This window comes from Anabrus simplex, chromosome 1, assembly GCF_040414725.1.
Source record: "Anabrus simplex isolate iqAnaSimp1 chromosome 1, ASM4041472v1, whole genome shotgun sequence".
Lineage (NCBI taxonomy): Eukaryota > Metazoa > Arthropoda > Insecta > Orthoptera > Tettigoniidae > Anabrus > Anabrus simplex.
The window spans coordinates 913,005,738-913,149,916 of NC_090265.1; the positions used below are offsets into that span (position 1 = coordinate 913,005,738).

The window sequence follows — 144,179 nt, forward strand, 5'->3', positions numbered from 1 at the left end:
TGGGAGAGGTTTATTGATGATATCTTTCTCCTGTGGCATCACAAAGCAAATATATTTTACGTTAATCTGCACCACCAGGATGGCAGAATCAATAATTCTGTACACATCAAACCCACCAATCATCAGTAATTATCTTTGCTACAACAGTTTTCACCCATATCGCAGAAAACTATATGTATCATTCAGTCTTGCCGTCAGCAGCATAAAGATTTTGTTTAACCCTTAAAGCCAGTGCCTCCTGCAATGACAATCTGAGGAAAGCCTTTACTGCTAGGAGTTATCCCACTCGACTGGTTGACAGCCAGATTTCCTGTGCCATGATTCTGTCCCTATACTCGCCAAGTAATCTACCTCAGTACTCTTCATAAATGATCATCATCCTGATCTGCAAAAAATCAACACATTTTAAATTAAGCATTAAATCTTCTCTCATCCTTGCCCCACACACATGATGATCTTCCTAAAAGCCCCACTGTCACATTCAGGAACCCACCAAACCTCAGAAACATTATCACTTGTTACGAACCACATCAACCCCTGACCCTTCTGACTCTTTACCCTGTGAACAACACTGCTCTAAGACCTGGCATCTACATGTAGCCAGTACCACTTTCACCAGTAGTATCACCAACAAGTCTTACCTGATACGAGGTCTTCATTACTGCACTTCATCCAACATCATCTACCAGCCTCAATGCAGACTCTGCCCAGCTTTCTCCATAAGTTTTCATACCAACACTTTAGCGAAATGAATATGTGGTCACTTTCTTGCCTGAACACAGATTATTTGGTTATGAAAGTAACATTTTCAAATGTCAAACCATTTTAATGGCAAACTACATTTGAAGCTATATAAAATAATTTCATCATAATTAGGTTTTTTTTTTTTTAACCATTGATATGTGACATTTCAGTATTCTTAAAGTTACATTGTCCCATTTCCATTTTCTAGATTTATTAGGGTTAGTGCCATATAGGCCTACCACAAATATTTTAAATCCACATAACATCTTAAATAACGTTTCTAGATAATGAAATACACAAGCTGATTTTCTTGTGAAATGGTTTATCATTCTCTTTAAATACAGAGTAAATTAGTTCAAAATATTATTTTATTTACATATTTCATAACAATGAGATCATGTTCTATTTATGTTTCTTTCTTCTCTTGGAATCCACAGCAGCCTATAAAAGGGATTAAAACTACGTTAGAACAATAATCATAAATAATAAATTAATTTTACCACATTTGTAAGAGAAAATATGCAAATCAGATAACAGAAAATCACAAGCACTTAATATTCTAATAATAAGTAGATAAAGATGAGAGTATATTCTACTACTGTGATGTAACTTGAAAAATAATCAAAATATCAGCAACCACAATCATCTGAAGGAAATATTGACAAGATAAGAGATCTTTATAACAATAATAACTTCTTTGCAACAACTGCTCACATTTTCACGACTGTATTATCATCTTGAATAATAAATTTCATGATGTTCCGTATTGATATCTATAGTATGTCATAGAAAGAAAGAGATCCACCTTATCAATACTAAATTTAATAATGTTTTTTAAAACAGGACCGGTTTCGACTTATCACAAGTCATCCTCAGCTGTCATTTACATACACATTATAATACATGTTTTAACAGTTGTATCTTACAAATAAACATGTCATGTTTGATAGACATTAGGTAGTATGTCTAGAAGTGAAATTCTGCTTCTTCCGTCTAAGTTTAGAGGATCAAGTATATTAAAAAGATATTTATCTTTAATACATTAAAAGAATTATAACACATGATAAAATTTGTTGTTTACACCTGACCTTGAATATAGCATTAACGTTCAAATTTTACTAGTAATAGTTCTTTAAAAGGGCTTTCATATTGCGTTGTTTTTAGTCGACTAAATATGCTTAAATGTAACCACATGTGCTTATACAGTATACTTTTTATTAGGCTTAGACTTTGTTAAAATGAGTAATGTGAATTCGAAGTTGAAATTACAATAACAAAGTGAAATGCGTTTGAAATAATAGTAAGCTAGGTAATTGTAACTTCTGTTGAATGACTCCTGCAATTATATGCTATTTAAAATACATTTCATGCAAGGAAGACATTAGCACACTTCAATATATAAAAGTTGAAAGGTATAAGACAATCATATACGTTATGTGAAATTCATATGAAGTATTGTTCTTTCTTCATGCGTATGTGTCAATTTCAAATGGGGTAGTATACTTTATATAAACCTTGTCAAATTAAATAATGTGAATCTGAATTTGAGATTGCGTTGAGAAATGAAATGCCAGGTAATTAAAACCTGTATTGAATGACCTCTTCAAATATATACTGTGTAAAATACATTAAATGAAACATAAGACAATGGTACATTTCAATATGCAAGTTAAAAGGTAAGAGGCAGTCCTGCAAATTTGTAAATCTTCATATGAAGTACTGTTCTTCACGTGTACATGCCAAGTTCAAATGGGGCACTATTGGCCACTATTTGCTAAAGTCCAATCACTATAAACTTATATTGTCTTGGTAAATATACAGACTGAAGATGAATGTGCTGCTAGGGTTATGAAAGCTGTTGTTGTAGGTGGTTCTTTTTCGGTCTATGATACTTGCTAACTATTGTCGTGAGATGATTGGGAAGTATATCGCTTGGCAGCTTGGCGTGTACAAATTTGCAGGACTGCCTCTTACCTTTTAACTTGCATATTGAAATGTACCATTGTCTTATGTTTCATTTAATGTATTTTACACAGTATATATTTGAAGAGGTCATTCAATACAGGTTTTAATTACCTGGCATTTCATTTCTCAACGCAATCTCAAATTCAGATTCACATTATTTAATTTGACAAAGTTTATATAAAGTATACTACCCCATTTGAAATTGACACATACGCATGAAGAAAGAACAATACTTCATATGAATTTCACATAACGTATATGATTGTCTTATACCTTTCAACTTTTATATATTGAAGTGTGCTAATGTCTTCTTTGCATGAAATGTATTTTAAATAGCATATAATTGCAGGAGTCATTCAACAGAAGTTACAATTACCTAGCTTACTATTATTTCAAATGCATTTCACTTTGTTATTGTGATTTCAACTTCGAATTCACATTACTCATTTTGACAAAGTCTAAGCCTAATAAAAAGTATACTGTATAAGCACATGTGGTTACATTTAAGCATATTTAGTCGACTAAAAACAACGCAATATGAAAGCCCTTTTAAAGAACTATTACTAGTAAAATTTGAACGTTAATGCTATATTCAAGGTCAGGTGTAAACAACAAATTTTATCATGTGTTATAATTCTTTTAATGTATTAAAGATAAATATCTTTTTAATATACTTGATCCTCTAAACTTAGACGGAAGAAGCAGAATTTCACTTCTAGACATACTACCTAATGTCTATCAAACATGACATGTTTATTTGTAAGATACAACTGTTAAAACATGTATTCTAATGTCTATGTAAATGACAGCTGAGGATGACTTGTGTTAAGTCGAAACCGGTCCTGTTTTAAAAAACATTATTAAATTTAGTATTGATAAATTGGATCACCTTTTTTCTATGACACGTATTATCATCTTCTTCTTTTATGACCACATAGGATCACTTTAGTCAGTCCATCGTTCAGGTCTCTTTGAATTGATTGTTCGGGCTTTGCGGTCGTCCCAGTACTTCTTCAGATGCTCCGATCTTCGTGCCCTTTCCTCAGTTGAAAATATGCGTGTTTTTGTTTTGTTTTGTATAAGGGTAAAGCGGAGGTTTGTATTCTTGAGTATGGTATTCAATTTTATCTTATTCATGGTGTCTTCTGTTGTAAGGCCTATTTCCTTCAGATCCTCTCTTACTTCTCTGATCCATTTACAGCCTGTTGTGGTATTTTTTTGAGACAAGAACTTCTCTGATCCATTTACAGCCTGTTGTGGTATTTTTTGAGACAAGATTGTGTTGTATTAGTTGTTTCAGAAGTCTCACATCCTGCATCCTCATGATATGTCCAAAGAATCCCAGTCTCCTCTTACGCATAGTATCTGTAGTGGGTTCTAGCTCTTCGTACACGACTTTGTTAGGTATTAACCGCCATTGTCCATCTTTCTGGTATTTTTTGTTGATGCAGGTTCTTCTAATCCTCCTTTCGATTTTCTGAAGTCTGTCAGTCTTTGATTGTTTATTCAGGTGAAAAAGTGTTTCTGCTGCATATGTAGCTTCCGGTTTTATAACTGTGTTGTAGCGTTTTATTTTTGCATTTATTGATAGACATTTCTTTTTGTAGATATCCCATGTTAATTTTTGTGCTTTAGCTAATCTATTTGTTCTTGTTTGGATTGAGATTTTTTTCATTTAGATTATGTGTTATTATTTCTCCAAGATATTTAAACTGAGTTACTATTTTGATTTTATTACCATTTATGGTAACTTCTTTTAGTTGTGTTAGTTTTTGGGGCATAATTTCTGTTTTTTCAAACGATATTTTGAGGCCAATTTTATTTGCAATGTTTTGAAGTTTTGATGTCTGGGTTTTTGCTTCTTTTATGTCCATTGCTAGTAATGCTAAATCGTCAGCGAAACCCAGGCAATTTGTTTTGATTTTTCGGCCAATCTTTATTTTGGAGGGACATTTCCTAAACCATTCCCTCATTACCATTTCTAGAGCACAATTAAATAATAGTGGTGAGAGCCCATCTCCCTGCCATAGTCCAGTTTTAATCTCAAATGTCTCTGATGTTTCACCCCTAAACTTCACTTTTGATTTAGTGTTAGTGAGAGTCAATTTTATCATGTTTATTAATTTGGAGTGTAGTCCAAGGTGTCTTAAAATTTTTAACAGAGATTCTCTATGGATGCAATCATAAGCTTTCTTGAAATCTACAAATGTTATCAGCATATCGCTATTTCTTCTCCTGTTATAGTCCATTATCAACTTAAGACTCATGATCTGATCAGGACAGCTCCTCCAGGGTCTGAAACCTCCTTGATATTCTCCTAGTTCTTTCTCAAGTTGTAAACTTATCCTATTAAGGATGATTATTGAAAATATTTTGTATGTTATGTCTAGCAGCGAGATTCCCCTGTAGTTATTAGGGTCGGTTTTGTCTCCTTTTTTGTGCAGTGGGTGAATGAGGGCTGCTGTCCAGTGTCCTGGTAGTTCTTCTTTAATCCAGATAGAGACAAGTTGTTGATGGAGGGCAACTTTTGCTGATGTTCCTGCATATTTCCAGATTTCTGCAAAGGTCTGATCTCCTGGCGCTTTGTAGTCTTTTAATTTATTCAGAGCTTGGTAGACTTCCTTTATTGTGCAGGGATTGATGTTCTCTGGTGGTGTTTTTATCGGGGTGTTGGTGTCCAAATGAAGGAGTTCTGTAGGTTCCTCACAATTTAAAAGCTTGTTGAAATATTTAGCCAGAATTTCTGCATTGTCTTTATTGTTATGAGCCAGCTTACCATTTTCATCCTTCATTAGTAGGGTCGGGGGTTCATATTTTTGGAGCTGCTTTCTGAAGGTTTTGTAGTAGTCCCTTGATTGAGTTTTATTGAATTGTTCTTCAATTAACTGCAGTGTGTCTTTATGATGTTGCCTTTTTATTATTCTTAAGACTTGGGTAGTTTCTTTTCTCTGTTTTACTAGATTTTGATAGGATATTTCTGTTTTTTGGGACTGATGTAATAGCCATTCCTGATGTCTTTTCTCCACTGTTTCATCACTGTATCATCTATACAGACAGCCCGCACATACTTTATACTGATGGAATTCACAAAGTTGGATGTGCCTATGTAGTCTATCAGGATGGTGTTGAAATATTTTCAGCCCAGTATAAGCTTTCAAATAGCTGCTCAGTCTTTCAGGCTGAACTCTGGGCCATAAAGAATACAGTGCTGTGGTGCAAAAATAACACCAAGAATGTGAAGATACTCAGTGATTCGCAAGCAGCATTGAGCTCCATTAACAACAAGTACAATACATATCCGATAGCCGCTAGTACAAGGGCAGAAGCTGAAGAAAGTCCTCACATCTGTATATCTTGGATTTGTGGTCATACAGGATTTGATGGAAATGGAAGAGCAGATTCTTTAGCAAAATTAGCCACCACATCAAACATCGGAATTACGTATGATGAACCTCCTGTGTGCTATGTTAAGCGTCAAATCAAGAAATATATTATACATCAATGGAACAAAAGCCGGACTTCTAGCTTGAAAGGATCTGTTACAAGAGAACTATTCTTCCCCAAAATTAAAGATTGACATCAGAGTAAAGTATTAGTGCCTAACTTTGTCCTACACAATTTCTATCAGGAATGGAAGATTTAAATCTTAACTTGAACGATTTAAAATCCTAATTACAGATGGATATTTATGCTTTTATGGTTCTGCTCAAACAGTGGATCATCTACTTTTCTCCTGCACCGTGTATGGAATGAAAAGACTTATACTCGTATTTGAGGCATCTTTAACAAATTGAACTCTTAATCTTCCATTTTAAAATATTTTAAGATTATAAACTACAGCCCTAATGTACTCTTGTGAAATAGGGCTCCATGCTGTACTGGATATTCAATAATAATATAACAACAATAATAATTATTACTCCATTGCTTTTCCCGCACCCTGGTGGGGTTGCGCGTGAAAATTTTCTTTCCTAAATGTTGATTTGACCCTGTTTTAAGGCTGAATGCTCTTCCTGACACCAAACCTATCTAGAAGGGTGTATTTCTGTGGTGCGGTTAAAATTCCTGGACCAGCCAGGAATCGAACCTGGAGCCCTCTGAACTGAAGACCAGTATGCTGACCATTCAGTCAAGGAGTCAAACACTTAAAAAAAAAAAAAAAAAAAAAAAAAGTAATAATAATTGAGCCATGAATTTGATTTCCCCTCACAATTTATTCTATTTATTATGTCTATTTTAATGTTTACTGATTATTTTATGCATAACTATGGTATTTTGTCCCCATGTGTAATGCCCTCGGGCAAAATGAAATTATGTTCCTAAACTATGGCCCTAGGGTAAAGGAGCTTTCCGCCCTAGGAGCGATCTGCCCTATGCTTTCTCCCCTTGCTTCCCTCCCTTACCCCTGCGGATGCGCCGTGCTCTCTTCACGCCGCCTGAGCGAGTCGCCTTGCGCGATTGCCTCGCTTGGCGAGGTCGGGCGGACTCGCTGTGAGCAGCTGTTCACTTGGTGCCTGGCTCTCTTTCTATCTCGAGCACCACACGGCTCCGTCGAACCCAGGACCGCTTGGGGTATGGGAGGTAAGCGTTTGACTCTTCATTGAACTTGTGGATGATGGGAGGACATTTCTTTTCTCGTAAGCCCCTTGATGGGTGCTAAAGATAGGTTTAAGGCATTTTTAAAAGCCAAGTTGTTTAAAACCTAACAAGTGTATATTAGCAAGTTCTCGGTGAACCATGCGTTCTGATTCCTGCAGTTTAGAGCATGTTTTCGAAAGTTTGTACCTCCTTGGTAGGTGTAAGAAATGACGTGGGGCAGAGCATTTGCTCTTTTAAGAAACATTTGAAACCATTGAATGGTCGCTAGGGGTACGTTGTGCTCCCCCTTCTTGAGTCACTTGAAGTGGCGTATTATTGATGATATATGTAAACAGAGTTATTTATTGTTTTCGAGTCCACTGTATGTTAAATGGTGAACAGGGCTGGTCCCCTGTGAATTGTACGAGACACCTGTCAATGTAAACCTCAGGGATGTTAGTTTTTGAAACATTTAACATTTTTCCTATTCTCTTCGATGTTTGTTTTCCTTGCTTAATAAATTTTGTTATACTGTTTTCCTGCCGGTATCACTGTTTTTCCCTCTGGGTAGGTTCCATCCTTACATAGTACAGATCCTATGAGGGCCGCACCTTCTTATGGTTAACCAGAGATAAATTACGGAACAATAATAATAGTAATAATAATGGCATACGTTAACACCACAACACAAGGAAATAAATATTCTGACAATTTTATTCAGTATTCATCATAAAGAGAGAAGAATGAGATGTAATATTGATTGCTCCATGCGGGAAGAGAATAAAAGGTTATGTCAGAGATGGTAATAGGGAAAAGAAAAAAAAAAAAAAAAACACAACTAGGCCTACAACTATGTAACAGAATTTTGCTACAAACAGCTTTCCAATTGTGTAGTTCATTTAGACAGGTCAGGTTTGAGTTTGAGTGAATATGGAATAGGAAAATTCACCTGAAAGATTGCATGCCATCAGGAAGATGGTTGGCTCAAACCTCACCACTGTCCGCCTCGAAGATACAGCAGTTTCTGTGATTTCCCACTTTCACACCAGGTGAATGTTGGAGCTGTTAGTGCTCTGTAAACATCTATTTTGCCTTAACTCTTCAATGAAGAATTGAAATATCATGAATAATTGCTATAAATTCAACAAAACTAAGGTAGGATTGTGGTTTTGTGTAGGATATACAGTAAACCAAATTATAATTCTGAGAGCAAATGACCTGGATGTTAAGCCCCTTTAAACAATCATAATCATCATCCTGAAAGCACCATAAAACAATTAAAATACACAGAAATAGGCCTACAGCATAGACTAACATGGTGCCCATAAAGTAAACTGAAATAAATTGATCATAACAAGACCTTGACTTGTTTTAAGGCATCATAATAAAAGATTTTCATTCAGGCTTGTAAGCCATGGTTGGAGTTTCAAGCTTCATACTCATATGGAGATTAATTGCCACAAATTTGTCCCAAAAGAGTGCTGTGATATTTTAGAAGGCAATACTGGAGTCACTGGATCCTCAAATGCTATTGACTTCAGTCGAGATCAAGAAAAAAAATTGGCAACTAATTGACTGCACCACTGAGGTAGGTGCTATCATACTTACTGTTTGTTTGTCCAACCCCTGTCCTGCTTCTCTACAAGGCTGAGTATGACGTGATATGAATCTGTTGTGGTGGTTTTAATGACCGGATGCCCTTCCTGATGTCAACCTCATCAAAGGAGTTAATAAGATGAAATTGAACGATGTGATATATGATAGTAGGAAAGGGAGAGGGTGAAACCCGGTGCTTGCACATAGCCTACTCCTGTCCAATAGCACCAAGGGGTCTTCTCAAGGCTTAACGTCTCCATCCGACAGATGAAATGGTGTATGGCTTTTAGTGCCGGGAGTGTCCGAGGACATGTTCGGCTTGCCATGTGCAGGTCTGTAGGCGACCTGCGTGTTGTGATGAGGATGAAATGATGATGAAGATGACACATACATCCAGCCCCCGTGCCAGCGAAATTAACCAATGATGGTTAAAATTCCCGACCCTGCCGGGAATCGAACCCGGGACCCCTGTGACCACAGGCCAGCACGCTAACCATTTAGCCATAGAGCCGAACATCTGACAAATGAATCACCATCAACAGATTCATACACCCTTGGAATTTAATCCAGGCTTTTGGCACATAATCTAGTGATTGGAAATTGTATACCACTACCAACCCTACCCCGCTGGCCAACATTCTGATGGTGAAATTTTTATCGACCAACGGGACTCAAACCAGAACCAAGGTGTCAGACCGTTTAGACTTCAACACCTTAACGATCATGGACACCAGGCAGGCTAGGTGCTATAGTACTGTTCTACATAAAATTATTGACTAAAAAGAAAAACACAATAACCTTCTGTCTTGTATTATCAAAATCCAAAACCTTTAAATACAACATTCTTCGGCCATCCTCCTCAAAAAAGTCCAGTACAGGGATGTTTCTTCAGAATTCTTTTTTTTTTTAATGCCACACCGAGACAGATAGGTCTTATGGCGACAATGGGATAGGAAAGGGCTAGGAGTGGGAAGGAAGCAGGCCGTGGCCTTAATAAAGGTGCAAAGTACAGTCCCAGAATTTGCCTGGTGTGAAAATGGGAAACCATGGAAAACCATATTCAGGGCTGCCGACAGTGGGTTTTGAATCCACTATCTCCTGGATGCAAGCTCACAGCTGTGCGCCCCTAACCACATGGCCACCTCACCTGATTTCAGTATTCTTAAGCACACATCTAATAAAAGTACTGCAAGTGACAGCAGACTCGTTTACATAATATTGCAGTTACAGAGATAAAAAGATGAAGTTTATAACTGCAGGTAATTGTTGCATTGTGTAAAGTGACTGTGAATAACTCTGTTTTTACAATAATGAATCAAATTATGTTCTTATAAATAAATAATATAATGCTACAAGTTAAATGTTCATTTTACTATTTAAATTAACAGAATCCATCGAGATTAAAAATTTGTCTATCCATGTGGAAAGCTACCACCTAAGTCCGTATGCCAATCACATCCCCTTTATTATTTAAATTCCTGCTGTCAATAAACCAAAATTTAAAAAAATATCAGGTCTTTGTCTGTTGGCTGATAAGTATATTTGCCTGATAGCAGCTGAGACTTTCATGGTCTGCATCAGCATTATAAGCTTCCAATGAAAGCTGAGCCTTTCATGGTCTGCATCAGCATTATAACCTTCCAATGATTCACTAAAGACGATGTTTAGTATTCCTAGTCTGCAAATGATCTTTGAGAATACCGGAGGTAACAGACCCCTCGAGAATGTAAAATATGTAATCTTAGTGATAGGTAGAGGCACCTGTTCTTTGCAAAGTGCAAAAGTTTTGCAAAATATTACAAATTTGGCTCAAAACACAAAATTATTTATCTTTGAGCAAAATCGTGATATAACTGATGAAATTATGTGGAATTACTCTTTAAATCAAGAAGCATAATAAAAGGTGATTTTAAAACAATGAAGTCTCTCACCTAACAAAGCAAATTCCCACCCTATGAGAACTTTCAACATCAGAATATCTTGAACCATACACAGTGTTTAGGGATCTAGTTGGTAGTTCATGTAGATCAGGTTAAGATATTGATGTGATTATCGTTCTTATTTCCCTAACATCAGAATATGGGCATTTTGTGAAAGCTACAGTGAAGGCTTTATGGATCCCAGTCAGTAATGTTGATAGCAAGGGGACATTTTCAATGTATTGTAATATAATGTCTGGCAGGAGAACAGCTCTTACTCCTAGTAATATGGAATTCATAGTATCTCTTGTCAGTTTCAGACTGCTGTATAAATTTTGTACGTAGGCAGGATAAAATTTGTCCAAACATCCATGCTTTGTTTTATGTAATATGTGTTTTCATCAGAAGCATAACTCTCATGTTCCATGTTCCTAGGTAAAAATAAAATATGTGATACTGTAAATAAGCTATCAACTATCTTTTGGTTTAACATCTGATGCTGAAAGGTGGAAATAAAATAAGCAAAATTTTTGAGGAAATAAATAAAAATAGCGAAGAACATACCGAAAGAACTTTCTTTAAATGACAAAATTAGGCAAAAATTTTCACCACAAACAGGTGCCTCTAGTGATAGGAGATAGCTTCAATATCTACTAGACTGGATTGGTGTGAGAATGTTGCTCATAAGATTGGGTAGTGTAGGCATTTGAATGGACTTGGTAGACTGATATGTAACAGCACCTTCTGGCTCGGTGAGGAAGGCAACAGAAAACTACTTCATTCCTCATTTCCCTACGTCTTTTTATTGACACCTAAGCTACCTCTGGCAGCTAATGGTGCACCTGTTGAGAATCCAACCAGCCTTTGGGTTGATGACGGGACATATATTCTTTTCAGCAGAAGCTGAGAAGTTACATAAAATGAAACACCAGCAATCAGACACAGTTAATGAAATAAATTTATAATCAAAAATACCTGTCCTGGCCGTCCGTAGAAGCCCAGTATTCCATCTTTTGACTTTCGTGTACTTTTCCTGCCACTTAAGTTAGAGCTTTTCCCAGCATTCAGCAACCTCTTCTCTTCAGCTTCTTCTAAACGCTGCTTTTCTTTCAGCACTTTGAGTTCTTTATAATTAACAAAAGGTTTCTTTGGAGGTTTTGCTCCAAGTCTTACAGCTAATGCTATTTTTGCTTCCTCTTTCTTCTGCGGAGTATATCCTGACATAGCAAATTTAAACACTTCATATCTTGCTCTCTTCATGTCCATCTCTTGTTTACTGTCTTTTTTACTCCTTGGCTGATTTCCCTCCTTGAGAGATTTGCTACCTTTTTTCTTATATGATTCATGGACAACAAATTCAAATGAATCAGCAGCTTCCTTCTTTAGAAGAGCTGATTTTGTGGGAATAAATGATGTCTCATCAATCATAGCAAAACTGAAACAGATGCAGATATTTATATTTAAAATGTTATAGGATAAAATAAATACATAACACCATAAATTCAAAGAAAATGTAATAAAGAAAAAGAGAATGAGGTACAACTTGAGAATAGCTCTTCACCCAAGACAGCTACAGCATGCTGCAGCTGCATGCTGATCAGTGCTCTTTTGTTGCTAGTGTCTTACTTAAATGCTCACATAACAATGAAAAAAAAAAAAAAAAAAAAAAAAAAGAATTTAGTGCTGCCTGGAATTTTGTCACTGCCGATTCCAAAAATGCCATCCATTTCTAGCAGACTAGTTTATGAGATATTCATAATATCATTATACATTGCTCTTATGACTACTTTATTTTTACAGGACCATTTGTAAATTGATTGTGTGGATAATTCTAACTGATTTTATCCAAACTCTATTCATGTCGTTTGCATATATACTGAAGTATTCTGACATTTATTTATCCTTTTCATCACAAAGAAAATGTATGAATAATCCTGATATGTTTTGTTTCATCTATGGGGAGTACACATTCATTCAGCTTAGAAAACCCATGACTGACTTTGTAATAAGAGGTTGTTTGGCCTATTTGAAAGTAAAATTGGGAGACCAAGATAAGGCCTGGGTACCTCATATTGCATGTAAAACATGCACAGAGGACCTGCGGCAGTGGAGAAATGGAAAACGGAAGTGCCTGAAATTTGGGAAACCAATGATATGGTGAGAACCAATAAACCACAGTGACGACTGTTATTTTTGTTAAGTTAATGTAAAGGGCATCAATAGCAATACCCGGAATAGGTGGATATATTCCAATCTACGCTCCGCAAGATGCCCCGTTCCACATTCAGAGGCGATACCTGTTCCAATATTTAGGCTACCAGTCTTCCAGAGTCATCAGTAGAATAGGATGAATCAGCTGAAAGCTATGCTGAGCAAAATTACAGTGATTTTACAGGACCTTCATCAGTTGCATCTGGTTTTAATCAAGCAGAATTGAATGACCTCATATGGGATCTAAATCTTCCAAAGAAGTCATCTGAATTGTTATCTTCCAGGCTGGCAGAGAAAAAATGTCTGTTACCGGGAACAAAAATCACAGTCTATCGCAAAAGAGAAACAGATTTTCTGCTATTCTTCACAAAAGAAAACTAATTTGTTTTTGCACCAATGTTGAAGATAAGTTACTGAAACTGGGTATAAGAAAATACACACCAAGTGAACGGCAGTTATTTATAGATAGTTCATATGCAGCCTAAAATTTGTTCTTTTGCATAATGAGAACATATACAGGTCAATCCCAACTGGTCACTTAGTTGCTATGCATGAAAATCAAGCTACAATATCCACAGTACTAGAGAAGATCTCATACTGTGATCACCAATGGGTTATCTGTGTCAATCTCAGTGATTTATCTTGCAGCACAAGTGGATATACCAAATACCAATGCATTATATGTCTATGGGACTCTGCAGCTAAAGATCAACATTGGGTGAGAAGACAGTGGGCTCTTAGAGAGAGCCTCATCATTGGAGAAAAAGACATCATCACAGAACCTTTGGTTGACAGAAACATCTTATTGCCACCACTGCTTATCAAACTTGGGTTAATGAAGTACTTCATCAAGGCATTGAATAGAGATGGAGCATGTTTTGGCTACATATGTATAAAATTTGCTGCAATGAGTATGGAGAAAATAAAAGCAGGTAGGCCTATATTTGACGGACCACAAATCCGTCAACTCATAAATGACCAGAAATTTCAGGACTCAATGAACAATACTGAGGCAGCTGCGTGGTCATCGTTTTGTGTGGTGTGAAGAATTTCCTTGGAAACTATAAGGCTCTTAACTATGATGAACTAGTGAAGAATATACTCACTGCTTTTTGTGCACTTGGTTGTAACATAAGAATCAAATCACACTACTTGCACTGTCACTTGGACCGATTTCCAGATTGTCTTTCAGATGTAAGCGAGGAACAGGGTGAGCGTTTTTCACCAGGAAATAAGTACAATGGAAGAACGGTACTGTGGACGATGGGATATACATATCATGGCAGACTACTCTTGGAGCATCCAGCGAGAATGTTCAAGATCTTTGCATTGGAGGAAATCACAGAAACGAGGATTCAGTGACCTGATGGAAGAAAATGAACAAAATGTGACAAATGTATAAATAAATATTGGTGGTTAAATAGATGCAGCTGCTTCATCAAAAAAAAAGTGCACGATCCATCCAAATGTCTTTTGTATTTGATTGTATGCGAGTGATATAGTTGTATGTGCGGACCAGTATGGTTAAACTGGTTATTATTTATTTAGCGTATGACTTACATACAGCACAAAACAATGGGGAATAAACAAAGAAAAGAAAAACAAGTTCATGATGGACACCTTCCAGTAGCTCTTATAAATTACAGTCCAGGTTCTAGAGCCATTCAACTACATAAGGTGTCGCATCAATAAAATCTTGTCTCTTGCCTGGGTAACATCTGATAGGACACTCAAAGGCAATGTGGTAGATTGTCTGTCATTCCCACAGTCGCAGGCAGCTAATGGTTTCCAACCCCATTTATATGCCAAGGCAGTACAGCGTCCATGATTAGTGCGTATCTGGTTTAATTGGACCCATAACTGTCAGGGTAGCTGGAATCCTGTGAGGCCTTTTATTATGCTGTTTGAATCACTGACATTGTAGAGGTGCCTTGGTGGATCATTCTTCATTCCATTTCTGTTGCATCTTGAAGTTGTTTACTGAGTGAGTTTCTTGGGTTTCTTGGTGGGTTTCTTGAAGTTATTCAGTGAAGTAATACCATATGATCTGAAATATCAGCATTGACTGGTAATTGTGGTTTGGACAAAATTTTCTGATATTCTCATATTATGCCATTTTGTCTCCTAAGATGTGCAAGAGCAATATCAGAGAGAGTTGGTAACCAGTAAACTGGGCTGGATTTAATGGTCCCAGATATCAATCTCATAGCCTGGTTTAACTGGGCATCAATCTTCTTAACATGGCAGCTGCTGCGCCAAGCTGATGCACAATATTCAACTATGGAGTAAACTAAGCCAAGTGCAGTTGTCCGGAGTACGTTTGCTTGAGTGCCTCATGAAGTGGCCGTAAGTTTACACTAGTAAGTTATGCAACGTGAATAAGCTCTATCTCAAAAACTACAGTTGATAGGGCAAAACCGAAAGCACTTTTGGAATCAGTGACCCAAATATACCCAGAAATAGATCAAAATTGTAAGGCACCAAAATCACTGTTCCCCAGTGTAGTAATCAGCTGCTGACAAAAATTATTGATTTCTTTACAGCATAATGGGTTAGACTTTGTGCCACAGTGGGTAATGATACCTATCTGTGTTGAATTCTGAGAGTGATGTCATATTTAATAAATTTTACCCAAGAGCAATGACTACTGACATGGGTGGGATGGAAAACGTTGCACGATTTCTGTTAGTTTCCTACACAAGTTAATATATTTCTAGGGGCAGGTTAGTGGGTCTCCAGCATTGGCAATGAACACATCTCCCTACTAAAGGTAATATGAGTTAAATTTCTATCATTCACCTTCTCAAATTATGTTCTTTATGCTGAGGAGCTATATTCAAGCTTTACTGAGAAAGAAAAGAAATGCTGGCTTCCAAAGTTAAGGATGTAATTAAAAATTACACAACACAAGGACAACAAATGACAATTATTCTGATTGTGCTGTAGTGTCTTAGAATTATAACTTCATAGCTCTAGTCCTGTACATATGGCCTGTAACCACAATTTCCAAAACGACAAGGGTATGGTTCTGAATTGATAGCTTTCTCTTTTTAATATGCATCACAATATGAAAATGATTGTGAGTGTTAACTAAAGTCTGTGATAAATGGGAAACACTTAGGCCTTGAGAAGCTACTCAAAATAGCCTGAACAAATGGCTGCTATGTTGTTGCCTTATGCCACCCACTCAATGCCTTGTACTCTGTAGAAAATTCCACTGCGTTAAATAGGCCTATCACTTGCGCCAGGCCAGAATATTTTTATTTTTAAAATAAAAAACATCACAATGGAAACAGCTTCCCATTTGACACAGATTATAGCCTAAATAACATCTGATATTTGGCCTTGACAATGAACTATCACTAATATGGGAGAAATCTTAATAAAAGTATAAAGTAACACATGATAGGCTATAATATTCCAGAAGGCTGTATCATATTTATAATAATATATTAGGTTTTATTGCCCACTAACTACTTTTACAGTAAGAAGCCAGAATTTTGTCCTTTCCTTTATGTGCTGGTACTTGTACCATCAGGAAGATAGCATAGTTGAGCACCTTCAAATATCACTGGACTGAGATGGGATTGAACCTGCCAACTTTGGCTCAAAAGGCCAGTGCTCTATTGTCTGAGCTACTCAGCCTGGCTATCATCTTTGTGACAGCTACGAAAGTCTTGAGATTAATATTTCTACTTGAGCGAGATGGTTATGCAGCATGGCTCATGGTAGCTGTAAGCTTCCATAAGGGATATGTTAGGCAAGAGCATCACTATCAGTAGCCCTGAAGATGGTTTTTCATTTTCCTCATTTTTAGATCAGAGAAATGGAGAGATTCTGCATTAATTAAGGCCATGATCAGCATCTTTCCAGTCTTAGCCCTTTCCTATCTCATCAATGTCAAAGAGGGGAGGGGAAAGAATGGTGCTTAAATGCAATATTTTATCCACAGATGTTACTTTTCTTGGTAAGTGACAGAGTAATGTCTTTAGTAACACCTAATACCAAGACAACTACACCTTGGCATAGGTATTACATACAGGAGCTATTTCTGTAACTCAAGTAAAAAAACTAAAAAAAGTATTGTAACATGATGGGGATGATAAATTCAGACACAACTGGTTGCATCTAACTCTATGACAAAATTTTATTTTATGGCAAAAGAAAAAACAACACGCACACAAAAAGTTACATAACTTAAACACAGTTCCACTTCTATTGCCTATACACTGACACAGCCACACTGGTTTCAGAGTTTGCTCACTCTATCACTAACACAAGTACACTAGTTCCAGTTATATACTGCACAGTATCCAATATTATACATGTCGTGCACTGTCTTAAATGGCCACCAGCACTCTTCATCGGTCGTATACTCAAACAGTCCTTGTTTGATGTCGCTTGCTGATCCTTGTCAAACTCTCATGTTGCACACCAGAGATCCAACTCCATGATACTGCTACAGACTCAACTCCACGACAGACTGAATGCTCGCACAACTCCACGGCGAATGAAAGACTGCACCAGAAAAGAATTTCAAACTGAGCTCAACACAAAGACACTCACTGGTCACCTGTCTGGCTTAGCACTATGAGAATAGTCCCGAAGATGGACACATATGGAATACTCTAGGCTTCCAGCTCTCCAGAGATGACTAGTAGTCACCAAGGGCTCCCAGGGAGACATCAGAGAGGCCGACATATCCTGCTACAAGCCCCTCCATCCTGACGTGTATGTGTGGGCAGTGGCCAATGGCCCAGCCGGGACGTCGATCGCTTATGGATGGGGCCAGACCAGCTCGCTCCTCCCATCTCAGAATCATCAAGGTGGCTGTCCCACGACAGTATATACAATTATTGTTCTATTAATTGTTAATATTTCTGTAGTTGCTTCATTTAGGTACCAAGGGATATCTGAGTTATGTGAGTAAAGAACCTGTATAAAAACTTACATTGTTGTTATGTTTGTAATAAAAGTACTTGTAAAAGCCACAATGCACATCCTGATCCCCATCTGACAAAATTCCTTTAACAAATGAAGCAAAACTGAACATCTATGCTTCATCTTTGCATTTTGATATGCATCAGATCAGTGGTAGCCAAGACTTGTTTCCCTCATGTAGTAGCGCGTTCTGGCTATCCCCCACTATTGCGACATTCCAGGAAAGTGTGTGAGAGAGACAGAGGTATGCTGTCAGTAGCAGCAGGTGGGAATAAGCAGAAAGTGTGTTTGTGGTGAAATTGGACTGATGAAGCAAACTCCATGGTCAAAACCTTAGTAATCAAATACCGGTACAATAAGTTGACAAAATGTATATTATGTATTATATAGTAACACTTGGCATACGGCACATGTATTCACTCTTTTCAGCAAATCAAAGGCTACTGTGACCTGAGATGGAATGCACATTAGTACGATCCAAACGTCCCATATTACCTCAAAAGATATAAACTCAAGAGGAATGAAGACATCAGACTCATGGTTGGCGCAATTACTTTAAAAACACTACTAAACGGTTACATATCCCTAATGGTATTAAGAAGAAAATAGAAAGTAGCCCTTGCACCCCTTAAAGGATGTATTGCAATACTTTTTGCACTGCAAGCCACAGGAGGCGACACAATGTTGAGTAGTCAGTAACTTCTACTGCCGGATATAAACATGACATTTTCCACAGCTATTTTTTTTTTCACAACAAACTTTGCTACTGTATTTCTAACTGATAACCATCAATACGGATCACAATTAAGTTTGTAATGGTAGCTATATTTGTTAAAAGGACTGATTTATAGGTGTACTTTTAAATTGTAATGTTTCATTTTCATTCATATTATATATGAAAATATTACACTTTGTTCAATATGGCAGCCTATAATTGTGGGAAGTAAGTAAATAAATAAACTACATTTAGACTGTACAATGTGTTCTATGTTTGGAACAAGGGGTTCATGATACAGTCAACCGCATGGAGTTGCACTCGTTAAAGACCATTAAACCCACATGTTGACAGGACCTGATCGATTTCATAACAGAAAAGAAAAATAGGCTCGCATACATAGCTGGATGATATAGATATTGATTCCCATACGGAACCTGAAATATTTGTCCTGAATGAGTAAATTTATAATGCCAATATAAATGGTCCATTATTGGACATTATAAATTTTCCAGCTAACACATTCCCGGTTGCCAGCGTTTCGCCCCAGTGTGCTAAGTTGGGCTCATCACTTGGTAAATAGCACACCCACCAAGATGCATGGCTAGTGCATACCGTGGAGGTCACTGTGAAGGCTACTTGGAGCTACCGGCAGTGCCAATGCACTATGAGAGACTTTGTCTCATTACCAAAAACTGATGCCTGCCTGGCCATCAGATGATATAGATGTTGATTCCCATAGGGGACCTGAAATATTTGTCCCGAATTAGTAAATTTATATTGGTATTACACAGTTGGAACAGAACATTGAAAGAACTTTAGGAGGTTGCATGTGCAGTCGAGGATGTATGCTATTGAGAAAGTACTGGGTGAGCAGAATAAAGTGGAACCGCTCCATCCTGTGCGCGGGACTTCCTGAGTGAGTGAGTGAGTCGGCCGGTGACGAAGTATAGTGCCGGATGTATTCAAGACCGTGCTACCACACCAGGTTTCAGTCTTTGTTGAATGTTGCAAACGTGGCATGTGTTTCGTTGGTGACATTAGTACAGTGTGTGAATTCAGTGAAATGACTCAAGTGGCTCAAGTCGGGTATCAGTATTATTTTGCTAGTGGCTTTACTTCGCACTGTTTTAAAAGCAAGTACAATTAGGCAACCATCTTGTATATAACACTAATGAGAGAGAAAAAAATGGAAGGGACCCGACACTTCAAAAAAGGAAGACAAGGGCCACAAAGGGCACGAAAATGAAAGACTCCCTAAGCCTCTAAGGATCTATAGTTAAAGCTAGGTTCAGCAAAATAAAGTGCAAAAACATTAAAATAGATTAATTTTTCTAGTTAGGCCTATATTTTGCACATCTTTATTAACAAATTAGCCAGTGATAGAGAATTCTTCTTCTTATTATTATTGCTATTAGCTTTACGTCGCAGCGACACAGATATGTCTTATGGCGACGATGGGACAGGAAAGGGCTACGTCTGGGAAGGAAGCGGCCATGGCCTTAATTAAGGTACAGCCCCAGCATTTGCCTGGTGTGAAAATGGGAAACCACGGAAAACCATCTTCAGGGCTGCCGACAGTGGGGTTCGAACCCACTATCTCCCGAATACTGGATACTGGCCACACTTAAGCGACTGCAGTTATCGAGCTCGGTGATAGAGAATTCAATTTGTTATCAGAGTAAAAACAGATAATAATGGCATTATAGATTCAGAAATTAATTTGTTTCTGAAGAATATGTTTAAAAGTATCTTATAACTTAATTCCTTTCCTGTAAGAACTTAAGTTACTCAATCACACACAATTGCAATTTGTGAAGTTCTTAATTTAATGTTATGATTACAGACAAAGTAGTGTTGAATTAACAATGTCAACCAATGTGCAAAATTAAAGAATAATAATAATATTTTAGTGATTGTCTGAATAGTGACATCAAATGCGATTTGGACATTCTCATGTACTTACAGAAGACATTGGTTGATAATTTTGAGCAACAGTGGTTTTAGAGAATCTTGTACATTAAATGCAAACATTTTTTCCCCCATGAAATGTTGTGCATTCAATTTAAGGAACAGAGAACTGAATTAATCAGTTCTATACCTGAAGAGGCAAGGAAAGAATATCTTAGCCCTCTAGGAACGAGGGTGAAGGTTAAGAAATAGAAAGGCTATAAATGATAGGAAAACAAAAGGGGTGTCACAACCTAATAGCCTACTGTCAAGACATAAGTTAATTACAGGAGAAAGGACAGGAAAGATTATCAGTGTGGTACCAATGGCAGACCCTTTTGGGGCTGTATGATCATTATGTATGACTTTAGAAGAGAAATCTTGAACTTTCATATTTACTTAATATTTGCATGAAAATAATTTTCCTGTGTTTTAACTAAGAACCAAGAAAAGGAACACAAATTATACACGTTTACATTTACAACTTAAGTTAGACAACATTTAGACCTATATTCAAATGCAATGAAACTCTTACACTACTACAATACAATAGGAAAAATATTTGCGTGCACTCATGAGCTATATAATAAGAATATATTAACAACAAAATATGTGCAATTCAGGAACAGTTTACCTAGATTCTTCATTGATAAAGCTTATTATTATGTAGATACCAGTAATGAAGGGGTTGAAAATAAACATTTTTGATGTTCTTTTCTATAAAAATAGGCCTACTGTGCAGAACAATGAAGTTCACTTTACGTACTGTAGGTGCGTATGATAATCTCATTACATATTTAGGAGGTCTATAAAAATCAATGTAGAATAATTACAATAACATGGGCATAGGCTAGGATGGAAACAAATGCGCTGGGACTTTAAAAAATCCCAGTTTGATTTTCGTTTTCGACCGCAGTTAATGCAATAAAATCACTACAGAAAAGCTACTCTCAACGTCAAGATTCGAACTTTTAAGTCACCGAATGCTGTTACATTCCAAGCTTTATTGAGATATGGACTTAATAAGAGCAGGTGTCATCTATTTGAAGATTTGTACAACGTAGGTATATAATATATTATAATATATATAACATCCCAGCATTCGCCTCGAGCAAGATAAATGAGAAAAACATGCGAAGTCATCCAGCAACAACACACATATTTAAAGGTCACACCTTCGAGTAAATAAATTCAATATTCAAATAAATAACTCTCCAATCATTTTTATATTATGTCTAATTGGGTGAAAGCTTTCAATTTGCAATATACCCGAATAATACTATTAAAACATATATTTTCTCGCTTTTGAAGTTTACTAGTAGAATCATTAAAAAAATACGTACTTTGTCACAGCAAAATTCTAATTTTGTTCTTCAACACTTTACTGTGTTCATAAAATATCAGGTTAAGAGGCGTATCAACACATGGTTAAGTAAATAAAAACAAACATTCCTCCATTTTATAAACAGTTGACCAATATAAGAAAATTAAATGCGTGCACTTGATGGAGAAAAATCCTTGTCCTGCTTTCTCTGGTTAAAAATTGTAATGGTTAATAGTTTTATAATCTTATTCATATATAAAAGAATATTTTGGAGCTATCTCTTGGAGCAAATAATACATGTGATAAGAAAAAAATGTGTATGTATTTCGTTGGTTTGAATTGCACTGTTTGCAACCATGTGAAAACAAACGAGTAACAGTTTTCTAATGTCATCTTCGCACGTGTTAGTGATCGCACTGCCATCGTTTGAGTAATAGGCCTTTTACTGAATAGAACACATAACTAGTGAATAATTTTTAAATACTGCCTTAATAGGTGATTAAGTGCATGGTATTAGGTCATATTTTTATGAAAAGCATTACATCTTATTGTACTTTGGTTTAAAAGGTGAGTGAATTAGGTTATGTTTGTTTCGCAACTACAGAAACTTCGGTTTTATCGTTATTATTGTGTAGAAGTGGCTGGCATCTTATTTTATTCAGTAAAATTCTCATTGCTTTATTTGCTCTTCATCCGTTCAATTTTGTGTGTAGTTAAGCCAAATGGAAGAGTTCAGATTTGCAAGGTGGGAAGGAAGTTGCAGGGAATTGTTGCCTGTAAAACTCTCGAACGCTGTGTGCCATTGGCAGACTGTCCCGAGCACCGGCTACCCATCTCGATCAGCGGTGGTATTTAAATGTATAGCCGCCCCCTCCCCCTTACACACACACACACACCTGAAAGAAGTCTTAACATGTTTTGTCAAGTGAATGGTGCAAATTAATTCTCACCCTCACCTAAATGAAGGCCAACACTTCAATAAAGTCAGGTTGGTAGTTTTAACCTAGAGGAGAAGTCCTGTATCAGCAAATTTAACCATGTTGATACACACACACCTGAAAGAAGTTTGACATGTTTTGTTAAGTGACTGGTGAAAATTAATTCTCACACTCATCTGAATGAAGCAATATAGCAATTGAGGCTTTCATGGCCGGCGCTACAAGTCATGTTAGTGTTTTCCAGGCTTGTAGGCCGTGGTCCAGGAGCATGTGAATGTCCCGACATATCACTGAAGACTGCGTTCGGCATTGTCAAAGCTTCTGACTGACTTTGATAGCAGCGAAGCTCTCAGTGGAATGAAGTGGTGTTGTAAATCCACCTCATTATATAGTACAGGCTATGGTGCGCTGCTCGCCTATTGGTCCGTCATGCTCGGGGGGGAGGGGGGGGTCGCTGATTGGCTATTTTTCGGCCAATGGTTGAAGCATTAAGGAGCTCATATACATTGACCTGCCTTGGCGGAGAGAGGCAACTGATCACCCATTGCTTTTTTAGGTTTGCCATGGCTATCGTGTCCTCTAGGATTTATAGCTTTCAGGACTGGAAACCAGACTTTGTTTACCCGTTCAGATTCCTCCTTACGATTGAAGCTGTTGGTGTGCTTCAGAATTTCAATGGCTTTCCTCTGTAGCCATGCGTGATAAGACACAGTAGTTGACAGTACTTCGGTGTCGCTGTACTGTATGTCATGGCCTGCTAGCAGCGAGTGTTCAGCGACTGATGATCTATATGCTTGTCCCAGCTGACTATGTCTGTTATGCTCCTTCAATCGTGTGGCGATGCTGCGATTGGTAGTTCCTATGTACACCTGGCCGCAGCTGCACAGGATCTTGTAGACACCTGCTGTGGAGAGAGGATGGCGCTTGTCTTTGGCAGACCTAAGTAGTTCCTGGATTTTTTATTCATCGGCCTGTATATGGTTTTAACCCCATGGGACTCCAGTAGCCTCCCTAATTTTGTCTGTTATTTTCCCTTCCTGGTTGTTTGACATCTGGGATGGAGTGCTCACTGGATATCTTTATGGCTGTACCTGTTAGCGAGTAGGGCCTCTACGGGGAGGAAATTTCAAACTCATTCCATCGCTTCGAGAAACTACGTAAGATAAAGGCGGAGCTCTTGTCCTCATTCACTTTTCTTCTCTGTTGCAGAGATTCAGGTATAGTGCCTAAATTTCTGAAAATGAAGAGACCGTTCAACTCTGCCCAGTCACATCGTATCTATGAAAGAATGGAGCGCTCACTGCTGCAGGAACGTATAAGCTCCATGCGCAAGGAACTTGCTACCGTCAACCAGGCGCTTTTACCATTGCATTATCTTCTGAGTGCCACACTCTTACCACAAGACTGGAAAAAAAAAGCAGATTGTATCACCTACTCTTCCATGACTTTGACATTCGATCAATCGACCAACTGGCAGAAGAATAAGTTCGAGCGAAATCAAGAGAGCAGTCCCGCGTCTAAGACAATGCCTGTCTTGGATACCTCATGGACAATCGTCAACCTGACCAACCGTTGCCTGTCAGAGGCAGAAACTTCTCTACTGGCTAAAGGAGGAAACTTTGCGTTTACCCCTCCCTCGATTCCCGCGGAGGAGATCGTCGCAAATATTGAAGCTGCTGTTCGCAATTTACCATCTGAGCAGGCAGAAGATATCCACCACGAAACCTCACGGATACTGAGAAAGGCACCAGCACCGAAGAGCAACCTCACGGTTCAAGAGAGTAAGGCTATCAACACTCTGAACATGGACGAGAGTGTACTCATTCTTCCCGCGGAGAAAGTGAACGCCACTGTCAAAATGGCTACTAATGATTACACAGCCAAGATGTCGGAGATTTTGGATCCAGAGACCTACCACAGACTATCGAAAGATCCAACTAATCAGATTCTTCGTAACACCAACAGCCTTATTAAGGCCTCATCATTGCCAGACAGTGTATAGAGGGAAACCTTGAAAAGTGAAGCTCTACCTCCAGGCTATATGGCTTACCCAAGATACACAAGGACAGCATACCTCTATGGCCCATTGTGAGTGCTATTGGATCACCGAACTACGATATTGCTGAACATTTGGCCACCTTACTACAACCTTACATCGGTAGCACACAGTCGTATGTCAGAGATTAAGGCCACTTCATACAAAAGCTGAAGAACATCCAGTTAGAAGCCGAAGACCTGCTTGTCAGCTTTGACGTGATATCACTCTTCACGAAGGTACCATTTGAATGAGGCCCTGGACCACATCACTCAGAATTTTCCCGAGGACATTACCAACTTGTTCAACCATTGCCTCACCACAAGCTATTTCCTGTGGAATGACAATTTCTATGAACAAATGGACGGTGTCACCATGGGCAGTCCTCTTGAGTCCAGTGATAGCAAATTTCTTTATGGAAAAGTTCAAAGAAACAGCACTTGAGACCACACCACTGAAACTTAAGGTGTGGCTGCGCTTCGTAGATAATGCCTTTGTGATCTGGAGCCACGGAAAGGAACAATTACAGCTGTTTCTACAGCATCTGAATAGTATTAGCACCAATATTCAGTTCACTATGGAGACGGAAAACGAGGGAAAGCTCCCTTTCCTCTATGTTCTGGTAATGAAGACAGCCGATTTAAACTTGGGACACACAGTATACCGCAAGCTGACCCACACAGACCGCTATCTTCAGAAGACGTCCAGCCACCACCCACGACAAAAATACAGAGTGATTAAGACGCTAGTCGACCGTGCTAGGAGAATTTGCTAACCTCAGCACTTAAACGAAGAGCTCAGCCACCTCAATATGGCCTTACTCGCTAACGCGTACAGCCATAAAGATATCCAGCGAGCACTCCATTCCAGACGTCCAATAACCAGGGAGAAAGAAGAGGAGCGACCGGCAGCTAAAGCCTTTCTGCCGTATATTGGGACAATAATAGACAGAATAGGGAGGCTACTGGAGTCCCATGGGGTTAAAACCATATACAGGCCGATGAAGAAAATCCAGGAACTACTTAGGTCTGTCAAAGACAAGCGCCACCCTCTCTCCACAGCAGGTGTCTACAAGATCCCATGCAGCTGCAGCCAGGTGTACATAGGAACTACCAAACGCAGCATCACCACACGATTGAAGGAGCATAACAGGCATAGCCAGCTGGAACAAGTAGATAGATCATCAGTCGCTGAACACTCACTGCTTGCAGGCCATGGCATACAGTACAGCAACACCGAAGTACTGTCAACTACTGTGTCTTATCACGCCTGGCTACAGAGGAAAGCCATTGAAATTCTGAAGCACACCAACAGCTTCAATCGTAAGGAGGAATCTGAATGGGTAAACAAAGTCTGGTTTCCAGTCCTGAAAGCTTTAAATCCTAGAGAACACGATAGCCACGGCAGACCAGAAAAAGCAACGGGTGATCAGTTGCCTGTCTCCGCCAAGGCAGGTCAATGTATATGGGCTCCTTAATGCTTCAACCATTGGCCAAAGAACAGCCAATCAGCGACCGCCCCCCCTAGCATGGCGGACCAATAGGCGAGCAGCGTACCATAGCCTGCACTATATAATGAGGTGGAATTACAACACCACTTCAATCCACCGAGAGCTTCGCCTAGTGTTTAGCAGTGCTACGCTTGAGACCTTTTAACCATTCCAAAGTGATGCAAGTCTTTAAACATTTGTTAATATTTTCCCTTTCATTTTATACTTTGACCAACAAGCACATAACTTGTTTATATTCTTTTAAGCATTGTATTTTTACTTCATCCTATTAATGTCAATTATTACTAAGGGTCTATTATATGTACTACATACTTTTATATCATTGTTTACGCAACCTGTTTCAGCTGATGATGGTGTCCATAGACACCGAAACCGGTACTGAATAAAAATGTTGTGATTATATTAACAACATATTATGTATTGAAAAAAGGTGGATCAATCAAAATTTCCCTTTATTGCATGTTATTTCCTTTCAATACGGACCAGATGTGAAGTTTTTAATGTTGAAAGCTTCACTGCTATCGAAGTCAGTCTGAACTCTTAACAATGCCGAACGCAGTCTTTGGTGAAACGTTGGGACATTCACATGCTCCTGGACCATGGCCTACAAGCTTGGAAAACACTGACAAAATTTAACCATATTGGTTCACAATTGGTCTGTATTGACAAGCTCATAGAATAACACAAAGGGCTGTTGTTAGCTCCGCCCTGTCAATATCTATATATATAAAGTAGCTTGACCTGACTGACTGACTGACTGACTGATTCATCATCGCCGAGCCAAAACTACTGGACATAAAGAAATTAAATTTTGAGGATATATTCATAGTATAATGTAGGTGCTCGCTAAGAGAGGATTTTTGGATATTCCGTCGCTAAGGGGGTGAAAAGGGGGGTGAAATTTTAAAATGAGTGTGTCTATATCTCAGAACTTTAAAAGTTTGCAGATGTGAAAATTGGTGTTTAGAATCTTCCTTAAAAATAAGGAAACACGTATTTTTTTGTTTTCAGACAATCCCAATAGGAGGGGTGGAAAAGGGTGAAAAATGGGTTGAATGCCTTTAATCAGGATACCGCTACTTATATCTCAGAAACTGAAAATATTACAGACCTCAAAATTGGTACTTTCGATCGCTGTCAAAAATAAAGAAACACGTATATTTTTGTTTTTGGAAAATCCAATTAATGCGAGGGTGAAAGGGGGGTAAATTTTTAAAATGAGTGCATCTATATCTCAAAAGTTTTAAAGTTTAGAGATGTAAAAATTGGTATTTAGAATCTTCATTAAAAATAAAGGAACACGTATTTTTTTGTTTTCGGAAAATCCCAATAGGAGGGGTGAAAAGGGGGTGAAAATTGGGTTGAATGCCTTTAAAGAGAATACTTATATCTTAGAAACTTAATACATTACAGACCTGAAAATTGGTATTTGGATCTACTTTAAAAATAAAGAAACAGGTATTTTTTCGTTTTGGGAAAATCCAAATAATGGGGGGTGAAATGGGGGATAAATTTTTAAAATGAGTGTATCTATATCTCAAAACTTTTAAAGGTTATAGATGTAAAATTTGGTATTTAGAATCTCCTTTAAAAATAAAGAAACACGTATTTCTTTGTTTTCTCTAAATCTCAATAGGAGGGGTGTAAAAGGGTGAATAATGGGTTGAATGCCTTTAATGAGGATACATATATCTCAGAAACTTAAGATAATACAGAACTGAAAATTTGTAAATGGGATCTCCTTTAAAAATAAAGAAACACGTATATTTTTGATTTTGGAAAATTCAATTCATGGCGGTTAAACAGGAGTGGCAAATTGGGGTGAATTTTTTGAAAGACTATATCTACAGAATATATGAGAAGCGTAAAATGTTACAGACGTAAAAAGTGGGTATATGGAATCTCCTCTAAGTGTAAAGAAACATAGGTGATTTGTCTTTGGAAACTCCACTTAAGGGGAACTAAAAAGGGGTGAAATTTTAAAATGAGAATTTATACAGTATATCTCAAAAAACTTAACATGTTACAGACGTGAAAAATGGTAATTTTTTAATTCTATTAAAAATAAAGAAACGTGTATTTTTAGTTTTCGGAAATACCACTTGGGAAGTGGGGGGGGGGGGGAAGTGACTGAAAATGGTGTTGAATTCTTTTAATTAGGCTACTGATATCTCAAAAATGAAGATGTTACACACGTGAAATTTGATTTTTGCAATCTGCTTTAAACGTAAACAAACACGTATTCTCGGAAAATCCAATGAAGGGGGTTTGGGGGTTAAAGGATTGAAAAAATTAATTGACTTAATTGTATGAGAATACATACATCTAATAAAAACTAAAGTTGTTACAGACGTGAAAATTGGTATTTTGATCTCTTTTAAAAACAAAGAAAAGCGCGTTTTGGGGGGGAACAATCTTGCAGGGGGGGGGGGGGGGCGGGAGTGAAAACGAGCTGAATTCCTTTCATGAGGACACATAAATCAAAAACTAAAGAGGTTAGAGTGGTGATAATTGGTATTTAGAAGATCCTTTACTATTAAAGGAACAAGTATTTTTTGCCTTAATATCATTTTGTGAGGGTGGGGGGGGGGGGAGTGTGAAAGGAAGTTAAAAGAAGTGAATTATTTTTAAGGGGATACTTATATCTCAAAACTGAAGGTAATAAACGTGAACATTGGTATTTGGAATCTCCTTTAAACATAAAGAAACACACCTCCTTTTAATTTTTTGGCGGGTGGGGTAAATAAACTTAACGGCGGTGGGGTTTAAAAGGCGGTGAGACCAATTGATTTTACTGTTCATAATGTACTTATAAGGAGCCTCCGTTGCTCAGGCGGCAGAGCGCCGGCCTCTCACAGCTGGGTTCCGTGTTTCAAATCCCGGTCACTCCATGTGACATTCGTGCTGGACAAAATGGCGGCGGGACAGGTTTTTCTCCGGATACTCCGGCTTTCCCTGTCATCATTCATTCCAGCAACACTGTCCAATATTTCATTTCATTTGTCACTCATCGATCATTGCCCCAGAGGAGTGCTTCGGCAGCCGGCACAATTCATATTGTCGCCGCTAGATGGGGCTCTATTCATTCCTTCCCTGATCCTGTCGAATGATAGGAAACAGGCTGTAGATTTTCGATGTACTTATTCTGATCATAAACCGATCATTTTTAATCTTTCCTGGGTTCTTTTTCAACAGCCATCTTTTCCTTCGGAGAACGTTCTTAGATTGGAGTAGATTTTCCTGGCATATAAATAAAAATTTAAACACATTTGAAATAAACGATAGGAATGATATTGACCGTCAAATTGTTCACCTCTATAATAAGGTCACTAATACACGGAGGTATGTCATTCGTATCGCCAGAAATCCCGCACACTTGCCTACGCGCGACAATGGTGCTGGTCACATTGTCAATAATGACAATGGCAGCAGATGTAATTTACCGCCAAGTAGCGGTCTTCCATATTGCTGTGGGGTCCAGAACATATAATAATAATAATGATAATAATAATAATAATAATAATAATAATAATGTTCTGGACCGTCGTCACATGTGCGGACCACGCTGGAAACGGGTCCTGGACGGCTAATGACTAAGAATGCAGTTCGGCCGCGGGTTCAGTAGGCTACCGCCAAGGCACCCAAGACGACACCACGACAGATCCCCTGAAGAATTTGATCCATATTAAAAATGCTTATAGGAAAAGATGGCAAAGATTTAGGGACCCAACTAACTGGGTGGAATACCTGGACCTAGCCCGGGAAGTTCGAAATCGTTTGCTGGAAAGAAAGATTGAAAAATGGGAGGAAACTTGCCGTAATCTATTAGAAAACGAGTCAGATCGCGAATTTTGGCAGATTCTCGCAGAAAACGGGTCAGATCGCGAATTTCGGCGGATTATATATCTAAAACAATAAGCAGTAAGCAATTTCAGTATAATACCGTAGCGAAGCACGGGTATCTTGCTAGTTTAATATATAAATATTGAATTACTGAAGGTTATTATATATTGACGAGGCGGACCTAACCAACCCCATGTGTTATTCTAGGAGAAGTCCCCTCAGTTTTAAGTTAATTAGTGTGTTGATGGAGGGATAATACCTCATGAGTATCACTGTACGTATATAGATGTTAATGTAAGGAAAGATCTTCATTGGGGTAATCACATTAACGAGATCTTAAATAAAGGTTACAGATCTCTTTATATATTATAGTTATGAAGATATTTAGGGGTTGTAGTGAGGATGTAAAGGAGAGAACAAGTAAGTCTCTGGTAAACCTCAAGTATGGTTCTAGAGCTTGGGTCCTACACCAGCATTGCTTGATATCTGAACTATAAAAGATCCAAAGTAATAAAACAGCACTATTTGTTCTGGGTGATGTCTGACAAAGGAGTAGTGTTATGAAAATGTCGCAAAGTTCGGGCTGGGAAGAATATTGGGAGTAAAGAAATGAGCTGCTTGACTAAGTGGTATGTTCTAAGCTGTCAGTAGAAAAATGATGATAATAATAATGTTATTGTCTTTACATCCCACTAATGGCTTTTATGGTTTTGGAGACACCGAGGTGCTGGAATTTAGTCCCGCAGGAGTTCTTTTACGTGCCAGTAAATCTACCGACATGAGGCTGATATATTAGAGCACCTTCATATACCACCGGACTGAGCTAGGATCAAATCTGCCAAGTTGGGGTCAGAAGGCCAGTGTCTCAACCGTCTGTGCCACTCAGCCCGGCTCAGTGGAGAAATGGCGTGGTGGTAGACAAAGTTTTGGTGGTGTTTTTAAAAGTCAGAAAAATCATAATATGAAGATACAGTTGGAATTCAAGAGGACACATTGGGGCGAATAACTTATCATTTATATGAAAAGGAATTGGGGATCAAAATAAATTACCAATGGAGATGTTCAATAAATTTCCAAATTCTTTGAAATTATATAAGAAAACAGTAGATAAACAATTGATATGGAATCTGCCACCTGGGCAGCTGTCCTAAATGCAGATCAATGTTGATTGGTTGATTGATTGATTGATTGATTGATTGATTGATTGATTGATTGATCGATCAATTGATTGATTTAATTAATGATTGATACTCAATCTTTTCTTCTAAGTTCTCATATTAGGCCTAAGTAACTTACTCATGCATTTGTAAATTAATTGGAGCTATGTAAGATTTAAAAACATTCTTTGAGCTAATTATTTGTCATATAGCCTTGTTCCTATCATATGTAATTTAGTAACAGCATTTTCCTGATTTCAGATGAAGAAGAAATTTAAGGGAAATAAGGGGAGTGTTTCTTCAACAAAGAAGCTTCTTAACAAAGCAATTAAAAAAGATAAGATTCGTCGCGTTAAAGGTAATGATGTTGTCAAGAAATCACTAGAGCCTGTTAAGGAGATAGCTACTGTAGTAAAAATAAAGAAGAATGCCATGTACAATGGTGAGAAGTCAAGACCAATGGTTTCAAACATGTTTCCTGGACGGGCTCCTGTTCCTGAGGAGAAACTACAAAAACACAGTCGAGGTGTAGGCTTGGATGAAGATGGAATCAAAACAAACTTTTTTAAAAAGAAACTAAAAAAGCGTGAAAAAATCATTGCATTTTCTACTGAACAAGCTGCTAGGACAGAAATATTACTTCCTGAAGAGAGTGGGTGAGTTATGTTTTTATATTCTGGATGGTGGTCTTCATATCCTTAACATTATTCTATCAGCAGTTTTTATGGTTGCTGAGTTCTTTAAATTTTGTCCCATATGTGTTCTTAATGTGCTGGAAACCAGTAACATTTTTTTCATTTAAACACTTTCAAAATTCTATTGACCTCAGCTGTGACTGAGCTCTCTTTCTTTGGAACACATGGCTTTTGGCTAATTGACTGGGCTACTGAATGTCAGCACTGGCTACACAGGAGTCGGATGGATGGTCACTTTCCCCCACACCTGTGGCCCACCTGGTCACAGCTAACCTGTATTCTGCCTTTGCTTCTTAAATCTGTAAATCTGTATATAAAATATAAGCAACTAAACTAAACTCTTACCTTGTAGCAAATGCTTGAAATCTCGTCCTTCCTCTGCTAGAATCCACAATTTTGATCTTTTTGGTCCAATTGGTCGTTATTGACGGTTACAATTAGTCTTTCTTTTTCTTTGATTGGATCTGCCCTGTCATTACTTAAACATACACTCATGTTCATAAAAAACAGAATACCTTGAAAAACTAGAGATAGGAAGTTCATATTCACAGGACATGTTCATTAGTATGTTCTGCAGAAATTATTAACATTTCAGTCACCTACTGTAGGTTCAGCATATGTCCTGTTGCCTAGTAGGCACTGGGTCCTCCATGGGCACTGATAACTTGTTCTATGTGTGATGGCATCGACGCATATAAGGTGCGAATGGCGTCCTGGGATATAGCCATTCATGCTGCATTTACCTGGTTTCACAGTACATCTTTGGTGGTTGGTATTAGGTCACAGTGCTGCACCCATCGTTTCACCATATCCCACACATTTTCGATTGGCGAAAAGTCCAGTGATTGGGCAGGCCAGGACAACAGTCTGACATCCTTTGACAACAAGAAGACACGTGTTCGTGCAGCAACATGTGGTCATGCATTGTTCTGCTGAAATATGGCATCTGAGATGTCATGCAGAAAGGGTATGGCTACGGGTCGCAGGATGTCATTCACGTAGGTCAAACTGGTCAAAGTGCCCTGAATACGCACCAGCTGTGATTTGTGGTTGTACCCAGTAGCACCCCACACCATAAGGCCTTGAGTTGGCGCTGTATGTTTTGTGCGAATTCAGTCAATGTTATGCCTCTCCCCCTGTCTGCAGCAAACCAAAATGTGGCCATCATTTTCAAACAAACAGAACCTGGATTTGTCCGAAAACACTATCTGCTGCTATTACTGTCCCCAGTGACATTGTTCCATACACCATTGCAGTCTAGCATGTTTATGCACATTAGTCAGAGGTAGGCAGAGAAGTGGACAACCGAGCTCAACAGCTGCAGTCACTTAAGTGCGGCCAGTATCCAGTAATCGGGAGATAGTGGGTTGGAGCCCCACTGTTGGCAGCCCTGAAGATGGTTTTCCGTGGTTTCCCATTTTCACACCAGATAAATGCCGGGGCTGTACCTTAATTAAGGCCACGGCCGCTTCCTTCCACTTCCTAGGCCTTTCCTATCCAATCGTCGCCATAAGACATATCTGTGTCGGTGCGACGTAAAGCAAAAAAAAAAAAAGAAGAAGTGGACGACCTGCTGGTAACCCAGACCGTAATAAATATCGACAGACTGTCACTCCTGATAGTGTACGACGTATTACACTGTTCCCCTGTTGTGCCAGAGCCGAGGAGGACGCAGATCTGTCCTGCAATGCCATTCGGAAGAGGTGTTGATCTTCTCGGGGGGTGGTCTGGGTGGTACGACCAGACCCATCTCGTCGTGTTCTACGGCCTTCTGTGAACCATTCTGTACACACCCGTTACATTGCCGACACACTTCGTTCCACATGAGCAGCAGTTTCCTGGATGGTTGCATCACGTTCTCTCATGCCAATAATGCGCCCTCTTTCAAACTCACTCATTTGGTGATACGGTCCTCGCATACATCTGTGAGGTATCCTGCACATCTGCTCAAGTCACACTGATCCATTACTTTCAGTTTATAGCAACAACGAGAGCCGCAGGCACATTTTACTAGTCGGTGGTGGTGCGCTGAGATATCGATGTGGACCTTGAACCTGAGGGCCGACATGGTTCATGGTTCAGAACATACTAATGCACATGTCCTGTGAATATGAACTTCCTATCTCTAGTCTTTCAAGGTGTTCTGATTTTTACGAACATGAGTGTACAATGACATAGACTGCTATCTACATTAATTTTAAGATTTACATGTTTCGAGAACCTTCACTTCTCTTTATCAGTTCACAAATTCAAAAACCTTGTAACGTACAATCTAGACGAAACAAATCCACACACATTTGAGGAACTTAAGGAAAACATACGAACTGCAATACAGTGGCCAAGCTCATTTGTATTAATCGAAAATCCAGTACAATGCCTGTTTATCTGAGGAACCAGTTCTTTTTCTTTTATTGGATCTGCCCTGTCAATACCTAAATATATAATCTCATAGATTGCTACCTAGGCCTACATTAATTTTAAGAGTTACATGTTTCGAGAACCTTCACTTTTCTTCATCAGCTCACGAATTCAAAAACCTTGTAACATATGAAGGTAATCCCAAAAATAAGGTCTCCTATTTTTTTAATAAATACATAGACCTGTTTATTTCTACAATGGTTTACATCATTTTACAGCTTGAACATTTAGCTATTTTTCTACATAATCACCATTTTGGTCAATGCATTTTTGTGGACACTGTGCCAGTTTTTGTATGCCCATGTCATACCAGCTCACCGCCATGCTGTTCAGAAAGTTGTGAACCTCATCTTTCACCTCGTCACCGAGCTCAACAGCTGCAGTCGCTTAAGTGCGGCCAGTATCCAGTATTCGGGAGATAGTAGGTTCGAACCCCACTATCGGCAGCCCTGAAGATGGTTTTCCGTGGTTTCCCATTTTCACACCAGTCAAATGATGGGGCTGTACCTTAATTAAGGCCACGGCCGCTTCCTTCCCACTCCTAGCCCTTTCCTGTCACATGTGCAGAAGTCACCGAAACTCCAACTTGCTGTGCTAATTTCAGTAGTGATTTTTGTGGCAAATTTAGTTTAATTTTCCTACTGTTAACACTGTATGTTTTCACATATGTTTCTGGTTTAGCACTAAACCAGTGGTCTCAAACATATTCACAACATTGCCAATTGAAGTTCTGCTAAGAAGCAATTGCCTAGGGAACCTGAAAAACTCTGCACGAATGCAATGGGTCGATTCATATTTATAGTAACATTTACATTCAAAAATACATTGCTGTTATATGAACATGGGTTACTTTACAAAGGAAATTTTATATGTCCTTATATTCAATTCACATTTCCTTTGTAAAGTGAAAACCGTCAATACGGAATGATTCTAATATCTTGTAACATGGCTTCTGACTACAACATGGAAAGTGAAGTACAGAAAGTGAGTCAGATGGCCAGATGGTCCGCAGGTGTGGGGGAAGCCAACCAGTGGGCCGACCTTGGCTCAGCTGCATACAAGCTGTCAGGTTTTATGTAGAAAACCCTGTATTTGCATACGCTATGAGAGTATATCGTTGCAGTTTCAGTTTTGTATTTTGGCCAGAGAACACTGCATGACTTTGAAATTTGGATCTATTTCTTAGTGACTGTTCTAGCAAACATTTGCAGTGTTCCCATGATGTATCACAAGATGTTAGTAGCCAAATCAGTGTATTACCGGACGAGTTGGCCGTGCGGTTAGGGGCGCGCAACTGTGAGCTCGCATCCGGGAGATAATGGGTTCAAACCCCACTGTCAGCAGCCCTGAAGATAGTTTACCATGGTTTCCCAGTTTCCCACCAGGCAAATGCTGGGGCTGTACCTTAATTAACACCGCGGCTGCTTCCTTCCGATTCCTAGCCCTTTCCTGTCCCATCGTCGCCATAAGACCTAACTGTGTTGGTGTGACGTAAAGCATATAACAAAAAAACAAAAAAATCAGTGTATTGTGGTAATCTATGTTTAGGACCTCAGCTGTTCCTTTAAGAAAGTAGAGATTTAGATTTAGAATACCGGTATTCTATACAAAGTGAGTTTCTCCTCTATGGCAAAATGCAAGTAGGGAATTTGGGAGGTGGTAAGGAAGATAATAAAGCCACGATATACAGTACATTTCATTACCATTTTCGTACTACAACTGTATGCTGCTAAGACAATTGAGCACCCAGGCTTGCATCTGGTGATGCCGCAGCAACTGTCAGTCTTTAGGAATATGTACAATTTAAGCATCAAGTGTGAATAATGGGTGTGTATGAGACCTTCCCTTACTACAGCCTGCAGGCAGAGTGTTGGTAAGTGTACCTAATGTAACATGATTTACGTTGAGTCAGGCGAGAAACATTACAACAGTTGCTCAGAGTGACTTCTGTTGGCATGCTGGAGGTAACACAATGCGATACCCATTTTCCTCCAACTTTGATAAACTGTAATTGACAAACAGTTTTAGTATTGCATAGGGCCATACTTCTTGGCTTACTGTTCTCCTTATCATTGTCCCAGTCACCTTCCTGCATTTCGTCATAGAGGAGAGACTTTCTCTGTATGTGGAGAAGACCATGCATGCTCACATGTAAAAAAGGTCATACTGGAATTAATGAGCAATATATTTTGTAAAAATCAGTATCTATCAATGTAGTATAACCAGGTGCATCATCGGAGTCACCATTAACATATTGTGATGTCATTAGCTTCCATTGTGTGAGCATTGCTTGAAAATAATTCTGGTTAAATTTCTTGAACTTGAAGAAACTAAATTATATATTGTAAATTATACTATAAATTAAATAATCTATGTATTATATAAATTATCTCCAAACACTTTACAGGCTTCATTGTGTATTGCGCAGTGAATGCCCTTCATCACAATTATGTGTGCTGTGACTCTGCTTAATTCACCAAGTAGGAAAATGAGATGGTAAGTTCAGCTGCATGCTACCTATAGTCCTGATTTGACACCCTCTCGCATCTTTTTGGTTTTGTGAAGCAACAAATGCGAGTCCAATGCTGTGAGATGATGGAGGATGTACAGAAAGCAGTACATCAGTGTCTGTGAGCTGTGCAAGGGTATTTTCAAGCGTTGTAGAATGGGGTGAATGGAACTGTACATATAACCAGTTTCAGTGGTGGGGACGTGAGGCGAATGGAGGAGGATAGATTACCAAGGAGAATCATGGACTTGGCCCTTAAGGGGAGTTGGAGTAGAGGGAGACCAAGACGACAATGGTTGGACTCAGTTTTTAATAATTTAGTGATGGGATGTGTTGAACTTTGTTGTTTATTGTTTTTTACTACAGTGCACATGACTCAGTAAAACGCTTTCTTCGGCTCATCTAAGCACTTAGGAAACTAGTGTAGAGTTTTTAATAGCTCACATAAACCCCTTTGAAGATATTTGCCCTTCTTTAACTATATTCATTAGTTGAAGCCATTCTGGTAGCAAAAAAATCCTCATTTAACTTATATCACTATCGAAAAATGTGCCAACTGAAGAATTTTCTTATTGGCATAAAATGCTATTGGGGTGTTGTCTGGAGACAGGCAGAAGAAATCCAGAACATGGCACATGGTGTATACTTCATTCTCGACTGTATCAAAGCAGCACTTCAAGTAGTGAACTGTACTTTTGCTCAACTGGTTGCGAATTGATAGATAGTTCTTTTTTCTGTAAAAGCTATCTGGCGAGTGAGCGAGTCCAGTTTTCGAGGGCTGATAATACCATCTGCTATGTTCAGATAGAATGTAATGAGTGAATGATAGCCGAGTTGCACAATCACCAACTTCTCACAAACACACCTGCAGTTCAGATTCCAGGAAATGCATGTGGGATTTTTGAAATGAAAAGTCGCTTCCCTGTGGTATGGATTCCATGCAAGACTGGAGGTCTCATTGGTATGATCATGATATCAAGAGTCACGTAAAACTATAGGCTAGCTTGCTTTCAGTTAGGAAGTCTTACATAAGCGCATGCATCCATTATATTTTTCAAGTATGAATAGTGCGAGTTATGCATCTGCATAGAGCAAGAAGCTTATTATTGTTTGTTATACCATAACATGATGCTCAGTGAGATACCTGATATAATCACTGATTTATTGGCACTATTTATTTGCTTACCATACCTCATAGCAACATTACACTATGTTATTTTCATGGAATCTTTGTATCTCCATGGTTACTGGTACATGAATTCCCTGGGCTAGCGGTGGTGGCATTAATCAGATCATTCTTGACAAGGCTTGTAGCTTGACAAACAAGCTGATATTTTACATGTATAGAAGTACTAGGCACAAGATGCATTGATTTGAAGGTATTTTAAGGAAGATATGAAAATATAATTTGAAACTTAGTCCATCATTTGTCATAATATTGTTTTTCTACAAAACATTCTGCATATTTTTTGGGCTTTATAGATAGTACACAGTATGAAGTGATGGATGTGCCTAAGCATATGTCATCCATTGCCTTCTCTTTATTGCATGCACAGCATCTTCTGCATTATTATTATAACTTAGTGATTTTTATCATGTTCTTTTTCCAGGTTTCTGGTTGCCGATGAAGGAGAAACAACAACACAATTCACTCAGAAGCAAATAGCTGACAGTGTAGATATAACCAGTGCTACAAAGTATTTTGAACTACAGTTGAATGACTTTGGTCCTTACAGGTATAGCTGTGTTTGTTTGTCAATTCTTTTATATTAAAATGACTGAATTATTGAACAGTGATAACACTATTTCCTCTTACCATCATATTCTTCATCATGATCATGATATTCATCAGTATTAGTCCAACTTGTGGCTGTTCATGATGTTGCATTTCATGTGGGACTGTTTACATTCATTTTATTTTAATCTTTATTTCTTTCAGGACTTAGTTTCAGATTGAATCTAACAATTTCACTCAGAGATAATATGGGAAGCCTTATATGTACTGTACAGAGAGCAAATAATTTACAGGAATTTAAAAATTTAACCAAGCAATATTGTAAAGTTTGTTGATGTTGGATGACTCAAGAAATCCTTGATTGGTAGTCTGCAACCCAAGTCTTCCAACTTGGGTTCCATGAGGGGTTCTGCCCCTTGAGAACAAGCAGCACGAGAGGATGGGTACCAGCTTCTCCAGGTTCCTAGTTGCTACCAGGATCAACAAGGGGGACTTCAAGCTGATGAAATCCATCTGATTCAGCATGCACATTGAAAGTGTATACAGTGAATTTGAGAAAATCAAGGAGATAGGGAACAGTAGCTTGTTGCTAAAAATGAATGAATGCTTCAGCCACTCAGGAAATATAGTTACTCAAGAGAACGACTTTGGCAAGATTCCTGTCAAAATGGAAGGGCAGAAAACTCTATATCTAGTTTGTGGAGTCATATTCCATCATGTTTTGATTTTGAATACTGTTGACAAATTGCTTGAAGATATGAAGAACCATAGTATGACTAAAATATGACACATTATGCGTAAAGTCAATGGTGAAGATACTGCCACTGGTGCCTTCGTTATGTCTTTCAAGCTTTTGGTCCCCCCAAGAAATTGAAAGTAACCAGTTACTTGTGAAATGTACATCTGTACATGCACCGTTGTCTCAAATATGAACTAAATTCCAATACTTCTTATGTATACAAGGAACACTATTAGTACCAGGAGTTTTCATTGCAGGCTGTCTCGTCACTGATCCACCCTCAGTTGCTCATTTGCTTGCAAATCGTTTTGTGAATGTGTCTTGCTTAGAGAACTACCCTCCTGAATTTCTGGCTCTGGAGCATGAAGCAGAATGTAATCATCTAAGTTTCACTACTTGCACTTCAAAGGATTAAAATGTGCCCTACACGTAGTGGGATCTCTGAGGTGCCATAGGTCCTTTTAAGACGAGACAACATCCACAACCAGATAACCAGATGTTGAAACATCTCAGTGAGGATAACCTACACTATCTTCTACTAGTGTTCAGCCACATTTGGTTTGAGGGGGAATTTCTATCTCATTGGTGAGAAGGAATAGTAATTCCTCTCCTAAAGCCTGAAGAAGATCCAAAGAATGCAGGGAGCTTCAGGCCAGTCTGTCTGAGTAAATGTTTGTGCAGCTATTTTAGAGGATGGTGAATCGACCGTATGTGTGTTGTCTGGAGGAAAGAGGACTATTATCCGAGTATCAGTGTCGCATTCGGGCCTCTTGATTCATCACTGTTCACTTGGTATGCGTGGAGAGTTCTATCCAGGATGCTTTTCTTCTAAAACAGCATTTGGTAACTGTATTCTTTGATCTAAACAAAGGTTATGACACCACATGGCAATATGACATCCTTTCAATTCTGCATCACTAGAAATTCCAGCAAAATTTGCTAGTATTTGTTGCAAAATTTTTATCCCTCATTCTATTCCATGTCCAAAGAGAAGACATATTCACAATACTATGTTCAAGGAAACAGAGTTCCTCAGGGATTGATTTTTAGTGGTACTCTTCACGATTGCCATAAATCACAGCTATAGGTTCAGCAGTCACACTGGCACTGTGTGTAGGTGATCTCTTGCTGCATTATAGTGCTCAGAATATGCTGTTGTGGAGCAGAAGTTACACAAAGCTGTTCAAAAAGGCCCCATCCTGAACTTTATCTTGGGAACATTGCTCTTCCACAGTAGACACACATCAACTCCTGTGGCTCCTTTTCGACAGTAAATTTTTGTGGGAGCCACATGTGTCATATGAAGACTAAGTGTGCAGAGTGGAAGAGGGCAACACATAGTTCTCCTAGATTTTCTTATCACACACATATTTTGATTACACCAGGAGTGAAGCATATCTGTTCTTAATAAACTAAATTGCATCCATCAGAGTAGAGTTAGGCTGGCAATAGGAGCTTTCTGTACAAGTCCTATCACTAACCTGCTAGCTGAGTCCATCTGAGACACAAGCTGGTTCTATGTTCACATGCTGCAAACCTTCAGCGGATATCACTTCATCCAAGCTGTCCTTGCGTATTCCATAACTAGAATCACCAGCTGTATACTGCATATCTGCAAGCAACACAGCTGATTGGAATACACCTGGGGAACATTTATAAAATATTTGACATGTACAGTATTTGGTTCCTTGTCTAGTTAAAGTGACTCTTTGGGAGTAAATGAACCTGATATCATCCTGGATCTAATAACTAGCAACATTCATTCCATGGGAAATTTTATTGAAATTATTTTTGAACTTGAACAACAAATTTACCATGGTAAATTTTGTCTTCTTGAACTAGTATCCCCAAAAGGTGCTTGTTGTAGAATTGTTTTGTAGGGTTTATTGAAACTGTAACTAAAATGCATGTAAGTAGTTTCTCATTCTTTTCTGTAGAATGAACTATAGCCGCAATGGTCGCTGCTTACTGCTTGGTGGACGACGGGGCCATGTAGCAGCATTTGATTGGGTAACCAAGAAACTGTTCTGTGAAATGAATGTTATGGAGGAGGTCTTTGATGTTCAGTAAGTTTTTATTGTTCTTTCATTCATTCATTCATTCAAGTTAATAAACAAGTGGCATTCACTAATTTTACTTATGAATGTTATTTAAAACTGGAGTTACCAGACTTGTTTGTAAGTAAGTAAACTCGTGATATCATTGTACACATTCTTGTTTGACAGAGTTCTAAGGATGGTGTAATTATTTTAAGATCACCTTTGCAAGTAAATAACTAAGTCACTGCACATTTATGTGACACAGGACATTGAAGTATCATATATAGTCCTGATGCTCAACGCATACCCACGCGGTGTCCTTTGATCTCAAAACTTGGCCCACCCTGGTAATAATGAGGGTTGTCAGTCTGCCCGCCCTAGTGATAATGAGGGTTGTCAGTCGGTTTCTTTCCTCGGGACACAAGGGGCGCGTGTCATTTAAAAGTTAAGTGAGCGCTGTCAAAAGCAAGGTTGTCATATTTTGCGTCGATTATTTAAACATGTTAACATTTAATTTATTCTAAAGTCAAAATATAAATATAAAAGCTTGATCATGAACCACAGCACAAACCGATATCGCAGAATAATTTGTTTCGTGGTTAACACGTGCGGTGGTCGCAGATGTTGAAAGAAAGAAAAAACAGGAAGAAGGAATTGGCAAATAAACTCGACAAAGACTAAACTTAAATTGATACCAAAGTAGGCCTATTAAAATATTCATTTTATGCTGCTAATATCAGTGTCTCGCTTTCAGTAAAGAAAGGAAAAGTATAACAATTATTTACAATTTGTTTTATGTCGCGCCATTACAGATAGGTGTTATGGCGACGATGGGCTAGGAAAGGCCTAAGAGTGGGAAGGAAGTGCCCGTAGCCTTAATTAAGGTATTGCCCCAGCATTTGCCTGGTGTGAAAATGGGAAACCACGGAGAACCATCTTCAGAGCTGCCGACGGTGGGGCTTGAACCCATTATCTCCCCGATGCAAGCTCACAGCTGCGCGCCCCTAACCGCACGGCCAACTCTCCCGGCAAAGGAAAAGTAAAATCACGAGGGACTGGGATAATAATAATAATAATAATAATAATAATAATAATAATAATAATAATTGTCCGCCTCTATAGTGTAGTGGTTTGTGTGATTAGCTGCCATCCCCGGAGGCCCGCATTCGATTCCCGGCTCTGCCACGAAATTTGAAAACTGGTACGAGGGCTGGAACGGAGTTCACTCAGCCTCGGGAGGTCAACTGAGTAGAGGTGGGTTCGATTCCCATCTCAGCCATCCTGGAAGTGGTTTTCCGTGTTTTCCCTCTTCTCCTCCAGGCAAATGCAGGGATGGTACCTAACTTAGGGCCACGGCCGCTTCCTTCCTTGTTCCTTGCCTATCCCTTCCAATCTTCCCATTCCCCACCAAGGCCCCTGTTCAGCATAGCAGGTGAGGCCGCCTGGGTGAGGTACTGGTCATTCTCCCCGTTTGTACAATTTCTAGGTGTGATTCCCACGGTCTCCACATTACTTCATGAAGCGAAGTGAAAAGCAACACACTTCACAAATATTAATTAACGAGGCAAAGAAATAATCCAAAACTTTCAATCAGCGAAGCAAGTGTGAATTGTCTGAGCTGAAAAAAGAGACTGACGTCTATTTAACAAGAGGTGCATTGGCAACAGAGCTGTGAGGATTTCTGAAGGGGAATGCGAACTTCCGTTTTAAAGCCCACTGCTGTCTTAAATCACCCCCTGCTAGGCAAGTAAGTGGCCAGGGAGATCAAACGTTTGCCGAACTCTTTGAATGCCGCTGGGTACGTGTTGCCCGTCTCAGCTATATATGACATTTTCTCACCATTTTACACACACATCCAAAAGGGATAAAATTAAATATTTTAGAAACTCGAGAAATTAATAGACATGAATTAATAGATCCTCAGTACATGTTCAATGATAAAATTGAAAATGAATATTTAAAAAAAAAATTTAAACTTTAGCAGCAGCTGTATATTTTGAAACCACACATTCACATAATTGATGCAACATACATGTTATAAATTCGTAATTCACATAGCCCCTACTCTTAAATAAAATAGTTTCACATAGAGCAACAATTAAATATCATCATTTCACCATCTGACTCTGAAACACATTGTGGAGTACAACATGTTTTAACAAATGTGATTGGTAACAGTTTTAATTATTCATTGAAAAAAACTTTTCATGTGTAAAGCTTGCTTATATTTGAGCATAAATTTTCTTTAGTAAAATTACATTGTACTGTTATTTTTACAAGTTGATTTAACACATTAATACATACTGTAATTCATTACACAAGAAGTTTGAAATAGACCTTGGTTTGATTTCCATCACGATTTCGGTACGTGTGAGGCCTTATTCAGTCTACTGATGCTTTTGAAAAATTGCAGAGACCGAACAAAGTATGTCTACTTCTGCTTTTTAGATTATACTTTTGCTTTTGATAGAGTCAAACATTCCAATTTGATGCACATTTTATACTCTATAGTGTATAGACTTTGAAGACCTGACTTTCATCATCAGTCTCTACCAACAGCAAGAGGCTTCAGTAAAGACTGAACACAGTGAGATATGGATAATCTGACGAAGAAGAAAAAAGGTGAGGGGGGCAGGGAGTCAGACAGGGTTGTGTGTTATCCCCACTATTGTTTAACTTGTATTCTGAACAGAGGCAGAAGGTGGAATTCAGGTTAATGGTAGGCTGATGAGTAACTAAAAATTACACAGATGACACTAATCTCTGTTGACAGTCCTGAACGTCTATAACACCTGCTAGACAAGATTGTGACAGAACTTGATGCACTTGGAATGAATTAATACTAAAAAGACAAAGGTTATGGCCATCAGTAGGACTCAAGGCACATAGATCTACTTGAATATCTACGGCAGACAAAACGAACAGGTGTGCAAGTTTGGGTACCTAGGAAGCTAGTTGCTAAAGTTTTTTTTCTTTTTTTTAATGTTGCACCAACAGAGAAGATAGGTCTTATGGCGATGATGGGACAAGAAAGGACTAGGACTGGGAAGTAAGCGGCCATGGCCTTAATTAAGGTACAGCCCCAGCATTTGTCTGGTGTGAAAATGGGAAACCACGGAAAACCGTTTTCAGGGCTGCCGTCAGTGGGATTCAAACCCACTATCTCCCAAATACTGGATACTGGCCGCACTTAAGCGACTGCAACTATTGAGCTCGGTAGCTAAAGATCTAGATCCTATCATAGAGATTCATGTGAATAGGCTTGTGCAAACTTTGTGAATATGAAGAAAGAATTGTGCGACATAAACCTCAGTCCAGAGATAAAATACAACTTTCTCAGATGTTACGAGTATACAGCACTCCTGTATGGTGCTTTGACAGGGACACTAAAAAACTACACAATAAAGAGACTGGAAGCCTTCAAATAGTGGATCTTCAGAAGGTTGCTACAGATTTTGTGGAAGGAACATGTCTCCTTCGCAAAGATACTGAAGTGCATGAAGAAAGATTGAAAGCTTATCAGCATGATCAAGAAGTTAAAGGCAGCCTTCTTAGGACATATAATCAGAAATGAAAAAATGGATCTTGCAAGGGAAAATTGATGGGTGATGGAGTCAAGGTGAAAGAAAACACTCTTGTAGTTGAACCTGCGGTACTTCTCAGGACGGGATTCAAAGATTGTAATGAGAACAGCAGAGATTGAACCAATTTCGCCAAGATTGTAGCCAACCTTCACTAATGGAGACAGCAACTGAAGAAGAACATTATTTCTAATTCAGACACTAGTATTATAGAATCATCTGAAACAAGAGATCTCTTTGCCAGTTCTTGCTTATGATATGGATATTACAACATAGGTCATAGGAAAGAGTGGACCCCTTGAGAATACCGGGTGTCATTTCTGGTGAAACTGTGGGAGTTACTAACCCAATTCAAACTTGGCCCTGCAAGCCCAGATAATAATTTCTTCTGTATAGACACCAGCTGTGGAAGCCCAAGCTGTTATGATAGGCCATCAAACATGTGTTATAGTACATGGGGCTGATGACCAAGACTGATGTGTCTCAAGTCCCATTTATGAAGCAACGAAAATCAATTCCAGTCTCTGTGCATAAGGTTGCATTTTTACATCTAATTTCATATGCAGTCATATTTTGTAGTTGTGTAGTCTGTTGTAACATTTCCTTCCTTATCAAGTTCCTAGCAGGTGCCTGCCTAGTGGCCATGATCGTTAGGCATCAAGTCTGTATGGTCGGTATTCATACCTGACCCTGTAGAGAAATGGGACAAGGTTTGGTCACGCACAATTGAGTTTGTAGCTGTATCCATGCGCTTCACTGCATGCACAGTTCGCAGTAGTTCTAAGAAAAACCTTTAACAATAAAAGTGCATCATCTCTCTTTGATAACGATGCTATTCAATGCTTTATATACTGTTGTACTTGATCTTAAAAACAAATGATCTAGGGTTCATGTTTAAATATGATCTCTACTATGAGATAAGAGTTTGGCAATTTACTGTCAGAATTCAGTTGTTAAAATTACATTTTTTGCACTCAAGATGCTTAATGATAATTTGTAAAAATGATTAATGTACTGGAAGGATTCAAATTATGATCTTTTATTATCATACTTATATTGAATAGTTCCTGTCATTTTCTAGATTCCCTTTGATTGGTGATAGACATATATGCTTTTTTTTTTTTTTTTTTGTAGGTGGTTGCATGTCAACACAATGTTTGCTGTGGCTCAGAAGGAGTGGGTTTATATTTATGATCATGAAGGAATTGAACTTCACTGCATCAAGAGACTAGATCGAGTTTTGCGTATGGAGTTTCTGCCTTACCATTTCCTGCTGGCTACTGCTGTGAGTGTGGTGCAACAATATAAAACCATATTGGCCCAAATATAAGACATTGTTTTTTACCTTAAAATGTACTAATAAAAACCATAGTCATCTTATATAGGTACGCAGTCTAACATTTAAAGACTCGTTTTTATGCAGGTCTCTTTGTTTCATCTCTTAACTGTACTGACTTGTTGTGGAGGGAGTCATCATGTGCTTCACAGTTGAGCTCAAGGTCACGAATACCCCAAAATTCTCGAGCTGTGACGATTGTTTTCAATTTGTGGCTTGTGATCTATTGTTGCAACATTGTGTTAATTCATATTGGTCCACCTGTTCAATATAGTTCTAATGTGAACCATTTGAAATTAAATGGTTTGCACACTCTGGTGAATGGTTTTTTTTTTCTTTTTGCTTTATGTCGCACCGAAACAGATAGGTCTTATGGCGACGATGGGACAGGAAAGACTTAGGGATGGGAAGGAATGGGCCGTGGCCTTACTTAAGGTACAGCCCCAACATTTGCCTGGTGTGAAAATGGGAAACCATGGAAAACCATCTTCAGGGCTGCTGACAGTGGGGTTCAAACCCACTATCTCCCAGATGAAAGCTCCCAGCTGCATGGCCCTTACCGCATGGCCAACTCGCCCGGTCTGGTAAATCTAGGGCATGTTTTGACCCCATATGGGTCTCATCACTTGTAATCATTGTGCTAATGCATTCACTTTTGGTTGCTATTCCAGTCACGCTGGATTGTGTGGAAAGGAAAGTGCATTTGTCACTTCAGTTAAATAATGGAGAGTGCGGTTATGATAGAAACTTCAAATAGCGAGTTTTATGCAAGGCAAAACATACTAATAATGTTCAGGCTATGAAAAAGTTAGGTGTTTCTAGATGTAACATATGACATTGGTAGAAAGATGAAGAGAAGTATAAGCTTACGGTTAGATGGGCATTATTAAACTAAACAGGTTTCATGGAAATGAATGTGATGTTTTAAAACTACTGAAATTAAGCAAGAATGTGATACATCTTAAAATACGGCACAGAGTGGATGACTGATTTCAGAAGTTAGTTTATTCAGTAAAACCCTGTTAGGTGTTTCTGCAGGGGATAAGGAAAGGTAATGTGTTAAACGAGAAAACCTACTATTGAATACACCAATAAAAACTATCCAACATGAATATGTCAACAATTGATATGTTTTTTTCCAACATGCATATATTTTATGTCGTGTATTTATGAGTACACTGAAACATACAGGCTATCTACCATTTTTTTCATTTTTTTTTTTTTTTTTTTTTGCTAGGGGCTTTACGTCGCACCGACACAGATAGGTCTTATGGCGACGATGGGATAGGAAAGGCCTAGGAATTGGAAGGAAGCGGCCGTGGCCTTAATTAAGGTACAGCCCCAGCACTTGCCTGGTGTGAAAATGGGAAACCATGGAAAACCATCTTCAGGGCTGCCGATAGTGGGATTCGAACCTACTATCTCCCGGATGCAAGCTCACAGCCGTCTACCATTTCTAAAGATGTGATGAGGGTATTAAAAGGTGTGAAAAAGACGAGTGAATAAATATGAGAACTTTTTTTCTCTGGAGCTTATTAAATAAAAATAGTGTATTAAAAAGGTGTGTAAAACATCTGACAACTAATATAAAAACATTTGTAGTAGGGCCCCATAAAAGTATCAGCGCATTATTGCAGATCACACACTTTCTAAAACAATGTCAGCTGAAGCCTTATATTTTGGACCAGTGGGTTAAACAGTGTTTTCTGGTCACACTCTTCAACCATGAATTTGGAGATTAAACTTGGCCATGTGCAAGAGAAATGACTTTGACAAGACCCACTACAATAAATATATATATATTGTAGTTGGTCTTGGCTTTGACCGTCATCTTGAATACGACAACACTTCGATCGACTCGAGTCGAAACTCAAAGGTGCGAATTTCAACATGCCGTATTTCACGGCATAAACGTCGCACTTTTTATACCAAAATTTTCGAAAAAAATTATAGGGTGCGACCATTATACGATGAATATTTAATACCAGTATTTGTATTACTCAAAAAATGTATTTATAACTAAATTGTATTTGATACAAATTTAAGATGCACGTAATACTCGCGTTTATACATCAAAATAATTAAAATAGTCTAAAACAAAATTCATAATTTTTCGCAACAATTCGGCGAACATTTTTCCAACCTGAAAATAAAAATGAACGTATTAAGTTAATTTGTCATTAATTTGAGTATTAAAGTTAAAATATTACACTTGCAAAAAATTATCGCTTTGTTGTGAAATGCGGACTTACCGGTACGCAATTTATTCCAAATCTTCGGTGTCGCTATCGCAGGTTTCGCTATCTGATGCGCCGTCCTCGCCTCTGTTAATACCAGTATCAGATTCTTCGTCTCCCTGCCACACTGCGTCATCTTCGGAACCGTCTAGTGCATTCGAAATCCCAGTCCTTTTGAAGCTCTTGGAGACTAGTTCAGGTGGTATAAGATCCCAACTCTTCCTCACCCATGAGCATAACAAGTCCAAGGGTGGACGCCTGATATTTCCGGCGGGCGTCAATTGCTGATCGCCGCTCATCATCCACTCGTTGTAAAATCGACGTAAGTGGTCTTTAAAGGGTTTATTAACACATACGTCTAGTGGCTGCAAAGCAGATGTTAGGCCACCAGGAATGACTATCTGTCGTGTCTTATTTGTAGTGAGAATTTGCTTCACTTCGTTCACGAGGTGACCTCGGAAACTATCTAAAACAAGCAGAGCTGGTTGTTTTAGTAGTGCACCAGGTCTTCTATTCCACACAGTTTTAACCCAGTCCAGCATGAGTTCTACGTCCATCCAAACCTTTGGTTGCACTCGTACATGAATTCCACGGGGAAACTGTATATTCTTAGGCATCGTTTTCCTCTTGAAAATGATGTAAGGCAGCAACTTTCTCCCGTCAGCTGTAATGGCTAGCATTGCCGTGCATCGCAACTTCTCACTACCACTGGTTTTCATTAATACACTCCGTGATCCTTTTAGCGCAATAGTGCTGTTGTGAGGCATATCAAAAAAGATTGGAGTCTGATCGGCATTACCGATTTGAGAAAGCAAGTACGAAGTTTCCTTGCGCAAGCGTATGACAAATCGGTGAAAATTTACAATCTTGTCCGTGTAATCAGCAGGCAGCTTTTGGCTTAGTGTTGTTCTCCTTCGCACTGACAGATTGTGTCGTCGCATGAACCCCTTAATCCACCCACGAGTCGCCTTAAACTGAGTTAGGCCTACCAGTATGTTGTGTTTGCGCACTACCTCCTGTCCCTTAATTTGTAACATTTCATATGATACACTGCAGCCATTGTTACGTATTTCACTGATGTACCTAAACACTTCTTCGTCAATTATAGGAAACTTCCCTGTTTTAGGACCTCTAAACGCACGTCTAGAAGGTGCACCATCCTTCGGGGGAAACTCTTTCTAGAACCCTATCGTGCGACCCATGTATTGCACCGGCTTTTCCCCCCCTTCCAATTGCATCAAAAATTGAAGTCAACTGAATGGATCATGCATTAATAGTGATGTCAAGTATCGGCAGCTATGTATGTCTCCATTAATCGGTGTATAATAAGTTCATCACGCTTGCACAAGTTCCAATTTAAGCAGATTTCACCATTCTACGTTCTGCTGAAAGCGTTATAATCATCTCCAACTTGCTATCCGATACCTCTCAGGGGTAATTAATGTGCATCAATAAGGTATATTATTTTAACGTGAGGCCGACTGGGAACCCGCATTTCCTTTGATATGATTTACCAGCACATCCATTGATCCTTAAATACCAATAGAGTCATCATCCAAACTCATTCAACTAAGAATAATCATGTAATTGTTCGGCGTAAGCTTATCTGCTATATTTATGAAAATAAACTACAATAGTATTAAATTAAATATGTAAATACTTGGTTTATTCAAAGAATTAATATGGGATGAAATAAAATCATAAAATAATATCCAATTATATTCAGTATTTCTTCATTGAAAGGATAAATCGATAAAATTTATGATTAAGCTTAATCATTCTTCTCGTTAAAAAAAATTATAATTCTTACAATGTAAAAACAAAGAAAACTTTAAGGAGTGGCATACGTCGTAACTAACAATCTCATTAGATAGTATTCTTGTTGAATATCCATGTAATCAAAGTATTATTTACGTTAAAGTATGAATCAAGTCGTAAGCAAATAAATTAAAAATGGTTAACATCAAAATTGAATCGCATTCATTTAACTTGAAATTGCTTATTTTGAATTTTTTTTAATTATTCATCATTCCATATACCTATGATCTCCAAATGTAATGCTAGCGGAGAAAGCGAAGTTCCACATTATTATAGCTCCCAATGGCTATTTAAATATATTCCGATATATCAATCAGTTTCTCCAAGTTACTGGATAAACATGTCCGCATTATTTCCTAAGAAATAGATGTAGGTATTGCTTAACAATAAATTGTCATAATCCTATGAGGTCTTACATATGTCGAGATTCAAGATTGCGTCTAAGTTCAACTACCATTTCATGGAATTTTAGAGAATATAGTAACAAAATTTATTTACCAACGGCAGAGACTTAATTCAAGAAAATGCTTCCTTTCATAAATGATGACTTTGACAACCAATACCAATCAAGACTCGTTACAACATGCGAAATCTTGTTAGAAGAATTCAGGTTTACCTCAATATTTATTATTTGGAGATGTTATTTCGATGAGTAAATATGGTTATATATATGGTTATCAACCTACGAATTGCGTCACGTATTTACCGCAAGAATATCCCATTAATCCAAAAATATCTTATCATGTTATTAAATTCATGCCGCCGACATGTCAGATATAATCAGTGGTTAGTATTACAGTGTGTAATTACTACCAATAAATCTCAAGTATGCATCTCTCTCCATATCTCAACCGTAAACATTACAACTTCACTTAATTCATCCCTACAAACATATACCTCAGAATATTTATATTTATAATCTCATATTTACGACGAATAAACTCTTAATTACTCATATAAATATCTAACATTACTTCTAAGCGGCGTAAAGTCTCAATATTCTATCACTGAGTGACAACATTGTATTAATAGGTTATATTTCTACTCAAAAACACATAATTACTCATCCCAGTAAGAGAAATACAAGTATGAACAAATCAAGTTCATATTTACTCACATGTGACTGCGTACTGCCGATAACCAGATCTTAATAACCAATAAAAAACATCTAACTCCTCTCCGTATTATGGTTAGATCATAACACATTATGCGTTTCACATTTCCTTAGTAATCATCGAAGCATTATTTCAAATCTCTCCATATCTGTCTAAAAACATTCCTACATAAGGATATTGGTTTCCGTAAATGAAGATTACCTATTTCCATATTTTAAAAGCGCTTATGGTAACTTCTTTGCGACGACACTGCTCACTGAAAATATATCTCGAAGATCTAATTTCAACCTTCATGAAAATCATGCCTCTAAACTCTAATTACTACATCTATAATTTACGTACTATTTACTTTGAATAAATAAAATTACATGGAACTTAACTTTATCCGCAGGCATTACTGGACTGGGCTAGACTTCTTCTTCATCATCTTTAGGCAGCTGGCCGCCTTCAGGTCATGGCTGCGTCACATATTGGAAGTAGCAACTGGTTACGGGCTTGTAGAATCAGCTGGCGTGGAGTTGGTCAGTTATCAATCCCATCTCGGATTTAGCCACTCATGACGATGCCGTTGATTGCATGTAATGGAAACATATCCAACATCATAGTTAGTGACATAATCTAGTTGTTCTTGAGGAACTTCTCTTGTATCTAACTACAATTTTAACAAGTTATTCTACCAAAATTCAATGTTAATTCTACGTCAGAAACTTTGCAATAGTATTGTAGTCCACTTTCAGCCTTTCGTTAATATATTCTTAATTGGTGATAATTTATTTTTAACTGGTGACTCGCGTCAACTTTCGGTGTTAAAACTTATTCTTCGATAATATATATCCTCCTTCTTTAATTACGATTTCCTCCTCGTTAGACTTGATATATATGTATGTGGTTGGCGCAATTTTTAATACTACTTGACGTATTAGTTCTTCTTCAATTCTTGCTCCGTAGAAGTTTTTTTTGTAATGCCTTCTTCTTTCCGTGAATAGTAGTAATAATTGTTTTAACAATCTGAAACACCCTGCATTTTTTTTTTTTTCACGGCCATTTGGATTCCACATGTCTGCACTTTCTTCCAAGATATTCATGGCCTATTTAATTCTGCACGTCTGTATATTACAAGTAGTATTTTCTGCCGCATGATTTCCGACACTTTATCGCTATTCACGGCAAAACGACAATTTTAACACCATGATTCGAAATTATCAGGGCAATGAAATGGTACAAAGGGTTTGTGCTTTTTAGCTTGTTTTTTACTTTCCGCCAGTCACGCACCAACTTTTCACTCACAGAAAATTTTCTTTCTGCAGCTCTGTTCCCGTGCTGTTCAGCGAAGGCAATTACGCTTAGCTTGAATCCCGCAGAATAGTTTCTATATTTACCCATAATCGCTTATAAATGCTTCACACGTTAATGTTTTGCGATATAAATGACTTTCCGTAATTGTTCACTATTAAAACAAATTATTTCTGCAAACACCCAAAACACAAATTAAAAACTTAAATTCTCACGCACACATGTCTACAGTAATCACATAAATCTGAAACAAATAAATGCATCTGTGATCTGTCCATTCCAGAGCAGGCAATACTGTTAGGCAGCAAGGAAGCATGCAACAATTTATCAGTTTAGCTCATTGGTTGCAACACACTACTGCGCTTGCGCAAAGCTCGCAAACCGGAGCTCTAGCTAGCGCGGTGTAGATCTACTGTATAGTTGACTGTATTCCGAGACGTCAGTAACAAACATTCATTTTTTTCAATTTCTTTTAAACATACGGTAATTAGGTTAATATTTCTTCCCAGTTATTGATGATTTTACATTACATTACTGACGAGTTTATAAAATAAAACTTTAATAGCATTGGATAATAATTATCTCGACTGCTTGGATAAAAGTTTTCATCCCATGCCTGAACACTTATGACGTAGTAGTAAGATAAGAGTCTAGCGATGACAACTGAGACATCGTAAATAATTCAGCTGAATAATTCCGTGGAAATCTGCGTTATCGTCTTGGATTTCACTTCGTGCGCAATAACACAGGAGCCGGCCCCATGGTGTAGGGGTAGCGTGCTTGCCTCTTACACGGAGGCCTCGGGTTCAATTCACGGCCGGGTCAGGGAATTTTACCTGTATCTGAGGGCTGGTTCGAGGTCCATTCAACCTACCTAGCCGGTATTTCCTGGCGACGTTGCCGATAAGCGATAACTTACAGCCTTACGTATTTCAAATGGGAACTCATAATATGTAGGTGGTGAATAAATAGTACACTGTCTCGCGACCACGTTGTCAAACTGCCGATAGCCTACCGGTAAGCATAATATGTAGGTGGTGAATAAATAGTACACTGTCTCGCGACCACGTTGTCAAACTGCCGGTAGTCTACCGGTAAGCCATGCGTCGTACATATACCGGTATTATTTATTTATACGTTGTGCAACATGTCGCAAACGTGACTGTGTTGCCAAATTGCCCATAAACCATACACGTATTTAAATTGCGCATTCATGTGCAACTTACGTTGCAGTTCCATTTACCTTTTAACACTAGAACGGCCGAACTTTCCTCATACCTATAAAGGCCGCAGGCGGTCATTTTGACCGCTGCCACTTACTGACATATATCTAGCATCCAGGATCTGGGAAACATGCGAATGTTCAATTATTAATTTTAAAACAACATAGTTAACAATTGGGATGTATTGTATACAGATCAATCCATTGTTAAGTATTAATAATTGTTCATATTCTCTCACTTCTATTAGGTAACAATGAAATATTTTGGCTGACTTGCTATTGAATTCCTTTATGAAAATTTATGATAAAAATAACAGTCTCAATTTGTTTACAAGCCTATTTAGGCACTTGACAAGCAATTTATGCAAGTTAATAACTCACAGGAACATTTTCCGCAGACTACTTTGTTGCACGAAGAACATGTGTCAGAGGTTTAGTTCTGTTTATAATTGGAGTTCACTTGAAGTTGTCGTCGCTTACGACTGGCACATTGGACCTGAATCTAAGGCTCAGGCTGAAGTGTAAGGATTTTTTTGTTTGCTAGTGGTTTTACGTCGCATCGAACAGATAGGTCTTATGGCGACTAAATGTAGGCAGTTCAATCAACCGGGATCTTGTCTTCACAAAATCAGATCTTAGTTCTTGTATTACTTCAAGAATATAATCATGTCGAGAGATTCTCTGTTCCGTAACTTCCATGTAGACTATCCATGAATTTATTGCTGCTAGATCAAGTAGCATCCAGCCCTGTTGGTGTATACACACGCCATTTGATCAGCTGCATCCGCACCATACTTAGTTCCGTTATAAAATTCAGTAGTGCTAGGGAGGTTCTTGTTATCTTCACTGACTTGAACGCTTGGGTGTAGTATACTTAGAAGCACATTCTTGTTCACTTTTCCTTGATATACTGTGAGAGTAGTGTGATCTTCCTTCTGGAGTACGACAGTCTCGTACAGATTCAGAGGTATGGGTCCATAAGTTTCAGGACAACATTTCCAGGCAGTGACTCATGGGCAGGTCGCATTTTGTCTTTCCCAAGATAAGGAAACCCATTGCACACATACTTAGAATCAACGTCACCAGTAGCCAAAATTTTATTGCAAATTTATGTAGCTTGTTGGCCATATACTGCGCGAACCTGCACCGAGCTGTGCTGGGGAAGTGTTGTTCATCAGCTGTGATATTCGCTCCTGGTTTATAGCAAGCATAACAATTCTCAATAATTCTATTCCAAATAGCAGACACCAAAGCAAATTTATCCGTCAGCAAACGAGTGGATCTAGTTTTACGGAGATCAAAGCGCAAAATACCTTAGAATTTATTTGAACCTGTTCCTTGCCATAGTGTTGGTGAAAACAGGGGGACCCCATAAAGAAGACCACATGTGATCTACGGCTAGACTAGTAAGTTTATAACCTCCACGGGCGTATAATATACCAATATCGTCGCCATAAGACCTATCTGTGTCGGTGCGACGTAAAGCCCCTAGCAAAAAAAGAACACCCAATAAAATCGTCTAATTCTTCCAAACAAATAGACCACTTGTCCATTGTCTGTCTGAGCTTCGGTCTCTGTGCACATCTTTATATGCTTCAACATGGATGTGTCAATGAATAAACATCAGACACTAATCTTGCTATTAGTCTCTACGTTATGCTTAGCGTGAGCTGTTCTGAGCAGCCATCCTTCCAGGGAGGTGGTTCCCACTACTGTCGATAAAAGTCCAAATAATTGTTCCATTCTTACCACATAACTGATCCCTGGTGCAAATGAAGAAGACTATACCAGTTCATGACCTCTCCCACCTCATCCCCTTCCTCTTCAAACAGGTGGCCTGCTGCTAAGAGATCATTCTCTGCTGCAAGACTGATCATGGCTGGTTGAAGGAGTAACTGCGTCTATCGTAGGTGCGAAGTCCACTGTGTGAATATTTTCATTAGCCAAATCGCTATCACCATCCGAAACATTGCCACACTGTTGAGGTATAGAATCCTCATCGTCACTCATTACGTCTATATCTGATAATGTATCTTCGTCTCGTGATTCATCTTCTTCTAGCTTTTCAAGTTCTGCTAATAATTGAACAGGAGTAAGTTTTTGCCGCCGAGCCATTATTACGCGCTATAATACACAAGGGACAGGCACTAACTTGTCCACTCGCGACCACTGCTAGAGGCATACTGTTTAGTTATATTATACGCCCCTATAGCGCCAGTTGTAAATATATCACAGGAAGCAAGCAGTGAGCAATAGAGCTCACCGTACCAAGGAAGTGAAGCGGTCAGAATGACCGCTTACGGCCTTCCTAGGTATAAGGGATAATATCTGTGTTCCCTTATCAACTACGGATGTAATTTTTGGCGTGAATGTACATAACCCTAAAGGATTAAAAGTCACAAAAGCACAACCTTGTGCATTAAAAAGTACGAGCGTGCAAATACCTTGAAATTCGCTAACGGTCAAAATGACCGCTCTGGCCGTTCTAGTGTTAACCAGATTAGTGAACAAAATTTGGACGTGCGACGATTATGTAATTAAAGGTTTAAAGTCCGATTTTTGTATTGAAAATAAAGGATGCGGTGGCGACGATTATGCCGTGAAATACGGTATACACCACAGCTAAAGATGCGGATGCCTGTCCACTTCCTGGTTTTTGTCTTCATTAGTGAGCAATTTCACGACTTTTTCAGTATCTATAATGGGGCTAACACAAGACAATATGCACCACTTAGTCTAGTCAACTTTACACAATTATATTCCTGATCCTTGCGTAGTCTATTCATGTGACAAATATTCGCTACCCTTCACTTAATACAGAATAAATTTCTAACTTCAGAATGGAATGTGAAATACAAACACAAACAGACTTACTGAGACTAATGGCTTACTTCCCGAAGCTATAATTTACTCTCTAAATTTCTGGAATTCAGGACCATTTCCCATTTTTGTGTTACTTTCCCCGACTTGGCTCCTGTGGCGAGGACTCTAATCTATTTTAGAAATCATGTTCCTTTCACAGGGGATGACAAAGAACAATTTCAGGGCTGGGAAAAATGTGATTGTACTGATAATTTTGTGTGGCTATTTCTAGCTGGGTGCAGCCCTTGTAAGGCAGATCCTCCGCTGAGGGTGAGTGGAATCTGCCATGTATAGGTAACTGCGTGTTATTGTGGAGGAGGATAGTGTTGTATGAGTTGAAGGGATGTTGGACACAGCACAAATATACCAGTCCCCGAGCCAAGGGATTTAATCATTTAAGGTTACAATCTCCGACCCAGCCAGGTATCGAACTTGGGGCCCTCTGAATTGAAGAGCACTTCGCGGACCATTCAGCCAAGGAGCCGGATGTTGATCGTACTAAGCGGTAATAATGAAAATTTGTGATGCATGAGTGAGGTATGTTTAAATAGATTTAATGCGACGTGAATCAGGACTTCAAATTTACTACGTGCTAAGCGAGAAATCGTCTTAATGAGGAATACACAACGAGGTTTGATTGTATTTTCTCACATCTGGTTAAATTTCAGAAAGGCTATTCCTGAGTAATTTATAGCGAAAAATTTATCATTACTCTACGGATGTTTGAAATATATTTTCATGATACACATGAGGTTAAGTTAGATTAGGTGACTCTGTTTGAATAAGAAAATTGAAACGTTTGCCACAGAAGCCACTGGAGTGATAATACTTGAATTTTCAGAATGAAACTGAACGTTCGCATTCACGTCATCTCGGAATTAGAAAAATAACTTACCAGTAAGCCGTAGTTAAAATTGAAATAATAAATAAAGAGGTTCAACCTACTCAATACAAAAGAATAAGAAATGCAGTGATTACATTCTTATTTAATAATAAGTAGAAGTGGTACCGGTTTCGACCCTAGTCCAGGTCATCATCAGCCGATTAAAACATCAAAAACAATGCATAGAAAAAAGAAAATAAAAGATCAAGTTCGCTCCGGATCAGTAGAAGAGGCGATATAAAAATGATGGGGGTAGACACTGTAAAATTCAGAAGAAGTAAAATGTAAGTCACTTAAAAGAAACAGTGCGTAATTTTCTGAACGGCAGTATGGCACACGCAGTGTTAGGCAAAGTCCTATAATGTTTATGAAAAGCGGAGAACGGTTAAATGAGCTAGCTTGTATACACTGTCAGGCACAAAGTCATAACACAATCGAACACATATGAATATCCATAATCGTGCTGAAGCTGAAGATGAGTAGATCAATTGAAGTAACTTGCCAGCTCCCGGTGATCAGCGCGATATATTCAACATCAAGCACTGTGGTTTCAAACGCCAACGTAAAATTAAGAATAGCTTAATGATCCAGTATTTGCTTCGGTTGCGGGAATGTAAGTATATAGTAAAACCTCGTTAATTCGAAGTCGTTGGGACTCAAAAATTGGACTTCGAATTACGTGATTTCGAATTAACCGCCAATTCGCAATTCAGAAGTACCAACTCTTACCGCGTTACAAAATATTCTAAGGTCCGTTACTGCATGCAGTTAACCTTGATTCACAGTTTATACCTTTCAAATGCCATGGAAAAAGGACTATTTCCAAAACGTATCCAAGAAGGTGCATTTACAATATTCAAATAATGCACTTGGATATCTCACTGGCAAACATAACATCACACAACGAAAGAAAAAAAAAAAAAGCACGATTCAAAGACAAGGAGAAATCTATGCTGGCTCCCATGTGCAAGTGCTTTATTCATTGGATTACTATACAATTACTATACTATACTATTACAATGACAATAATCTCATCATCACCAAATCTGATGAAGGCAACACTACTGTCATAATGGAAAAAACTGACTACTTAGATAAAACTAAAAATTTTTTCAGTGACTCTTTTTCTATAGTAAAAAAAGACCCAACCACGAAAATCCAACGCCTACTCAAACAAACTTTAAAAAACACTTCCTTTCTCCTCACAGATCAAGAAAAAACTAAATTAATAAACATGAACCCAGGCCTACCCACTGCAAAAGCCCTCCCAAAAATTCACAAAACTAACATTCCCATTCGTCCAATAATCAATTACAGACCCAGTCCCCTATACAGTACTTCTAAATTAATCCAAACATTTTTATTAAAAAACTATCAATTTTTATCCAACAAATCTATCAAAAACACTTCTGAACTAATCAACAAATTAAAGAACTTTGATATCCAAGCAAATTTTTCTCTCCATTCTTTTGACATTGTAATCATGTACCCTAGTATTCCAGTTTCCAAATTATTCCCCGTAATAAACAACAACCTAAACAAATTCAGTAACCTGATAAACTTGAAATTCAAAACTTCATGTCTATTTTAAAATTGGTTCTCAACAATAATTATTTTACCTTTGATAACACCATTTATCAACAAGATGGCTTGGCTATGGGCTCACCAGCTTCAGGCATTCCTGCTGAATTTTACCTTGACTTCTTAGAAAACACAAAAAATAATAATAATTATAATTTCTCTAACATCCTCTTTTGGGCCAGGTATGTCGATGACACATTAGTAATTTTAAATGAAGAGTCAACCAACGCAGCCTCTACACTTCTTCATCTCATCAACATAGACTCTCTAACATTAAATTCACTCTCGAATCAGAACACAACCAAACTCTTAATTTTCTAGACTTAACTATCACTAGACATCCTTCTTCTTTATCTTACAAAATATTCAGAAAACCAACACAAACAGCAACCACAATACAACAAGATACTTCGCACCCTCAAGCACATAAACGCGCTACTTATAACAGCTTAATTTTTCGTGCCTTCAACACCCCTATGTCTAAAAAAGATTTAAATAATGAATTAAACACAGTCCGTAACATCGCTAAATTCAATGGCTTTAACAAGTCCTTCATAAACCGTATCATCAACAAATTCAAACACCGTCCTAAAACCACGTTATCTAAAGACATAACAAAACCAACTGCATTTTCCACTTTCACTTTCACTCAAGATGCTTATAAAATAACTGATGTTTTTAAAAAAACACAACATGAAAATTTCTTTTAGAACTAACAATAGAGATTTTGATATTTTACACAACTCTAAATCACTAAATAAATCTAATGCTTTTTCTAAATCGGGAGTATACAGATTCAAATGTAACAACTGCAGCTCCTCCTACATCGGACAGACTGGCCACAACTTCAATATCAGATACTCCGAACATATCAACACCATTAAATACAACAGATTCTCTGCCATAGGACAACACATACAAAACTCCAAGCATAATTTCACCAATATTGAAAAAGAGACATGAAAATACTTAAAATCATTAACAAAGGCCCCCTCTTAAACGCTCCTGAAAATTGCTTTATTCACCTTGACCAATATTTCAACCCTAATTTCAATTTAAACAACATTTCTGAAAAACTCAACATCCTTTTTAACTGCCTAATTCTTCTTCTCAAAAATTCTAAATTTCAAAACCCCAATTCTATTTTCCATGCCTTACAAAGTTCCTACCCACATTTTCTAACCCACCCTAAACTACCCCTCCTTCATCTCCCTATCTTATCCTTCCTCAACACCGTTTAACTTCAATCTCTTTTATTCTTCTCTTATTGCACTATTCCTCTTCCTCTATTAATTTCTCCTATCTTTTCTTTTCACCTAAAAAAACAAACAAAAAAAACAATGCCACCTTCATTTCGGTTCTTCTCATTCAAATTTAACTCTTGACTTGCGCCGACTTCGACTACTTCAATCACAACCTGAATAAAAAGTCACTGTGCATATATGTTTTCATTTGTTTCCGGTATTACGCTTTTTACTATATTTTTTTCTCTTCACAATTGATTTTTTCACGTCAACTGTTCAAAAAATTCTACAGGATCACAATTACTTATTCAATTATATTGAATTATATTATATGTATCTAAATATACTTACATTCCCGCAACTGAAGCAAATACTGGATCATTAAGCTACTCTTCATTTTACGTTGGCGTTTGAAACCACAGTGCTTGATGTTGATCGTGCTGATCACCGGGAGCTGGCAAGTTACTTCAATTGATCTATCATCTTCAGCTTCAGCACGATTATGGATATTCATATGTGTTCGATTGTGTTATGACTTTGTGCCTGACAGTGTATACAAGCTAGCTCGTTTAACCGTTCTCCGCTTTTCATAAACATTATAAGACTTTGCCTAACACTGCGTGTGCCATACTGCCGTTCAGAAAATTACGCATTGTTTCTTTTAAGTGACTTACATTTTACTTCTTCTGAATTTTACAGTGTCTACCCCCGTCATTTTTATATCGCCTCTTCTACTGATCCGGAGCGAACTTGAACTTTTTTTTTTTTTCGTATGCATTTTTTTCATGTTTTAATCGGCTGGTGATGACCTGGACTAGGGTCGAAACCGGTACCACTTCTACTTATTATTAAATAAGAATGTAATCACTGCATTTCTTATTCTTTTGTATTGAGTAGGTTGAACCTCTTTATTTATTATTTCAATTTTAACTGTGATAGTTTTCAATACGGAACAATGACATTTTTACCAGTAAGCCGTAATATGAAAATATGCAAAAACCGAAGTTTGAACATACTTTTACAAAAAGTCGGATATAACGACAATCCGCTATAGCTAGTTAATTTTTTGGAGTTATGATTTCTAGCTATAATGGACTTCTACTGTATATGCAAATCGTCCCATCTTTCAAATTCTCCTAGAGTCATTTATATTGAACCATCTAGTTTTAGGGACCTTTGTGGGCATTGAATGAAAATATTTGTCACGTTTTGAGACTGATAATATCAGTATGTTTTAAGCAACACATTTGAGAATATAAGCAGAGAGAAAGTGGCAGCACACTACTAGTTTTAAAAATATCAATAATATAGTTGTAGTTATGACTGAATTTCCTATTCTTTGCAATGTAACAAATGTTAAATATTTTGAAAGTATATTATGTATTGCATGTGGAAATGCGTCCATTTCTCTAATTATTGCTTGTTTACCGTTAGGTTTGGTTTATACATTTCTCTGTTTCTACATTGATTTTTGTTTATTCCTTTTAATAAAAATTTAACTGTATATAAAATATATAATATAGTTGTATTTTTTCTGCTTCTTTTCAGAATGATAAAGGATATTTGAGTTGGCTGGACATATCAATTGGAAAAATTATTTCACAGTTTAATTCTAGGATGGGCCGACTAAATATTATGACTCAGAATCCTTACAATGCAGTATTGTGTCTTGGACATTCAAAAGGTGAGTTGTTCATGTTCTGTCTCTGTTAGTTAAGAGTTTTTATTTTCAGTGAGGCTGGAGCAACAGGATATAATACCAATGACTCTACTGTAGATTGGACTAGAACTTCTCTTCACATTCAATACAATCAAAGCATTCCCTCTATTCTTAATATTAGATCTGCCTCTGTAATTGTGGAAACTGATATGAAACGTAGGCTGATCTTCTTAGCATTTTCCCATTTGTTACAGGATCTGCTTTGCAGACCTTGTAATGCCATTTTACACGGTTAACTGCATCACCTGGTCATAGATTAACTGCTTTTATACCTTGATGTACTGTATCCTGCAATTTTTGTTTGGGTCACTGGACCATCAAAGGCTGTTCTCATGGACTTTCTCAACAATTGGTTCCATATTAACACACTGCCTGATGATGTTGTTCATAATAAAGTAGGGTAAATGACCATTATCCACCAAAGCATCCTCATTTCCATTTGTGTCATGGAGTGTTCTGCACTTTTAATTGATAGCTCAGCACTCGTTGTTGTATAGTGCAACAGATATCAGACTTGGGCAAAAGAACTTATGTAACAGAAATGAATTTACGTGAAAAAGTATGTGATGTTCTTTTTTTTCAAAATTGACATTCTTGATTTTGTGAATTCTCTCTCTATATCTTACCCATGACCCGTCCATGGGTGTTGCCGCTGAGTGCTGTTTGGTGTATTTCACTTTGACCTCGTACTCTTCCATGGCCACAGAGTGACTAATCTTTTCGTTCCCTTCTTTATCATTGTCTTTATTATCTGTACCATCTTCATTAATATCAGCCTGGAGAGCAGTGGCAATTATTTGATCATTGAATCCTGCCAACAGCAGCCCTGAAAATGTTTTTGTATGGTTTCCCATTTTCACACCAGGCAAATGGTGGGGCTGCACCTTACTTAGGGCCACGGCTACCACCTTCCCCATCCTAGCCCTTTCCTATCCTTGCGTTCGATGTGTTAGTACAATGTTAAAACACTAGCAAAAAAGAAAATGGATCATCGTTGAACTCTTTTGGCACAAGGGGTGGCAGTCAGATAACACGAGGTTGGATATAAGGTTTTGCTGTACATTATGAAGTTCTAATTAAGAATTTATTAAAGCAGAAAGCCAAACATAATACTGTAGTTACATCTTACGTACCGTATTTTCTCGCATAATTAACGCACCCCGATATTTTTGTGTCGAAAATGGAGAAGAATAAATATTCATGTATTGATACACTCACTTCTTCGAACATCTATCATGCAGTTCTGGATGTGTTTTGAAATAAAGATGTCAACTACTCAGGTAGCAGCCTTCCTATTGCAAAACCGGGCATTCCAAATACCAGGCAACATGCTGTTATCAGCTGGTAGGAAATACCACTGCACTAGTTCAGTGAGAGAATCAGCGCAGAAGTGACTAGTGACCCTCTTTTCCAGTCTGGAACAAACTTATTTTATGAGTGTTTCGGATATGGGACGTGCACTTTCTCTGATCTCAGAATTGTTTGTTAGTCCACAGTGATCAAGTATTCGACTCATACTGCATCATATAAACTTGCGGGGATCAGTTACGCCGAAACAATATGGGAATAGGGCAGTGGGCTGCAAATATTCAGTGTCCGAATGCAATGTGCACTACTGCGGTAACAGAGTAGTGTACTTCAAGCGACCAACAAGTGTCGCAAAGCATATCGCGGACCAAAAAGCGGCAACTTTCCAAAAGTAGGGGAGCATCTGCTTAAATATGTGATTTTGTTATGCAAAGTTGGATATGCCCTTTCTCACGAAATGGTATTTTAAAGGACGAGAAATAGCTTCTGCACATGGAATCAGTGTCTCGGATTTGAACGTTAGCCAAGGCTTGATGATTAATTTTATGAAGAGAAATGGACTTTCTCTTCAATGAACAACACCATTATGCCACAAAATGGAGAATGATTTCAACTAAAAATTAATTTTCATCGCTTTGTGATTGAGAAGCGTAAAGTGAAGGAATATATGCTCTCCCAAACAGGAACCACAGGTCAGATGTCTGTCATTTTCTGTATGCCACAAAGTTGAAAAATCGATAAGAAAGGGACATCAAGTTTTATTGTATGCGCTACCGGAAGCGAAATAGAACTATGCACTGCAATGCTATTCTCTTTGGCAATGCTTGCTGTAACAGGTGATCACAGAGAGCTTGCACCTTATGTTGTTTAAAATTGAAAACCAATGCCTAAAGTAAAATTTCCGCCAGGGATCCATGTTCGTATCCAAGACAAGGGTGGATGGACATGTGACTTGTACAAGATTGGATACGAACGGTTTGGGGAAATACAGCAGGGGTCCCTCCTTCGATGCCCAGCTTATCTCATGTTGGACTTTTTTTTTTTTCCGGGATGTCATTGAATTGTACTTTTATTAGTACATGTTTATTTCCCTTCAGGTCGTATTGTCAGCTCGTAACAGGAAGAATATTTTTCAGTTTCAGTACTTCAAACCCACGTGTCCAACTTACCTGATGTACCCTATTTGACTTTTCAGAAAAAATCTCACGCCGGAATTTTATGCCAAATGATGACTAATCGCAAATGTGTTGAACCAGTTCCGTGTATATTATATTTGATGTATCTTTTAAAGGTAAATGTAAATATTTTTTTAATATCTGGATTCCGCGAATAATTTACGCATCTGACATTTTCACCTAGATTTTTCATCAAAAAAGGACGTTAATTACGCAAGAAAGTACGGTATATACACTAGTGTTCAAAAGTTAAGTATGAGTTACGAGTAAGCAGGGCAACAGGAAATAGACCACAAATCGTACAACATATGCATCTACCAACCTTACATGTTTGCTCTGTATAGGAAAGGAGTGTTCCCTGCTTTGACTAGCGGCGTAACCGCAGGGTAAACCCAGTCAGTGCCTGCGCCCCGTATTCCCTCAGTCTTGTTTGCCCTGTTATAGTTTGCAGAGTGTAGCCTTGTGGTGAACGTGACAACATAATGGCACAACGATGCCTTTGAGACCCTGTTTTGCAGGGTAGAATACTTGGCCACCTGGAAGCAGGCCAGACACAGTCCGAAGTCACCATATCCTTGAATGTGCCACAAAGTGTCATTTCCAGGCTTTGGAGATGATTTCGAGACACAGGAGATGTTAGTCGTAGGCCAGTACCAGGTCGACCAAAGGTAGCCACCCCACAGCAGGACCGATATATGGCCTTAACCGCCCCATGAAATCGGAGTGCACCTGCAAGACAATTGTCAGCGGAGCTTGCAGCTGTCTCAGGGATTGCCATTTCCTGGCAAACTGTGTACCGGTGGCTCAGAACAGCAGGGCTGTTTACTCGACGTCCAGCGGTGTGCGTCCTGCTCACTCCAGCACAGAGACGGGCCCGTTTACTGTGGAGCCATCAACATCAACATCAAAACTGGAGGCATATGCTCTTCACAGATGAATCCCGCTTCAGTTTGCAGAACGATTCCCATCGCACATTAATCTGGAGAGAACCAGGTAGCCGATGCAACCTCAGGAACATCGTGGAACGGAACCAGTATGGTGGTGGTGGCGTCAAGGTGTGGGGCGACATCATGTTGAATGGCCGTATGGACCTCCACATCTTCATGGGTGGTCCGAGAAACACTGTTAACGCTCGGAGATACAGGGATGAGGTACTGAGACCACATGTTCGACTCTTCAGAGGTGCGGTTGGTCCAGATTTCCTTTTAATGGACGATAATGTCCAACTGTACTGCGCTGCTCTGCTGGATGAATTTCTGGCTGGGGAAGACATTCATTGCATGGACTGGCCAGCGAGGTCTGCGGATCTGAATCCTATAGAACACACCTGGGATGCATTGGGGAGACGAATTGCATCCGGTCAGCCTCCACCAAGGATCCTCCAAGACTTTTGTATTGACCTTTCGGACGAATGGGATCGACAAGAACTCTTGGACCATCTGATAGAGAGCATGACACGTCACTGTGAAGCATGTGTGGCCGTTAGGGGTAACCATATACCGTATTGACAGCATGTTTTGTTGTGGAAGACATTGCCAAGTTTTGTTAGTTGTTGTCAAAGGTGTACCTTAGCTATCAGAACCATTCTAACACTGTTTTTTGGACAAGTTGTGTGACATATGGTGTATGATTCAGCTTCCGTTTGTTCAGTAATCTCTCTGACATTCCTATCAAGCGGTATGGCCTCGTTTATTGATTATGCTTAACTTTTGGACACTAGTGTAGTTAATGACATTATTCTTTTAGTGCACTTTATTAGATGGTATTTGTCACATTCTCAGTTCTGCAGCTTACACAATTTTCTCTGGGATTGTGGTATGTTTTACTGTGCATATTTTGTGATGAAAACTGTGAATGGCGTATCCAGTCACGACGTGTTGTAGTTCCTGATTTTCTTTCATCCAATTTCTCTTCATCATGGCGCTTGTAGCATAGTAGTCTAGGTCATTCTCTTTACTGTTAGCCTCTTTTCTCTCCAGATGTTTTGTATATTGTTCTGTAGCTGGTAGTAAGGCCGCGTACACACCGAGCGCGGTCCGCATAGTGTGTCGCGTGTAGCGTGAAATGCTATGCATAGCGCAAGGCGTGTTTGCTGTTCACACCGAAAACTCTACGCCGTGCTCTCAGCTTAGTTTGGCGAGAGGTGTTATAGGGTCGTCACAAACTATTGCCGTTATCCAAGTACACTAGAAACAGTTTACTGATGGATAACAGTTACCTAAAATTAAAAATTAGAAAGAAGAAGCGAAAGTGGATTCATGAATTTAATGAAGAACGAATTACTTTTGGAGAATTCCATTGTTTGTACAGAGATGCAAGACTTTATCGCGATAAATTTTATGATTACTTAAGAATGACAAAAAATACCTTTGACCTTCCAAACCCTACAACTGAAAAGTGGCGACAAGTAGCAGAGAAGTATTGGGAGAAATTCAATTTTTCCAATTGTCCAGGAGCACCATGCAGCAAACACGTGGAAATTAAATTTCCGGCTAAATCACACACTTTATATAATAACTAGCTGTAGTACCCGGCGTTGCCCGGATAGTTTTTGAATGTTTACCTTTAACATTTGTATTACCAGTTAGTTAAGTGTGAAGTGAATGCTTATAGAATTCTTTTTGAGATGTTGATTGTACGACTTATTATGTAGTTTTAGAGTTTTTTAGATGTATCTGATTTCAAGTTTTAGATTATTTAATTATCGAGTAAACACTAATCTCGGTCATTTCATACTATTTACTTTTAAGCTCTTCTCAGCTCCTGCCTTGATGGAGGCTGAACGTGGACTTAAACGGTATCCAGAGCGTCACAGTTCGTATCAGAGACACATAAACAATGGATTTCGACATTAATATTGGTTATTTTCCTTATTTTTGCATGTCAGCCCCTCTCATTCCCCAACACCAGCGGGGGCTAAGTGTATCTGACCTCCACAGTAATGTTTCCTATATAGTAAGTCATGTGTATACCAAGTTTGATTGAGAGGTATGCTAGAACATACACACATACATCCTTAAACTCTGTCCCTTTGGACGTTTTCAATTTTTTGCCAGTTCTCATCCGCCTGCCGAGTAGTACTGAGCTTTATCTTAAACGGCACCCAGAGTGTCACAGTTCATCTCAGCGACCCCGAAAACTATGGATTAGACACAAATTTCGGTTGTTTTCGGTTAATTTTTACATTTCGCCCCTACTTTAGAGGCTAGGAGTCTCTTACCCGTAAGATATATTTTTCCAGACAGTAGGTCCAGTGTCCACTCTCTCAGTCATTTTCGAAATTTTGTTTTTCACTTTTTCTCACCGCTATGCGAAAGGAGGCAGAAATTGGACTTCTATTCATCTACTATTCATCTCAGCGACCCCGAAAAGAATGGATTCGACACTATTTTCGATTATTTCTACATCTCACCCCGTCATAGGTGTGCTAGGGTTGTTGTACCTCCACGCAGTTTGTCTCCTGATAAGTCATAAGTGACTTTGTTTGAAATTGCTCCCGTAGTCCCGAAACGTATGGATTCAACACTAATATCGGTCATTTTCAGTCATAATTACATTTCGTCCCCTTATCTAGAGCTTCTAGGGGTGTCTTTCCCCCTCAGTATTTTTTTCAGGTAGTAGGTAATATTTGTTCTGCTGACAGTTATACTGGAACGTACAAAAAACATCCTTAATCTCGGTCATTTGGATATTTTCTGTTCTTGACTCCTTTTCACCCGCCTGGCAATTGGGGATCAACTTCGACTTAAACGACAACCGGAGTGTCAGTCCTCATTTCAGTGACCCCTAAAACCATGGATGTGACATTATTTTCGATTATTTTATATCTAACTCCCCCCTAACCCCCCACCACAAAGGGGCCTGAATTTGTACTTTAAAGGTCCACTATTCATCTCAGCGACCCAGAAAACTGTGGATTCAATACTATTTCCGATTATGTCTATATATACTCACCCCTCGCCCCCACCCCAAAGGGGACTGAACGTGGACTTTAAAAAGATTATAAGTGTCACTATTCATCTCAGTGACCCCGAAAACTATGGATTCGACACTATTTTTGATAATTTTATATATCTCGCCCCCTATCCCGAAGGGGACTGAACTTGGTTTAAAAGATTCCGTAATGTCACTGTTCATCTCAGTGACCCCGAAAAGTATGGATTGGACAATACTTTCGATGATTTTTATATATCAGCCCCATCGCTACCCCCTCCTGCCCCTAAGGGCGCCTGGGGTGCCTTACCCTCACGTGGTTTGTCTCATGATACTAAAATTCCGGACTGCCGCTATTCATCTCAGCGACCCCAAAAACTCTGGATTCGACACTAATTACGATTTTTTAAATATATCACTCCTCCTTGCCCCCACCCTAAAGGGGGTTGAACTTGGAATTAAAACATTCCTGGGATGTCACTGTTCATCTAAGCGACCCCAAAAAGTATGGATTCGACACACCCCTAAGGGTTCCTGGGGTGTCCTATACCCACGTGGTTTGTCTCCCGATACTAAAATTACGGAGTGTTACTATTCACCTCGGTGACCCCGAAAACTATATATTCGACACTAAATATGATTATTTTTATATCTCACCCCCCCCCTCTTGCTCCCCACCCCAAAGGTGTCTGAACTTGGACTTTAAAAAAATTGGAGAGTCACTATTCATCTCAGCGACCCCGAAAGTATGCATTCGACACTACTTTCGATGATTTTTATATCTCACACCTTCGCCCCCCGCCCCTAAGGGTTCTTGGGGTGCCCTACCCCCACGTGGTTTGTCTCCTGATAGTAAAAATCCGGAGTGTCACTATTCATCTCGGCGACCCCGAAGAGTACTCGACACTCTTTTCGATTATTTTAATATATCACTCCCCACCCTAAAGGGGGCTGAACTTGGAATTTAAAAATTCCCGGGATGTCACTATTCATCTAAGTGACCACGAAAAGTATGGATTCGACTCTATTTTCGATTATGTGTATATATCACTACCCCCTCACCCCCCACCCCAAAGGGGGCTGAACTTGGACTTTTAAAAAATTCGGAGTATCACTATTCATCTCAGCGACCCTGAAAAGTATGGATTCCTCACTATTTTCGTTTATTTTTATTTATGACCCCCCTCGCCCTCCACCTCTAACGGTTCCTGGGGTGTCTTACCCCCACGTGGTTTGTCTCCTGATACCAAAAATCCGCAGTGTCGCTATTCACTTTGGCGACCCCAAAAACAATGTATTGGACACTATTTTCCATTATTTGTATATATATCACTTCCCCCTCGCCCCCACCCCAAAGGGGGCTGAACTTGGACTTTTAAAAAAATTCGGAGTGTCACTATTCATCTCAGCGACCCCAAAAAGTATGAATTCGACACTATTTTCGTTATTTTTATATATAACCCCCCTCGCCCCCCCGCCCGTAAGGGTTCCTGGGGTGTCTTACCCCCACACGGTTTGTCTCCTGACACTAAAAATCCGAAGTGTCGCTATTCACTTTGGCAGCCCCGAAAACTATGTATTCGACACTATTTTCCATTATTTGTATGTATATCACTACCCCCTCACCCCCACCCCAAAGGGGGCTGAACTTGGACTTTTAAAAGATTCGGAGGGTCACTATTCATCTCAGCGATCCCAAAAAGTATGGATTCCACACTATTTTCGTTTATTTTTATTTATGACCCCCCTAAGGGTTCCTGGGGTGTCTTATCCCCACGTGGTTTGTCTCCTGATACTAAAAATCCGCAGTGTCGCTATTCACTTTGGCGACCCCGAAATCTATGTATTCGACACTATTTTCAATTATTTGTATATATCAGCCCCCCTCGCCCCCACCCCAAAGGGGGCTGAACTTGGACTTTAAAAAAAATTGGGGTGTCACTATTCATCTCAGCGACCCCGAAAAGTACGGATTCGACACTATTTTCATTTATTTTTATATAAGACTCCCCCTTGTCCCCCCGCCCCCAGCGGTGTTTGGGATGTCTTACCCCCACGCGGTTTGTCTCCTGATACCAGGTCATAAGTGTATCAAATTTGGTTGAAATCGCTCCAATGGTTTGGGAGGAGATGTGGTACAAACCCACCCACCCACATACATACAATGACTTTTATATATATATAGATTATAAATAGTATTTTATAATACTGTTGCAATTAGCATACACTATTTATCATCGTAACAAAAGTGAAGTAAATGTGTGACAAATATTATATTTACTTGATATTCTTCACGTTACCACCCTCCATTTACAAAATTATAGATTCAATGCACTTTGTCACAAAGTGTCCGGCTACATGGCTAAATGGTTACCGTACTGGCCTTTGGACACAGGAGTCCCGTGTTCGATTCCCGGCAGAGTCGGGAACTGTAATCATAATTAATAAATTCCATTGGCACGGGCGCTGGGTGTATGGTGTATTTATAATCATTTCATCCTCATCATGACGCAGGTCACCTATGGAAGTCAATTCAAAAGACCTGCACCTGGCAAGCCGAACTTCTCGGACACTTCCGACACTAAAATCCATACGCAATTTCATCCTGTCACAATGTTAAGCCCAGTAAAATATGACAGTAGAAGTAATATTACTGTATAATTTATGTTTACTGTAGGAATGTGATAAAATTGTTGTAGATACATAAGTCCACTTATTTTGCAAAACAGTTACATTTTTATAGTTTTTGTGTCTTGGGTTCCATATTTCTTCTCTTTGAAACACTGCATGAATAATTTCTTCTTCCATAGCTTAAGAACAAGCTAGGTAACGCTAAGCAATTAACCAACACTGCGCGTTGTCTGGCGCTTCGCTTAGCTGTAAGGTAGGCGTTCAGCGCAGCAGAGCGCAGGCTGTGTGAACACCTGGCTTAGGAACAACGCACTGGTTATGCTTAGCGTGACGCTTAGCGTTGAGCAACATGCGACACACTATGCGAAGCGCGCTCGGTGTGCACGCGGCCTAACAGTTTGTGCAGATTAAGGGGACAGCTGACATATCAGATATGTTTGAACAAACAAATGGAGTTCTGCTAGGGGATCCAATGAGTCCTTTGTTGTTTAACATCAGCACAGCTGATATTACAGACATTCTTCAGAGTACAATGGATACAAAACTTATACAATGATCACTGGGGGTCTACAAGGAGCTTTAATTGAGCTGGAGAAATGGGTAAATAAAAATTGCCTTACCATCAATTTGGAAAAGACAGTCCAAATAACATTTTGGAAAGGAGGAAAACTCACATGCAGAGATTCCCTCAACTCTTAATGGAAAACCTCTAAAAATTGTCACTCATTTTAGGTACTTTGAATTACCCTGCAAACTACTACAAAGTCATTTAAATACTTTACATATTCAAGAAAGAACTGCATCAGCCACAAGAGCAACCCCAGCCATAAAGAATCTTTCAACTCTTTCCCTAGATATAGTATTGAGACTTTTTAACACCACTACAGTAAAACCGTATTAGTGCGTTCCTCATTAACATGTTTTCCCGCTTAGCACGTCATAAATTCGAAGTCTCAATTCTCATTATATTAAATCTGTATAAAAATACCTCATTATCATGTCATGAATTTTCTCTATTACCATTTAGTACGATCTCATTTTTCCTAGACCTGAAAATATGGCTATATTTGTCATCCCTTCTGAAAGAAATGTGATTTCCAAGTTGGCTAAGAGCCATCGCCGTAGTTGCGTGATTACGGGAGAAGGCCTTCCTGAACTTCAAAGGATAAGTTGCACTTTCGGGGAGCAAGCCATTAGCCTCTGGAATGTTCATTTTTGCTTGCTGGTTAGCAGCGAGATTGTCGAATAGCAAAGTGAGCCTGTTTGTGCTTGTATTCCGCATTCCATTCAGAAGGTGGAAATATATTTTGTGTTGAGTGGTACAGTACAGTGAAGTGTAGCTAATATTTGTCGTGTGACACAGCAGCATATATCTGAGTTAGGAGCATGTTCATGTGAAATAGACTAGCGTGGTGCATATTTGTCTTGTGATAGCATAGTTATGGACACAGAAAATGTGAAATTCCTTAATAACTTACTGAAGACAAAATTAAAATTTGTCAGAAAGTGGACTGGCATAAGTGCGCAGAATCAACACCACCTACAGAGGTCATGAATATTGAAACTCGCACTCAAGTTGGTCGAAGTTTTGTTCAAATCAAAATGGCAGCCAAAGTCATTCCTCGCGTTGCACATGGTCGAATGTAACCTCCAATTCATTGTCTAAGAGTGTGATCAGAAAATAATTTATAACCCACTGCTCTGAAATGAAAGTCTTCTACTAACATTTATTTTAGGAAGAGTGTGACCCATAATAATACTTCAATATTTTTGTTGGCCCCTGTGCACATGTTTTCATATTTGTTTTCTGGTGTTTTTCACACCTTGCAGTGTACCGGTACTTGTTATTTTATAATCCCCAGCAGAAAAGGTTTTCATATTTGTTCTTCCATGTTTTTCACACCTTTTAATATTTTTCTCCCATCTTTAGAAATGGTAGATAGGCCTATAATTTTCACTGTACCTGCGGATACACGATGTAAAATGCCCTCATGTCAGAAAAAATTGTATCTAACGTTTCCATATCCCTGTTGGATATTTTTTATTTGTATATTCATTAGTACGTTTTCTGGTTTAACACATTCTTTTTCCTTGTCCCTTGCAGAAACATCTTAACGAGGTTTCACTGTATATCTTCAGTACTAACTTATGGATTAGAACTGATCTGGGATCATCTAAACCTTGAAAAAATAGATAGGTTAAAGCTCACTTTATCAAAAATACACTGAGAGTGGGGAAATCAGCACCAATTAGAATGGTTTATAGTCTAGCCAGGGAGACATTTTACGCCGAGGACCTGAGGAATAAATTGTTACTGTGAAGTTCTGATTACATCACCAGACAAGCTCTTCAGTGGAATCTGTAGGGACTGAGAAGCGGAGGACTGAAGAGGACATGAAGGAGATTAGTGGGCTCTAATCCCACTGTTGTCATCCCTGGAGATATTTTTCTGTGGTTTCCCATTTTCACACCAGGGAAATGCTGGGGCTGTACCTTAATTAAGGCCATGGGCGCTTCCTTCCCACTCCCAGCCCTTTCCTACCCCATCGTTGTCATAAGACTCACCTGTGTTGGTGCAACGTAAAACAGATCTTTTACAGGAGATTATTGAAGGAGGGATTTACTAGATTATGGTTGGAAAGAATTAAATCATATGGTTCACTATAAAACCAGATTGTGAAGCACGGTTTTAGCCCTATACTCCTCTTCAGGATTTGAAGAAAATGAGTTGAAGTCAAGTAATTTTAAGTTGTACTACTAGTAGAATGGTTTTCTTTTTCATTTTTGTTTAAGAATAGAAATGAATTTACTTTGAATGTTTTGTCTTTCTGTATTTTCTTTGGTTTTGCTTATTTTTGAGTGTGTTTATTGTGTTAATAGTTTGTGATTGTTGTGTGCCACTGCAGGTAATTGCTGCAAGATTAAGATTCTGTACATTAAAAGGTCAATTTTATTTTTAGGCATTGTTACGATGTGGAGTCCCAACGTTAACAACCCTTTGGCAAAAATGTTATGTCATCCACGTCCTATCACAGCTTTGGCTATTGATCCAACTGGCAAGTAAGAAACTTATGTATTTTCTTCAAGCCTTACAACTATTGTTTCTTATTCTTTTTATTTTGTGAACATTTGTAATCTCTGTCATGAAGAATAAGTAACTTAGCAGGTAAAAATTAACATCTCCAGAGAAATACACAGAAGGAAATGTCACATTGGCCTAAAATAGGCACAGGAAAAATGATAAAAATACATTAATACATCAATACTCACTTTATTTCTCGAGGACAGAATGTTAACTGAAAAGCACTTTAATTCAGATGTCATCTGCAAAAAATTACGATGCTCAATATGAAAAGGAACTCTGTGATATATACAAAACAATACATTACATACAATACATTAATACATTTACGAACAGTTACAGGATTTAAAATTTGTGATGCCAGCAGCTAATCAAATGCCAACATTATCTTTGTGTATAATCCAGATGAAACGGGCAATATTTTGTAAACTGTCTTTGAATAAAAGCAGATAGGGGTTGAATGATATTTGGATGGCACACAATCCAAAGAAAGGATTACCATCTTTCATGGAACTTCTTAGTTACATCCTTAAGTACCGGTACCCAAGTAATTTTCCCCCATTGCATAAGTTTGATATGGAACTTTGCGGGGGGAAAATTGTATAATTTTCCCATCATGTAAAATATTTGTCATCAGTGTGTTTACTGTTTACATTTCTGCGTAGTCAACAGTTTATGAGCGATGACTGAGAAGCACAGGTGGCAACACTGCAATAATGGGAACACTTCGAAAGCTATGCATAGTGATAGTCTAGGCATGCGTCCCTAGTATACATGTAGCAACAATGTGGGAGATACGCACTTGGTCTATAACATATACCGGTCTCTGTTCTGTAGGGTCTGTTTAATTAAAACGCATATACAAAAAGTGGGCTATAATGGATCAGTTCCTCCCTAATTTCATGCTTTTGAGCATAATAATTTCATGTGGCTATTTCTAGCCGAGTGCAGTCCTTGTAAGGCAGACCCTCCGATGAGGGTGGGTGGCATCTGCCATGTGTAGGTAACTGTGTGTTATTGTGGTGGAGGATAGTGTTATGTGTGGTGTGTGAGTTGCAGCGATGTTGGGGACAGCACAAACACCCAGCCCCCGGGCCACTGGAATTAACCAATGATGGTTAAAATCCACGACCCGGCCGGGAATCGAACCCAGGACCCTCTGAACCGAAGGCCAGTACGCTGACCATTCAGCCAACGAGTCGGGCTTTTGAGCATGCTCAACAGTGATCATAGTAGTAATATATTAATTTTAAATAAAAAACAGTATGTAAATGTTCAGCGAGTAAAATCTTACATGTTATTAGATGTATTCAAATCATTGTAACAATGTTTGTGAACTTTTGGGTTTTTGGATTATATTTTAGGTACAGAATGCTCTGCGCAGGGACCGGAAATAATTTTATATTGGATTTAAAGCTCATCCAAACTGGATGTAATAATAATCATCATCATAGCCTTCCAGCATGCCAGGTAGGGTGGTTGTAAACAAGCACTCTCCAATGCTGTCTGTCCAGAAACGTTTTGTTGTTCATGACAAATTCCCAACTCCATCCTCTACTCTCCATGTCTTCCCTCAGTTGGTCTATCCATCTTTTTCTTGGTCTTCCAACGGGTCTTCTGTACATTAGTCTTCTTTCCATACAAGCACATGGTATTCTTGTGTTATTCATTCTTTTAACATGCCTAAACAGTTTAAGTCTGGATGACCTTGATCTTTCCTCCATAGATTCAGTTAATCATAATCCCTTCATTCTTTAAATGATTAAGTCGTGTCTTTTGGAGGGCAATTCTGAGAAACTTCATCTCACAATCTTGAAGCTTGCCTATGTTCTTTGATGTTATCGTGCATGTTTCCAAGGAATGTGTAAGAATGGAAATGAGTTGACTTATATGGGGTGAGTTTTGTTCTTTGAGGAGCCTTCCTGTCCCATAGTAAGTTTCGCACAAGACTACAGTAATTGGACACTTCAGTTACTCTGTTCAGTACTTCTGGCTCTGCCCTGACATTACTGGTCATCATGTTATCTAGATATCTGAATTGGTTTACTACAACCTGTCTGTCACACAGTTGTAGGTTGCATTCAGAATTCTCCCTGCTAATTTTCATACCGGGCGAGTTGGCCATGCGGTTAGGAGCGCGCAGCTGTGAGCTCGCATCCGAGAGATAGTGGGTTCGAACCCCACTGTCGGCAGCCCTGAAGATGGTTTACCGTGGTTTCCCATTTTCACACCAGGCAAATGCTGGGGCTGTACTTTAATTAAGGCCACGGCCACTTTCTTCCCATTCCTAGGCCTTCCCTGTCCCACCGTCGCCATAAGACCTATCTGTGTCGGTGCGACATGAAGCAACTAGCAAAAAAAAAAAACCCACAGTTTTTGTTGTGCTTATTTTTATTCCGTACTCTTTGAAGTTAGCTTTTCACAAATTAAGTTTGCTTTGTGCTCTCTCCTCCATGTTGTCTCATATTGCTACATCATCTGCAAGCACCAAAGCCTGTAGTTTTCTATTTCCTACTCCCTTTTAGGTCTTTCAGAATAACTGCTATGAATAGAAGAGGTGAGAGGGCACTTCCTTGTTGTACTCCCTTGGTTGTGTCAAACCATTCAGAGTGTCCATATGGGCATAACTTTTGCAATTGGCATACGACATTTGACTTTTGCTGATGAATTACTCTGGTATTCCATATTACTGATCTAGGGACATTATAGTATTCCCATTAATTGCAAGTGATATGTACTTTCATTCAAAGTTAGGATCATTTTGCAATTTTATATCTTGTAATATTAATTTCTTCAGGTACATGGCAACATCCGGAATGGATCGCTCTTTGAAGATCTGGGATGTTCGCAAATTAGAGGGTCCACTGCAACATTATCAGCTGAGTTCATCCATGTCTCATTTGGCTTTCAGTCAGCGGAATGTATTAGCAACTGGTGTGGGAAACATTGTTGAGGTAAGACTTCAGAAAAAATATTGATTTGAAAAGAGAATATAAGAAGTTTTTAATTGCTTAATAAACAAAGTATTTGAAGATAATATATGGAGAGTAATTTTTGGGACATTGTGAAATGAATTACAGTGGTATAAAATGGTTGCAATTCAAATTTAGAGACTAGAATTTGTACATAGTTGTTACTTCTTGTGAGCATTTTATTAAGAGCTTATCAGTATGTGTGTAGTTGCTATTGACTGCAGTCTTGTTGAGCCTTGTTTGTTCTATTCTCATATATATGAGCACTACATCTGCTGATGGTGGGATCAAACCCCACTGTCGGCAGCCCTGAAGATGGTTCTCCATGGTTTCCTATATTTTCACCAGGTAAATGCTGGGGTTGTATCTTAATCAAGGCCGTGGTCACTTCCTTCCCAGTCCTAGCCCTGTTGTATTACATCATTGCTGCAAGATCTCTCTTGAGTCAATGTGACGTAAAAAGATTCTGCTGTGTTCTTTAAACTAAGAAGCTTTTTGTGTTTGTTATCTCATATAGGTATACAAGGATGCTTGTACTACATCTGCTGCGAGACCATACATGCGCCACAAACTTTGGAAGAATATTGGCAATATGGAATTTTGTCCATATGAAGATGTTCTTGGTGTAGGTACTAGTGGTGGATTTACTAGCCTAATTATACCAGGTAATTTTCATTTTGGATTTACAGTAGAGGTTTTAGATTTCAATTTAAAAAACAGAGGGGTTTTATTTTTAGTAATTAATAATGTATGACTTAGAATACTGTGGTACACACGGGTGGGATTGTGGGTGTAATCTGTGTTACATCTGTTGTCTTGACTCATTGTCATGACTATTTGCCCTTCCTGACCCTAGTTCTATGTGAGGGGATGTGTTCGTCTATTAATTGTTGTTCCTCTGGTGGTTGGAAGTGTTGTGTGTAAATGAAGAGGATAAATGCAAATAACCAGTCTCACAATTTCCGGGAAGCTAATGGACATTGAATAACATTTACGTATTATTATATATAATCGTATCAGGTAAGTTACGTATTAGATAACAATTAAATGATACAGTTTATGTTGCCCACCTGGCATAAGAGACCAGTCAACATTTTGTAGGCTAGGAGGAACTAAATAGAGTCAGAGAACTTTAGAATCGTACTATTGAAAACAATTTGTTTTTAAAAGAAATCGGACATGGAGCACTAAAAGGCAACATTGATGCAATGCTTGATATCCTCGTCGATTGTGGCAGGGGTGGTAATAACTTAGCCAAGATAATTGAACCTGTCAGTTGTTGTCATCAGTTGTTAACTAGCTTAGGAAGACAGTGTAGTGTGTGCCAACAACTGGGGCTCTGTGAAGTTGAAGAACATGATTCTATCCTCATGGTTGATCTGAGTCTTTCTCTCCAGCAATGCTCTCCATTATTCTAAGGCTGCCTCGACCTTTTCCCGTGTTTCACAGACCGTAACAGTCTGCGTGTAGCAAGAGCCATGGTAATTTTGGTATCAGCTCCTCTGCCAAGTATTTAATGATGATGTTGAAGAAAACTGGATCCCTGATGGACACCAACTTGAACAAGATAACTTTCCGGCTGAACTAGTTATCACTTTGGTTGAGGAACGAACATACATGTCCTGAATCAGACACCCATTCTTTGCAGGAACGTTTTTGGTGTTGCAATGCTGCCCAGATGACCAGTCAAAGGCTTTCTCAAGGTCGATGAATACCTTGTGGAGTTCTTTATGTAGTACACAGTGCATTTCTATCAGGACCCATAGAGTCTAAATTGTACCACTTGTTGACACACCAGGTGTAAAACCGCACTGGTTCTGACGTATGTTGATGATTCTCCTGATGCTATTTACGATGACATGCTTGCAAATTTTGAGTGTAGTTCCCACATTCTCTGAGGTCTGGCTTATGAGGATGGGCTCAATGTAGCTTTGTTGAAATTATTCTGGCATGGGTACACCAGTAAGTGTCGTATTAAACATCGTAGTCAGCAAAACATTTTGTTCTGCACCCAGAGCGTTCCATAGCTTCACTTCATATCATCAAGCCCCACTGCTTTATTATATTTGACATGGCTGCTTGGACTTTAGCTGGATGATCTTGGGTATAGGTCCTTAAAAACAGGAAGCTGCACAGTTGCTACATCCCATGGAAATTCTTCATTGAGCAACTCATTGAAGTACTCCCTCCAGCAGCTATTTGACCTTTTCTTGTTTGACCAACTTCCCCTTATTGTTGTGGATATATTTGGTGATGCCAACTATGTCTCTGGAGTGCTTGTTATGCTGGGTGGCAACTTTGTAGATTCATTTCACACCCTCTGGCAACCCCAGGTCTTGCACTGCTCTTTCCTTAGCTTCTTCAACTATTACATTTGTTTCTTAGCACCCTTGTATCTCGTCTTCAGATATGGCCCATTCTGGCTGTTCGTAGACTTCTACCACTCCTTGAAAGCAGTTTTATTCTCCGTGAGTCCCTTCTGGACTGGGTCTTTACATTACCTTGTTTCCTCTGTAATTTTCAGTCTCCCTTCTGAGATTCGCAGATGCAGCATTGCTTTCTCAGTGCAATAACTCTGGAAACATTGCTTAATATAATGTAGACTGTCATTGTTATTTGCCTCCATATCCTTGACGATATAGACCCTGATATCAGTGAACAACTGGGCTGTTTGTATCTCTTTTAGCTTAAACTATTTAACTTTCTTTGGCAAGATGACTTCAGTATGCAGATGATGATGTAGCTTTTACTTACTGATCAGAAGCTTATGTTTGGATGTAAAAGTTTCAACAGACTGTTTGAGCAGGCCAAGACTGCAAAGGATGTAATCGATCTGGCTGCCTTGTAGATTACAAGGTCTTCATCCTTCCTCTGGAAGTAAGTGTTTATTATCGACAGATTGTATGGTGATGTGTGTTGCAGGATCTCCTCTTGCTGGTCATTTCCTCTTCTAAAACCAAAGCCTCCATGACATTCAGGATAGTCTTTGGCGGTCTGTCCATCTGAGATCTGGTCATTCAGGTCACCCAGTATGATGTTGTCTTCAACTGGTGGTAGCTGTTGTAACAGATATTCGTAGTCCTAAAACTTTAGCTTGATTTTCCTGTCCCAGCCAACAAACCTGCATGGCAAGAAAGAATAATAAAAATGATAAAAGCTCAAAAATGAATATGGTCTACATACAATAAAAAACGTCTTATCGATCAATTTAAATAACATGCAAAACCGTAGCTCATGTTTTCGGGAATGAGAGCTGCTTCGAATTAGACGGGATTTTGATTTAACCCATTTTGAATTATCGAACATAACAAAATTAAAACATTACAAGACGGTAGTTTAAGCAGAGGTGACATACAGAAGCGAAACTCTTTTTAAAGTCACTCAGAGAAACAGATTCAACAAAATCCTAAAAGTAGAGCGAAAAATAGCTAGAACATGCATATATACGTAGGTCGGGCCATGAGTCACGGCGACTGTTTTTTTTCTCGTGAACAGGAGACAACACAGAAAATCTAAGATATGCATTTGGAAACGTACGGTATGTACTTGCGTATGATGCCACTAGATGGTGTATGTAAACAACAGTGTGCGTCTAAGCATGCCCCCAAGTTCAGTGTGTGAGTGAGAGCGTCACAAAATGGAAGTCAACAAGCAGGAGCAACGATCGTATATTTAAATAGCAGTTCTCCACGGCAGAAATGCATGCCAATGCCATGCAGAGCTGTAGGAAGCATTAGGTGTGCATGCCATGCCCTATAGAACAGTGGCCCAATAAGGTTTTGGTAATCCTGGCATACGATGTTCAAGGTGTTCTTGTGTGTCATCCAGTGCATGAGGGGCACACTGTCAAAGCAGTTTATTACAATTCCTTTTTGTTGTACCAATTCCACCATGCAGTGCAAACCAAACGTCCAGATCTTTCGGACAACACCATAATCCTACACGATAACGCGGCAGCTCACACAGCAGCCATCGTTCAGCGGCGCTTACAATGGTGGGGATGGGAGGTTCTTCCACATCCACCGTATTCGCCTGATCTGAGCCCATGTGACTATGATCTAATCCCCAAAGTCAAGAAGCCATTACGTGGACAACGGTTTGCTACGAAAGAGGACATCGTAACAGCATTTCGGAGAGAAGTATCACACGTTAGCGATACACATGTAGCGAATGGTATTCGGTGCCTGCCCCACCTCTGCCAACGTACAGTGGAAATCTTGGGTGATTATTTCAAAGGTCTGTAACCAGTGGAGACCTGTCCTTTGTACGTAGTCTTGTGTATTTGCTGTCTGTACCATAATAAAACAGTGTTTACCAATGGCCTGCGTTCTGTGAGTTTCCTACGAGAATCTCCTGAAGTCAGAATTTGTCTGCAGGCACTGTGCATAAGTACATGCCCTATATTTTCAAATGCATATCTTAGATTTTCCCTGTTGTCTCCTGTTCGCAAGAAAAAAAAATAGTTGCCGTGACTAATGACTCGACTCTCGTAAAAAGTATGAAATAGAGGGACAGTGGTGGATAGTGCCAAATTATGTGGTGTATGGAGAACTGAGCTCATCGCAGATTGTATATGAAAGAAGAGGAAAAGGCTTATGTGTTTGGCCCAGTGGCAGCTCGTGTTCAGTTAGGTTGGTGGTTCTGCTCTGTGACACCCAGTCCATTGCAGTAAGTGTAATGGACACACGTAAATTCTTATTGTATACGGGAGGTGCCAACTGAGCTCGTGTGCTTCCGTCCTCCAACTCTGCGGAAACTCTTTACTCTATGTCCTATCAGTTTGAAGTTACCGAAAATGTACAGAAAAAATAAAGGTAAACATACATTTCAATTTGCACTGTAAGACCCTGATTTTGAGGGCCATTGATGATATAAATAACTGACTTGTGCAAAAAGCAACAGTTAAGAAGTAAAAAATGCCTTTCTTTTGCTTATTGAAAAAATTATCAAGTACCGACATGCTCATATTTACAGAGGTTCTGAGATCTGCATACATTTTTGGGAGCTGGCTTTCTTAATGGAGGGGGGGAACTTCATATGATGGTACCGTATAGGCTTTTGGACTTATGCCATGTCAAGAAAATAAGGTGAAATGCCTATACGGTATCGTGTCCTTAAGTAAGGGCCGTGAAAGGATTAATGGAACATCATCTGATGGTATTAACATTCCTGTTTTAATTTTCATGACTGCCTAACTGGAAGAATTCAATACCATAACGGAGAAACATATTCATGATTCCTTGTAGGCCTAAGAACTTGCTCGTTCGCTTCATACGAGAGAGAATGTTTTCGGTCGTTGGATAGAATTATGCTTAAAGTCCTGGCCATTTACACAAAATATAGTGAAATATATGTACCCCCAATCATAAAGTATGTTGTTTGAAGAATTAACATGAACAGTAAATTGATTTTGTGTTACTTAATCACAACCATCCTCTTTTATCATGCATTTCACCTGTATTTAAGCTATTTGGGCTTTCTTTCTACTGAACAAAAGCACACAACTATACTGTAGTATCTGAGAATGTTGACATGTAGGAATTTTAAACCATATCAATGTCCATACAATTTTAAAAGTTCTCTATTTTCACTGATGAGTACAGTGGAGGGAGCTTTTTGCCAAATAGCTGAGATTTCAACATGCTCTTCTTGCTGCAGTGATTCTCTCGCAGATGGTGGTGCCGGTGCTATCTCTAGTGTATTATTTACCAACTCTGTGATCTCAGTGACAGCTCCTCCAGTACACGCGAATAGACCATCCATGCTGCAAGGCGTGCAGTTCATACAGAACCTTATGGGTGACTCTTAGCCACCTATCGGAGAAAAGCTGTACAGTAGAACCTCGATGCATCGTTCCCGGAACTGTTGTTTTCTCGTATGCATCGTTCAATTTATTTGATCCCAAAAATGTTCCATATAAACCAATGTTAAATTTCCCCGCATCTATCGTTCCTCGAACTATCGTTTTATTGCATCGATCGTCAAAATAATATTTGTACTCGGCCACAATTTTCCCACATGGATCGATCATATGTAAGAAAACTATACGCAAAAGTTTGTTTAATTTAAAGAGACAGCTCAATACCCCAGCATATAATAGCGACAATATACAAGTGATTCGGAGTTGCTAGTCGTGAACAGGGATTTTGTAGGCTGGAGTGCTGTGCGCATGTTATTCACGCGCAACCTCACGACGAGCCTTCTGGCATCGACGCTTCTCGACCCACTAACCAACCCTTAGAAGTATTTTTATTTACAAGAATTAAAATGAAGGTACTGTAAAACTCAAATTTGCCACCATTTTCTGTGTTGCTATTGGCTGGCTAGGGCTACCAACTTAGTTGAAAATGAGAAAATCATGCTGTTTGAAATAGTCACAGCATGCGCCGGATACGTTTTAATTAGTCACAGGGTTATTAATCGCATTGTACCTTGTGGAGTTTGTGGGATGCTAAAGGCCTGTTCACCACTTTGTTGCTTCCTGCCCAATTGTCTTGTTACAAGCTGGACCTAACCAAGCCAGACCAATAATCTTATCACAAGCCTGGTATTGAAACTAAGTTGGCAGCCAAGCATAGCCTACTGTGACATCGTCCCAGACGCACCATGTTGAATTTCTACCCTCTGACATTGTCCGAACCGCACCATGTGGTACCTCTAACCTATTGTTCACGAAGCGTCTACGGAAACTTTACCAGATTACAGGTTATTGCCGAAATATCCATGTACATCATTAAAATGCAATAAGAGAACTGACCTTAAAAGTTTTCAGTTAATACGAGATGTAAAGAAAAGTGAAACAAAATGGCATAAAAGTCACACTTTTTATTTTCATCATGTATATCATGGTTGCAATATGAGCATGTTTGGATCCATGGCTAAATGATTAGCACGTGTTGGCCTTGGTTTAAGGGGTCTCCAACAGGTAGGTGATTTTTAACTTGCCTTGGTTAATTCTGACGGTTCGGGGGTTGTCTGCACGCCGACTTACGCATTAGGATTCAGCTTACAGAGGACCACATTTTCATAAGCGCATAGAACACCTACCATGTGACAACTCGAAAGACCTGCACCTTTCTTCGGAGGCCACAAGCTATTACTGTTGTTGTTGTTATATTATTATTATTATTATTATTATTATTATTATTATTATTCTGGGTGGTACACCCCCACGCCGCTAATTCAAACTTTGCGCCAGTTGAAACTCCTCTACTGGAGGAAGTCTGAACTTTAACTACTGTGTTAATTTTCAAGTTTCTCAGAAGATGTCACTACTTGGAAATTTTGAAGTTTCTGAACTGGGTCGTTTTCGATGTATTTTTGTTTTGCCTGTAGTAAGAAGTGTGGACATTCTCTTCCAGATGGCACTACTGAAAAACTACAATTGTGCACCTTAGTGCGAAGTGAAAGAACTATGTTTTTGGAGAAATTTTGAATTCATAAGTTTGTTCTTTGTTAAATTTCTTTCAGTTATTGTTTAAGTTGGCAATATCAACCCTTTCTTTCTATCAGTTTTGAAACTGGCCAATCATAATTTTCTGTAATTAATTTTCCACCAATAAGGTGTTTCTTCCTCATCTAGTGTAGGGGTTTTCGTCGTTCTCATTCCTGAAACGCCTCGAACTTTCCACGAGGGTATATAAACTGCTGATTTTCGGGTCTCCTGGCCACTTCAGTAACATCTATCAGTGCGTAAAGTACGTAGCAGGGGGCGGGAAGCGCCTCTTTCTTCGGGCAGCAGTTCAGCCACCAGGTAATGGCCGTTTAATAACTTCTTTTCTTGTAAGCTCAGCAGTTTAACTCTCGGGGCAGGTCCGAAGCCTTTCCGCCATGTAACTTTTCCCCTAAAATGTAAAGACACTTAGTATCAATTCTATCTTTTAAACTACATATTGGGATAGAGAGTGCTTAACCCTCTCGAGCTCCCACTCATTTTGCATTGAGGTGAACTTATTTTCACAACCGTTTCTTCCTTAACGTAATGTAAATTGTTTCCTTCTAAAAGTCACCTCTTTAGTATGGGATTCGCCCTTGCAGTAACGGCCTAGTGCCAAGTAGGTTTTATATAAAGTGTATTAGGAGCGCAAGAACGCCTCCTCTCAAGTTGGTATTTTATAGGCCATGTAATTTACCTGTTTCTTTACTTAATAGGCCTCAGTAGGTTGGGTATTTTTACCCCTGTTTTCATGTCCTTGGAGGACAACTTGAATGTGGAGTTCGGTGTGGCCTTTGATAGGCTTAAATTTTGAGAGCGAGTTGCTCTTTCTTGAAAATTGAGTTGTTGTATGCCTCGAGGAGGCTTTACCGTGTAAAGAGGAGCAAGTGCTCCTAGGCATGATTGGGGTCTTCTGCCCCTTTGTTGAATTCTGTATATCGTAAGGTTGGGCTTATAGCTCAAGAATTGTGTGTCTGGCTCTCGGAGCCCAAATCCTGTAATCACTGTAATTGTACATTTTCGAATTGTGTTTCGGCTACTGAGTACCTGTTCTATTTGTTATTTCTTAATCTTGAAAAGAAAATATAACCTTGTTAAATTTTATCTTAACTTTAATTTCGTATTTTGAGACCTGTTCACCCCCGCACCTTCTTTCACCTCTGCTAATCCACCAAACCACGGTAACAATTATTATTATTATTATTATTATTATTATTATTATTATTATTATTATTATTATTATTATTATTATTATTATTATTATTATTATTATTATTATTATTATTATTATTATTATTATTATTATTATTATTATTATTATTATTATTATTATTATTATTATTATTATTATTATTATTATTATTATTATTATTATTATTATTATTATTATTATTATTATTATTATTATTATTATTATTATTATTATTATTATTATTATTATTATTATTATTATTATTATTATTATTATTATTATTATTATTATTATTATTATTATTATTATTATTATTATTATTATTATTATTATTATTATTATTATTATTATTATTATTATTATTATTATTATTATTATTATTATTATTATTATTATTATTATTATTATTATTATTATTATTATTATTATTATTATTATTATTATTATTATTATTATTATTATTATTATTATTATTTACATGATGAAAAATGCCCAAATACAGTACCACTATTTTATTATTTTGCTTTTCCCCTATTGTATATGTCACCCGCATTTATTGTTTTCCTGCATCCATCGTCATATTCTCCCTCTCCCTTGAAAAACTATGCATCGAGGTTTTACTAAAGTGTGCTCTCCTAATGTCTGTCGTTCACAGATCTAATCAAGGTTGCCAGATCACCAGTATCTCAATAGGTATCGATCTTTGGCTCGATAACAGCACACAATATGAAGGATGGGATCGCTAATTTCTGTATATTATATTTTTCATTATGGTGGTTCTGCAGCTCCACAGATCATATTATGGAGCAGCGCCTGGTTTGGCCCAGTATTCAGTTTGGTATAATTTGAACTGTTGTCAGTTACAGAGCAGAGTAGGTTGTTAATGTCCAGTTAGATGCCTGGAAAATGAAAAAAGGGAGTTAGGAACATATGTGACCAAATAATGAAATCAGTTACGTATTTTGAATGTAACTTACCCTCTTGCAGCTTGACAGGCACCTTTCCTTTTAGATTGTATGTGTCATACTGAATGTGTGACTGGAGCCAGGCTGGCACTGGGAGTGAAGGAGGGAGAGTGAAGGAGAAATGGGAATGGAATGGAGGAGTGGAATAATAGTTGTAAAAACATTAGGATTGCTTATTATGTTTTTTGTAAAACAGAGTAATGATGTAAAAAAGTATAAGGGGTTTATCAGATTTTGTTGAGGTTATAACTAGGATTGGAGTATTGATCTAAATGGATGTAACAATTTTCAAGAATATTGAGCAACTCGTTTGACTTTTAAAATATCCAAATCTTGTTTGATTCAATTGATGAAAAAGTATGATTAAAATCAGGTGTGTTGGCACATTGCAGAAAAGCTATTGTGCTTTTTGGCATTTTCATGCTCGAGGTAGAGAGTTGTAAAGCTCCTGCCTGTTTGTCCCATATGGATGTAATTGCAATTAGTGTATTTTAATCTGTAGATGCCTGAATTAAGGAATTTATTATGTTGACTGTGAGTATATTGTAAAAGATTGATGAATTATTATTAGTAGTTTTGAAGGCTACATGAATAACGTTAGTTATCTGATATATTGTTGAATGTGATAAAATGTTCTAGGTGTCGTATACTTGCACAGATCTCCATTGTATTTGTTGAGTTTATTTTAATATTGAAGTTATGTACATTTTAAACATAGATTTCCATTGCATTTGCTGCATGTATTTTATCTTAAATTTTTTAATGTATCACTGTTTCTTGTTATATGTCCTTCTTCTTTATGTTATTTTAGCTGATGATGATCTCTAGGCTAGGTTGAAACATGTACTATGTAGCTTTTTAGACACACCATTTATCAAATGGCAAATGTGTATTGAACAGGTGGACTTTGTGCAATTAAATTATTTTAGAATTTCATCTTAGATATTTGCACCAGGTGCAACTTGTACTGCTTGGTGTAAAGAGTGAAAGTCAATACCTTACTCTTTTATATATTGGCTGTAGGCTTTGACATATGGAGCAAGTCACTTGCTGGTGAGAAATTTAACACCATTTCTGTACCAGAGATGAATATCATATGGTTTTGCCATTACGGAGTTGGCCTGCGTTTGTTCCATCAATAGCAGATTTGCTGTGCAATTCCTGATCGTTGACCAATGCATGTCCAGTTACCCATTTCACACCAGCCAGCCTGGACCCAGACTGGTGCCGATCACTAATCAGGTTACAATAAATATTAAATTAATGTCATAATGGTCCACCTTTTCAATACTATAATCTATATATATAAAATAACTTGTCCTGACTGACTGACTGACTGATTCATCATCGCCGAGGCAAAACTACTGGACATAAAGTAATGAAATTTTGGGGATATATTCATATTAAGATGTAGGTGCTCGCTAAGAGAGGATTTTTGGATATTCCGTCGCTAAGGGGGTGAAAAGGGGGGTGAAATTTTAAAATGAGTGTATCTATATCTCAAAACTTTAAAAGTTTACAGGTGTAAAAATTGGTATTTAGAATCTTCTTTAAAAATAAGGAAACATGTATTTTTTTGTTTTCAGAAAATCCCAATAGGAGGGGTGAAAAAGGGTGAAAATGGGGGAAAATGGATTGAATGCCTTTAATCAGGATACCGGTACTTATATCTCAGAAACTGAAGATATTACAGACCTGAAAATTGGTGCGTTTGATCTCTTTTAAAAATAAAGAAACACGTATTTTTTTGTTTCTGGTAAATCCAGTTAATGGGAGGGTGAAAAGGGGGTGAATTTTTAAAATGAGTGAATCTATATCTCCAAACTTTTAAAGTTTGCAGATGTAAAAATTGGTATTCAGAATTTTCATTAAGAATAGAGAAACACGTATTTTTTTGTTTTTGGAAAATCGCAATAGGAGGAGTGAAAAGGGGTGAAAAATGGGTTGAATGCCTTTAATGAGGCTACTTATATATCAGAAACTGAAGATATTACAGACCTGAAAATTGGTCTTTGGGATCTCCTTTAAAAATAAAGAAACACGTATTTTTTTGTTTCTGGAAAACCCAATTTTGGGGGTTAAAAGGGGTAATATTTTAAAATGAGTGCATCTATATCTCCAAACTTTTAAAGGTTATAGATGTAAAAATTGGTATTTAGAATTACCTTTAAAAATAAAGAAACACGTATTCTTTGGTTTTCGGAAAATCCCAATAGGAAGGGTGTAAAAGGGTTAATAATGGGTTGAATGCCTTTAATGAGGCTACTTATATTTCAGAACCTGAAGATATTACAGACCTGAAAATTGGTATTTTGGATCTACTTTAAAAGTAAAGAAACACGTATTTTTTGGTTTTTGGAAAATCCAAATATTGGGGGGAGAAAAGGGGGGGTGAATTTTTTAAAATGAGTGTGTCTACATCTTAAAACTTTACAGATGTAAAAATTGGTAGTTAGAATCTCCTCTAAAAATAAAGGAATCCTAATAGGAGGGGTGTAAAAGGGTGACAAATGGGTTGTATGCCTTTAATGAGGATACATATATCTCAGAAATGAAAGATATTACAGAACTGAAAATTTGTATACGGGATCTCCTTTAAAAATAAAGGAACACGTATTTTTTAGTTTTTGGAAAATCCAATTAATGGCGGTTAAACAGGAGTGACAATTTGGGTTGAATTTTTTGAAAGACTATACAGAATATCTTGGAAACGTAAAATGTTACAGACGTAAAAAGTGGGTGTTTGGAATCTCCTGTAAATGTAAAGAAACATAGGTGATTTGTTTTTGGAAACTCCAAAGGGGAACTCAAAAGGGGTGACATTTTCAAATGAGAAGTTTTACAGTATATCTAAAAAACTTAACATGTCACAGAAGTGAAAAATGGTATTTTATCTCTATTAATCATAAAGAAACGTGTATTTTTAGTTTTCGGAAATACTACTTGGGCGGAGGGGGTGGAGGTTAAAGTGACTGAAAATGGTGTTGAATTCTTTTAATTAGGCTACTGATATCTCAAAAATGAAGATGTTACAGACGTGAAATTTGATATTTGCAATCTAATTTAAAAGTAAAGAAACACGTATTCTCGGAAAATCCAATGAAGGGGGAGGGGTGTGAAAGAATTGAAAAATTAATTGACTTAATTGTATGAGAGTACATACATCTAATAAAAACTAAAGTTGTTACAGACGTAAAAATTCTTTTTTGGATCTCCTACAAAGAAAGAAAAACGCGTTTTGGTGGGGAACCCATCTTGGAGGATGGGAGTGTAAAGGAGTTGAATTCCTTTCATGAGGACACATAAATCAAAAACTGAAGAAGTTAGAGTCGTGATAATAGGTATTTAGAAGAGCCTTTACTATTAAAGAAACAAGTATGTTTTGCGGGAAAATTCACGTAAGGGGGGGGGGAGTATTGTGAAATGAAGTGAAAAAAGTAAATTATTTTTATGGGGATACTTATATCTCAAAACTGAAGGTAATAGACCTGAACATTGGTGTTTAGAACCTCCCTTAAATATAAAGAAACAAGCATTCTTTTAATTTTTTTGGATGGGGGGGGGGGTGGCTCTAAATAAACTTAACGGCGGTGGGGTGTAGAAGGAGGTGAGACCAATTGATTTTACTGTTATTAATGTACTTATAAGGATCCTCTGTTGCTCAGGCGGAAGCACGCCGGCCTCTCACAGCTGGGTTCCGTGGTTCAAATCCCGGTCACTCCATGTGACATTCGTGCTGGACAAAACGGAGGCGGGACAGGTTTTTCTCCTGATACTCCGGTTTTCCCTGTCATCAGCCATTCCAGCAACCCATAATAATAATAATAATAATAATAATAATAATAATCCGGACCGTCGTCAAATGTGCGGACCGCGCTGGAAACGGCTCCTGGACGGGTAATGACTAAGAATGCAGTCCGGCCGCGGGTTCAATGCCGCCAAGGCACCCCATATGACACCACGCCGGATCTCCTGAAGGATTTTATCCATATTAAAAATGATTATAGGAAAAGATGGCAAAGATTTACGGACCCAACTGACCGGGAGGAATACCTGAGCCTAGCCCGGGAAGTACGAAATCGATTGCTGGAAAGGAAGATTGAAAAATGGGAGGAAACGTGCCGTAAAATATTAGAAAACCAGTCAGATCGGGAATTTTGGTGGATTCTCGCAGAAAACCAGTCAGATCGAGAATTTCGGCGGATTATATATCTAAAACAATAAGCATTCAATTATAAATTTCAGTATAATACCGTAGCGAAGCACGGGTATCTTGCTAGTATGCAATATTATTGAATTACATTACTAAATTAGGGACTAGTTTTGGCCTTGGCTGGCCATCTTCAGCCTTAATGTAATACATCTAATAACTAAACAAATGTACAAACACACAATTGACATAAAAACAAATGTGCAAATACACAATTGACATTAAAATCTGGGATGAACTATGTGTAAAATTTGAAAAATAAATTAGGCTCTAAATTCTTAGCATCTGGAGTATGCTTATCATCCAGACTCTTTCTTGCATTAATATTCATAGAATTGTTAGTTCCATCACTGGTAATCATTACAATTTCAATTGCAAAACGGGTACTGGCAAATGTTGCTTCTGTAGTCAGATCATCAATCACCAAATCTACTTGAGTGGTGTTAGCAGTATGCAAGCCACTGGACGCCACTGTAACCACCAGCTGACACAGAACTGCTAGATGGTGTTGCCACATCAACCAACGTAAATAAATTGAAATGTTCCCGTAGTGATTGTTAAAATCATGTTGAAATGCTGTTGGACATTGTCAGGACGGCACATGAAGATATGGTTAAAACAGACACATTCTTAAATTTTGGCTTGTATAAATTTGCAATTCATTGCGGTATCCATGAAGTTAGCCCCTCCTTGCGACATGAGGTGCATGGCCTATTGTTGTGTGCCTCATACATTAGTTTAATATTTATTGTAATCACAATTCAGTACAGATCAAAACCATGAAGTTTATATCCTATGATCACTAACCAAATTGCCCGGCACAACAGTATCATTTCCTTGATGCTTCATGCTTTGCACTGGTACGGCGATAGGTTCATTGTCCATTGAATTGGTTAATATTGTACTTTTCTATTTCCTGTGGTTTTTTCTCCTTTTTTGTTTGTTTTGTTTTCTGACCTCTTACCTATTCCTTTAATGAAATCTTGTAAGGATTCTTATTCATTGTTACCCATATGATAGAAAACATTGCTCTTTGTAGGATCTGGTGAGCCTAACTTTGATGCTCTGGAGAGTAATCCATACCAGACCAAGTCCCAGAGGAAGGAATCAGAAGTAAAGGCACTTTTGGAGAAGGTAAGGATTGTTGCATATTCTATATCGAAGAAATACGTATTCATCCAAGTCTCCATCCACTTCAAATCCCCATCGGTTCATCTCTTCATTTGTTTTGTAATTTTATGCAGATGTTACTGTAGGATTAATGAGAAAATTATTTCTTGGTTTTCATCAAATTCTGATTTTCATGGTATCTATTGTATGTGTTGCAAGTTGTTGTTTTCTTTGTTTTAGATTCCACCTGAACTGATAACATTAGACCCATATGCAGTTGCTGAGGTGGATATTCCTACCCTGAAAGACAAAATAGAAGCAAAGAAGAAACTATTGGTGAGTAAAGACCAAAATTTAGAGGTACAAATAGATTTCAGTTTTGGTGATATAGTGTGGTTCAAAGTGTTCTGTGTGACTGCATGCAGCTACATTAAAATTGTTATAGGGCCCTAAGTTTACTCTCTGAATTAATATTTGATTCCATATACAGTAAAACCTCCATAATTCGAAGTGATCGGGACCAAAAAAGTCGGACTTCCAATTTCTTTGTTTAAACTTCAAATTAAACAAATTTCTGTGTAATAACAAAAAAAAAAAAAAAAAAAAAATTGAAAATATGTAAGTTAGTGTTGTACTTGTGACTCGAACCTGGGTACCTCCAATCCTCTAGACGAAATGAAATGAACATCCGCAGTCCGATTTCAGTAATTCGTCCGGGTCAGGAATGGAATGAATGAAGCTACCATCAAGCGGCGAGGATAATCCTCAAGACGAATAGAGTAGAAATTGTAAGAATGATAATAATTCCCATTGTTTTCAGTCTAGGATACGGCAAGAATAAGAGGAAGCTACAAAAATTGGGTATACAGTACAGAGACTTATGTAATAATAAAGTCCAGCGTTCATAAATCTTAAATCTACGTACCTAAATATACTGGCCCGTTCTTCCTGAATGTTTAGAACACACCTATCCATTATTTTGATTATGTTTTCATAAATATGAAACGATAAACTGAAGCAACAAAACTATTGTCAATCAGCTGCTATCGGCAGAAAGGATATGCGACTGTAGCGAATTCCATTAGACAATTGGAAACAATTCACAGTCAGTGTCTACAATCATGGAAAGAATACAGCAATAAAATGCGGACGTAGCAAAAAATTTGAAATTCACGAGTTATGCATGGTTGACCGGCCAGAAATTGGGTTATGTGCGCCACCAAATCGTTTCCGGTCTGTGGTGCGTTATCTGTATACAACAGAACCTCAATTATATGTACCTAGAAAATACGTTTTCCCACAGTATTCATTCAAATTACGTGGTCCTGCAAGCATCCTAATTAAATCACATAAAAATCCTGCATTATCCGTTCCTTGAAGAAACAATTTCCCGGATCAACCATTCAGAAATTTCAGTCCCATCAATGCTAAATCCTCTATCACATGTTTTTCAAGAAACTGTATCTCATGAAAGGACGGCTACGGCATACTACGGATCTTGGTGTTAACATCCCGTCATTGTGATAATTAGAGGAAGTACTGTACTGGAGAAGTGATCGGTGGTGAACTTGCATTGCATAAGGGACCATCTTAGCATCGCATTCGGGTGGTATTGTTTGGAGAATCCTCAGAAATCATAAAGCAGAGAGTGGCCACAACAATTGGAAAGAGACAGAGCACATTTTGATAGTTCTACTTGAAGACGGAACAGGTTTCGTCAAATGTTCATACTTGCAGAAACGTCTACATTATGTCCAGTGTTAGATGTTTATTTTTTTTATGTTTTCGATTGCATCGCCGAATAGGTATTCAACACTTCCCTCAGGGCACTGTATAATCACTGGGCTTTCAGGCAGGAATCAAAACTGCTCCTTAAGTAACTGAATAGAGTTGTTGGCTGTATGGTCTACTCCATTACCGTAGCAGGACAATATTATCCTATACGATTATGTTATAGAGACCAGAACAGATGTTGCATAAAGCCATGGGAGGTTTTGAAATTGCCTATTACTATTTTGGTGCTAATATAAAACTGGGAATTTCACGTTTTTGTGTTAAAATATTATGAAAACTGCAGTCGTTTTATTTGCACACGTTACACTTAAAAAGTTTGTTTCATTTCGCACTCGTACCGACTTTTACAGCAAGTGCACTTTCCATCCGAGCTCAAGGTCATGAATGATTGTAATTTCTGAAGTTTTGATGATGTGTTTTCCCTTTCCAATTTGATTGTGACTAGTGATGGGCAGAATTGAATAAAATGCACTGAAGAACTTTTGAGAATCGATTCTTACATTCAAAACCATATTCTCAAGTTCAACATAACCTTTATAAGTTGATTTAGGCCTAATTTTCATGGTACAAGATTTCCATAAACTGCTACGAACAGTATAGGGCCTTCATAATCTATGAGCTTCATTTCCGTATTGATTGCTACTACAATATAAAAATAATATAGAAGCCTCCACCTTATCAATACAATGTTTATTTACAAGATGCAGTAAATTCAGTACCAGTTTCGACCCCTATGGGGTCATCCTCAGCTGTTATACATTAAATCGGTTTCAAAAACATCACATAAGGACTAATGTCTTCATATCATTGACCCAATTTGACAGTCATGTAAAAGTAAATATAACAGTAGTATAATGGATCTTTTTTCATTGACTAGAAAGTTGCTTATTATGTAAAGCGTCATCTCATTGTAGCCTGAGTCTAGTAAACATCAAATAAAGTTTACAAGGGTATATGTGGAATTATTACATATTTACATATATATTATTGAAACATACATTGTCTATTAAAAACGAATATATACACATAAAATTTGAGCCGCTATAACAGGCCGTTTAAAAGTGAATGAAATGATAAAAACAAGATAAAATGGGTCCACATTTGACTCTAGTTTGTACTGGTTTGTTGTTGCTGCATTATTCTTGTAATATGGTAAGTACACAGTGTTTGTATTCTAATGTTTAAACTTGTGATAGTTTTTGTTCATTCCGATGTTTTCTTGATTAATGCTAGTATAATATATTACAGTTGTCTTGATGTACTAAATTATTGTGAGAAATTGCGTGCACCATTGCTGAGTTAAGATAATGCCTATTGTAAACTGGAGTATTAAGTAATGCCGTGCATCTTGGGATTAAAACTATGTCGATGTCAACCAATATACATAAGTTCTAGGTGATAACGTGAGGGCTTCCTTTATATTGTAGACTGTAATATCTGAAATTAGAGATAGATTGTGTAAGAAACGGCGTCTAATGGGCTAAGAAAAGTGTAAAATATGTATGATATACTTACGTTGAGTGTTGGCACTGTGTATGCTGCATGGCTGCATGTCGAGATCTGTTACGTGTTATTCTGGGGCTGTAGTTCGCGGATACGGAGGGGAAGTTTGGAGGCATGGGAGGGGCATCTGTGGAGAGAGCGGAACTAGGGTAGGGAGGGTCTTTAGGCGGTTCATTCGTATGTATAGGCTGTTGTTTTTTAATTCTTTTCAGATAATAATTTTTTAGAAAGGGAATGACTGTATCGAAAAGAATGTTAGTTTTTTTCTGTGATTTCATTTAGGTTGAAATTTAGGTTGATGTATTGATCTAAATTAATGTAAAATTCTTCCAAGATGCTGAGCAAGGGGCTTTTGGGGTTTGTATTCAGAATTTGTATGTCATGGTTAATATTTGTAAATCTATGTTTTTGGTCATCGATGTGTTGTCCCATAGCTGAAAAATGCCTGTGCTTAACTGCATTTATGTGTTCGTTATATCGTATCAGAAAGTTCCTTCCTGTATGCCCTATGTAGCTGGCCTCGCAGTCATTACATTTCAAGCGGTAGACACCTGAGTGGTTGTATTGATTTTTATTATTGACGGATTTAGAATTGTGTAAGATGTTGGCGTTGCTATGTGTAGTTTTGTAGGCTATTTTAGGCCTTGTTTTTTAAAAACGCTTGTTATGGGATGTTAACCAAGTTAACCAGAACCGAGAAAGATAAAAAAGACTACGTACTATTCACCTATAACAATAGACATATACATCCCATAACAAACGTTTTTTAAAAACAAGGCCTAAAAATAGCCTACAAAACTATGATAATAGAGTAATGAATTTAGACATTTCTTATTTAATCCATATCAATGGCAGGCATTGATAACATGGAAATGTTGTTTAATCGGGCTAACTGGCGTTGTTTTTGTCATGATTGTCTTAAGGTGTAAAACCGTGTGGTAATCGGTCCATATGGACAACGGAAAATGTGAAGATGATCATTAAAAAAAATGAAAAAATCGATAAGGAACAATCGTTTGAAGAATTCCCTTTGCATTAGATGCTCTAATAACCCAGAGTCGGAAGAAAACTAAATGTGAATGCCTACAACATCAAAAGCTCATAAAACTGATCATCAGTAACATTATATTGACCATTGTTGTGATGTGATTTGTCTCCTCTGCTGCCACTCATCTCCTATAGATGGGATTACTGTTGTGTCCCAAGTAAAAAAGCACGCATGAATATTGGCGGAAAGTGGCTGGGGAGTTAGAAAACTTTGCACAATCTATACGATTGTCCCGTCAACGATAGGTACTGCAGCTGGTTTCCGATTTTTACGAAGAACAATAAATCCTGGAGTTATCTATGGTATGAAGTACTTGCATAATTATTGTAAGTTGATTATAATTCAGGATGCAATCATATTTACATCCAGATACAGTGCACACATGATATTCTATTATTTTGACTTTGTTTTAATCCATCTATACCTCGATGTTCGAAACACACTAACACAAATGAAAACATGAAAAAAAAAAAAAAAAACATGTATGTATAAAATTATTCTAATATGGTAGCCAACATGGAAATTAATTTCCAACAAAAATGCATTTCAACATCTTGCCTCTTAGGCAAACACTGAAAACAGTGCCATTCTTTTCTGAAATATGAGTCAATGGTGCGCTGCTTAAGTGCTTATCTGTAAGTTGTCGAAATAAAATCTTCCATTCATGCTTTGCATTCACAGCATTTTCTGGGGCATTGCTGGTAGAGATAACACTGTACAGAATCAATAAGGCTGTCATTGCATCTTTAGCTGGCAGGCGCGTGAGAAGAAACTTAGTTTCTGATGTGTCGTCTGCTTGCGATTCCACTTCCGTTAGCTTACATGGGTCAGTTGCGTCACACGAGATACCGTCTGTTACTGGTACTTGATTGTAAGTGTTCACAAAGTCTTCGAAAGTTTCTTCCAACTCCAAATATTGTTGTACATCAGTCCAGTCACCGTTATCGGCATTTGCCACGGTTGTTTCTTCTGTATCATTTGCAAAGAACCTGCACTTCCGTAAGCAGTTCTTTATAACAAATTGTGTTACAGTGTCCCAAGCCACAGCTACAATCTGTATAGCATCCATGATATTCCACTTCCTGATATCAGAGTAAGGCACATTTCTTGATACCTCTCTTACTAAAAAACGAACAAGCTGCTTCCGATATGTACGTTACACACAATAAATAATCCCTTGATCCATTGGTTGTATGTGGCACGTAGTATTTGCCGGCAAGTACAAGAAATGCATATTTTTAAGTTCCAGTCCATCATGGTTGTAGGCAGCGCATCGATCCAGAATAAGAAGAATATTGCGGTCTTTACTCTCCATCTTTCTTTCCAAACAGAGAAACCATTCACGGAACAAATTTCCTATCATCCAAACATTTTTAGAACATCTATAATCATATGCAAAATTTTTCAAACCCTTAAAACAATGGGGCTTTGCGAACTTGCCTATAATAAGAGGGCGTAATTTCTCACTGTCATCTGCATTACAGCACGGATAACTCTCACTCTGTCCTTAAAAGCTTTTCGGGTGTGACAAGTCCGTGCTTTCACAGCGAGAGTTCTCTTTGGTTGGGCATGAAAAAAAAATAATTGAATACGCCCTTGGGTGCATATTTAGCTAAAATCGGTGCTGCTCGTTCCCGCCATTCGTTAATACTTCCTGTGTCAACACTTACACTTTCGCCACTCACTACCTCCCAAGTGATGTTATACCATTCTTTGAATCGTTGCAGCCAGCCATTTGAACACTAAAAGTCCAGTCCGCACTTCAGTGCCAGTTCGTTGGCCTTTTCTTTTATCAGTGGTCCATCCACCGCAATATTATTTAAACGGGCTTAATGAAGCCACTCTATTAACTCATCTTCTAATTCTTTATGTATCTTTATTCTTTCTCCAGATCTACATAATATGTATATGATCCATTAATGGGGAGAAAAAATAAGTCTGACCTAAACCAGCTCACAAAAAGAAAAGGAAAGGAATTCCACCAGATAGGCAGACACATGAACAAAACCATATGTAATAACAACAACAATAACAACAACAACAACAGCAACAACAACAAGGCAATGAGGCAGGATAAACACTGTTGCCTGGCCCAAGATCAACCCTTATTGGTGGTCTGTTGGCCATGGCAGAAGGCTGTATGGCAGTATGATAATAATAAACTAAAATAATAACATATTACTGTGTAGAGTACAATAGTGTCAGCAAACGGCATCTGTAATTTAAACAAACTGCATATCACTTCTGGCCTGGTTCGCAACTCAGCGCAATCCTTCATGAACACTGACCTCTCTGTTGTTCTACTTGAGCTGCAAACCCAGCTTTCGTGTTACCTCCACTGTCATGCCGGTGTGCAATTATTCTCCTTACGTTTCATTACTATTGTCCACAGTTAAACTCCATTATCTCGCTACACTTATTTTCTTTTAAAATTTCAGGAAAATCTCCACATTAAATGAGACCATCTCGCTAGCCATTCCATACATTACAAACCAAACATCACTATCTCCCTATTCATCTGCCAGCCTTACCTCATCGCAAATTTTACATCCACTCTACTACCTTATACCATCCATCTCCACACATTAACCTAATCACGAAATCTCGTGATTATTTACTAAGTCACCACACATGCTTACAATCACTCTCTTCCTTGCTTACTAACAAATACCCGCCTCATCTTAATTACAGCCTTCCTATACCATCTAATGACAGTAATTAATATTGCGAGCGCGGAGAGTGACCGCTGCTCTGCTGCGCCCGTAATATTGCGAACATGACATTCTTCTGACTTTATCAACGCAGTACTCCCAATGTTGACATAAGAAGTCATTCAAACTTCGTGGGCAGATACACGTATCTCTCTGCAGTAGATAGGAACTTACGAAACGATAATCTGTTGATTCATTCATGAGTTATTGAGATAAATACGACACTCTGCTTTATGAACTGCTCTGCGGTATGCCCGGTGTGCAAGCTAGCAGTGAGGCCCGCGTCAGGGATGAGTAAGCTACAGTATGTCGACCGCCAGTAAAGCACGCGATCTTACTGAATCCGAGGTTGTAAGAGTGCTATCCACATTAGAATCAGAAGATGAATATCCCGATTTTAGTGATTTCGAGAATAACGATTATAGTGATGACACCGATTATAATGAAAGTACAGAAGTTGTCCAACCACTTGTGCAAAGCATGAGAAAGAAGAGCCGCTTAGATTGACAGAGAGACATTTTCCTTCCCCTGTACCACCCACCCTGAAGAAGAGATTTCCTGCCAGGTACTGCCATGTGTGTTCAAACACCACGCTTGGTGAGAAAAAGAGGAAAGAAAGTAGATATATGTGTGAAAAATGCGACGTTGGACTCTGTGTTCACCCCTGCTTTGGAAACTACCATACCCTAGTAAGGTACTGAAGGAGATGAACTTGTTTCGTGTGAATGAACACTTCCAAAGAAGACATGCGATTTGAAAACAATGTAGGCTACCCACAGTTTTGGAATTACCAGTTTTGTACAACCCTTGATTAACTGGTCTGGACCATTTTTTATTTTGATATCAAACCAAGATGTATAGGAATTTTTAATGCATTCTCAGTGTTTTATCTTGAATAATATTTTCCCGTAAAATTTAGATACATTTTTACTCATTTTAGACACGCCTGAAGTTATTGTCTTCAGTTTAGTTATATATGGGTGCTTGGAAGTGGACAGCTAGGACCACCTGTAGCCACTGAAACATGTAAGTTAGGCTTTTTACTGTTATTTTTAATTATTAGTTCAATTTATGTTCAATTGTTGGCCTTTTATGTTGGACAACCCCGAATTTCCTGCGCAACATATAGCTAATTTTGTGTTAGAAAAATCAGTTTAGGAACTTCCATATTTAGTATAAAAATATATGACAAGCAGGCAAGAACCCTCTGGTTTTCCCCATCTTATTTCCGACTTTTATGTATTGAAATTAATTATTAAAAATAATTCAGCACACAGCTTTTACAAAAGAAAATTTATCTCAGCAATGAAAAGGTTAAACAATTTACTTACTGCTGCTGCTTGAATTTTTTTACTTCTTGTCACTATGCTTACGTCCAAATTACTCGTCTTACTCCACATCTCTTTTAGGCTCAAGTTCTCCCTTTCGCCAAGGCACCTCTTGATTCTGCTTTCTCTCTCCAAGTCGTATTTTCACTTCGTTTATGTGCATTTGTCACATCTTGTGCTTCCCCACCCCCCCATTCACTCCCTGTATCTTCCTTTCTTCTCTCACACTGGCCTCCGTCCTCAGCTCCTTAACTATTGCCCTGGTCTCCCTCCTCGTCGCAATTGCTGCTTCCCTGGCTCCTTCTATGGTCGATTCAAAGATAGCATGCACGTCCTTCTCTGCCCTGCTAATTTCTTCGTGCTGCAAGCTCTGTTCCAATGCCCTATTCCTTGGTTTTTTCTTGATCCCCATGCCCGTCTTCACCAACTTTACTGTCTCTAACTTGCATTTCTTCCACTCTCTTCCCCACTACCACTTCGTTCTTCATATTCTCTTCCATTTCCCGTAATTTCGTCACTGTCCAAAATCTTGTCCATTGTCCATTGATTACCACTAATAGTTAACCCTTAATGTAGGCTCTTAACCCTTGCAATCTAGCCCTGACCAAATGTTTCTTCAGAGTGTTTATGTTCTTAATCCCTTCTCTTCCCATGCCTCTTTTAATCCAAATTTTTGTACTCCGTATATTATCCGCGCCTCTTATCACTATTTCTGCCGTCAGGGTGGAGAACAACTTTACTTTTATCGGCCTATTACGCCGTGCTTTACCTATCCTTTCCACATCGTCAGTATCAACTTCACTAAAGTTAATTTTCATCATTTTTTGTATGACTTCCACCACTTTGTAAATTGTTAGCACTTTGTCCTCGACTTCTTCTTCCGGCACTCCATATATAAATAAACATTTCTTCCTGCGTTCTTGGCTACCGTCTTCTATTTCTGCCTTCAGCTTCACCATCTCTTCCTCCATCTCCCTTATTTTCACCTTCAGTGATATAATTTCTCTCTTGTTGGTTTCCACTTTGTTCATAGTTTCGTCTGTTTTTCCATGTATCCAACGCCTCGATTTTCAAATTCTTTCACTTGTTCCTTCAACATATTTTTTAATCTGCTCAGATGGGCATACTTCTTCCACAACTTCTTTAACCACTCTTCTTATGACCTCCACGTCTTCCCAGTTCATGTTGCCACTGGAAGCTGGGCCGGAGTTTACTTCCACACCTCCTATAGCTAGCAATACCATAATCACCGCTGCCACCAGTATCATCTCACCCATCATTCTTGTTTCCACTTTACCTCCTTCACTCCTTAATGTTTCCTTCTTCCATCTCCCCTGCCATTTTCCGATCACTACCCGATATTGATCCACACCAATCATCTTCCTCTTCCCTCCCGTCTTTTTTTCCACTCGCCGCTCACACTCCACTCCCGCTTTACTGGCACACTACACTCAACTCAGCACGTCTGCTCCCGATCGCTGACTAGGTTAGACTTCATTTTCTAATTCTATGTACCTTGCTCCTTGAATTCGCCTCCGTTGATCAGTCTTCTTAGCTTCGATCGCTTGTTGTTCAATCTTTTCTCATTGTTTTAAGAAGGTCGAAAGTGTTTATAGCGGTATTCCATACGTTTTGGTTATTTCACTTTTAATTTTTTTAAAATCTTTGTCTTCCTTGATGATCCACAATTTCTCCATTATCCTCTTTGCAGAATACGTCTTCTTTTTGGCCATTATAAACAAACTTGGACTCTATGAAACTTGAGCAAAAATAACTCTGCGACCATACCGTACGTGTACCTCACAACAATAATGTCTTGTTGACAATGCGATAAAAAGTAACAAAGAAGCAGCAGTATAAGCTATAATTCCTGAAAAACTGAAGTAGGTCCAACCTACTATTCTGGCACGTATGCGACAGTGAGAGATACGAGGCAGTCGCTCATTGTTGTTAATTGTCGTCTACAATGACTATTTGTTAGCTGCTCTACAGCAACCAGATTATAGTACTGATTTAGAATTACATACAGGAGAAGTCCACTATATCGAGTACGGCATATAGCAAGAACTCCATTCTAATGACAGATTTTTTTCTGCCCCTTGAAAATTCCTGTATTAAACTGAGTGTTATCCTTCGGTTACAACGAGAACCCTATCACTGATGCATCTGTTACTACGAGCGATTAAGCATGCGTTATTACAGTGAAATCTCGTTAAGATGTTTCTGCAGGAGACAAGGAAAAAGAACGTGTTAAGCGAGAAAACATACTAATGAATATACGAATAAAAGCTATCCAACAGGCATATGAAAACACTAGATACAATTTTTTCCAACATGAGGGCATTTTATGTCATGTATCCACAGGTACAGTGCAAACTATAGGTCTGTCGACCATTTCTAAAGATGGAAGTTAAGTATTAAAACGTGTGGAAAAACACAAGAGAACAAATATGAAACCCTTTCCGGTGGAGATTATAGATTAACAAGTACACAGAAAGGTATTAAAAACACCGACAACAAATATGAAAACGTGCACATTGGCCAACAAAAATATTGAAGTATTATTGCAGATCACACTCTTTCTAAAACAAATGTTAGTAGAATCCTTTTATTTCGGAGCAGTGGGTTATTTAACATTTTTATTTATTTAACATTTTTTCTGCTTGCCCATCTGATGGCACTGCCGGTGGCTCCAAGTAGCCTACGCAGTGGCCTCCATGTATGCACTAGCCAGCGTCTTGGTGGGTGTGCTAGGTACCAACTGATGAGCCCGACCTAGCATACGGGGACAAAACGCTGGCAACCAGAAATGAGTTAGCTGGAAAATTTATAATGTCCAATAACAGACCATTTATATTGGTATTATAAATTTACTCATTCGGGACAAATATTTCAGATTCCCTATGGGAATCAACATCTATATTAAATGCAACTTATCCTTTGAAGTTCACGAAGGCCTTGTCCCGTAATTATGCAGCTGTAGCGACAGCTCTTACCCGAGATGGAAATTACATTTCTTTCACAAGTGATGACAAATACAGTAACATTTTCAGGTCTGGGAAAAATATGATGTACCAATCGGTAATAGCGAAAATTTGTGACATGTTAAGTGAGGTATTTTTATATAGATTTAATACAGTGGTTATCGGGACTTTGAATTTACAACGTGCTAAGCGGGAAAATGTGTTAATGAGGAACGTACTTACGAGGTTTCACTGTATTTCCGTTATCAACATTTATGAACTCCAGCGATTGCAATGAATGCGAACAACCATCTTCGGTATAGTTTTCGTGTTATGTGCGCTAGCGAGCTCTCTCGCCGACATTCGAACTCTAAGGGAATGTCAGAGTGGATTAGTAATACTCATTGACTGTTGTTCTGTAAATACAATTCGAAAATGAAAGAGAACATGTTTCTGTAATAAATGCACAGATAACCCGGCCGATAGTAGTAGTTAACTCGTTAGAAATAAAGGCTGTAGTAAACAATTGATTAGTTTAATGTTATGTACTGAAATTAAGTATTAATGTGATACATCTCAAAATACGGCGCGCGGGGCTGAATGGCTCAGACGGTTGAGGCACTGGCCATCTGACCCCAACTTGGCGGGTTCGATCCTGGCTTAGCCTGGTGGTATTTGAAGGTGCTCAAATACGTCAGCCTCGTGTCGGTAGATTTACTGGCACGTAAAAGAACTCCTGCGGGAATAAATTCTGGCGCATCTGCGTCTCCAAAAACTGCAAAAGTACAGTAGTTATAAATCTAGTCAGTAACATTATTTTTTAAAATACGGCGTGGAAAGGATGACCGATTTCAGAGGTTAGTTTATTCAGTAAAACCATGTTTAGACGTTTCTGCAGGGGACAAGGAAAGAGAATGTGTTAAGCGAGAAAACATATTATTGAATACATGAATCAGAACTATCCAACAGGGATAAGCATTTTTTTTCCAACGTGAGTACATTTTACGTCGTGCATGTATGGGTACAGTGTAAGAGATGGGCTATCTACTGATTCTAAAGATGAGAGTATTAAAAGACTGAAAAGGATGAGAGAACAAATACGAAAATCCTATCCACTGTGGCATGTTAACTCTAGAATACTAACGTTACATAGGAGTTACGTCAATACTAATCACTTTTAAAAATTACGATTCATTTTATTTGACTTTTATGAATACTTTAAATTAATGTAAGCAGTATCAAGAAGCACCAAGTTAAAATTTAACAACAATGGGTCTGATTTGATTGTTCATTCGTCAAACAAAACACGCACACTGCACGATGTTGGGCACACACAGTGCGGTGACACTGTCCACATTTTTTTCAAACGCGATGGGCATACTTGAAGATTATTTAGCACTGTTTTCAAGAAAACTCTATTCTATTCGCGACGCTACACAGAAAAGCGAAGAAAACTTCATTTCAATCGCAAACAACAAAAACTTGCAGTAATACTAACGTGTCATAAATTTTACGACCACGCTGATAAAATACTACTTCCAAAACAACCAGGATCACTGATAATCTCGTTCAACAATGTTGTTTGCTTCCAACTGAAGGTAGCGGGACGTTTAGTGCACAGGAAAACGTCCGGTTTTTGAGCAGCAGGCTATGTTGTGAAACTGCCTCGTAAAAATTACGACGTGTTAGTATTCTAGGGTTAAATAACAATGATGCATAAGGTGTGTAAAATGCCAGACAACAAATATAAAACATTTGCACTTGGGGTCCATAAAAGTATGGGTGCATTATTTGCAGATCACACACTTTCTAAAACAAATGTCAGCTGGCGTCTTGTATTGTGGATCAGTAGGTTATTAAACGTTACTTTCTGGTCACACTCTTTGACCATGAATTATTTATAGGTTAAACTCGGCGATGTGCGAGGGGATTACTTTGACCATCATCTCAAAGGTGCGAGTTTCAACATATGCGCCACTGTTGAAAATTGTGGATACTTGTCATCTTCCTGGATTTTAATTTTGTCTTCATTAGTAACATATATCACAACTTTCTTTTTCAGTGTCTATAACTGGGCTACACAATAATATGACACTGGGCGAGTTGGCCGTGCGGTTAGGAGCACGCAGCTGTGAGCTTGCATCCGGGAGATAGTGGGTTCCAACCCCACTGTCGGCTGCCCTGAATACGATTTCCCGTGGTTTCCCATTTTCACACCAGGCAAATGCTGGGGCTGTACCTTAATTAAGTCTATGCCTACATCCTTCCCAGTCCTAGCCCTTTCCTATCCCATATCATTGCCATAAGACCTATCTGTGTCGGTGCGACGTAAAGCAAATAGCAATAATATGACCACTCTAGTCAACTTAACATGATTGTGTTCCTCATCTGTACGTAGGCTATTATGCGACAAATATTCCCTACTTTTCATTGTATGATTCAACACGGAATACATTTCTAAACTACCGGGCGAGTTGGCCGTACGGTTAGGAGCGTGCAGCTGTGAGCTCACATCCGGGAGATAGTGGGTTCGAACCCCACTGTCGGCAGCCCTGAAAGTGGTTTTTCCGTGGTTTCCCATTTTCATACCAGGCAAATTCTGGGGCTGTACCTTAATTAAGGCCACGGCCGCTTCCTTCCCATTCCTAGGCCTATCCTGTCCCATCGTCGCCATAAGACCTATCTGTGTCGGTGCGATGTAAAAAAAATAACATTTCTAAACTTCTAAAAAGGAATGCGAAATACAAGCACAAACAGGCTTCCTAGGTTATTCAGTAATATCAGTGAAAATCAGAGAGGAAAGCTGAACTTTCCTGAGGCTAACGGCTTCCTTCCTGAAGGTCTAATTTACCCTATAGAGTTCAGGAATTTAAGGCCATTTCTTGTTTTTCGCGCACCTTTCTCACAGCAGCCTCCTGTGGTGAGGGCTCTGATCTGTGTTGGAAATCTGTTCCTTTTACAAGGTACGACAAAGAACATTTTCAGGACTAGGAAAAATGTGATCGTACTGCGCGGTAATAGTGATGCGCGGTAATATGTGATGCAATAAGTGAGGTATTTTTTTTATAGATTTAATACTCCGTGAATTGGGACTTCGAATTTACGCCATGCTAAGCAAGGCATCGTTTTAATGAGGAAATCCTTAATGGGGTATCACTGTAGTTTCTCGTGTCTGGTTAAATTTCGGAAAAGTTATTCCCTTGTAAATTTATAGCGAAAAGGTTATCATTACTCTACTGGCGATTGAAATATTTTTTTACGATGCATATAAGGTTAAGTTAGGATAAATGATGCTGTTTGAATAAGAAAATGCAAAGTTTGCCACAGAAGCCACTGGAGTGATACTACTCCAATTTTTCAAAATGAAATTGAACACACTCGTTCATGTTGTCTCGGAATTAGAAAACTAACTAATGAATAAGCCGCAGTATGGAAATTTGCCAAAACACAAGTTTTGATCAAACTGATTGCTATTTCATACCGAATTTAATGTGTGTGTGGGGGTCCACCAGACTTTTCTTTTACAAAAATTGGATATAATGACAATTGGCTATAGCGAGTAAATATTTAGCCATTGTGAATTCTTGCTATAACAGACTTCTACTGTAGTGTATGGGCCTGATGAGAACTTCGAATTATACATTAACCGTATTTCGAATTAACTGATCAAAATAACGCATGAAGGTCTATATTTGAATTCGGGGAATAGTGTCTACTTTGAAATATGTGTAGTTCAAAAGTAAATAGGTTTCACTGTTCTATAAAACTTCATTTATCAATTTTCCAGTGGCCTTAACAGAAAAAGATACATGTTTTTGCATAAACTGCTCATATCTATAAGTACATTTCTAAATAACATGGAAGAAAAATTATTTATAAACTAATTTCAGAATTCAATACATACACTGTATACAGAAGAAATCTAACCTGAAATAATGAATACAGCCACTATATAAACCGTTTCCTCAAAACACAATAATTAATTCATTATTATGGCACAACACAAAGCATGGTCAAAAAGTTACATCATTTTTGTAAGTCATTTTCTAACTCAAAATAAAGGTGTAAAACTTATTGAAAAAATTACAGAATTTTTGTTTTTGTGGTATTAAAGTTTGCTTTAACAGGGCGACACAAATCGTATAATTAATAAATTGTGAGTTTTGTTCCAATGCTGTGTTTATATATAGTAAAACCTCATTAAGACGTTTCTGCAGGGGACAAGGAAAAAGAACATGTTAAGCGAGAAAACATACTATTGAATACACAAGTAAAATCTATCCATCAGGAATATGGAAACACTAGATACGATTTTTTCCGACATAATGGGATTTTATATCGTATATCCGCAGGTACGGTGAAAACTCTATGAGAAAAGAGTATTAAAAGGTGTGAAAAGCACAAGAGAACAAATATGAAAACTTATTCCGCTGGGGCTTATAAAATAATAGTGCACTGAAAAGTGTTAAAAACACCAAACAACAAATATGAAAACATTTGAATGGGTCCCATAAAAATATCAAAGTATTATTGCAGATCACACTCTTTGTGAAACAAATTTTAGTAGAAGCCTTTAATTTCGGACCAGTTGGTTATTAAACATTATTTTTCTGATCACACACATAGACAATGACTTGGAGGTTATACACGGCCGTGTGCGACTGCAACAGAATGACTTTGGTTGCCATTTTGAATCGAACGAAACTTCGACCGACCAAGACCGATTTGAGTGGTCGAGTCGAAACCGGAAGGTGCGAGTTTGAACATTCAAGCCAATTCTGTGCGCTTGAAGATGTGGATGTCAGTCGACTTGCTGACACTTTAATTTTGCCTTCATTAATAAAGAATTTCATGACTTTTCCCATATCCATAATTAGGCTATACAAGACAAATATGCACAATGCTAGTCAACTTCACACGATTATGTTCCAGATGTAAGCTATCACGTGACAAATATTCGGTACCCTTCACTGTACAACTAAACACGAAATACGTTTCTAACTTCTGAAAGGAATGCAAAATACAAGCACAAACAGTCTCATTGTGTTATTCTGTAGTTTCACTGCTAACCTGCAAGCAAAACTGAGCATTACTGAGGCTAATGGCTTGCTCCCTGAAGGTGCAATTGATTCTGTGAAGTTCAAGAATTCAAGGCCTTTTCCCGTTATCACGCAACTGCAGCGAGGGCTCTTACCCGAGTTGAAAATCACGTTTCTTCCACGAGGAATGACAAATAACATTTTTACGGCTAGGAAAAATGTGATTGTACTAAGCGGTAATAGAGAAAATGCACAACGTAATAAGTGAGGTACTTTTATATGAATTTAATACAATGAGAATCGGGATTTAGAATTTACGACGTGCTAAGCGGGAAAACATGTTAATGAGGATTGCACTAACGAGGTTTCACTGTACTCCATATCCCATGGATCTGAAGGTTTATTTTCTATGTTAAGTATGTTGTAAAGAGGCAATTACTTGCTAATATTGTTTGTTTTTTCCATACCAGCACCTGAAACCACCAAAGATCGACTTTACTCCTCGTAGCACGAGTGGCAGGAGAAGAGGCACTGCAAAGATCGTGAAAACAAAGAATATTTTGCGAGAACAGGGACGCAAGGTAAGTAGTCTTGGTTTATATTCAAAAGTCTTTAATTATCCTAGTAACACATTTGCTCGTGCATCTGACATGAGTCAATTAAGAAGCTGTGTAGAATATCATCCGAGGTAAGGCGTGTTCATGTTCAATAATTCCATTCAAATATAGCGATAAATTAATCTGGCAATGATATCAGGTTTAAAATAATAGATGGCTGATAAATGAACATCTTTCTTCTTCCTTATGCCCATAGACTACAGGGGCTGATATATCACACCAAGCGAGTTGGCCGTGCGGCTAGGGGCGCGCAGCTGTGAGCTTGCCTTCAGGAGATAGTTGGTTCAAACCCCACTGTCGGCAGCCTTGAAGATGGTTTTGTGTGGTTTCCCATTTTCACATCAAGCAAATGCTGGGGGGTGTACCTTAATTAAGGCTATTATGGCAGATTATTTAACCTTAGCAGATTGCAAGCCAAGATCAAAGTATTGTCCACTTCATTTATTGAACTCCAATATGCAGATGACATTGTTCTACACAAAGGTCTCAGTAGGCCAAGCTATACATTTCTACTGCCACAGTACACCCATGTCCGTAAGTTAAGAGAACTTTGCGATCCATGGAAAAACATGGGGCATGGTGATAATGTGTGCACTAAATAGTGCCCTGGCAACAGTTTCACTCATGACACAGTGTTTCTGATACCAGGTATACAAGGAAATCAGACATGGACAATGGGTGGCATTGTCCATGTGTGGTGTCCCTCCACTGGTGGCAGGTTGTGATGACCTCGCTTGGCAATGTAGGATGCACAACGGGTTCCCATACTCTGAATCAGGCCGTCCAGCATGACTTGCGGTAACGCATCCCATTGTTGGACAAGTACACTTTGGAAGTTAACCATGGTCTGTGGTGGCAGTGTTAGGACTGTAATCCTTTGACCTAGAGCGTCCCATGCATGTTCAGTCGGATTTAAGTCCGGGGAGCGAGCTATCCGCTCTAGATATATGATGTCCTCGTGTTGCAGGTACTCGTCCACCTGACCAGCTCTGCCTGGAGAGATGATGCACCACCAAAACACCACACATACTGTTGCAGGATGTCATCCCTATAGAGGGCACCAGTCACATTACCCCTGCGAAACACTTGGGGTATGGGGTACGGGCTTCAGAGGACAATACTGGCGCTGCCATATCGGTCCCAGGGTTATAACATGCTGCAGGGGAGAGTCGCTTTCCAGGCTAAACCGCAACTCGTCCGAGGATCCAATCCAAGGTTGCTCATACCACATTCATGGCACACAGCTTTTGTTTATGGATGGTTGCTGCATGACACCAGTCGTGCTGGTCGGTTCTTCGCGACATATTCAACAGATGATTATCTCGACATCAACGGTGAAACAAGAGCAAACATACAATAAACACAGTGGCTGTACCATGAAATATTTCCATAAAGCCGGCAACCCACTACAGATACATTCAGCAGTGTGCATCGAATGTGTATGACATTGTCTCTTTCACGTATACTTCCTGTTAGAGAGGCGCCAGTGACGTCTGGTGATCCTGCTCAGATTCTATTGGGTTCTGTCCAGGGGAATTCTCATACGAGTACCCAGGCAGTAGCACAACAGGTCAATACCAGCCAGTTGTCTGTCATATGGATTTTATATGCCAATCGCTTCCAAACTTGTCACCTACAGCTATACCAGGAGATCCACGTGCAAGATTTAAAAACTTAGGTTGTTTTTTGTGCATGGGTACTGAGGTAAGTGGCAAATGATCTCATGTTCATGTCGAAAATCTTATTGTCAAGTGAGTCACAATTTCGTAACAATGGCACTGTGAATAAAAATATTTGGCATTGGTGATCCCCCCCACCCAAAACTTATTCCATGGTTCCTCGCTAACAACTCTTGCAGGTCTTCCAGAAACTGTACCCAATGTACATCTACTTCTGATTCACCTACTGTACTTATACTTGTTTCCTATCTCTGTATGATTGTTTCCACCATTACTTTCATATCCTACTCAACTTGGTTGCTTGGTACATCCTTTTTACCCCACCGTATGACAAATCAGTGCAGTATGTAACTACGTCTTTATAATGGACTTACTATAATGCAGAAGCCAGTTGTTGCCTCTCGCTAGAGACTATTTTGCTCTGCAAGGTACATCCACAGGTACAATATCAGACATAGACAAAGGACTATATCATCTGTAGTTTTCTTGGCATTAGAAGGGTGGCCTGATGTCAAGAAAAAAAATGGCAGAAGACTCACCTGGTATATGTAAGGTATTGCTAGTTGTTTTATGTCGCACCGACACAGATAGGTCTTATGGCGACGATGGAATAATAAGAAAGGCCTTGGGGTTGGAAGGAAGCGGCCGTGGCCTTAGTTAAGGTACAGCCCCAGTATTTTCTTGGTGTGAAAATGGGAAACCATGGAAAACCATCTTCTGGGCTGCCGACAGTGGGATTCGAACCCATTATCTCCTGGATGCCAGCTCACAGCCACGTGCCCCTGACCGCACGGCCATGTAAGGTATTGAGCTTTAACAATATTCTACAATGTTTTATTTTTCATTCAGAATTATTAACCAGAATCTGAATCTAATAGATTTCTAAGAAAGAAATTAAATTATTGGCAATTCACTTTTATATTCGATCATTCATTTTAAATACTTCATCATACTGCCCATAACATGATCAGAGGTGCTGGAACAAGGTACTTACTACCTATTACGGAAACATCAACAATTCTCCTTCAGTTAAGAACCATTGGGTGAATCACTTCATTTGGAGAGTGTTACAATACCATTATTGTTATTACAAATACAAAAATGATTAAACACTCATTACAGTTACATTATATATCTGAGTTTGGACAATGTCCTTTTTTTTTTTTTTTCTTTCTTTCTAATTTTATGTTGTGCAGGTTGCCAACATTACAAATATGTTAAAGTATTTGTTATCAAAGTGATTGGTTTTATTTTTGGTCAATGATCTTTGTCTCTCCCCTTCACCTTATATGGTATTTTCCTCTCTAAACTCTTGTAGCTTTCACCCCAAAGTCAGCTTGAAATCTTCGGTGACTGTTCTGTAACTTACGAGGTTTTGTGTTTTTATATTCTGTTTTGCATACTAGCAATTTGTAAATTACAGGCATTCAAGAATTGCTAATTTTGTAACCTTCTTCTAAATTCATATTGTTCAGGTGTTTATTTATATGGCTCCTTGGATTTTTCATTCAAGATATGCGACCACTGCTGCTCAAATCTTTGGGTTTTTTCTTTTTTCAAAAGAAATTGTACACTTGTCACAAAATCATTATGCAGAGTAGGTAGTTCAGAACAGTTTCAGTCTATGTAAAATATAACTGTGCGTTAAAAAGCAACAGGAATGTCTTTCTATTCTATTGAAATTCATTAACATTTCTGACATCGCCTCCTTTTCTGCACATCTCACTTTTCTTGTCCGTGTTTTCCTCTCAACATTTCTGCATCAGATGATCTCCAGTTCCCTTCATTGCATTTACAAGAGGATCATTTTTAACTCATGACTTGGATTAGTTCCTGAGTATCATTATATTTATTTGTTGTGTATGTTCGTATCCTAACTTTCTCTCTACTCATTGATGGTTGTACCATAGGTATTCTTGACTGTTTGTTTTTCCTATAGCATGTGTAATGCTCGATAATGTGCTGTTGTAATTATTTAGGGGCTAGAATTTGAAGAAATTTCCTGTGGGAAGTATGATAAAATGACATGTTAGGCGCAGTTATTGCCTGGTTTCCAGCTATTGTATCCACCTCATCTTTCTCTTTTTGTTCCTTCATAGTATGTACCAGTATTTGTCCAGTATATAGTACAATATTTCATCACATAATCATCCCATTTTTAATGCCTTTTCTTTTCAAGTGAAAATATATGGTGCAACCATTATGTGAAGATTAAATTATAATGGAATGATTGGTCAAATGATCAGCTTCCATGTAACAGCAGTGTGTGGCAGCAAGTGCCTTACACATATTTCTAGTTTTAGAACACTGGTTCAAATGGTATTGTACAAATAGTTGGTATCCAAATGCAGGAAAGCTTGCTATATATCAAACAATGAATTGATCATTTCCATGCTTATATCCTTTACGGTATACTCCATAATCAAGTTCTTACATCTTGTTTACAGACTATTAAAGTGTAAACATAATTTTGTCTGCACTTTTTTGGCTGCATATTGTACCTTACTGGGTTGGCAAACAAATAAATCAATAAAAACAAAGTGGGACACCATGTAATTAGCCACAATTTACCATTTTCCTGTCCTACTTTGCGCTGGCTAGTTCAGCAGCAAAGCCTGCAAAACATCCATAATTTGGTCTCCAGGTCTCCACAAACCACTAAATAAGATCTCTTAAAGATGTAAGTAGGACAGGAATTGTATTTGAATGAGTGAATGAGGATTCAAGTGAAATAAAATTAGTTTGAAATATTTAATATGCTAAAACATAAAAATTGGATAAGAAAAATAAATTCCCTTAAATAAATCAATATAATTTCTGATACCATTTAGTGTTGTTTGCCATCAAGTGGCAACAAGATCTTGCCTGTCTAAACAAGTCTAAATCAATCTGGAATCAGTGTGCCATTTACATAAACGCTACACTGAACATTTAGATAAGCTTGAACAGACTTGACTATCTGTGTCGTACTTAAATGTCCTGATACATGAGATAAGTGACAGAAATCTTCACATTAAAAAAAATTAAGATTAAATTTATTCCCAATTAATTTTGGACACATAATCCACAATAATGCTAGCTTTTGGACTTTCTGATACCCCCAAAAGAACACTGAAGCTACTATGAGCCTGATCTCATAATCAAAGATGAGAACGGAACCACTCATCCCCTAAGTAGCATACAAACTTTCCCCTTAGCAATTTCCAATAAAATGACAAACACAAACATTGAGACACAATAGACAACATCAATAAACAGTAAACATATCACAAATATTCCACTGGAACAGAAATAAACACACAAAATACACACTGGACTTGGGGGATAGGTGATGTAATCGCATCTCGGGTCACCTCCTGCGGTGATGTTCATTGACCTTACATATACTGGGGGAATGGCAAGGCCATCTTCCTCTCGATGTTTCAAGCAATAACATTCATCTATCTGCAGATACACATAGCTACACGGCAAAGCCTCTTTCACATCTGCTTATCGGCACCTGGCTAACGGGTCCCCTTCCTGCCGGACAGTACAAGGCAGTCCTCAGCTGGGCCAACACTCATCCATTTGCTAGGGGACATTGCTAGTGGTTTTGGCCTCTCAGTAATACATAATATATCGTTCTGGTCTGGAATCGTATTCCTCAGGCTCGTATTTAATAACAGATGGGCCTACATGCTTGGCTTCACCTCTGCCCATCTGGAATATCCTCAGTAAAACTCTTTTCTCCATTCAACGGTCCCCGGTTCATACCACGTGATTAGCCATGTGTTAGCTTGCCGGCATTATTTCGAAAACCTTTCCTAATGCAACGTTGGGATTTGATATCCACTGCTTGCTCTCCATATCTAAAAGACTCATGCACATAAACATAACATGTGATTCCTATTCCTTAGGTCGCCTAGCACTCACAGTAAGAGTTCTCCCCATTTGATACTTATAAGGCGCCTCCGTCCTTTAATTTTCCATATTCCTAGCTTCACAAACTTCCATAAATTAATCTCCAGTAAGAATAACACTGCTTTACATGACTATAGAACAAACCTAATTTAAACCTAATACCCTCATAACCGTACACAATTGATTCAAAGCTAGTAACACAGAGAACACATGCATTAGTCCTAAGCATATTTAAATGATCGCCATTAAGGTATAATGAATGTATATTTACAAAGAAAAATATGCAAAGCTGAACTGTCCCTCTCTCATGCTAAAAGAAAAATCTGTTCAAACTTATCTGTTAACTTGCGATCTCATGGCTCCTCCATCCTAGACTGGACGCATGGACTTAACCCAACTTTTCGCTAGCTTTGTCTTGGGCCGCTGGTCCTTGGTTCAATCCCATGGTATGGTCCATCATGCTGCCATCTGCTTGAGTGCTGGTTTGTGAGAAGGTCTCGTGGTTAATCAGCTCTTGTCGTAGATTCCCGTACCGCCAATAACTGCAATATTACACACACAATTAAGATGCCCGTTTGCACACTCCCGTCACCCCTAGTTCAGCATATCGTGTATTAGGACTGAAGAAACTATAGAACATGTCTCCTATCCGGGCTTATAGTTTGTCCCGTAAAGCTCCTAATCATAAGTACAAAGTAATTGTTAAAAATTGTAGCAAGAGTCTGCGCAATGATTTTTTGATCAAAGTTTATTAAAATGTTATTTCCTAGGTCCGTGTAATGGCTATTGCTCCAGGCTACAGATGATAAAAACTGACCAAAACTATATATTCTAACATTGGCTTTGAGTGATTGCTACAGGCTCACAACGCACCCTATCTCTTCGTCTGTCTTCCAATGAACACCATTTTCTCTGAATGCCCCTTTATATGTTCTCGACAGAGGCAACACACACAGGGAAGCCCTAGGATACAAACACTTCCTCCTTTGAGCAAACTAAAGCTTGGTTGCCATGCTCATCGCGCTCAAATCATACTAAGAAAGGTAATTACATTTAGTACATTGGATCGGATCGAAGCATACAGTAAATTACTTCAAAATTTCCTGTTACTTTGATTTTGCCAAAATTTGTTCACATGAGTAATTATTGTCATGTTTTCACACCTTGCCAGGCCTGCTTCATGCCACGTTTCTTCTTATAAGTGTGGTATTTGTGAATCCCCAGATAGCATTCGAGTCATTCTATCATTTTCCCTGGCTTCTTCGCTCTCTCACACATTTTGCCACTCCCATTCTAGCTTGCTTTGCCCCTCTTCATGCTCCAAACTTCTTTTCGCGCCTTTCCAGTTTAGACTCCTGGCACAGCGTTCCTGATACGTTAAATAATACCTCTGTCACCATGAAATGATATGGTTCAATATGGATGAAATAGTATCAGATGCCATTTCGGATGATGATGATGCAGTAACAGCGGAGAAAATGTCCTTTGTAGGTCTATGGTTCCTTGTAGGTATTATAAACAAATCTACTTTAGAAATGTATTGGTCAACCTCAAATTTTTAAATAATTCTTGATTGTGATGTATGGAAATATCCTGCAATGATTATGTGGTGAAATTTTAAAGACCGAATCAGTTTGTCTAGAAGTAAGGGCACAGCTATTATGTGATGGCAATGATTATGCAGTGAAATACGATACTAAGGTATGATATTATTGGTAATGTCAAGTATTTTAAGGTGCTTTTATTTGCACTATTGCCTCTCCCTTCTCAAAATATTTGTTTCAGTACTAATACCCTCTTTCATTCTACAGTAGATAAGTTCACTTTCAGAATATTAATTGAAAATATTTTATCATTTCAGGAATTCATCAAATCTGTGAAAAATGTCCAATCTGAGCTTGAAGAGAAGTCTGATGCAATTCCTGCTGCTAATCCTGTTCCACCAAAACCAAAGCCTAAAGATGTTCTTGATAGGTTCAAACCCAAAACAAAGAGATGAAAACTGTAATGTTCTTATTAATGTAAATATTCCTAGTTTTTATATTGATACCTGAAATACAAGACAGTTTTTAAACATTTAATATGACACCTCATATTTTCACCACACTTCTATCTTGACTACTTTCAGTTGCCATAGATCACATTAGCTAGCCCCAGAGTCTAATGGTAGCAAGCTTGCCTTTTACTCGGACATCCTGGGTTTGATTTCTGGCCAGGTCAGGGATTTTTACCTGGATCTGAGGGCTGATTTGAGGTCCACTCAACCTGTGTTAGAAGTATTTAGGAGTTATATAATGTTCAGATAGCAGCCCTGGCCTAGAAAGTCAAGAATATAGCTGAGAGGATTTGGTGCACTGCCCGTGCATCACCTCATAATCTGCTGGCCTTCAGGCTGATCAGCGGTTCCTTGGTAGATCAAGGCCCATCAGGGCTGTAAAGACGTGCAGTTTGGTTTGTTAACTACATTAAATAAAAACTCAAAAATCACAATACTTCCTGTACTTGAGAATAGAATGATCATACTACATTTTTGAGATTATAGTTTATCATTTTCATTATCCGTGTTGATTTTCCAATTTCAGGAGAAAAGGACTTTTATTAGGAATCTACCTGATCAATACATAACACTGTACACAAAATCTTAGCCTATCTCATAAGAAGTAGTACCAGTTGTGGTCACTACATATGTAAAGTGACTTAAAAACTAAACATAACACACATAAACATTAATATGACATACAAAATCTAAAAATGTTTTGTGAACATTCTTTACAGTGTCATCTTTGGTATAGTCTCGGTTGATTTAGATTTAGGAAAACATCCACATTGTGCTATCATTGAAGCTTCTTGGAATTTCTCCTATGAATTATGAATACACTTTACATGTCTACAAATTTTTAGATTTTCTAATCTCACTGTTTCTCCAAAATTGTAGTCAGTAAAAAGGTATGGCACATTCATGACTTAAAATGAACACAAACAAACTTGTTTACAATTACGTTGTTGGTAAATTACCAAAGGATGTATTACACTTGGTCAGGCAAGTTTATGTTGAAGAAAAGTGTTGAAATGAAATGGGGTGTGGCTTTTAATGCCGGGATGTGTCCGAGGACTTTGGCTTGCCAGGTGCAGGTCTTTTGATTTGACAGCGACCTGTGCGTTGTGATGAGGATGAAATGATGATGAAGAGACAACACATACACCCAGTCCCCGTGACAGGGAAATTAACCAATTATGGTTAAAATTCCCAACCCTGCTGGGAATCGAACCCGGGACCCCTGTGACCAAAGGCCAGCATGCTAACCATATAGCCATAGAGCCGGACCAAAGTATTGTTGATACTAATGACACTTGGTTGTTATATTGAGGAAAAGTGCCGTGGGGCCTTATGAGAGGGAGAGTATCCTTGCATCACCTTGATTTCCCAATTTCATTCAGTTCCCATTCTCGGATAATCCATGCTTCCCATATTTTAAAATTCTGATCAATGAGCAATGAGAGTGGGAACTATGCTCCATCAATAGTTTTCTAGATAGCAACTTTGAGCGTCGGTACTTGGGAAAATCTGCTTATTAGGCCCAAACCCAGAACTCCACATGGAGTTGATTGAGAACTGTTAACAGGTGAAATGGGTATGGCATTCAGGTCAGCATGGTTCGCTTAAATTGTGAAGTGTATTGTCTTATACTTGGAACTGTTTTCACATTTTTCCATCATGTTGTTGCTTAAAGGAAAATGTAGTGTACTGCCATATTCTACTCTCATTACAATTTGAGGAACTACTGAAAAATTAAGGATTGTTTTGAATTCAAGATTCAGGTACGTAAAGTGTCTGATATTCTTTAATTTGAATTTGTACCTAATTAACTTTTTTCTTTCACGAGCCCTTCATGTTTGAATTAATTAACCAACTTCAATTGTAATTTAATCAAATAATTCCAAAATACTGTGTCTGTTTGGACAGATTTTGTACATTGACTAACCTCAAGTCATATGGTGTATATTTTTTCCACTGTGTCGCATTTTTAAAAAGGTAACTGAGGTTTTGCTCAAGTAGGTCATTTTTTAATTTTAACTACCTTTATCACCTTCTGTTAACCAAGTTGGGACTCAGGGTGCCTAGCTTAGATGAAGCACTGATGTGATTGTTAACATCCAGATTTTGGACTATCCACCATTATACTTTTTCATCTGGATTCAGTTCTACCAATCATATGACAGACATACAGTACATATTACATAATCAGTCCTTTTGATCTCATTCTTTGCAGTTTTATTCAGCAGATAGCTCCTGGATTGATCACGTGTTAGAAATGTGCAACATTTCTGCTCACCAAAAATGACACAATAATTTGCTTGAATAAAACAGAATTTTTCAGTGGAGTTTTCTACTTGATTTTCTTTTTGCTACCGTACTTCATTTCAAGGTGAATTGATTGGACTTCAGTCATGTACTCCTATGTGTACGATTATATATGAAACCCATCTAAATCTTGTGATCTTGTGATGTTTTTAGTCTGGGATTGGGGTAACTGGATTGAGGTATTGTTGGGATAAATATCTCACTTCTTGGTTAGAATAAAGGAAAGCAAGCTTGTGGTTTTATGTGATTATTGATATTGTGATCATAGTGACATGAAATCTGAGCCATGGGAAACATGACTTTCATTTCAAAAAATCTTCATGCATTTGCTAGGTTTCGAACCATGGCTGCCTTGGTGAAAAGCCAGTGACAATGCCTCTTGGCTGTTGAGCCCCCTCTCTGGTTAGAGTGTGGGAAAATTTACAGTGGAAACACATGAGGAGAACTGTGCTGTTTTATGCATGCTTTTGTGTGAGGTAAGGTAGTAGGTATATTAAAGTAAGCCTAATAATACACTACTTTGCAAAATGAACAGTATTGAAATCACAAACATACTCTGAAAATCAAACTACTGAATATTGCCAGAAACCTGCAACTGTAACAACAATGGATGTATCAGGATAGAGCTGCAGCCCATATCACAAGGGGATCACTTACCCTTCTGCAAGAACACTTTGGAGATGTGGAATGGAATTCATGTACCCTTCCCACTTCCTGGATCTCACACCCCCATATGCCTATCTATGTGACATACTGAAAGAATCTATTTTCCAGTTAAATGATCCACCTCGGACTGTTCCTGAATTATGAGAGAAGATATAGTCATTCTTTGTGCCCATGTGGCAACCTGTGTTCGTCAACTTGTTCAACAATCTACAGGACCATGATGAACAATGTGTGAGATGTGATTCTCCCTGTGGGTGCGGGCAGTAATATAACACCCACATTAACCCCTGCTGGTTGTAAGAGGCGATTAATAGAGGTCCCAGGGGCTCTTAACTTCCGAGCATGGGTTGGCGATGTCGGGGCCTTTTACTGAGTTCTGGCGTTGCTTCCAGTTACTTGTGCCATGTGCCTCACCTTCAGCTATCCTATCCAACCTCCCAACCTCCCTTGGTCAACTCTTGTTATTTTCGACCCTGATGGTATAAGGTTGAAAATCCTAGGGAGTCTTTCATTTTTGTGCCCTTCGTGGCCCTTGTTTTTCTTTGACCGATACCTTCATTTGTTGAGGTGCTGGACCCCTTCCCTTTGTTCCCCTCTGATTAGTGTTATAGAGGATGAGTGGCTTGTGAATCGAGCTGAGTGGCTATACTTGTTAATGCGCTATGGTTGTGGAGCCTAGCTCTGCATGGGACATACTGGTTAGATGATCTACCTGGGAATGTTCCCGAATTACGAGAGAAGATATAGTAATTCTTTGCGTCTTTGTGGCAACCTATGTTAAACAATGTGTTTGTCAGTCTACAGGACGGTCATGATGGCTTTTAGTGCCGATTGTGTCCGAGGACAGGTTCGGCTCGCCAGGTGCAGCTCTTTTTTATTTGACTCCCGAAGGCGACCTGCGCGTCGTGATGAGGATGAAATGATGATGAATACAACACATACACCCATCCCCCGTGCCAGCGAAATTAACCAATGATGGTTAAAATTCCTGACCCTGCCGGGAATCGAACCCGGGACCCCTGTGACCAAAGGCCAGCACGCTAACCACTTACCCACGGAGCCGGACATCGTCATGATCAATGTGTGGGACATAAGGGTGCACATTTTGAGCAAATGCTGTACCGACACAGTTAGATACATGTTGCTGTCCTCATCTTTCATGTTAATAATGTCATTGGCTTTATTTCCCACTGACTACTTTTACGATTTTCGGAGATGCCGAGGTGCCAGAATTTAGTCCCGTAGGAGTTCTTTTACGTGTCAGTCTACCGACACGAGGCTGACGTATTAAGCACCTTCAAATACTACCGGACTGAGCCAGGTTCGAACATGCCAAGTTGGCCAGCGCCTCAACCGTCTGCGCCACTAAGTTCGGCACCTTTGATGTTTGTTGTTTCAGTACTGTTTGTTTTTCTGCATGCTGTATGTTTGGAAGTATGATTGCCAACATTAACGACTTAATCCTGGCGTCAACCTCACGTAAAATTGTAAGAAATGTATATTGAAAATGAAAACCTACAACCTGTTTTCCTGTCAATGGCCGGGTCAGGGATGGGATGAATGAAGTCCCCAACTTGCGGCGAGGATAGGAATTGAGCCGGCTGCCGAGGCCTGTCACTCGTCTGGGACAATGATTAATGACTGACAGATGAAATGATAGTGGAGAGTGTTGCTGAAATGAAAAATGACAGAGAAAACCGGAGTACCCGGAGAAAAACCTGTCCGGCCTCCGATTTGTCCAGCACAAATCTTACATGGAGTGACCGGGATTTGAACCACGGTATCCAGCGGTGAGAGGCCGGCGCGCTGCTGCCTGAGCCACGGAGGCTCCAAGAAACGTATATTATTCAGTATATTTACATCTAATTGGACTTGTAATTAGACCCTGTAAGTACCTTGAATCAAGAATTAATTCTACCATCAATTCTCACTGTAGTCAAATATAATGCAATTAATATTGTTCATTTTCACAATCACCCTATCGTACCAGTGGATGTGTTTAGCCAGGTATTTACGTTGTGTCTTCCATGCTACTCCTAAATTATCAGCCCGTTGTTGTCAGTCAACTGTATGAGTGACTCGTCCCTCTCAGCCAAAAACAACCGCAAGGCACGTATCCGGGCGTCTTTTCACCACTTCCAACGTTAAAAAATATCATTTAATACTCATCTGGGCACATGCAGTTTTCACTTTTGGAATGCACATTAGCTCATCTTTCAGAATGTACAATTTGAATGAAATTCGAGTGTAATACCACCAAGACTTTCTTCGTTAGTTAAATATGTACATCTCCTAACCGTGCTCTCAATATTTATGAAATTTCGTCACTATTTAGCACTCTAACATTATTCTTTTTTTTGTGCTGGTCATTGACTTTATAATTTTGTCTGCGAGTTTAATGTTTATTTAATAGCGCGTTTCCTCTCTACTGTTGAGTTGAGGAAATAATTAGTGTAAATTCGGCTAGGTTGCGCGGGCTACGTAAGTAAGCTAAATATAGACCTCTTAAGAACATTTCTACGTGATGTTCAAAAGAAAGTTTGGCTGTTTACGCTCTCTGTCATTTGAGGCAATGAGATTGGCATGAAAGCTGCTTGGTGTACGAGTGTTATGTAAGAAGATTTTTCACTGTGTTGTCGCACTGGCGATGTGCTCAGTGGAACCAAGAAGTGTGTGGCTTTCCAAATATACTACCCGCGTAGCACAGTAGTATGATTGGTAGCAAAATTTGAGATATTTAAATACATTTAAGGTGATCTGTTTTCTTGCATCAGGATGAATATTCAAGTTCATATACGCGGTATCAATATAGCGGTTGTAATTTATAAGTGAAAATATTTAATTAGGTAGCCGAAAGGACAGTAATTTGAACACCGATCAGGTGACTGCGAGGTATGGGCGGCGTAGTTGTGAGTTTGTGTTGTTTCCTCTCTCACCGTCAGCAAAAACTTACCCGAGTTAGTGCGACGTTAAACTGCCAGAAAAAAAAAGGCTATATATTTGGGTGAGGGAGCAATTTTATAATATGCTATGATACATCATCACGATTTTTGCAGGGCTTACAACATAGTTTGTATTTCAACTCAGTTTGGCAGGAAAACCTTCCAGGAGAGTTATTATTGTTTGCAAGTGAGTTAATGTAACTGTTATATTGTGGAATTATGAGTTGATGAGGAAACTCATCGGTCCGCCTCTTTGGTAGAGTGGTTAGTGTGATTAGCTGCTACCCCCGGAGGCCCGGGTTCGATTCTTCAGCAGAGCAGGTGAGGCCGCCTGGGCGAGGTACTGGTCATCCTCCCCAGTTGTATCCGCCGACCCAGTGTCTAAAGCTCCAGGACACTGCCCTTGCGGCGGTAGTGGTGGGATCCCTCGCTGAATCCGAGGGAAAAACCGACCCTGGAGGGTAAACAGATAAAGAAGAAGAAGAAGAAGAGGAAACTCATCTCTCTGTAAAATGTCCTGTTTCAACTCATGATTTGACTGAACGATAAAAGCGTGCTTCAGGATTACTATCGAACGTCATCCGAGGCTCCAGTTTCACCATAGCAGTTGAGTCCTGGGCACCAGACCCATCTCCCAGTTTTGGATCCGAAGGATTAACTCAGTTTTTTGACGGAATGTGCTTGTTCTAAAGTGAAGAAGATAGTGGAGGAGAATCTCTTTATTTGTTGGTGTTATTTCCACATGATTACATTAGCGGCTCACTTGTAATATCTTCATTTTTGTTCAAGATATTCTTAGAGGTGACACTAACCTTCCTCGTAACTTCGAAATTTGGCAACTGCTCTTTTGGCTTTCAGCGTGATTTGAGTCTCAGAGCCATGATTGCAACTGAATAATAATTGTACCGGTGGTACACCCGCCTCATGCATTTAGAACTTGCACCTTGTAGAAGGCCATCTAGATCAGAAAATCTGAAACCCATTTTGGAAGTTGACTTTTGGACAGATGTCTCTACTATTACAAGATATTAGAATCATTGCGTATTGACGGTTTTCACTTTACAAAGTTTTTTCTTTTTAATGATATTTGTTTGTGGCGTCGACCTCTGCAGATCTTTTGCCACTACTTTCACCATATGATATGAACCCGCGTGTAAAGTGGAATTGCGGAAGTGTAGAGTATGAAAAAGGAACGTTAAGGACGACACAAACACCCAGTCCCCAGGCCAGAGATATTAATCATTACTATTAAAAAACTCGGACCCGGCCGGGAATCGAACCCGGGGCCGCCGCGTGATAGGCGGAAGCGTCGTCCCCTACACCGCGCGGCCCGACTTACAAAGGTAAAATTACAGTAAGTATATCCTCTTAATTCAATACATCATATAATGGAGTAATCAAATTCAAACTTGTTTCGACTCGTTTGAGCCATCTTCAGTGAAAAACGGGGGGGGGGGGGGGGTTGAAGTAACTTATGGTGCGCCCTCTGGGATGAAGATGAACTCTTGAAACTCAAGATAAATTTTTTATGTGAAGGTTTCCTATACTGAATTTTTATAGTTTGTTTTTGGTGTTCAAAAGTTATCAACACTTCTATGTCTTCCCGCCAACTTAACACGTTGGCCAATTATAAATTTTATACATTTATCTTTCTTTCTTTCTTTCTTTCTTTCTTTCTTTCTTAATCTGTTTATCGTCCGGAGTTGGCTTTTCCCTCGGACTTAGCGAGGGTTACCGCCTCAAGGGCAGTGTCCTGGAGCTTCAGACATCGGGGCGGGGGATACAACTGGGGAGAATGACCAGTACCTCGCCCAGGCGGCCTCACCTGCTCTGCTGAACAGGGGCCTTGGTGGGGGATGGGAAAACAAGGAAGAGGGAAGGAAGCGGCCGTGGCCTTAAGTTAGGTACCATCCCGGCATTTGCCTGGAGGAGAAGTGGGAAACCACGGAAAACCACTTCCAGGATAGCTGAGGTGGGAATCGAACCCACCTCTACTCAGTTGACCTCCCGAGGCTGAGTGGATCCCGTTCCAGCCCTCATACCACTTTTCAAATTTCGTGGCAGAGTCAGGAATCGAACCCGGACCTCCGGGGGTGACAGCTAATCACACTAACCACTACACCACAGAGGCGGACACATTTATTTATCTACCAATAAAAATATTCTGATATGTATTTGATTATCCAATGAAAATGTGGGGGGGGGGGGGTTCAGGGTTTCGACACAAAGAAATCTGAAACTTTCCTCTCCGTTATAAAAGCCGAGGGTTGGTGTGCCATGTTGTCTTTGTGATCGCTCCAGTCTAGAGTGTGTTCATAACGGGGGCGGGGGCCGCCTCGTCCATCTTCGGGAGGTCGGCCAGCTCAAGGTAATGGCAGATTCTGATTAACTATGTGATAGTCTTTGAAAACTAGCTCGAGGGGAAGGTTTCAAATCCTTAGTAATGTAACTTTTTCTCAAATGTAAAGTTCAAACCTTAAATGTAAATTTCGAACAAGTCGAAAGAACGTAACCGAAATCAGGGAATAAAGAGTGAGGTACCCTCTTGTAATCCCTCTCAACTTGATGTTGAGATGACTATGATTTTGTAGCCTTTAAATTTATCTCTTAACTCTGTAAAGTTTCTGTCCATCTAGTCACCTCCGTAGTACAGGCTTAGATTCTGTAACGTCGGGCCGTAAGCCCACATAGGGTTTTAGGTGTTCCATGTAAAGTTCAAGGAGTGCAAGAGTTCGCCTCCTAACATTTTAATTTGCGGCCAGTAACTTTGACCTTTTGTTTTTACCAAAGGCCACGTAGAATGGGTACTTGTTACCCCTATTAAACTTTATTCCATTGATTTCACGTTAAAGATATCAGACTGTTGAGTAGTTAAGACAGTGAATACTGTTTAATTTTGTTAAATGTAGGTTGTGCCTTTGATAGGCCTGGAAAGTGTAATTTTGTAGAGCAAAGATGCTTGTCCTACTGTTGTAAAAATTGGGAAATCTGTCTCCTTGACTGTTGGTTGAAGGGGGCAGCAGTGGCGATTCGTGCATGAAGGGCTTTTGGGCGCCACCCGTAACGTTATTTCACTCTGTAACTGATTACATAAAGAGATGGACAAATGTAGCGAAGTTGAACTTATGTGATGTGATATTCAGTTATGCGAGGTTATCCTTATTATATTGGCTATAAATCTTTTCATCATCATCATCATCATCTGTTTACCCTCCAGGTTCGGTTTTTCCCTCGGATTTAGCGAGGGATCCCACCTCTACCACCTCAAGGGCAGTGTCCTGGAGCTTCAGACTCTTGGTCGGGGGATACAACTGGGGAGTATGACCAGTACCTCGCCCAGGCGGCCTCACCTGCTATGCTGAACAGGGGCCTTGTGGAGGGATGGGAAGATTGGAAGGGATAGGCAAGGAAGAGGGAAGGAAGCGGCCGTGGCCTTAAGTTAGGTACCATCCCGGCATTCGCCTGGAGGAGAAGTGGGAAACCACGGAAAACCACTTCCAGGATGGCTGAGGTGGGTATCGAACCCACCTCTACTCAGTTGACCTCCCGAGGCTGAGTGGACCCCGTTCCAGCCCTCGTACCACTTTTCAACTTTCGTGGCAGAGCCGGGAATCGAACCCGGGCCTCCGGGGGTGGCAGCTAATCACGCTAACCACTACACCACAGAGGCGGACTATAAATCTTTTACTTTTCTATTTTCAAGAAAATGGCAAAGTATTTCAGACCGTGGCTGCTATCCAGCAAGCACGGGTTTTCTCTTTAGTCGTCAGGCGCTCGGACTGTGGCAGCAGAGCCCTGAGTAGGTCCCCTAACTTTGCTGAGGAACCTGGCAGGACGATTTGGGCTTCTCAGGGGAAGGAAGAGTGCAGGCGGGTGTAAGCCCTGAACGGCGGAGCCCTCAGCAACAGTGCCAACCACTTTAAAATATTCCTAGGCTTTTTTCCTCACGTCTTATATTAATTGTTGTTAGAGATTAATTCCAAAACTTTTTACAAAATTAATTCCATTATCCTGACTATTTAATCAATTCACTTCTGTAAAGAAGCTAAAATAAAGATTCAAAATATAACCGTAATGTGACGGCACTATTTGTAGGGTGGTCAAATTGTTAAACACGTTGTCATGCTTTGAAATTTGAGCAAGGAAATAGAAATTCGGGAGTGCACTGTTTGTATGTTTTCGTGGATGATGTTGTTATCAAATGTGGTTGTGATCAGTGAAACAGTGCAGTGCCATAATAGTCGGGATTGCATTAGCTGTTAGCCTGTTAATTAATGTGTGTGCATAAATGACATTGTAGTATAGTTAATTAATTAATTAATTAATTAATGTTGTAGTGCAAGCAGACTTCTATTCAACCAGTGTCATCGGATTATTATTATTATTATTATTATTATTATTATTATTATTATTATTATTATTATTATTATTATTATTATTATTATTATTATTCGTCTAAAAGTATCGTGGTGCTGGTCTGTGAAAACCGGATCAATTGGGGGAGGGGAAAGAGACGGCGGCACAGCCCTGCCAGAGTAAAATGTCACGAACCGCCACTGGGGAGCAGTTGTGCTCATGTAAATTTTGCAATTAGGAAGCTGCAAGCTCATGTAAATTGTTGTTGGTTTTTCTAATTTTGTTAGGTACGCAAGCTTACGAGCTAGTCTCGTCCCTGATCTTGTTATTTGCTTAGCAAAGTGTAAAGTTTAAAATAGAAAAGAAAAAAAGAAGAGAAGGAAATATAGCTGAAATGTAAAAGTTTTAAATTAATCTTCTGACTTGTTTATATCTACCCATTCATGCCTGCACCTTCTCTCACCTCTGCGTTCCACACAATCCCCGGAACAACAACAACAATAATATTAATATTATAGTATTATTATTATTATTATTATTATTATTATTATTATTATTATTATTATTATTATTATTATTATTATTATTATTTTACGTCCCACCAACTACTTGTATGGTTTTCGGAGACGCCTTGGTGCCGAAATTGTATCCCATAGGCCGGCAGCCCTGAAGTGGTTTTCCGTGGTTTCCCATTTTCACACCAGGCAAATGCTGGGGTTGCACCTTAATTAAGATCACGGCCGTTTCCTTTCCATTCCTATGCCTTTCCTATCCTATAGTCGCCATAAAACCTATCTGTGTCGGTGCGACCTAAAGCAAATTGTAAGAAAAAAAGAAATGTACATCCCATAGTTCTTTAAGTGCTGATAAATCCGCCGACCCGTCAGTGATCTAGAACCTTATTCAAACCTTATATACAAGGAGATCCAGACAATTTTACCCCAGCTAACTCGTTAGTATCACCAGTCCGTATTAAACCACAATTATATTTCCTTTTTGCGCATGCAATTCTATGAATCTACCGATACAGTGTGCTGAATCTTCTGGTATGTGCTTGAACAAATTTATTACTTTCATTGACCAGTTTCAGTCTGATCGTTGGCTGCGACAATACGAAAGTGACTGAGGTATGAACGATGATGGTGATATTTTTTATGTAGCTAATCCCTGTTATGAATGATGACAAAGTATCGCTAATTGCGTCGGTTAGCGTGTACATTTCAGTAGGCTTGGCAGACTGATATACAAGGGCTCAGTTACCATCTGGCCCAGTGAGGAAAGCAACGGTAAACTACTTCACTCCTCATTATTCCCTAGGATGTCTCTTCAGTGACAGCTGATGATGAAGCTGTTGGGGACCCAGTCAGCCTTCGGGTTGAAGACTCAACATACATATAATCGTACTATGTACATGTTCACTTCCGTCCTCGACGGTATTCAGTTCGCGAGACCAAGGGGGTCTTTCTTTTTCACGCTTTTCTTACTCTTTTCTTTCTTTTACCGAGATCGTCAGAGCTCAGAACTTTTCCTCTTTCTACCCTAATGAGGAGAGGATGATTATAATGCTGTACTTCCTATGAAGACTTTCATCACTACTACCACTAGACCTAGAGGAAAGAATTAAACTATTCTCATTTATTAAAAAATGAGTTTATTGTGATCTGAAGATATCGGTAGCAACAACGCTCGAATTAATAACCCGATGTGCACTCCACTGAAGATGATTCCGCAACCGCACTTGCTTATATACTGTACGTACCGTATTAACAATCTTTGTAGCTAATGAGGCTTCTCAAAGGTCCTGACACATATGATGATAATTGCGGAGTATTTCACAAACTTGCTAGTAGCAATATTCTCTCACAGTACCCTGTTAACTGTCTACCTCCCGATGATGCGCCTGTTTGTACGTAAATGGAAAGATGGTTTCACATCACTACCTAATTATTAAGAGTAGGACACGCTTTGATTGTGCAACGTGTAAATTAACTTATATGTTCTAAAACTCACGGACAGTATAAAGACGTGTAAGAGAAATCCCAACAAGACTGAAATATCATAGATTAGTACACAGTTCAATTTAAATTCTTGCAGATACCCTTAAATTCGTTTGCTATTACTTCTAATTTCTCTACTAATTAATATGACTGTAATGTAAAAAGCCTTGATCCCTCAATAGCATCACAGTCGTCGACGTTTAGTGAAAGAGAAGACAAGCAAACATAAATATGTTGTCAAAACGGAAACTTTGAAGTCCTTCGTATTAATCTATGCTCCATGGCTAAATGGTTAGCATGCTGGTCTTTGATCACAGGAGTCCCGGGTTAGATTCCCGGCAGGGTAGGGAATTTTAACCATCAGTGGTTAATTTCGCTGACACGGGGGCTGGGTGTGTGTGTTGTCTTCATCATCATTTCATCCTCATCACGACGCGCAGGTCGCCTACGGGAATCAAATTAAAAGACCTGCACTTGGCGAGCCGAACATGTCTCCGGACACTCCCGGCACTAAAAGCCATACGCCATTTCATTATTTCGCTGGGCGATTTGTGGCGATTTGAATGTAATAGCTTTGTTGCTTGGATTACAAGGAGGGTTTACTAAGTTTTGTTATTTTTTATGTTTGTGGGACAGTCGAGCAACGGCACAGAATTATGTGGTGAAGCACTGGCCTGTCTGAAAAGGTTATATTCCCGGTGAACTAATATTAAATATCCTCCACTAGTGCAACGTGAAAAAAGTACTTCTTCCGCCTCTGCATATAAAACTAAGGGTATTTAAAAATGTTATGAAAGCTCTAGGTAAGAGTGGAGAAGCCTTTCAATACTTAAAGACTGTTCCCTAAAATCAGTGATGCTAAATTAAAAGAAGGCATATTTTGTCGGTCCACGAATTTGAACACTTTTGAAAGACGGCATTTTTTTTAGAAAAAAAGCAACCCTAAGGAATTACGAGCATGGACATATTGTGCATCTGTTGTCAAAGGATTTATAGGGAATTACAAGGAAGAAAATTATCTCCAATTAATACAGATGTTACTAAGAAACTACAAAGAAATGGGCTGCCGTATGTCATTGAAGATCCACTTCTTACATTCACATTTGGACTTCTTTCCTGAGAACTTGGGGGCTGTAAGTGATGAGCAGGGAGAGCGATTTCACCCAGACATTGCTACAATGGAGCAATGGTATCAAGGAAGATGGGATTCTCCGATGATGGGCGATTATTGCTGGTTTTACAAAGGGAAGATTCCAATTCACATAAGAGAATAAGGTATTTTTCTCTATTTTACTGCATGAAGAGTAGTTTTTTGTAAGCCTTAATAGCCGGTCGGTTATTAATATACCAGTTCTATCATATCTAAGCTACCCTTAAAAATTTTCATACAAAAATGAGAACAAAGTAAATTTTAATAGATCAAAAATCCTGATTTATCCAATGTATCAAGTAAATTCTATAACAAAAACGTGATGTGTAACGAACTTTTCATGGTCATTTTCGTGTTCAGCGCATAAAAATTAAGATCAGCTTATTTTATTAATGTTATGGGGGGTAAAGTTCAAATTTGTTGAGTAGTGAATTACTGATTTATTCCCTGAATTAGTTTTCATTTTTGGATGTTAACTTCTGACATCCGCTGCAGAGTCATGGAGCATGGACGAATTGCCAGCAAGTCACTGAACTCCTATTTCTTTGACGACGGATCTCTGAATGTTTCAGGGCGGTCTGGCGACATCGATAACATGAACATACACTTCACGTAATGGAAATGGGAATGCTGCGCTGGAACGTTGGGCTCTCACAATGGTATCGCGTGTCAAACGAAGGTGTCCATCGGAGTTTGATGTTTACATTGATTGTAGAGAAGATGAGAGGTTGAGACTCGAACGCGTTGTTAGGAGCTCCACAGATTCGTTGTGCTGGACAGAGTGGCTCAGACGGTAGAAGCGCTGGCCTCCTGAGCCCAAGTTTGCGGGTTCGATCCCGGAGCAGTTCGGTGGTATTTCAGTGTGCTCAAACATGTCATCCTCTTGTCGATATATATATCAGCACTCATGTGGGACAATATTCCTGGGACTTCGAGGTTTCTGAAAACCACAACAGTACTTAGCGGGATATAAAATATAATATTAACTAGCTGATATACCCGTGCTTCGCAACGGAATTCTACATTGTATACAGAATTCTAGGTTACGTAGTGTACACGTCTTGAGCAAGACTGTATTAAATTGCATAGCGCTTAACGTTACCTGAGAAACGCGACGGGGAAGTCACCAAACGTCTTTTCTCATATGAAGATTCGGTTACGGAATATTCATTGTAACGGTAGGCCCTCTTGCCTACCAGCAGTCACAATCAGGTTGAGGAGTTTTCATTATAATGGCAGACGCTCACTCTTCACCTGCCCTTTTACATCTCAGAAAGACTGTCTTAGTGGTTTTCCCAACTGAAATGAACATAGGCCATTACAATGACGTCATTAGGAATAGTGCGATTAAAAGCAATGTCTTCATATGAAATACTCTATAAAATGAAAAACATACATTTTCTCACTTTTAATGAACAGTACTACGCTGCTGGTCTAACAGTCCGTAGTTCCAGAGCTGAAATGACTAAGCCGCAGGCAGCCGTTGATCCGTGAACACTCTTCGTCTTTCTTTCGGCGGCGGGGTCGAATCGTGGAGAGCCACGGCAAAAACTATTCCTTTTTACTAATCTGTTTCCTAGGAGTACCCGATGAGTAGGAAAATCTCAATTCACTGCACTGGCGGCAGAAAAATCTATCTGATTTTGAGGCAAATTTTTCCTCCAAGCCAGAGGGGAAACACCATCTTCACTACTAATTTGGAATAAAATGAATGTACAGTTTCATAAAAGTGAAGAAGAATAAGCTTTTCTAAAGAAACGGCTCTTTTCCGGGTTGAATTTTGAGTTATTTAGTAAACTGTGCTGCTATAATTTGGAATATGCCTAAATTGTAATTCTAGACCAGGTCATACTATTACTACTTAGTGAGCCTCTGTCTAGTGTGAACACTGCTCATTCAAAACAGCGCGTCAGAGTAGGGATCGAATAGCTGGATTACTATGATGAACCCTATAGTCTGTTACGTGCCAGCAGTATCAGAAATGCATAAACCAGAGGAATGGTATGCTAAAGAAGCTATTTCCCGCTAATGTTCAGGCAGATTGTGATACTCGGTATGCAGCAGTAATCCCATCTATCGGAGATGAATGGCAGCATAAGGGACAAAGAACATCACAACAAACAATGGTTAACATCAATAGAACCCGCTTTTGGGTGGTTAGGCCGTGTGCATTATGCAGAGTTTCGTCCAGACGTGCCATTTGGACTCATCAGCTGGAATGGCACGCCCCTCCAGGACTCTGCTTAGCAGTAGCAGACCAAACTGCGTGGCCTCGCTGTGTTAGCAAATCAAGTTTGCTAACCTGCTAAAGGAGAAATCATTTCTCCGTTCAAAAAATGCTCCCCCATTGGAGACATTGACATTGTATCTCCAATGGGGGAGCATTTTTTGAACGGAGAAATGATTTCTCCTTTAGCAGGTTAGCAAACTTGATTTGCTAACACAGCGAGGCCACGCAGTTTGGTCTGCTACTGCTAAGCAGAGTCCTGGAGGGGCGTGCCATTCCAGCTGATGAGTCCAAATGGCACGTCTGGACGAAACTCTGCATAATGCACACGGCCTAACCACCCAAAAGCGGGTTCTATTGCTGTGATTTTAAGATCTGCGGCTGTGAAAGCATTTTTTGACAATGGTTAACATGTTAAGCGCTTTCGATGTTGTAGGCTTTCAAATTTAGCTTTCTTCCGACCCTGAAATACCACTGTTACCATAGTCGGTACGGTAAGACTGAATGAAACAAATGATCGGAAATAGTATTCTCTATAACTTTTGTTATCTAGTACTTTTCAATAGGACCAATAACATACGTATTTAAAACTTCAATTTTAGGTGCCTTCCCCTAAACTACAATTTCATCCAGGGTGAATACATTGTTTATAGCTTAGACTGTAGCTCCTTATTCCCCGACTCTATAAACCGATTTTCGTTAAATTCTGTTAACCCATTTTCTCGGGGCTCGGCATTGATATGGACTTAATAACAAAAATACAAATTCATGAATATCTGTGTTATTATAGCCGGTACGGTAAAAATGTATAGGACATAAATGATCGGAAATTTAATTCTATATAACTTTCCTTATGCAGTATTTATCGATACCAAGAAACCAAACCCCACGGCACTTACCGTAACGCCCTTGAAAGGGCTTTGGCCTGCCCAGCGACCGCTGTTCAGCCTGAAGGCCTGCAGATTACGAGGGGTCATGTGGTCAGCACGACGCATCCTCTCGGCCGTTATTCTGGGCTATCGAGACCGGGGCCGCCATATCACCGTCAGATAGCTCCTCAGTTCTAATCACGTAGGCTGAGTGGACCTCGAATCAGCCCTCAAGTCATGAGAAAAGTCCCTGACCTGGCCAGAAATCGAAGCCGGGGCCTCCGGGCGAGAGGCAGGCACGCTACACCTATACCACGGGGCCGGCAGTATTTATCGATAGGACCACTAATAATATAAATATTTGAGAATGACATTTTAGGCCTTCCCCTAAATTACCATTTCACTCGGCGTGAATAAAATTATTTATAGCTTAGATTGTAGTGGCTCATCATCCGACTTTACATGCCGATTTTCATTTGTCTTCAGCCGTTTTCTCGTGATGCGTGTACATACAGACAGACAGACAGACAGACAGACAGACAGACAGACAGACAGACAGACAGACAGACAGACATTACGGGAAAAATAAAAAGTGCATTTCCTTGTTACTGTGGACATGACCGATAAAGAAATACCATTCTTTTCAAATTCTGAGCAATGTGCAGAAAAAAAAAAATATTTTACACATATATTGTTCCCTTTTCAAGGCATGTGTGGCGGTACACCTCTTGCTCGACTGTTGCTCCGGCTGCTCCTGTAAATAAAAACATTTAAATATACGTACCGCTCACGTAGACTCTATCTCCTGGTCGTGGTATCGTCCCTCTGCTTTCCTCGGGTTCGTCGGGCCACACAAATTGAGGGTGAGGAAGTAAAATATCAGCGGGTCAACTAACTACAAATAACGGTACCCAAAGACTGAATTTAATTTAAATGATCGGAAACTATTTTATTAACAAAAATTGGCAAAATGGAACACAAAACAAAATTTTAATGAATTGAAATAAATTGAATAAAAATGAAGAAAATAACTGGAAGTAATAACACTCAAGTCTTCCAAAAATTGAAATCTACCTAACACAAACATGACTGAAGGTCACAAATTGAAAATAACAATCATCACCATCGAACTAATGACTCCAATGTCCATTGACACTCCAATAAAACGAACAAATGGTCTGCCAAGACTTTCCATTCACAGAAAAATATCTCATGACTTACATTCCAACTGTAATTCAATTAATTGGGATTTTATAAATTATCAATTAATTAATTAATTAATCAAATATTCTCAAATCGCAAATGGGTATCTTAAAATCATGATTCCACATACTGATTGACTTGCCAATGTGCCCAACTGTTAAATCAAAATTGTGTGAACACAATAAGTGGAAAAGACAAGAAAAATCCATGAACACTTGCCGTTATGCAGGACAATATTTCGTTAGTATTTATATAACTTTGCCACAACAAAAATACCGGTGGCTACACCAAGAAAATCACCAAGAACACAATATTTATTATGAACAAATCAATTCTAATGTCATTATTTACCTCCTGTGATAGTTCTGGACACTCAAAACAAAATAAATTAGGCCCAGTGCCTCAGTTATTACATTTATCAAATGAACCGCCTTTTTACATCATTAATTTATTTTACACTGCCGCTGACTACACTTGTACTGAGAATAACCAAATTGTATTATTCTAACGTTACTGGAGGTAGATTTTATCTTATTTAGTCAGTTTGCGGCTTTTATCACATAACCTTATACCAAAGGTCGATTCATTTGCATAATTAATTAGTAGTAGTGGTGTCCAATTTCATTTGTTTGTTACGGTGCCTTCATGTCTGCGTGAAGAACCTGTTTCAGTTGACTCTGACTATGACTAACACGTGGTCCCATTAAATTAATACTTAAAATTCGTATTTACAAAAATATACACAGTACTGGAGAAACAATGTGCTCCAAAACAAAAGAAGAAATCAAATGTAAACTACCCTATCTACTCCTACATTTAAATCAAACAAAAAACAAACAGATTCACGTACCTTCGGCCTCTACGCTATAAAATACAGCAAATAAAAATATCAAAAGGAAAGAAAAGAAAAGGAACAAAACTCAAAAATAACGTGACCGCTGCCTATCAAAAGTTAATCAATACTCGGAAATTTAATAAAGCACAAACATCGTTATCAAAATGACCTTCCACTACACCTGAGTTGAATTTGGCAGCAATCCCAAAATATAAGACGTAACTGTCTGAAACCGATATTCTCGAATCTAAAGAACAATGTATGAGAAATATGCGTCATCATGATCACAAATTAACTTTCAAAATTATGCATTGCTAGCTTGCTCGTTTCTTGTGTCCACTCGGCCTCTTATTAGAATATCTCCGAGTGTTATGTCATCCCTGGAAAATATTCGCGTACTTAAACCTTCCGCCTATAATTGTCACATGTGCTGTCGTATATTTAACTCTATTAGTCAAACTGATTACCATTCAATTCTCATATTTATCTCACTACTCTCAACGTAGCCTTTATTTGTCAACAACGCTCCGCTCATATCCACACGGGCTCAATAACTTTACTAATTCATCGTGTCGTTCTCATATTCATAAATACGATATTATTATACGATATGGTCCATCTCACAATTATTATCGTCAGGGACATTACTGCATCTTTCTACTCGGTATCTTCGATCTTTCATTTCATATTCACAAGCTGCCATGAATTTCAGAGCTAGCTGGCAACGTTTCCTAACTCTAATATTGAATATAATAAACAAGATTGCCTGCCAAACTCAACTATCGAAAACTCGAAGCCATGTACTCACGAGGAATTAAAAATCGAGCATTTAACAAATTTCATTATTAAAACAAAGAAAAGAAAATCCAAAACCGGATATCAAACTGTTCACGTAAGATAACAATAACTCAGATACGCCGTAATTTCGCATCAGCTGATTTTAAAATAACTCGGCAACATCCACAAGAATCAAAAATATTGCTATTTATCCATGTTATTATCCTTATCATTATTATGATAAGACTTGAAAATACGTTATGCAAGAAACACCTACTGTAAAGTAAAATTTTTCCATACGTCAAACACACAAAACTCATGTCCAAAATGACTCAAATAAGATTAATGAGATACTTAAGAGAACATGATTATTATTTAATGATTATTATGATATTACTGACACCCTGACATTTACACCCCGAATCGTTAGATGTAATTGCCGTGGTCTCACTCCTACAAAAACTCAGCTCCCTTGGGTACGTGAATTATATATATACAAGAATACCTGATATCACCAACCTAAAAACGGACCAGGAATCATTCACGTTATCATCAATTACATATCACATAAATACAACATGCTCTTTACCATAGGTGCTGGCAGGTGGGCTGGATCCTCGCCAGCCTCCGTTACATTGTATTTACTCCATCTTGATCATCTTGTTGGGAATACCTGACACTTCGCACACGCGGTTCGGATCCATATTAATTATGTCGCACTCGTACGATTTGCCGAAGCACACGCACTCCTGAATTTCACACGTAAATATAATTTACACAGTATACACGGAATTAGCACACATTGAGTTGGTGTTCATTGTCAGAAACAAACTACCTAGGCGGTTGATGTCCTTGTCACAAGGTCTGCACGGCTTGCTCCTTCCGTTATTTGAACAAGGGATTACAAGTTATTCACCTCGCCTGGAAATAGAAAGTGTACACCAGTCCTCCCGTTACATTCCAATGGTAACCGAGTCTCTCCCTCTAAAATAGCACTATGAGCGCTTGGTCCAGTTGTCTCAAATGAAACAGTAATTTTTATACAATGCGCAACTTTAATTGTAACGTTTTTCTGATCAGTCACAGAGAAAAACTATATCAAAATAATGTTGTCATACAGACTGTAATAAGTTCTTCACTTAGTTACTAGTGTGTAGTTTATGTGAACTACAAAACTGCTGTGAAACTAATGTTCTGAAAAGTCCCATAGTTCAGTCTATGTTCTCCGTGCGGCTTACCACGTTAAGTGTTCATTTATAAAACATTCTCGCAAACAAATATCATCAACATTTGACTGTAGTAAGCGTGGCAACATTTTCTATGACCTGATCTCCTAATATTACCAGAGTTCTCTTAAATGTTCGTCACCTGATTAAACTCACAGATCACACTAAGCGATGACTAATATGAGTAGCAGGCTCACATACTATCACCCTGCGCTGCACTTGAAGACTTCACTGTAGGCTCGGAAATTGCAACTAAGACTGAAATATCGGCAAAGTGTCGCCACTAGTTTTGTAAATTCGGGAAGCTCCGCCTCCCGAGTTGTCCAACTGTATGGGTGTGGCATAGTGATATGACACCTTGGATTAAGTTTTCAACTGCCCGCAGACTTAATGTTCAGTCACTGCATTCTGATAATTCCTAAATTTGGTGTGATTCACCTGTTGCACTCCATTATCAGAAATGATCGTTGATTTCTTTATAAATCGAAACGCGTCATAGGGCCTATTTACCATCGCACCATGGCACTTTCCAGGCCATGACAGTTATTGTCATGGGTGAAACCATTCTTCCACACAATGCTGATAACTTATTATTTACAGAATAATTAATCACACATTTTCATGAATGAACCTCCAAATATTATTTTCAGATTATGACACGATATTTTGCTGCTTCTCTCGTCACTAAATCACGAAATACTGGATAAATATTCCCGCTGGAGCAAGGCGGTTAAATTTTGGAATTTCTGATTGGCTAAGACTTTGCCGCGTGTCTTGGCGCGGGTGAAACCATTCTTCTTCAAGGGGTGACAGGTATTACCTCTATCTTCGTCACACAATTGGGTGCGCCGCATTCTATTCTCCCGATTCCCGTGAGAAAACCTTGTAACGGCATCATAAAATTTTATTTGAGAAAGCTTTTAGCCAAACCTATTTCCGGTACGTGATTTTAACGAATTTCTGGGGATATATTTTCATCCTGTGAGGTCTCTGTGTAGAACTTTGTGAAACTGCTGGCTCTTCCTTGCCACCTGCAGTATTCACATGTATGATTTTTAGAAATTTAATTAACGCATCCATCATGCTAATCGCCTTATGGGTGCAATATATATATTATTACAGAGAATTGTAGCTAATGATATATTCAATCGGTTTTCATGAGATCACCATCTGGGTGTGGCGTTTCTTCCTTTTACCTCTTTGTGTCAGATTCTTCCTTTATTCCAAACCTCTACAACACAAACATACACTAGGATGTCCACTCTTCTTCCCCTGGGTTCACTGACCTCTTAAATATTTGAAAATCTATGACTGTTTAATCTTTCTGGCCCATTGGCTGAATTGTTAACGTTGAGGCATTCGATCCAGAGGGTCTCATGTTTGATTCTCGACCAGGTCGGGGATTCCTCTGTTTTGGGGACTGGGTGTTTGCGTTCGTTTCAGTACACTTCCCTTCATTTACACACAACACATCTCGCTAGCAACCATTACTAAGACCCTCATGAGTGAATATATCCTTCCACATGGGATTGAGGTCAGGAAGGGCAATCGACCTTAAGACTGGGCCGATTCCTTAATATGATTATCATGGTGAGATGTTAAATCCTTTAAACTTATCATGGATATTCGTATTTGGGACAGATCAAGGCTGTCTTCAGTGGAGGTATAGTACCTACATTTCTAAATGCACCATATTTATGAACAGATAGATCTACTACTGTAGGCTGACAATAAACAGTAATTCGAAGTATTCTATCATTTGCACCAGACGTTATCTCTGGAATCCCCTTACTTCAGATCCTGGACTGCTATAAACACCACAAGTTTATCTCTACTTGAACCCACTGGCTCCCACTGCTGTCTGGAACAATAGCACACGATCTACAAAGATCTAATATTCTTTTTCAAGAGTATAGTAAAATCTGCAGTAATCCGCAGCCGCCTGCCCGAGACGTTATACCCGTTCTCAGTCTCCATAGACTGCAATCACAACAACCACCCCTTCATGGTGCCGCTGTAAGACGTCAACCAATTTCAATGCTTTGTGGGAGTGGAACGATCGTTGGAAGGACTCAAAAGACCTGCCCCTACACAAGCCGCTGGAAAGCGAATTGGGAGCGAATAGAAAAAGAAACAACCTCAATGAAATAATTTTCTCAATATCGTCCTCTTAGGTAGTATTGATGACACTAGAACATTTCATCTAAGTTATATTCCATAATGACTTCCATGTGATCATTAAAACTTTACGACCGAGCTCGATAGCTGCAGTCGCTTAAGTGCGGCCAGTATCCAGTAATCGGGAGATAGTGGGTTCGAGCCCCACTGTCGGCAGCCCTGAAGATGGTTTTCCGTGGTTTCCCATTTTCACACCAGGCAAATGCCGGGGCTGTACCTTAATTAAGGCCACGACCGCTTCCTTCCACTTCCTAGGCCTTTCCTATCCCATCGTCGCCATAAGACATATCTGTGTCGATGCGACGTTAAGCAAATAGCAAAAAAAAAAAAAAAAAAAAAAACTTTACGATACCCCCTCGTATATTGCAACATCATGTACACGATTTGACAAAATTCTCCGTTTTGAGTCCAAGGCATGCATTTTTTCTTTGATTTTCTGCTATAAAAGTGACATTTTTGGCGTGTCTTAATATCTTCTTTCTCGATTTTATTCACTCTATTCTGATGAATTTATTTTGAACTGAGGGAACATTGTAACGCCATATCGAGATGCCATATATCTAAGTGTCACACTACATCAAGCACTCACCTGCAAGCCACTCCCAACAAAGGTAAGTGTCAGACTTAACATGGTCCAGAAACCAGCGCGTACAAACTGTACTGCAGGGGCGTATATTCTGCCCTATGAATCACAAGCTTTAGTGCGTTTAAAGCAATTCTATCTTCGTATAGGCCATGAAGGTTCCTTGGAGGAGTGGAAGGTAAAGACTTCCACTATCCGTAACCTTAACATTGGTACTTTTTTTTTTTTTGCTAATGGCTTTACGTTGCACCGACACAAATAGGTCTTATGGCGACGATGGGATAGGAAGTCTAAGAGTTGGAAGGAAGCGGCCGTAGCCTTAATTAAGGTACAGCCCCAGCATTTGCCTGGTGTGAAAATGGGAAACCACGGAAAACCATCTTCAGGGCTGCCGACAGTGGGATTCAACCCCACTATCTCCCGGATTCAAGCTCACATATGAGCGCCTCTAACCGCACGGCCAACTCTCCCGGTAACCTCGGTACTAAGTGGGCTAAAGTGGTCACCCCTGAGTCCAGCCACCTTTGCTCCTCGCGAATTATACCGGTACTCATTTCTTGGTGTAGGCTGAGTGAACCTCCGGGTTATGTACTTCTCAATAAAAGGAAGAATTGCTTCTAATGTTTCTACTTCCTGACGGTGAATCGAACCGCGCACTTCAGGGTAAACCGGGGACGCCTTTATCCTTTCATCTAAGCATCTCCAACTTGTCAGCTGTTGAGTGATATGTGGCTCAACAGTGCACCCGTCGTATATGAAGTAGATTCACTGAACTCTGCAATGCGCCCGATTTTAGTGACAGCTTTTGGATGACTGGAGAATTTCCACAACTAAATTTAGTTATTTTATAGGCAGAAGAACATCTAAAATATCTGGATATGAATCTATTTGTATTAAGTATGGTTTATTCTCTTATATTTTTGTATTCATGTGTTGTTGTCTTATGAAATAAAGAGAGTACGCAGAATTTTCTCCCTGTCGTCGATTTGAAATTCTTTATATTTTCCGGGAGGGAGTACAGTGCATATCAAGAATAAATTCGTACACTTCGCACAATCATGTCTGTTCCCAACAATCAGCTCTATAGTGTGATTATACACTGACTGACAGAGCAAATGCAACACCAAGAAGGAGTGGTTCGAAAGGGATGAAAGTTGGGGAAAAAACAGAGACGGCACGGACGAATAATTGATGTTTATTTCAAACCGATATGCAGGTTACACAATGCGCACGGCATCGACTCAGTAGGATGTAGGACCACCGCGAGCGGCGATGCACGCAGAAACACGTCGAGGTACAGAGTCAATAAGAGTGCTGATGGTGTCCTGAGGGATGGTTCTCCATTCTCTGTCAACCATTTGCCACAGTTGGTCATCCGTACGAGGCTGGGGCAGAGTTTGCAAACGGCGTCCAATGAGATCCCACACGTGTTCGATTGGTGAGAGCTCCGGAAAGTACGCTGGCCATGGAAGCATCTGTACACCTCGTAGAGCCTGTTGGGAGATGCGAGCAGTGTATGGGCGGGCATTATCCTGCTGAAACAGAGCATTGGGTAGCCCCTGAAGGTACGGGAGTGCCACCGGCCGCAGCACATGCTGCACGTAGCGGTGGGCATTTAACGTGCCTTGAATACGCACTAGAGGTAACGTGGAATCATACGCAATAGCGCCCCAAACCATGATGCCGCGTTGTCTAGCGGTAGGGCGCTCCACAGTTACTGCCGGATTTGACCTTTCTCCACGCCGACGCCACACTCGTCTGCGGTGACTATCACTGACAGAACAGAAGCGTGACTCATCGGAGAACACGACGTTCCGCCATTCCCTCATCCAAGTCGCTCTAGCCCGGCACCATGCCAGGCGTCCACGTCTATGCTGTGGAGTCAATGGTAGTCTTCTGAGCGGGCGCCGGGACTGCAGGCCTCCTTCAACCAATCGACGGGAAATTGTTCTGGTCGATATTGGAACAGCCAGGGTGTCTTGCACATGCTGAAGAATGGCGGTTGACGTGGCGTGCGAGGCTGCCACCGCTTGGCGGCGGATGCGCCGATCTTCGCGTGCTGACGTCACTCGGGCTGCGCCTGGACCCCTCGCACGTGCCACATGTCCCTGCGCCAACCATCTTCGCCACAGGCGCTGCACCGTGGACACATCCCTATGGGTATCGGCTGCGATTTGACGAAGCGACCAACCTGCCCTTCTCAGCCCGATCACCATACCCCTCGTAAAGTCGTCTGTCTGCTGGAAATGCCTCCGTTGACGGCGGTCTGGCATTCTTAGCTATACACGTGTCCTGTGGCACACGACAACACGTTCTACAAAGACTGTCGGCTGAGAAATCACGGTACGAAGTGGTCCATTCGCCAACGCCGTGTCCCATTTATCGTTCGCTACGTGCGCAGCACAGCGGCGCATTTCACATCATGAGCATACCTCAGTGACGTCAGTCTACCCTGCAATTGGCATAAAGTTCTGACCACTCCTTCTTGGTGTTGCATTTGCTCTGTCAGTCAGTGTATCACCATTTATTACACATCTATGGAGGTAATCATCACCAAGCAAAAAGCAGTAATCTCCGAACGGGCCAGGAAGGCCCTTGGGAGGGTGGAAGGTAAAGGCTTCCACTATCCGTAGCCTCGGCACTTGGTGGTGTAGAGTGCTTAACTATACGCCTGGCCGCCTTTACCCACAGGAATTAACCTCGTACTCAGTTTTGGTGTGGACTGAGTGAACCTCAGGACCATATGCACCTTCGTATGTGAATCATCACAATAGAAGGCACACTATATTGAGGAAAACCATACCCGGAATATCCACCGAAAAGTCCCTGTGAACCAGGATGGAACCTCCGAACTCTTCGATCCCTAACATCTCTTTTGCATTAGTTTTAGTATGCACTATTATGGAGGCTGATATCAGAGAAGAACAATATACCAGAAGTGGTTATTTCAACGAAGATGGGAATTATGAGGCGCTCAAGGTGAAAATACAACAGTGAACTGGGCCAAGAGATACATCTCTTACACCTTCACATTTAACGTGTCCTTTCTGACACGCTGTCTATCACTGGCAAGGTTTATTTCAGGCTACCGAGGTGAGATTGCTGGGCCATATTTAACATGTCAGCTTGCATGTTCGGTATTATATAAAAACAGAGTGCTTGGAGTGGGGTTATACCACCATCTATTACACTCAATGTGAGGCACTTATTATATTAGTGGTAGATTATTGTGAAAATGTTGAATATTACTCTGCTGCATTTTATGCGAAATGAGCTGTTAGTACGATGGAAAATATTTGATAAAATAAATTCCGTTAAAAACTGATAATAGTTAGACAGCAGAGGGTGAAAGCTCTTTTTTTTTTTTTTTTTTTGCTATTTGCTTTACGTCGCGCCGACACATATATGTCTTACGGCGACGATGGGATAGGAAAGGCTTAGGAATTGGAAGAAAGTGGCCGTGGGCTTAATTAAGGTACAGCCCCGGCATTTGCCTGGTTTAAAATGGGAAACCACGGAAAAACATCTTCAGGGCTGCCGACAGTGGGGCTCGAACCCACTATCTCCCGATTACTGGATACTGGCCGCACAAGAGTGAAAGAAAATGTCCCCTATAAGGCCGTTTTGCATCAAGTCGCGGGTTCGATTCCCGGCCGGGTCGGGGATTTTAACCTTAATTGGTTAATTCCAATGGGCCGGGGGCTGGGTGTTTGTGCTTTCCCCAACATCCCAGCAACTCACACACCACACATAACACTA

General features: G+C 39.0%; 2 protein-coding genes across 4 annotated transcripts; one reads left to right on the top strand and one right to left on the bottom strand.

Moving 5' to 3' along the window:
- Positions 1-885: 885 nt before the first annotated feature.
- Positions 886-22,074, bottom strand: LOC136874759 (uncharacterized protein C1orf131). Of its 2 annotated transcripts, none has more exons than XM_067148438.2 (3): positions 21,254-21,355; positions 11,778-12,237; positions 886-1,185 (listed from the first exon to the last, which is right to left on the bottom strand). In XM_067148438.2, the coding sequence occupies exons 1-3, from the start codon at positions 21,319-21,321 to the stop codon at positions 1,147-1,149; spliced, it is 567 nt and encodes a 188-aa protein (XP_067004539.2). In that variant the 5' UTR covers positions 21,322-21,355; the 3' UTR covers positions 886-1,146. The 2 variants fall into 2 exon arrangements, with proteins under 2 accessions (XP_067004539.2, XP_067004532.2); XM_067148431.2 differs by lacking the exon at positions 21,254-21,355 and adding an exon at positions 21,963-22,074 and having other exon boundaries at positions 889-1,185.
- Positions 21,551-117,728, top strand: LOC136874744 (WD repeat-containing protein 46). Of its 2 annotated transcripts, none has more exons than XM_067148422.2 (13): positions 21,551-21,679; positions 31,688-32,082; positions 38,659-38,784; positions 41,460-41,588; positions 46,277-46,427; positions 62,282-62,417; positions 74,461-74,560; positions 77,380-77,536; positions 78,072-78,219; positions 92,396-92,490; positions 92,707-92,802; positions 109,323-109,433; positions 116,910-117,728. In XM_067148422.2, the coding sequence occupies exons 2-13, from the start codon at positions 31,688-31,690 to the stop codon at positions 117,045-117,047; spliced, it is 1,782 nt and encodes a 593-aa protein (XP_067004523.2). In that variant the 5' UTR covers positions 21,551-21,679; the 3' UTR covers positions 117,048-117,728. The 2 variants fall into 2 exon arrangements, with proteins under 2 accessions (XP_067004523.2, XP_067004515.2); XM_067148414.2 differs by lacking the exon at positions 21,551-21,679 and adding an exon at positions 22,340-22,510 and having other exon boundaries at positions 116,910-117,726.
- The last annotated feature ends 26,451 nt before the right edge of the window (positions 117,729-144,179 follow it).

What these genes read in the sequence shown, in the direction of transcription:
- LOC136874759 (XM_067148438.2), bottom strand. Translation starts at nt 21,321, where the DNA reads ATGTTTATTTTCAACCCCTTCATTACTGGTATCTACATAATAATAAGC. An exon ending in TTTATCAATGAAGAATCTAG is followed by an intron (nt 12,238 to 21,253) that starts GTAAACTGTTCC and finishes CATCTGTTTCAG; the next exon opens with TTTTGCTATGATTGATGAGA. An exon ending in TCTACGGACGGCCAGGACAG is followed by an intron (nt 1,186 to 11,777) that starts GTATTTTTGATT and finishes TCCCTTTTATAG; the next exon opens with GCTGCTGTGGATTCCAAGAG.
- LOC136874744 (XM_067148422.2), top strand. Translation starts at nt 31,688, where the DNA reads ATGAAGAAGAAATTTAAGGGAAATAAGGGGAGTGTTTCTTCAACAAAG. An exon ending in AATGACTTTGGTCCTTACAG is followed by an intron (nt 38,785 to 41,459) that starts GTATAGCTGTGT and finishes TCTTTTCTGTAG; the next exon opens with AATGAACTATAGCCGCAATG. An exon ending in TGCGAGAACAGGGACGCAAG is followed by an intron (nt 109,434 to 116,909) that starts GTAAGTAGTCTT and finishes TTATCATTTCAG; the next exon opens with GAATTCATCAAATCTGTGAA.